The sequence below is a fragment of the Oncorhynchus clarkii genome, chromosome 17 (assembly GCF_045791955.1).
Source record: "Oncorhynchus clarkii lewisi isolate Uvic-CL-2024 chromosome 17, UVic_Ocla_1.0, whole genome shotgun sequence".
NCBI lineage: Eukaryota > Metazoa > Chordata > Actinopteri > Salmoniformes > Salmonidae > Oncorhynchus > Oncorhynchus clarkii.
In genome coordinates, this window is record NC_092163.1 from 51,274,359 (window position 1) to 51,418,537 (window position 144,179).

General features: G+C 43.0%; 1 protein-coding gene across 1 annotated transcript; it reads left to right on the forward strand.

The window, feature by feature from the left end:
* The first annotated feature begins 1,432 nt into the window (after window positions 1-1,432).
* Window positions 1,433-103,797, forward strand: LOC139369449 (collagen alpha-1(VII) chain-like). The gene is made up of 123 exons (XM_071108713.1): window positions 1,433-1,723; window positions 21,927-21,999; window positions 22,156-22,336; window positions 22,512-22,668; window positions 22,869-22,962; window positions 23,369-23,527; window positions 23,664-23,821; window positions 27,273-27,402; window positions 27,920-28,039; window positions 31,274-31,429; window positions 33,549-33,668; window positions 34,325-34,474; window positions 35,525-35,641; window positions 35,881-36,027; window positions 36,161-36,286; window positions 36,383-36,529; window positions 36,958-37,080; window positions 37,265-37,537; window positions 39,474-39,617; window positions 39,841-39,972; window positions 40,860-41,006; window positions 41,391-41,522; window positions 41,660-41,806; window positions 42,048-42,167; window positions 42,331-42,480; window positions 42,597-42,733; window positions 42,828-42,954; window positions 43,475-43,618; window positions 43,809-43,984; window positions 44,185-44,223; window positions 44,368-44,394; window positions 44,501-44,545; window positions 44,650-44,763; window positions 45,135-45,206; window positions 45,613-45,648; window positions 45,750-45,803; window positions 45,909-45,983; window positions 46,147-46,260; window positions 50,990-51,016; window positions 51,155-51,208; window positions 51,348-51,419; window positions 51,503-51,562; window positions 52,559-52,594; window positions 52,715-52,759; window positions 52,855-52,890; window positions 53,167-53,211; window positions 53,408-53,443; window positions 53,595-53,630; window positions 53,775-53,807; window positions 53,941-54,012; window positions 54,230-54,289; window positions 55,996-56,031; window positions 56,192-56,272; window positions 61,077-61,112; window positions 61,682-61,726; window positions 63,427-63,498; window positions 63,809-63,853; window positions 63,945-63,980; window positions 64,171-64,212; window positions 64,335-64,415; window positions 65,604-65,639; window positions 65,813-65,848; window positions 66,293-66,373; window positions 66,497-66,532; window positions 70,852-70,923; window positions 71,093-71,137; window positions 71,678-71,713; window positions 71,900-71,935; window positions 72,463-72,567; window positions 72,667-72,732; window positions 72,867-72,902; window positions 73,030-73,065; window positions 73,183-73,230; window positions 73,345-73,380; window positions 73,748-73,873; window positions 74,117-74,326; window positions 74,460-74,495; window positions 74,596-74,640; window positions 74,756-74,872; window positions 75,044-75,115; window positions 75,400-75,444; window positions 76,124-76,288; window positions 76,511-76,546; window positions 78,231-78,266; window positions 78,359-78,403; window positions 78,591-78,623; window positions 82,768-82,830; window positions 83,042-83,077; window positions 83,229-83,309; window positions 83,443-83,511; window positions 84,751-84,786; window positions 88,511-88,570; window positions 88,733-88,777; window positions 88,872-88,907; window positions 89,001-89,036; window positions 89,123-89,182; window positions 89,366-89,491; window positions 89,597-89,668; window positions 90,087-90,122; window positions 90,211-90,270; window positions 90,394-90,438; window positions 92,955-92,990; window positions 93,130-93,165; window positions 93,360-93,416; window positions 93,640-93,711; window positions 93,832-93,903; window positions 94,185-94,220; window positions 94,436-94,516; window positions 95,903-95,956; window positions 96,217-96,270; window positions 96,432-96,494; window positions 96,596-96,658; window positions 97,702-97,818; window positions 97,903-97,980; window positions 98,397-98,450; window positions 98,646-98,694; window positions 98,757-98,790; window positions 98,945-98,953; window positions 99,329-99,558; window positions 99,995-100,126; window positions 100,524-100,586; window positions 102,444-102,626; window positions 103,113-103,797. The coding sequence occupies exons 2-123, from the start codon at window positions 21,930-21,932 to the stop codon at window positions 103,139-103,141; spliced, it is 9,780 nt and encodes a 3,259-aa protein (XP_070964814.1). The 5' UTR covers window positions 1,433-1,723; window positions 21,927-21,929; the 3' UTR covers window positions 103,142-103,797.
* Window positions 103,798-144,179: the final 40,382 nt, after the last annotated feature.

Here is a 144,179-nt window from a genome sequence, read left to right on the forward strand (position 1 = left end):
ATAAACTGACTGACCTTCATGTCTTAAAGTAAGTCATTTCTTTTTGCTTATTTGAGCTGTTCTTGCCATAATATGGACTTGGTCTTTTACCAAATAGGGCAATTTTTAAAAATGTTTATTTAACCTTTATTTAACTATGCAAGTCAGTTAGGAACGGATTCTTATTTACAATGACGGCCCACCCCGGCCAAACCCTAACCCGGACGACGCTAGGCCAATTGTGCGCCACCCTATCTTCTGTATACCACCCCTACCTTGTCACAACACAACTAATTGGCTCAAGAATGAAAGAATTTCCACAAATTAACTTTTAACAAGGCACACCTGTTAATTGAAATGGATTCCAGGTGACTACCTCATGGAGCTGGTTGAGAGAATGCCAAGGGTTTGCAAAGCTGTCGTCAAGAAGAATCTCAAATATAAAATATATTTTGATTTGTTTAACATAGTTTTGATGTCTTCACTATTATTCTACAATATAGAAAATAGTAAAAATAAAGAAAAACCCTTGAATGAGTAGGTGTGTCCAAACTTTTGACTGGTACTGTATGTATACTGTAGCTAAGAAAGTAATACTAAATGTAGTAAGCTGTTAGCAGCAAATGTGCCTCACCCTAATAATTCTGTCTTTTTCCCCCTCTTAATTTCATCTACTGTTCTGACTTGGTGGTGTACATGTAGCCTATAACTTGTTTTAGATAAATATAATCATTGAATATTGTAAGCGCTTTCATTGTCTGCTTATATGGCCCCTTCATTTATCCGACGGTTCTGACTTGGTGTACAGGGAGAACACTGTAAGAATGGCCCATGTTCTGAATTCTGTCGCTGTACATTTCAAAAGTGCTGAAGAAATCTCAATTGTCCGTAGATTATTTTTTTAAAGGCAGTAAAGGAGGCTGAATTAACTGTTTTGCTGTCAGACAAGGCTCTGCTGATAGCCAGGTGTACAGTAGCAGTGGTAAAGTGTTGGGACTGCTGTTGGGACTCTGCTGTTGGGACAGTTTTATGTAGACCCTAACAGTTTGTGGGCACCGTTTGTTACCGTTACAGTGCAATTAATGTATTGTTTAGTGTTGTGCTGTGTAGTGGCTTTGCTGGCATTTTATGCCCCACTAAGATTTACATGCTAAAATCGCCTCTGGTTATTTCATAGTTTTGATGACTTCACTATTATTCTACAATGTAGAAAATAGTCAAAATAAAGAAAAACCCTTGAATGAGTAGGTGTGTCCAAACTTTTGACTGTTACTGTATCTCTTATTACAATGTAAAGGGTTTGGTATTGAGGCAAATATTTCATCAACGCACGAGGTCTTCGCGCCATTGGCTGCTGCTGATGAGGGCGGGTAGAGCGTGCGAACCCCAGCTCCGGACTGTGAGGGAGCGAGAAAAGTGAGACAAAAAAAGGAAAACGAGGGAATTGCTCAGGACTCTCAAGCATCCGAACAAATCTGTCCTCCCAGTACTGCAGTTTCTGCCCAGTTTGAGCCATCCAATCTGCCTGTGTTACAGCTAAACTAAACACGACACTGACTATCTTTTCGTGGGACCTGGCATGCGCCACGGGACGCTACGTAAACTTTGTGCAGCAGAGGAGGCTATCTGACAACGGACTGGAGTGACAGAGTGAATATACAGTTTGCCTATTAATTTACTAACTCGCAGTAGACGTGGAGGAAGAACGGGGAGACGGGTGGATTATTATGCAACAAGTGGAAAGGTGAGTGAGGACTTGGAAGGTTGCCAGGTGAGGTCGTTGAGGTCCGTTGTGAGCTCGGATGCTGCGGCTGAGAGGTTCGGGACATGCATTACGCACGGTTCTTACTCACTTAATAAAAGTGCTACCGTTTCTATGGTGCATGCTTATTTGGTTTACTCATGTCTGCTCTAGCCTGGTGGTGCTTAAACACAGAAATATATGCCTATGTCAATCAATCAACCACAAATCACCAGTCTCCCTGAGGCAAAAGCACTTGAACAAGACCAGACAACTGATTTGCTGTTTACTTGTCAAATGATTGAAATTGTACATTTTTTATTTCATATATATTTTTTAATTCAAATTTATTTGGATCCCATTAGCTTTTGCCGAGGCAGCAACTATTCTTCCTGGTGTGCAAAATGCTGGCTAATTGTTTTGAAATCAGGTTTTTGATACAGTCAGACTACACTGTCAAACCAAGTGTTGAGGATCTGAAAACATAACTAAAAACCTGTCTGTAACACTTTTTGAACGCATCAAGGCATTTAGAATGTAAATGAAAACACATAAGTGTTTAGATTGCGGTAACACTTTTAAACGCACTCATATATTTATTCAGCACAAGGTGGTTAGGTTAAACACTAAACACTGGGGGTGTTGTTTTGACACTGTAGGGTGTAAAGCCGTAAAGGCAAGTTTCTAATGATTAAATGCACTCTAAACGGGATGATGGGGAATGAAACACTGGTGTTTAAAATCTGAACAATTGGGAGATAAAGGTATTTTCCTGGTTGGAAACTGACTGGAAAAAGCTGACTGTCATGTTTAATCTTGCATTCTAAACAAATGTGTTTAAGATGAGAACACTTATTGGCAAATCTAAGTGCCTAAAGTTGAAGTTTTAAACACTGACGTTTAGGTTATAAACGTGTCACATGTTTCATGGTTTTACAGTGTAGGCTACTTCTATTGCTTCACAGTCTCAGACACACTCAAATTGTAGCCTTCGGGGTAAGCATATCTCATTACCTCAGCATCCAGCATCAGAATGCTGAAATCACCTGGTTCATTAGACTTTATAATCCGAAGAAGAAAAAAGCTGAGTTTGAAACACAGAGAGAGTAAGTGAATAGGTTTTATGCACCTGGCCTGAACTCTTAGAGAAGAACCTTCTAAAAGCAGGCATTGGGTCATAGGTCATTCCACAAAATTAGTCCCTTTGATATTTTCAATGTAGACTCAGCGAAATTATGTTGCCACGAGCAGCACTGTAGGTATTGAGATGAGCGAAATGCAAGACTTCGCTCTCACACACAGTATCTGCGTATGTGCACGGGTTCGCTTCACACTGTTACAGTGTGGTAGCCAGAGAACCAAAACAGTGGCGAAGTTGAGCCTTGCGCTTTAATGCTACTAGTTGTTGCGGAAATTGACCCACTATGCTGTATACTTTCTGCATCAACGTCATATCGCAGAGTCTACCTTTGAGTAGAAAATGTACACCAATATTGGATTTTAAAAGCCTGTTATATTAAATCAAATCAAATCAACGTTTATTTGTCACGTGTGCCGAATTCAACAGGTGTAGGTAGACCTTACAGTGAAATGCTTACTTACAGGCTCTAACCAATGGTGTGGAGAAAAAAAATGCAAATAGTCCGGGTAACCATTTGGTTACCTGTTCAGGAGTATTATGGTTTGGGAGTAAAAACTGTTGAGAAGCCTTTTTGTCCTAGACTTGGCACTCTGGTACCGCTTGCCATGCGGTAGTAGAGAGAACAGACTATGACTGGGGTGGCTGGAGTCTTTGACAATATTTAGGGCCTTCCTCTAACACCGGCTGGTGTAGAGGTCCTGGATGGCAGGCAGCTTTGCCCCAGTGATGTACTGGGCCGTATGCACTACCCTCTGAAGTGCCTTGCGGTCAGAGGCCGAGCAATTGCCGTACCAGGCAGTGATGCAACCGGTCAGGATGCTCTCGGTGTTGCAGCTATAGAACCTTTTGAGGATCTCAGGACCCATGCCAAATCTATTTAGTTTTCTGAGGGGGGATAAGCTTTGTCGTGCCCTCTTCACAACTGTCTTGGTGTGTTTGGACCAATCTAGTTTGTTGTTGATGTCTTGGTTACGTTGAGGGATAGGTTGTTATTCTGGCACCACCCGGTCAGGTCTCTGACCTCCTCCCTATAGGCTGTCTTGTCGTTGTCGGTGATCAGGCCTACCACTGTTGTGTCGTCAGCAAACTTAATGATAGTGTTGGAGTCGTGCATTGCCATGCAGTCGTGGGTGAACAGGGAGTAGATGAGGGGACTGAGCACACACCCCTGGGGAGTTCCAGTGTTGAGGATCAGCGTGGCAGATGTGTTGCTACCTACCCTCATCACCTGTTGGCGGCCTGTTAGGAAGTCCAGGATCCAGTTGCAGAGGGAGGTGTTTAGTCCCAGGATCCTTAGCTTGGTGATGAGCTTTGAGGGTACTATGGTGTAGAACGCTGAGCTGTAGTCAATGAACAGCATTCTCACATAGGTGTTCCTTTTGTATAGGTGGGAAAGGGCAGTGTGGAGTGCAATAGAGATTGCATCATCTGTGTATCTGTTTGGGCGGTATGCAAATTGGAGTGGGTCTAGGGTTTCTGGGATAATGGTGTTGATGTGAGCCATTACCAGCCTTTCAAAGCACTTCATGGCTACGGACGTCAGTGCTACGGGTCTGTAGTCATTTAGGCAGGTTACCTTTGTGTTCTTGGGCACAGGGACTATGGTGGTCTGCTTGAAGCATGTTGGTATTACAGACTCAATCAGGGACATGTTTGCCTGTTTGATGGTTCGTCGCAGGGCATAGCGGGATTTCTTGTAAGCTTCCGGGTTAGAGTCCCGCAACTTGAAAGCGGCTGCTCTACCCTTTAGCGGTATGGGGTATGTACGTACAGTCACTGTGGGGACGACGTCCTCAATGCACTTATTGATAAAGCCAGTGACTGAAGTGGTGTATTCCTCAATATCATCGTAAGAATCCCGGAACATGTTCCAGTCTGTGATAGCAAAGCAGTCCTGTAGTTTAGCATCTGCTTCATCTGACCATTTTTTTATAGACCGAGTCACTGATGCTTCCTGCTTTAGTTTTTGCTTGTAAGCAGGAATCAGGAGGATAGAGTTGTGGTCGGATTTACCAAATGGAGGGCGAGGGAGAGCTTTGTACGTGTCTCTGTGTGTGGAGTACAGGTCATCTAGATGTTTTTTCCCTCTGGTTGGTAGAACTGATTTAAGTTTCCCTGCATTAAAGTCTCCGGCCACTAGGAGCGCCGCCTCTGGGTGAATGGTTTCCTGTTTGCTTATTTCCTTATACAGCTGACTGAATGCAGTCTTAGTGCCAGCATCTGTCGTGGTGGTAAATTAACAGCCACGAAAAGTATAGCTGAGAACTCACTAGGCAAGTAGTGTGGCCTGCAGTTTATCGCAATATACTCTACTTCAGGCGAGCAAAATCTAGAGACTTCCTTAGATTTCGTGCACCAGCTGTTGTTTAAAAATATGCTCTATCCTGACGGTGCAGCGTGTATCCCGCTGTCACGTCCTGACCTTAGTTCCTTTTGTATGTCTCTATTTTTGTTACGGTGAGTGAATGAGGACCCAAAAGCGAACTAACTTAAACAGAGCTTCTTTAATAACCAAACATAGGTAGGCTCAGATAGACCGGCAGATTCCGACAGGACAGGACAAGGTTACAGCAAACATGACGATAGTCTGGCTCAGGCATGAAACACAACAAACAAGAATCCGACAAGAACAGGAACAGAAACAGAGAGAGATATAGGGACCTAATCAGAGGGAAAAAGGGAACAGGTGGGAAACGGGGTGAATGGGTAGTTAGAGGAGACAAGGAACAGCTGGGGGAAAGCGGGGGAGAAAAGGTAACCTAACAACGACCAGCAGAGGGAGACAGGGTGAAGGGAAAGGACAGAGACAAGACACAACATGACAGTACATGACAATTTTAGTTTGGTCAGAGCGTGAGTTGGGGTGAGCATTCTATGTTTTTGTTCTAGGTTTTGTATTTCTGGTTTTGGCCTGGTATGGTTCCCAATCAGAGGCAGCTGTCAATTGTTGTCTCTGGTTGAGAACCATACTTAGGTAGACTATTTTCCCACTATGAGGTGTGGGTAGTTATTTTCTGGTTAGTGTTTGTTGCACCTGTCAGAACTGTTCATTTATCGTTTTGTGGTTTTTGTTTGTGTATTCATTCTTGATTCAAAGTATTATGGATACGTACCACACTGCACTTTGGTCCTCCTTTCCTTCCACCAACGAAAATCGTTACACCACCACCAAAAAAGGACCAAGCAGCGTGGTAACCAGGAGCAGAGGGTTCTGGACTCCTGGACTTGGGAGGAGATACTGGAAGGCAAGGGACCCTGGGCACAGGCTGGGGAATATCGTCGCCCCAAAGGAAGATCTGGAGGCAGCGAGAGCTGAGCGGCGGCGATATGAGGTAAGGCAGCACAACAGGCACGAGAGGCAGCCCCCAATTTTTTTGGTGGGAGGGCACACGGGGAGATTGGCGGAGTCAGGCGATAGACCTGAGCCAACTCCCCGTGCTCACCGGAAGAAGCGCAGTACTGGTCAGGCACTGTGTTATGCGGTCAAGCGCACGGTGTCGCCAGTATGCGCTCATAGCCTGGTGCGCTATAGGCCAGCCCTCCGCAAGTGCCATGCGAGAGTGGGCATCCAGCCAGGATGTATTGTGCCGGCTCAGCGTGTTTGGTCTCCGGTACGCCGTTTCGGCCCAGGGTATCCTGCGCCGGCGTTGCGTGCTGTGTCTCCGGGGCGCTGGGAGGGTGCAGTTCGCCCTATGCCTGCGGGCATAGGGCGAATGTGGGCATTGAGCCCAAGGGAGAGGTGCGAGTGGTATGCACTAGATCTTCAGTGCTCACCCACAGCCCGGTTCAACCTGTGCCTGCACTCTGGAGGGTTCGGGCTAAAGTGGTCATCCAGCCTGGAGGAGTGGTGCCAAGGCTGCGCACCAGAGCTCCAGTGCTCCCCCACAGCCGGTCTATCCGGTGCCTCCTCCACTCAACAGACCTCCTGTAGGTCTCCCCAGCCTGGTGGGTCCTGTGGCAGCCCCACGCACCAGGCTGTCTCTCCGTCTCCTCCCTCCAGGTTCTCCCTCCTGTCCGGAGATGCCAGAGTCTCCCTCCTGTCCGGAGCTGCCAGAGCCGCCCTCCTGTCCGGAGCTGCCAGAGGCGCCCTCCTGTCCGGAGATGCCAGAGTCTCCCTCCTGTCCGGAGCTGCCAGAGCCGCCCTCCTGTCGGGAGCTGCCAGAACCGCCCGTCAGTCGGGAGCTGCCAGAGCCGCCCGTCAGTCGGGAGCTGCCAGAGCCGCCCGTCAGTCGGGAGCTGCCAGAGCCGCCCGTCAGTCAGGAGCTGCCAGAACCGCCCTTTACTCCGGAGCTGCCAGAGTCGCCCTTCACTCCGGAGCTGCCAGAATGGCAGCCCCTCAGTCCAGAGGCGCCCCTCAGTCCACAGGCGCCGCCCCTCAGTCCAGAGGCAGTCCGGGGCCCGCTGCAAGGGTCCCCAGTCCGAGGTCGGCGGCGAGGGTCGCCGCTCCAAAGGCGCCACTTAAGTGGGCCAAGACTATGGTGGAGTGGGGTCCACGTCCCACGCCAGAGCCGCCACCGTGGTCAGATGCCCACCCAGACCCTCCCCTATGGGTTTAGGTTTTGCGGCCGGAGTCCGCACCTTTGGGGGGGGGGGGGGGTACTGTCACGTCCTGACCTTAGTTCCTTTTGTATTTCTCTATTTTAGTTGGGGTGGGCATTCTATGTTTTTGTTTTAGGTTGTGTATTTCTGATTTTGGCCTGGTATGGTTCCCAATCAGAGGCAGCTAGCTGTCAATCGTTGTCTCTAATTGAGAACCATACTTAGGTTGCTTTTTTTCCCACTATGAGTTGTGGGTAGTTATTTTCTGGTTAGCGTTTGTTGCACCTGTCAGAACTGTTTGTTTATCGTTTTTGTTTGTGTATTCATTTTTGATTCAAAGTATTATGGATACGTACCACGCTGCACTTTGGTCCTCCTCTCCTTCCACTAACGGAAGTCGCTACACCCGCTAGCTGAATATCCATGTCGTCATTCAGCCACAATTCCGTGAAGCATAGTATATTACCGTTTTTGATGTCCCGTTGGTAGGATATTCGTGATCTTACCTCGTCTAGTTTATTGTCTAATGATTGCACGTTAGCGAGTAATATTGACGGTAACGGCAGCATTCCTAGTTGTCTTCTGCGGGTCCGGACGAGGCATCCGGCTCTTCGTCCTCTGCGTCGCTTCCTTTTGCGAATAATTGGGATGTCTGACCTGTTGGGTGTTTGGAGAATGTCGTGTAAGTCCTGCTTGCTGCTGTTGTTGTTGTTGTTGAAGAAATCTCAAATCAAATCAATCAAATCAAATCAAATCAAATGTTATTTGTCACATACACATGGTTAGCAGATGTTAATGCGAGTGTAGCGAAATGCTTGTGCTTCTAGTTCCGACAATGCAGTAATAACCAGCAAGTAATCTAGCTAACAATTCCAAAACTACTACCTTATAGACACAAGTGTAAGGGGATAAAGAATATGTACATAAAGATATATGAATGAGTGATGGTACAGAGCGGCATAGGCAAGATACAGTAGATGGTATTGAGTACAGTATATACATATGAGATGAGTATGTAAACAAAGTGGCATAGTTAAAGTGGCTAGTGATACATGTATTACATAAAGATGCAGTAGATGATATAGAGTACAGTATATACGTATACAAATGAGATGAATAATGTAGGGTATGTAAACATTATATTAGGTAGCATTGTTTAAAGTGGCTAGTGATGTATTTTACATCATTTCCCATCAATTCCCATTATTAAAGTGGCTGGAGTTGAGTCAGTGTGTTGGCAGCAGCCACTCAATGTTAGTGTGTAGGTGTGTAGGTGTGTGTAGGTGTAGGTGTCCGTCTAATCCGAGGTGAGTGATCACTGTCCTGATATCCAGAAGCTCTTTTCTTCCGTAAGATATGGTTGCAGAAACATTATGTACAAAATCATTTACAAATAAACGGCAGCCATCTCCTCCGGCGCCATTTTCAGTTGCCCTTTAATGTAGATCACATGGACAATTCAATTAATCTGTTTTTTATATGAATAAAGACATGCTAAAGGGCCGAAATTCAGAATTTCTGCCCCTCTGTGCACTCTCTGTGACTTCTCTGAAGATTTGAACCCACTTAACCCCAACATTTCTTCAAGTTTCATTGTAAAGCCCTAGGTATTTTGTTGCTTTGACGAAGTCATTTCGAAGTTATTTATTTAATGTGATTCAAACTGTCCCTCATTTTAGGGTCACCCCTTTTACTTGAACTGAACTATTGTTTTAATTTGGTGAAACTGTTCCTTTTTAAAAACATAACAAAACGAAGAAACATTGAATCTCTAATAGTCAAATCATCATAGTGTAAAAGCAGGTGAGCTGGTTCTACTCTTTTTGGCAATTTTCTGGTGTTTTTTGGTGGAAAACAAAATGGGTCGAGCATAACACGTCAACCCTGTTACCATGTATAGACAGGATAGAAATGTTTACTAAACTATTACATTTTTTGGGGGTGAAGTTTGCGTTCAATTGCCCATCCCTGTTGCATAAAACCAGCTTTGAATGTTAAAATTAAGTTAATTTCGTGGAACGACCCTCCTGTTAATTTAAAAGAACAGGATGTCTTTGATCAAGTATCAGCCTATGTTCTTTCTACATTTGTATCGTATTCTGTGGCATACAGTTACTGTAAATATAGAGTAGGTGCGGTGTTTGACTCAGGTGATGACATAAGCGTTGACTTTGTCTGTTTGGCGACATTAGATATTTCACACTTTGTGTAAAAGTCTTAAAAAGAAGATATTTCACACTCTGAAGAGCTGGGCCCCTTACGTGTCTACCCATGTTGGGAACTGGTGCCACTGGTGTTTATTTCAAGAGGTTTATTTCCAAAGGTCCATCAAAATGTTATTTTGAAATAAATTGTAGCCATTTGATATCAGGCTGGGGACAATGCAGCGGGCCCACTCCACCCTATTTAAGTAATAGTAGGGGAAACTACAGCCAAGCCTATATGCTGGCAGTTAGTTGTTCTCAGGTGGTCTCATTTTCCCCATGCTATTCTCTTTGATGTGCTGGAATGGAACAGTGCAGGAATCTTAGCTGTTGTAGCTTATACTCCAAACTATCTGCAATATCCATGTACTTACTGTATGTCGTGACTGAAATTGTTGTCAGGATTTTGCAGGAAGTTTGGAATATATCAGAAACAGCTAGGATTCCTACGCTGTTTCATTCCACCACATCAAAGAGACTAGCATGGGGGAAATGTGATGAGTCAGAAAGCACCAGTTAGTTACCACCACCACCCTGCCCCTGGCAGCGGTTTAAAAATGTCAGAGGAAGCCTCAGCATCAGCCACCACATCCCACCCCACACCTGCCTGCCCGGGTTGAGCCACACTGGCCCATCTGAGAACAACTCTGCCAACATCCTGTTGTTTCCCCTGCTATTATCTGTCACTGGCATGCTACCATGACAAATATGACGACCAGATCCCAATGAGACAACTTTAATTTGCTGTGCAAAGCCCCTCCTCTCCCTCTGTTTTTTCCCCTCATCTCTTTTTCTTTCTTTCTCACTCTCTTTCTCCCTGCTATGTTCTCTATTTTCCTCTGTCTGTCTGTCTGTCTGTCTGTCTGTCTGTCTGTCTGTCTGTCTGTCTGTTTGTCTGTCTGTCTGTGTCTGTCTGTCTGTCTCATTCCATCCCTTTCTGTGAGCTGTTATGAATTAAGTGGTCATCTGTATCAATGGTTTCAATCATGTGTTCCATTCCCTGGGAAACTTCTGTCTGTGGGTTTCTGGCTTTTGCTGGGGTTTTTTAACCTCCCAGTGCCACAGCGACTGAGACTGCATAGTCCCTCCTTCTCTGAATTGTCTTTATTTCCTCCTCACCTTCTCTCAATAATCACTTTCCTGTCTCTCCCTTCCTCTCAGACTTCACTTTCAAACCCCTCTATCCTTCTTTTTCATCCATTCATTCTGCTACTCCTCATCCATGGTTTGTTTGCTGCTCATGGCGTGCCACTTTCCTGGGCTGTGTTGTGTAGAGACCTGGACGGTTACCAAGTGTGTCATCTGTGGAAGGGAAGACTGCTGTTGGTTACTGTCTGTTTGCTGTGTTAGTCCATGTTGGTGTTGTCAGGGAGCTGATTCTCTATTGTCTTCAGAGAGTTTCAGAATAGAAATGAAGTAAAGCTGAGGTAGTGTAAGGTATTTATAAAGGTTGGGGAGGTCTAGACATACGGTAGTATAGAAATGATCTGACTCTTGTGTGGGTTTAGTGTTAGATAGCTGACTCTTAAGTGGTCATTAATGTCTCATGGAAAATGAACAGGACAAAGGCTATAATCTAGACAGGAAAGAGTCTCTTTGTATGTTTGCCTCGGCTTCTCTCTCCTTTCTCTGTGTCTATGTGGCGAAAGTGAGCCAGGTGAAGATGCACCAGAGGCAGGGAAACTTGCAGAGCTTAAAGAAACCTAAACATTTCTTACAGTGAAAATTCTTCATGTTTGGAGACAAGTTCATGAGGTCCCTGACATTTCATCTGCTACATCTTGTAATCCCCAGGGGCATGTTGGGAGCTTGTGCAAACAGGGTTATGGACTTCTCAAAGACAATTGATCAAAATGGAGTCTCTTTGTTTAGTTTGGCTGATAAGAGACCGTGGACATGACCGAGCTTGATGCTGTAGTGCGTTCCCTGATAGTCGGAACTAGGAAACTGATACATTTCCGACTTGGTAATTCGTTGAACGCGGCACGTGTTTAACTACAACCAGTTAGCAAGTCGGACATTTCAGAGTTCCGATATGCACTTTAATGGGGCATTACCATAGAGGTCACTGACTGGGTTGTCTGTCATTTTCTTGACTTCAGGCATGTACTGTAGGACTATACCGTAGAGTTCCTCTTTAACGTGACTCCCATTATAAAATCGGACAAATGCTGTGTTACCCAGTGTACAGTACACTGTACACGACATCTCACCGGTGAGTAAAATTGTGTGATAATTGACTACGACATTTCCCCCCCCTGTCCCCCTCCCCTCTGTCCCCCTCTGTCCCTGTGTTGATGTCACGCCAAGGGAACCTTGCTGTTACACAACAGTCCTCTCTGTCACTCCAGGCGAATGGCATCTCTCACCAACTGTAACACTGCCATTTCACAGCTGCTCTCTTGGGAGAAAGTACAGTGTGTGTTCACTGTCTCCTTACTTTCCTTCCATCTCTTCCTTTCTCCCTTAGCTACCTACTCTTTCCCTTTCTTGTTCATTTCTTTCTATCTCTCACTCAGACCCTCTCATTCTCTTTCCCCTGCCCCTCTCTCTCTCTCTCTCTCTCTCTCTCTCTCTCTCTCTCTCTCACACACACACACACACCCCGCCTCTCCATCAATGACTATGTAAGGAACACAGCTCAATCAGTCAGTGGTCAATTAGGTCACCCCAGGGCAGCAGTGTCATTGTTACCAAAGGGATGACCTTATGACCTCAGTGCTATGCTTCATACCCCAGGTGGGTTACAGTGGGTGTGGTCATACACAGGTGTGAAAGCTGCTCCCGGAATGTGCTAATGCTGCGTTCATAACCATGTGGGAAGGTGGTAATTACCAGTTGTGAAGTCATAAATACCAGTTGGATGCATTCACATGCTTTGAACTCATTTAGAAATGCAGGTTAGCTAATGGCCAACAATCTGCATCAAACATAAACTAAAAGTACAGCTATCATGCTTGTAAATAAATTATAGTTCTTAAAAAAACAAATGAATCGGCCTACAAGAACCCGTCGGATGTCGCATTGAGTTTTTGCTGGGGAAAAAGCCAAACGCAATGAAATTCCGTTTCTGTGGAATTTGCGATTTTGGTTGTTTTGGATACTTTAAATCCTTTACTTTATTGTAATATAACAATATTGTATGATTACTTAAGGAAAATGGTTAATTTCCACGTTTTTTTTACATTAGCTAGCATGCCCAATGTGAACACTCTATCTCAAACTTCCCAGAGTGTCACAGCTGACTTGGTCCATTCAAGATAGCCTAACATGCTACAGATGAATGGAATCAGCTGATTTAGACACAGAATAATTAGCTAGCTAGTTAGTAATGTAGTAGTATAAAGTTGTAATTTACAATCAATGTAATGTAGTTATCAATACAAGTGGGTCAGATTTTCATTTTGTCTACAAGTAGCCGTAAGCCAGAGCAAAAGCCAAATGTTCATTAAAGAGGTCCGTACTTTCTTCCGGTGTTGCTTGATCAGTGGGTAGGGCTATTAGCTGGCCAAAATGACATGAAAAGTGATCCAAATATATTAACAGTATTGCAGTATCCTAAAACTTGTTGTAATCTTGCTATCATTTTTCTGCCATTTTGAGTCGCATTCAATTTCTTGCTAGCCCTGGCCAATCACCTTTACTCCCCTCAAGATGTAAAAGCATTGGATAGGTGTAGATTAATTATCTACCAACACAGGTACAACAATCCACTGCTTTTAATATTTGAGGGGGTGTGAATGAGTGCCCAGGTAAGAAGGGGTGCAATTGGGATTGGGTTCCTGTCATCGTAGCACACGTACGCCATCTTCCCATTTTCTAGTTGTAATCAGCTGACAGCTGACTTTTCCCGAAAAATAGCGACATTGCTTGTTGTTTGATTTACATAGTTAGTTGTCATTACTTTGAGCAAAGCTGCCAGTATGCGCTGAATTACCGGTAATCAAGGATTATTTTACAATCGTCTGTCACCTCATCATGAGTGGAGAGATGAGAAAGCATCTTCAATGACGAGCAAGGTATGTTACGCTAGTTAATTAGCTAGCTAGTTAGTTACTGTAAGTACACAATGCATTACCTAGACTTTATAAACTATCAGGCATCTACTTTGTATTTGTTTAAGGTAAGCTACCTGCATCTACTTTGTATTTGTTTAAGGTAAGCTATGGCCAATGTTGTTGGAGTGAATACAACTGAAGACAGGTTTGAAGACATGCTGGTATAGCTAACATTAGCCTAAATGTTTTACTCACTATTTTCAGTGCCATGGTATTTTTCATCCCTATATCCCACACAACAAGTTAACTAGCTAACAAGTTCATATTAATTCATTGAAAGCGAGATACAGATTAGAGACACACAAAGGTTTGAACAGGAATAGAGCCACTTTGTTTTAAAACAGCTGTCTCCATGACAATTTACTTTATTGTGGACCCAAATAAATAAGACTGTTGAAGCACTGAAACATGTCCTCCCCCCCAGGGTAAGATGGTGAAGGGAAGGGGCCGGCTCATGGTTCTGGTGGCCAGAGCTGGATCTGAGGTGGCTGTCACCATTGAGCATTCAGCTAAGGTAAGAATTATGACCTGGTAGTTTTTGTCTGGATGTTTTAGAGATCTCTTTGTTTGTATGTTTGTCATAGAGAGTCAAATTCATTATTATCAATATGAATTAAATCCTTCTTTCACATTGCCATCCGGGCCTTCAACAAAACCAGGTATCAGTCAACACACAAAACTACTCAGTCACTTTATTGGCTTTTTCACACTATTACTATACTATTTTCCTTGCCTCTCCACAGTTATATTTATGTTTTGTGTGATTGTGAGTATTTGTATTGTTTTTACTTTTCCTAAATGACAAATGAATCTAATCTCTCAGCAGATGAGATTGTCTCCATGACCAGGAGAACCATGGGCAACTCGTTCCAGTACCCATTCCTGCAAGCTGAATTTAAATGATCATTATTTTTGCCATCTTTCATGCCTTCCAGTGTTGTATATAGCCAAATCAAACAGTTCTTTCTTTACTGTTTTTCTTTTTAAGAATTTGTTGTTGACTGTTCTTACATGTTCTGTTTGAGCTGCTTTTGAATGAAAAGTTGTATTAAAAACATTATTGGCATTGTTGAATTCGACTTTCGTAATAGCAAGCTAGGACTGATGGTTTGGTTAGCTAAACTACTGTAGCAAGTCTGTTTCAAGGCAACTACTAATTTGCTAGCTAATTTATTGGTGATTGTTGAATACAGTTCTACTGTCAAATAACCATTTCTAGTGGCAAATGTGTTCAATTATAGCCATGGTACAGCATAAAAGGGATAATCAACTCAGGGCTCTATGCATTCTCTGGAAAATAATGTAACTCCATTGAAGGTCAGTTCCACTCCACTAGGGCGTCTTGGAAACACCTTCCATGTCGTTCATTATTTTTCATAGAACTCATAGCCCCTTCATTGATTATCTCTTACGTATAATAATTTGATTATTTAATGCAAATAATACCAGCAGTTACTGTTTTAAAAATAAGTATAGTGACAATCTCTTTTGAAACAATCAAGCTGAGTGTTGGTGTTTTTCTCTCATTCGTCTCAATGGAATTAGAAATAAACTTAAAGGAATCTTTCATTGCCATTTTCTCAGTTTTAACATTTTGGCTGAAGTCAACTTTAAAAGCTCATAACTCGGGTTCTGATAAAGCTATCTCAGTGATTTAAAACAAATCTGGATTTGGGACAGTTGGTAGTTTTCAGAGATATAAAGAATTAAAAGTTTAGCGTTTTCCTAAGCCGCCACACATATGAATTGATAGCTTATTATAAATAATGTTTTGTTACATTTAACTGCAGAAAATGCTGTTATCGAGGTCATTTCTTTAGTAGGTGACGTCAGAGGTCAGTTGTGGGAGAAGTCGGAGTTCAGAGATGATTGATGATTTTTCCACTAGTAGTTACAAGTTGGAAGGGCGTTCAAGTGGATTTTTCCCAGTTGTATGTGGTAAATACCACCTTTCCACTTCATTGTGAACGTAGCATAAGTATGGACTCTTATGGGGGTGTCCTTGGATCACACCATGTGGTAATAAATGATGGTGTTAAAAAGCTTTTAATAGCTATGTTACATTGATGAATACCAGAAGGACAGGTGCTGTCTCAGAAGGTAAAAAAAATGTGAGCGAGAGAGTCAGAAAGGATGGAGAGCCAAAGGAAGAGAGAAGCTGGCATATACATTTTTATTATTATCTTTTTACTTGTTATATTGTATTTACTTTGCCACCATGGCCTTTTTTGCCTTTACCTCCCTTATCTCACCTCATTTTCTCACATTGTATATAGACTTATTTTTCTACTGTATTATTGACTGTGTGTTTGTTTTACTCCATGTGTACCTCTGTGTTGTTGTACCTGTCGAACTGCTTTGCTTTATCTTGGCCAGGTTGCAATTGTAAATGAGAACTTGTTCTCAACTTGCCTACCTGGTGAAATAAAGGTAAAATAAAACACTTTTAAAAAACTAAGAGGGGAGAGAGAAGACAAGAGAGACCACGTGAATGCACTTTGTAGGATGTTTACCATGCTACAACTGATCATATAGTTTTCAACTGGTGTTGTTTTTATATCGAACTGTCATCGACATATAGTGTTTCAGTTGTAAATTTAAGATCTTAAAAACATGTGGTCCGACTGTGTTCTCACAATCTGGTTTCCTTAACTCTACCTTCATGTATATATTACCTCAATTACCTTGACTAACCAACGGTGCTCCCTTCACATTGACTATGTACCGGTACCCCCTGTATATAGCCTCGCTATTTTTATTTTACTGTTGCTGTTTAATTTTTTAAAACTTTTTATTTTCTATTTTTACTTCACTTTTTTTCTTCTTAACTTCTTAAAGCATTGTTGGTTAATAAGGGCTTGTAAGTAAGCATTTCACTGTATTTGGCGCATGTGACAAATACAATTTGATTTGATTTAATTTGACCATAAAATAACTGTAACTTTATGGATTCCACATAAAATGTAAAAAATAACATGAAATGTAAGAGGGTGGATTTGGTTTCTGTTATTGCGCAATTGTGAGTAATTCCATTTTATAGGTGAGGAACCTATATAGAGGATCTCGATTTGTCTAGGGTTTTAGAGGGGAAAGGGACACTACATTTGGAATTAAATATGTATGTCGGTTGCTTACGAGAAAAGTTCAGGAAATGGCGATTATGTGGTTTTTCAATTATTCAAGGGAAACAAACATTTCAGACTCATGAGTTTCTGCCTTCAGACAATTATCTAAAAGGGTTGTTTTTTAATCTGCTCCCCTATCCTATGAAAAATAAATATATTATGGACTTTTTAACGAACTGTGCACTGACACGTAACAATAATAATAATAATAATTATATAATATGTGCCATTTAGCAGATGCTTTTATCCAAAGCGACTTAGTCACCTAAAGGATCTAAGATTGTGTATGTTTCTAAATTTATCCTGCTGTCGATTGTTGAGATACAAGAAGTTCAACACGAGTTCTGCATACCAGTACCAGGACAAACATTTACCCCATCACAAACAGAGTGAGCTTTGTGTTAGATACTCAAATCGCAACTCTAAATAAATTCGACCCTTGTTGAAGGCAGGTGTGCTTGTCTGTGTTTAGTGACTGATAGCATGAGTCGGACATTGACTCATTCATCCCAACCACAAGCCGCGGGCTGTATATGTGTGTGTGTACCCAATATGTATGTGTGCGTGCATGTGTGTATGTGTGTAGTGTATGTGCATGCGTGTGTGTGTGTCTTTATGGACATATTGTAGACTACACAAAGTAATGCAGTGTCAGCTTCTAAAGGTCTCCAGTCTAATGTAGTTGTTAGTGAGTCTTGCAGTTTATTTGCGTGTTAATTGGTGAGTCCCAACATGACCTCTTTCATGTGTGAGAACAGCTTGACATTGTCTGCTCTATGGGCTAGGGTTAGTTCATTAGTGTGACATGCTATGCTACTGTAAATGCTTACAGATGCTGGGATTTTGATTCACTTTACAGACCAATACATATACTCTGTTCTCTCTGCCTCTGTTACTCTGTCATACCTACATATAAACATAGAGTTGAAGTCGGAATTTTACGTACACCTTAGCCAAATACATTTAAACTCAGTTTTTCTAAAATCCTGACATTTAATCCTCGTAAAAATTCCCTGTCATAGGTCAGTTAGGATCACCACTTTATTTTAAGAATGTGAAATGTCAGAATAATAGTAGAGAGAATTATTTCTTTCAGCTTTTATTTCTTTCATCACATTCCCAGTGGGTTAGAAGTTTACATACACTTAATTCGTATTTGGTAGCATTGCCTTTAAATTGTTTAACTTGGGTCAAACACTTCGGTTAGCCTTCCACAAGCTTCCCACAATAAATTGGGTGAATTTTAGCCCATTCCTCCTGACAGAGCTGGTGTAACTGAGTCAGGTTTGTAGGCCTCCTTGCTCGCACACGCTTTTTCAATTCTGCCCACAGATTGTCTATAGGATTGAGGTCAGGGCTTTGTGATGGCCACTCCAAGACCTTGACTTTGTTGTCCTTAAGCCATTCTGCCACAGCTTTGGAAGTATGCTTGGGGTCATTGTCCATTTGGTAGACCCATTTGCGACCAAGCTTTAACTTCCTGACTGATGTCTTGAGATGTTGCTTCAATATATCCACATACTTTTCCTTTCTCATGATGATATGTATTTTGTGAAGTGCACCAGTTCCTCCAGCAGCAAAGCACCCCCACAACATGATGCTGCCACCCCTGTGCTTCACGGTTGGGATGGTGTTCTTCAGCTTGCAAGCCTCCCCCTTTTCCCTCCAAACATAACAATGGTCATTATGGCCACACATTTCTATTTTTGTTTCATCAGACCAGAGGACATTTCTCCAAAAAGTACGATCTTTGTCCCCATGTGCAGTTGCAAACCGTTGTCTGACTTTTTTATGGCGGTTTTGGAGCAGTGGCTTCTTCTTTGCTGAGCAGCCTTTTCGGGTTATGTCGATATAGGACGCGTTTTACTGTGGATACAGATACTTTTGTACCTGTTTCCTCCAGCATCTTCACAAGGTCCTTTGATGTTGTTCTGGAATTGATTTGCACTTTTCGCACCAAAGTACGTTCATCTCTAGAAGACAGAACGCTTCTCCTTCCTGAGCGGTATGATGACTGCGTGGTCCCATGGTGTTTATACTTGTGTACTATTGTTTGAACAGATTAATGTACCTTCAGGCATTTGGAAATTTCTCCCAAGGATGAACCAAACTTGTGGAGGTCTCCAATTTTTTTCCTGAGGTCTTGGCTGGTATCTTTTGATTTTCCCATGATGTCAAGCCTAGAGCCACTGAGTTTGAAGGTAGGCCTTGAAATACATCTACAGGTACACCTCCAATTGACTCAAATGATGCTTCTAAAGCCATGACATCATGTTCTGGAATTGTCCAAGCTGTTTAAAGGCACAGTCAACTTACTGTATGTAAACTTCTGACCCACTGGAATTGTGATACAGTGAATAATAAGTGAAATAATCTCTCTATAAACAATTGTAGGTAAATTACTTGTGTCATGCACAAAGTAGATGTCCTAACCGACTTGCCATAACTATTGTTTGTTAACAAGAAATGTGTGGAGTGGTTGAAAAACGAGTTTTAATGACTCCAACCTGTATGTAAACTACCGACTTCAACTGTATTTAATTCAAAGGTTTGGAATCTGTATAGCCTACAGTAGTTATGATTATGAAGGTCTACGTTTGTTATGGTATCAGAACAGAACATGGCTTTTTCCCTCTCTTAACCCATGGCAGGTTTGAAGTGGTCCCTGTTGGTAAGACTTGTACCAAAGTAGCGTCTGGTTGTTATCTGTAGTCGCTCTTCTGTTGAAGGATTGCGAAGTGAGAGGTTTCACTCTCGCCAAAATCTGCACTGCAAATTGGCCAGTATTACCTAGTGTTGAGTTTTCAGTGTAACATTTCTAGTGTAGATTCAGGTGTTAAATTAACTATGTAAGTGTTAAATTAACATTTGTTGGTGTAAAATAACCCCAGTGTTGGTGTTAATTACCAGTGTTAAACCAAAACCACGCCCATCATTGTCATATTTCCTAGCCTAATCTATTGATTTTTAGAATTAATCTCATGCTATTCAAATATTAATAACATACATCTTTCTAAACTAATCCAATCTGTTACTTGGACTTTTTCACCTGTTACTGAAATGGTTGTTCCAGTTTAGGTCGTTACATTTTGTAGTTGTCCCAGTCTGGCAGTCATTCTGAATGCAGTTTGTGGGTTATATAAAAAATAAAAAAACATGTTGGATATCCTCACTCTGGCTTGATTCTAGTGATGTTACATTTGATACCGGAGCTCCGAGGCATGTCTCGAAATCGCTAAGCAATTACCTTCGAAGCAGTGCGCCGATGTGTGTATCACTTTATCAGAAGTAATGACTTCTGAAGCTTAGTTTGGTCACATGCTTTTTCAAACCGTGTGTTGGAAAATGCGAGATCCCAATGATTTTGCCGTGGTTCCGGTGCTTTCTTTCGATTCCAAGCCGCTTCAAACACCGACCCCTACTGGACACTGTACTTACAAATCTAGTTAGGATTTTGTACAAACTGTTTCACCTGACCGGTAGTTTAGCAGAGTAGGGAACTATAGAATATTCAGGGACGTGAGGGTGAATCCCATTAAAAATACACACTATTTAGATTTTTTTAAATGTGAAACCACACTTTCTGCACTGTTGTTCAAATAATTAGTTTTATTTAGTATAGTATAAGCTTCTGTCTTAATAAGCATCCTAAATAATGCCATAGATTCTGTTCTTTGAAAAATATTAGACTAGAAGGTGAAAAAGGGATGCATGATGTAAGATGCGAACCTGATATTCCAACTGATTCTAGGCTACTTCAGATAATGGCTTACCGCTGCTCCATGGAGTTTTAATCAACAAATAAAAAGCTCCCGTCTGGTTTTCACACGCTGCTATTTATTGACCAGCAGATGTCACTATGGTAGATCTCTGGGGATGGTCATGGTTAATCGAAAATCCGGATTTCCGAACAGACGTTAGTGTTTAAACACTTACGAGAGTAGGCTATCCATTTGTGGATATATTTTTTAAGGCACATTTTTAATAACGAAAAAGCTTTGTTTAAATGAAATTGTCCATGTTATATTGTTACACAGAACGATATACCATGACATTTTAAATGCTTAATTGAATAAAACAGCAAACTTTAGAATGTAGTGTTTATACGGCACATTAAGCTACCCTGCTTCAGATGTCACGTGTCTTTGACCGTCCATTGTGCACTGTAAGTGTAACCTACAGTTCTGAGGTTGTTGATAACTGATTGTTTTAATGTTGAAGCTCATTTTCTATCATGGGTTATGGGATGGGTTTTACATGAAAAGGCATTTTACTATCATAGAGCATTTAGCCCTCCGGGCAGACCTAACAGCGGTATGCTATTTTCACCTCTTCAAATATGAATTAACCTATAGGCGCACACCAACAGAGGGTCCAGAAGACCTGACACAGATCAATGCTAAACACTCAACAGAATTAGTTCTATGATGGTGAATATCAGACTCTTTCACTGTTGATGTTAGCCTAAGCTCCTGTTAGCCAAATACTACTGGAATAGCACCCTGTTGTGGCATTTTGCATTATTCTGATTGGGCAATAGAGTAGAGAATTGTAGTTATTTATTTTTAGACTAATCATTATATTATTTGAATAGTGAAATAATTTCAAATGCCCACCCCTACTTCTGTTGTGCATCACCTTGCCTGTTTTTGAACAGCCATGTCGCGGAAAGAAACAGACCCTATTGCCAGATCCTAAACCATTGATCACTAGCAAATCGTCTGAGGCCTGTGCTTAATAGCTTGGTTAAAAAAAAAAAAAAAATCATTTTCCTCCTGACTAAGGCCTCAGACTAAGGCCAGGAGTTTTTTGTTGTTGTGATATTGGTGTTCAATGTGAGTAGTCTTTCTTCACTGAGAGTGTTAGTTAGTTAGCTCCATTGACCTGTGATATGGTGAGGTCCTTGTAGGGAAGTGAGGGGGATGCAAGACAGGCTGTAGAGTGATGTGTCCCTCAACTCTGTGACCCTCAGAGAGGCCTCACTGACTTATTGAGGATACACTGTGGGACAGCTGTGAGGCAGACCACACTCAGGCTGTGTTTATGTGTATATTTTACAACTCAGTGTAGATGTGTGTCTACAGTGTAGATGTGCATGTGAATGTGTATTTTGTAACGGTTGTGTGCGCCTATGTGCAGGTTATGAAGATGTGGTGCTGGGTTTTCCCCCTGGCGTTCCTGCTGTCCTCAGTGCACCAGGCTGAAGCCCAAGGTAAATTGACCCCTCTGCCTACAGTAAAACAGCTATCTATTCTGTCATACTATACCTCTGCACTAATTCTCTCTACTTGCATCATCATACTAGCCTACTCTAGCCCACGACTCCCAGAGCTAAGATACAGAGACTCACTAATGCACCTCTCCTCAGGCAGGTGTAATAATGTTGGACCAGCAGACATAGTGTTCCTGATAGATGGCTCGTCCAGTATCGGCAGGGCCAACTTCCTTCAGGTCAAGGGCTTCATGGCCGGTATCGTCAAACCCTTCACCAGCTCCGTGGGCCAATCAGGGATCCGCTTCGGCGCTGTGCAGTACAGCGACACCTCAAGGTCAGACACTGAGAGTTTTGTCTGTTATGTTTGTTTCTAGTGACAATATCTATCTATAACACTTGACTCTCCATTCTTGTCTCTTCCTCTCTTTCTTTCTTACTGCCATAATAATAGTGTATGGTTTTTCCCAGGTAATTAAGTTGTTTATTGTTGTGTGTTTTGTCCCGTTCAGAGTGGAGTTCACCTTCACCACATACCTGAATGGCACAGAGCTGGTCAGCGCTGTGGAGAACCTCAACTATAAGGGAGGCAACACTCGCACCGGTGCTGGCCTCAAATTTGTCGCTGACAACTTCTTCAACCCCACTTCCATCCGGAACGTCTCAAAGGTTTGAGGGGGGATAGAGTGGGCTGAAAGACTGACTATAGTTTATCCTGTGACAGACCATGACATATCTCTCTCTCTCTCTCTCTCTCTCTCTCTCTCTCTCTCTCTCTCTCTCTCTCTCTCTCTCTCTCTCTCTCTCTCTCTCTCTCTCTCTCTCTCTCTCTCTCTCTCTCTCTCTCTCTCTCTCTCATATATATGCAGGTCTGTATACTGATCACAGATGGGAAGTCTCAAGACAGTGTAAGCGACCCAGCTCAGAAGCTACGGAGTCTGGGAGTGGAGATGTTTGCAGTGGGTAGGTTTGGGAAGACATTCAAATCAAAGTTTATTTGTCACATGCACAGGATACAGCAGGTGTAAACAGTACAGTGAAATGCTTACTAGCAAGCGCTCCTCAACAGTCTAGTAGAAATATCAATATGAAAATATCAAAGTCAGATGACAAAATCGAAATATTAACAAGAAATATAGAAAAGCACTAGAAGTAGGCAAATAGAAGGTCTGTGCAGGTATATAGCTAGGTTTAACTGTTCCGCAGTCTTATGGCCTGGAGGTAGAACCTGTTGGTCCAAGACCTGATGTTCCGACATCGTCTGCCAAATGCCAAATTGACTCATTAAACCCGACCACAAGCCTCAGGCTGTATATCTTGATAGTTTGGGTGTGTACAGTATTTAACTGGTTGTTTTTGTCTCTGTCAGGTATAAAGAGTGCAGACCAGACTGAGTTGGCTCTGATAGCCACTCCTCCTCAGAGAGACTACACATTCTTTGTGGGGGACTTTAAGTTGCTTAACACACTGCTCTCCCTGGTGGGCCCGCGTGTTTGTTCCAGCTCTGGTGGAGTGTACGCTAGCGATGGTAAACACACACACACAGCTCAGTACAATACATTACAGTCTATTACACTATAAACATCCCCTCTCTATATTTATCTCCCTTTCATTGTCTTACCTCTCCTCCACTCTACCTCTCTCTTTCTCTCTTTTTTTTGCAGATGCCTTCTCCGGTCCCTCTAACCTCCAGTTCTCAAGCCAGACCTCTGATTCGCTCAGGTTCCGGTGGACTCCCGCAGGGGGGCCTGTGACTGGCTATGTGGTGCAGTACACGCCCCTCTCTGGCCTTGGCCAGCCAATCACAGCGGAGCTGCGTCAGGTGGGCATTGCTGGTTGGGTGGTGGGGGGTGTGGTGTTCATTCCTGACTCAGGGGATGGGCAGCAGCTCATACTGTAGATGTGACCCAGATTCTAATGGCTCATTGCAGTTCTGGGAGTGGGTGCAGCCAGGGAGCCTGATTACATGGCAGACAGACAGAGAGAGAGGTATTGGGTTGAGTAGGAACATGTTTCAATGGGTGGATCTGGAGTTTAATTGAATTTCTGTGTCTGTGCAGATTAAACATTGGCAGGAAAAGAGTGAAATTCCACCTCTGTGACTGGGTGTGTGTTTTGGCAATCATGACTAGGGTTGCAAAGCTACTGGTAATTTACCAAAGTTACCAGAATCCTCTGTAATTCTGGTAATTAACAGGTCATCTCTGGTAATGTTGGTCATTTATACAATAATGACCTTTTTTTTTATTCATATATAGCATTAATTTGTTATACTGTATCTGTTTCCATATGGTTCATGAGTTTCTAGAGGATAGACCATATGGTCTATGAGTTTCTAGAGGATAGACCTTGTGGTTCATGAGTTTCTAGTGGATAGACCATATGGTCCATGAGTTTCTAGTGGATAGACCATATGGTTCATGAGTTTCTAGTGGATAGACCATATGGTTCATGAGTTTCTAGTGGATAGACCATATGGTTCATGAGTTTCTAGAGGATAGACCATATGGTTCATGAGTTTCTAGTGGATAGACCTTGTGGTTCATGAGTTTCTAGTGGATAGACCATATGGTCAATGAGTTTCTAGTGGATAGACCATATGGTCAATGAGTTTCTAGAGGATAGACCATATGGTTCATGAGTTTCTAGTGGATAGACCTTGTGGTTCATGAGTTTCTAGTGGATAGACCATATGGTCAATGAGTTTCTAGTGGATAGACCATATGGTCAATGAGTTTCTAGAGGATAGACCATATGGTCAATGAGTTTCTAGAGGATAGACCATATGGTTCATGAGTTTCTAGTGGATAGACCATATGGTTCATGAGTCTCTAGTGGATAGACCATATGGTTCATGAGTTTCTAGTGGATAGACCATATGGTCAATTCGTTTCTAGAGGATAGACCATATGGTTCATGAGTTTCTAGTGGATAGACCATATGGTTCATTAGTTTCTAGTGGATAGACCATATGGTTCATGAGTTTCTAGTGGATAGACCATATGGTTCATGAGTTTCTAGTGGATAGACCATATGGTTCATGAGTTTCTAGTGGATAGACCATATGGTTCATGAGTTTCTAGTGGATAGACCATATGGTTCATGAGTTTCTAGTGGATAGACCATATGGTTCATGAGTTTCTAGTGGATAGACCATATGGTTCATGAGTTTCTAGTGGATAGACCATATGGTCAATGAGTTTCTAGAGGATAGACCATATGGTTCATGAGTTTCTAGTGGATAGACCATATGGTTCATGAGTTTCTAGTGGATAGACCATATGGTTCATGAGTTTCTAGTGGATAGACCATATGGTTCATGAGTTTCTAATGGATAGACCATATGGTTCATGAGTTTCTAGTGGATAGACCATATGGTTCATGAGTTTCTAGTGGATAGAACATATGGTTCATGAGTTTCTAGTGGATAGACCATATGGTTCATGAGTTTCTAGTGGATAGACTATATGGTTCATGAGTTTCTAGTGGATAGACCATATGGTTCATGAGTTTCTAGTGGATAGACCATATGGTTCATGAGTTTCTAGTGGATAGACCATATGGTTCATGAGTTTCTAGTGGATAGTCCATATGGTTCATGAGTTTCTAGTGGATAGACCATATGGTTCATGAGTTTCTAGAGGATAGACCATATGGTTCATGAGTTTCTAGTGGATAGACCATATGGTTCATGAGTTTCTAGAGGATAGACCATATGGTTCATGAGTTTCTAGTGGATAGACCATATGGTTCATGAGTTTCTAGAGGATAGACCATATGGTTCATGAGTTTCTAGTGGATAGACCATATGGTTCATGAGTTTCTAGAGGATAGACCATATGGTTCATGAGTTTCTAGTGGATGGACCATATGGTTCATGAGTTTCTAGTGGATAGACCATATGGTTCATGAGTTTCTAGAGGATAGACCATATGGTTCATGAGTTTCTAGAGGATAGACCATATGGTTCATGAGTTTCTAGAGGATAGACCATATGATTCATGAGTTTCTAGTGGATAGACCATATGGTCAATGAGTTTCTAGTGGATAGACCATATGGTTCATGAGTTTCTAGAGGATAGACCATATGGTTCATGAGTTTCTAGAGGATAGACCATATGGTTCATGAGTTTCTAGAGGATAGACCATATGGTTCATGAGTTTCTAGTGGATAGACCTTGTGGTTCATGAGTTTCTAGAGGATAGACCATATGGTTCATGAGTTTCTAGTGGATAGACCATATGGTTCATGAGTTTCTAGTGGATAGACCATATGGTTCATGAGTTTCTAGTGGATAGACCATATGGTCAATGAGTTTCTAGTGGATAGACCATATGGTTCATGAGTTTCTAGTGGATAGACCATATGGTTCATGAGTTTCTAGTGGATAGACCATTTTTTATTTTTTATTTATTTCACCTTTATTTATGGTTCAAGAGAAAATTGCCTAATTAATTAAAAAAAGCATCTAATCAACAATTGCATTATTTGTAATTAACTCTGCAACTCTTCCAACTTTGACTTTTTTCACAACTGCCACCAGTTTGGTGCCAAAACATTTACAACAACAAAGAGATATTGACATACAGTAGTATAATAAATAAATAGATTTCATACTGAATCCCTCAGATTGAACACCAATGGTATTCACTAAGTTGAAGGTTTATATTTAGTATAATGTTTTACAGCTTTGTCATTCTTTTCTTTTTTAAATCATCTTATTTTAATATTTGATATATTTGATGTGATGAGGCCACACAGAGAGCCAGAGGTAATTACACTTTTGATAATCTGAAGAACCCAAAAGGGCCACTAGATGTCTTGTGATAAATACATCAAATCCTTTAAAGTTACCAAAATTCTGGTAGTTTACTGGTAAACTTAGAATGTTTCCAGTAGTATACCCTCCCTTTGAAACCCTACTCATGACCATAATGAGGAATGACATAGATTAAAGGAAACATTTACCCCAGTCAAAGGCTTTGACAAAACCTGTTGCTATGTTATTACATTGAAGACCCATTTACAGCAGTAGCTTTGTATGTCAGCTTACATATACATATATGTCAGGGGTGCACAAGTGCAATCCTCAAGTTCTGCAATCCTGCTGCTTTTCTTTTCTTTGTGATCCTGTTTGGCTAGAAAGTGCACACACGCCTAGTTTTTCAGGTAGAAACCAGTCTCTTCAATTCAGATGACGCTGCAGCCCCTCAGGGGAGCAGAACAGAGCACCTCTGTCTCAGGTTCTAAGCCCTCCTTCTCCCCCCTGCAGGAGACGGTGTCTGCAAGTCAGAGGAGCTTCGTGGCTAGAGAGCTGAAGTCAGGGACAGACTACCTGGTGACGGTCATCGCCCAGTATCCCAACAGTGTGGGAGAGCCTGTGTCCGCCAAGGCAAGAACCAGTGAGTTCACAGAGAGGGTGGGACAGAGGCAGCAGAGGGAGGGAGGGAGGGAGGGAGGGAGGGGAGAAGCTGAGATAATTAGAAACCAATGCATGAATCAGTGAGTACACATGGAAAGATGCAGAGGGGAAGAGGGGGGGTGGAAGCCTGGAGGAGAGAAGGAGAGAGTAAAATGTCAATGCATTTCAATTCCATTTGACAGACGGGTGTGGAAGGGGAGGATATGGGGATGACAGGAAGAAGCAAGACCACTTTATGAATGGAGCTTTATCTTTACTTTCAACCTATGTATATTTTAGATGAGTTCTGGATACCATACCAACACAGTCTTTCTTACCTCTCAATGACATGTCATATCATCTCCTCTCTCCACATCTGTCTTTCTTTAGGCACTAACAAGTTCTCTCCCGTTTCTCCTCAATGTGTCACTCTCCAATGTGAAGCCAGACCATCCTCGTAGAACACAAGTATGTCTCATCTGCCTCTCATCCCTCCCTCTCCACCCCTTGTTTCTCAGACTCGCTACCGGGGGTGTCCGGTCTTCGTCTGGTCCAGGCTGGTTTCTTCTCTCTCTCTCTGACCTGGGACGCTCCCACCTCACAGTTCCAGGGCTACCGACTCACCTATGGTCCCCGAGGTGAGACACGTGCACGCATGTACAAACACACACACTCATGCTCACACTCACACAGACACACCTATACTCCGACTACTGCTCAGTCAAGCATACTCTCATTCTTTGTGACAACTGCTGATGTAAACATGGCTTTATAACATACATTTGATTGATTGTTCACAGATGAAGGAGAAATACATTCTTTCATGTTACAAAACACTAAACTCCTTACATCTTTTCTTTGCAGGTGAGAGTGTAACAGAAAGGGGGGAGAGAGGGAGGGATGGGGATAAAATCCTACATGTGGCAAGTTGAGAAATGTAAATATGTGTGTAGTTTTAAGGAGAGCAGGGTCGTATGCAGTACTATGGTGGAGATACGACGTCTCACCTTATACCGCCCTCCGTCGCTCCCTGCCTGGCAACGAAGAGTTGTATTACCCAATCATTACCACAAATATCACATACACTTTTACAGAGACGTTAAAAACTATGCAGGAGAGACATAGGGAAACTTCAGGTGTGTAGTAGGGATTGAATGTGGCTGCAATTCTATACAGGGAAAGGGTGTGTTATGTCAGATAGATCTATTTATGGGGTGTGTTGAGGTGCGTGGTGTGACGTGCCCCAGAGGAACTACCACCATACGCCACAACATAACTCAGCGTGGCAGCTCCATCCCTGAGTCAGGGTGTGGCAGGAGTACCAGTCTCACATGGAGAACGTTTAGGAGGACAGAGTGGCACTCTTGTGTGTTTGTTTTAAATTAGGTCAGTGTGTATTCTTTAAGGGTGCTACACACAATTTCCATAATATATCTGCAGTAATAGTGGAATGATAGTGTTTCATAATATTTCCCCCCCCCAAAAAATATTTGGACACATGCAAAATCGCATTCTAAAATGCAGAATTTCTATTTTACAACAAAGGGCTTCTGTTGTCAAAAAGGGAAATCTGTTTCGAATTTGTGACTGGCCGTTTCCACTAAATTACACAGTGTAAACATCGCTCTGTCATTTCCTGGTTGCTAAAATTCTACACTGTTCGCTCAATTTCAGAAAACAATCACTGAATAGTGTAGGAAATCATTCCTTTGTTCCATGTAAATCGCTGTGAAATATATTTTCAATATAAAAAACATGTTTTTACAGTTTTTATAGCCGTTTGAAGCCGGTGTGCTAAACGGCTCAAGCGCGAGTCTCCACCATGTTACGTAGGGTATTTACCAACAAGGAATTCAGCAGGAGAATTTCTGCCCTCATTCATTTTCAACAAGGGCATGCAGAGAAATGTTTGGGGGATTGTGAGTGGCGAGAACCATGCTGGCGCCAGAAAAAGTTGAGCTCTTCACTAGTTTATGAACATTTCAAGCAAAGCGTTGTGAAGAGGAGGCACCGATTCTGGTTTTACGAGTTAAAGGAGCAGACATTGAAATGGGTTTAGAATATTTATGGAAAAATTTGAATGGATGCAAGAAGGAGGGGATGAGAATGGACTGGATGAAGCCTAAGGCAGGTAGACATCATCCCGCCATGGTAGTTAGGCTGTTGTGGTGATGGCAACCCCCCCCAGGAAGAACCTAAGAGACACTTGATAAGTCTAGTACCACACTGACGTAGAAAGCGACATGCACTGCACAACACAAAGGAGGAATCTTAGTTTGGTGAGGTTTAAGTAGGGTGGCAGTGGTGATTACGGAGAGTGAGGACAGGTGTGGAGGCTGATTAGCAATGAGTTGCAGCTGATGATGTTGAGGAGCTGCAGTCACGTCAACTAGTTAAAACGTTGCAACAGGCGTGGAAGCTGATTGGCAGTTAGTAGCAGTTGGTGTTTGTTGAGTTAGTAAGTAGCTGCGTTGAGGGCAACTAGTCAAATTGTTGCATTCAAGTCTGGTCCTTTCTCCTGATTTTATGTTAATTCTTAACCCCATCAAAACTCACCGTTACGGGGAAATGGGATGCGATAAGGCGGGAGATTTGTTTTGAATGCAGCCTAGTACTGTTGTAATTCACCTAGTTTTCACATGGGGGAGCCATTCTTTGAGTAGGAGCAAGCAACTGCAGGCCCTAATTCATGCACCCAGTACACCCACACCCACAGAGATGGGCAAAAGATACATTTTGATGTGTCTTGTTACAAATACAAGATACTCTAAAGACCAATGTATCAAACTAAAATACAGGTATTTTCTATTTTCTAAATACAAAATAAATTTGCAAGGACTACAACAACATTCTCAGTAATGGTAACAAAAAACATTCCACTTGCTATGACTGTGATATGTGGTTGTTTATCTACTTTAGTTGAATGCAGTATGCACTGACTGTAAGTCGCTCTGGATGAGAGTGTCTGCTAAATGACCAAGCATGCTTTGCAAGTGTTCATATTTACATTTTGTCACACCATAGTGTCATCAGACTTCTGATACTAATGCAGGGTGAAAGGGGGTCACTGTTATAAAAAAGGATATAGAATAAGTATTTTGTATTTCAAAAATATAAATGATAGGTCTTGAAAGTATCTTGTTACAAAATATATGGATTGTAGTTTAGGCCAATGACATACATATGACAAAATACTCAAAAGTAATCGAAATACGTATTTTCCTCTCACTAACAGAAATACTGCCAATCTCTGCACGACACGCACGCACGCACGCACGCACGCACGCACGCACGCACACACACACACACACACACACACACACACACACACACACACACACACACACACACACACACCCCGTGTATGCCTTGTCTGTGGTAGGATGAAGATCTGTGCCCATTTCGCCAGGCTACACATTCCTCTCAGGCTGGCGCATTGCCTTGGCAACAGCCTGAAAGTGCATGTGGAGCTGGGTGGGGCTGGGGTTGCCTCAGACTGCAGGTCAGACAGACAGACATACAGAGAGGCAGGCAGGCAGGCACACACACACACACACACACACACACACACACACACACACACACACACACACACACACACACACACACACACACACACACACACACACACACACACACACACACACACACACACACACACACACACACACACACACACACACACACACACACACACACACACACACACACACACACACAGTTCTCCAGACTGCTCTTGATCTTCCTCATATTATACACATACATTACAAGTACAAGCATGTGCATTTAAAGATGTGTATAGTCAGCTGTGTATGTACTTGCCTGTTGCCTGCTCTAACCCTTGTGAATGGCTGGCTGTGATTAATTGACAGGTCAGCCCAAGGCCCAGCTATTGGAGCAGTCTCTGGCTGCAGACTCTACTTCTGTCACCCTGGAGAGGCTACTGCCTGACACAGAATACGTCCTCACCCTCTACCCGCTGTTCCCCCGAAACTCTGCCTCCCCCGCCACCCTCACCTCACGGACATGTAAGTACACCACACCCTCTTTCCCATTACCCTCAGTCAGTACTGCATGATGCATCATATCATCTTCTGTTTAACATGAACTTCACATTATTGGTGTATTTGTATTTGTTATGGATCCCCATTGTTATGGATCCCCATTGTTATGGATCCCCATTGTTATGGATCCCCATTGTTATGGATCCCTACTCTTTCTGGGGTCCAGCAAAAGTAAGGCAGTTTATACCATTTTTAAAACATTACAATACATTCACAGATTCACAGATTTCACAACACACTGTGTGCCCTCAGGCCCCTATTCCACCACTACCACATATCTACAGTACTAAATCCATGTGTATGTATAGTGCGTATGTTATCATGTGTGTGTGTGTGTGTCTGTGCCAATGTTTGTGTTGCTTCACAGTCCCCGCTGTTCCATAAGGTGTTTTTTTTTATCTTATTTTGTAAATATAATTTTACGGCTCGCATCAGTTACTTGATGTGGAATAACGTTCCATGTAGTCATGGCTCTATGTAGTACTGTGCACCTCCCATAGTCTGTTCTGGACTTGGGGACTGTGAAGAGACCTCTTGTGGCATGTCTTGTGGGGTATGCATGGGTGTCCGAGCCGTGTGCCAGTAGTTTAGACAGACATCTCGGTGCATTCAACATGTCAATACCTCTCATAAATAAAAGTAGTGATGAAGTCAGTCTCTCCTCCACTTTCAGCCAGGAGAGATTGACATGCATATTATTAATATTAGCTCTCTGTGTACATCCAAGGGCCAGCCATGCTGCCCTGTTCTGAGCCAATTGCAATTTTCCTAAGTCCTTTTTGTGGCACCTGACCACATGACTGAACAGTAGTCAAGGTGCGACAAAGCAAGGGCCTGTAGGACCTGCCTTGTTGATAGTGTTGTTAAGAAGGCAGAGCATCGCTTTATTATAGACAAACTTCTCCCCATCTTAGCTACTGTTGTATCAATATGTTTTGACCATGACAGTTTACAATCTATGGTTACTCCAAGCAGTTTAGTCATCTCAACTTTCTCAGTTTCCACATTATAGATTTAGTTGAGGTTTAGGGTTTAGTGAGTGTTTTGTTCCAAATACAATGCTTTTAGTTTTAGAAATATATAGGGCTGACTTATTCCTTGCCACCCACTCTGAAACTAACAGCAGCTCTTTGTTGAGTGTTGCAGTCATTTCAGTCGCTGTGGTAGCTGACGTGTATAGTGTTGAGTCGTCCGCATACTTAGACACACTAGCTTTATTTAAAGTCAGTGACATGTCATTAGTAAACATTGAAAACAACAAGTGGCCTAAACAGCTACCCTGGGGAATTCCTGGTTCTAACTGGATTATATTTGAGAGGTTTCCATTAAAGAACACCCTCTGTGTTCTGTTAGACAGGTAACTCTTTATCCACATAATAGCAGGGGGTGTAAAGCCATAACACATATGTTTTTCCAGCAGCAGACTATGATCGATAATGTCAAAAGCTGCACTGTCTAACAAGACAGTCCCCACAATCATTTTATGATCAATTTCTCTCAGCCAATCATCAGTCATTTGTGTGTGCTGTGTGCTGTGCTTGTTGAGTGTCCTTCCCTATAAGCATGCTGAAATTCTGTTGTCAATTTGTTTCCTGTGAAATAGCATTGTATCTGGTCAAACACAGTGTGAGCCATTGTTTGTGAATGGAAGAGGAGAACAGAAGTTGCATGCTCCTGAGCCTGACCTCACAGCAAGCACAGTGCCTTGTGGCAGTCATGTGAAGGCTACATTAAGAGGAAATCATTTGGAACTGTTTTTGGATGGATGGATTTCATGCCATGTAAACCATACCGATTGGCCTCATGGTCTCATGACTTTATTTGAACCATAGGTGGAAAGGTAACAGTGATCAGAAAGGTTGTCATCGCCAGATAGGGAGCTTTGCACGTCTTTCTCTGACACTATTCTTTCAAATTGTTAGAAAGTCATACTTCCATCTGGTGGTGACTATTTGCGCTGCAGGAAACATAAAAAGTCTGAAGCTCTCATATATTGTTCTTCTGTGCCCTATTTCAGTATGTGCACTGTGTTTACAACTATTTTTGTGTGTGTTTGCGTGTGCGTGTTATGTCTGTCTTGCAGTGCGTCTAGAAGCGGCCCAGCAGCTGTCAGTGGATACTGTGTCAGAGCGTAGTGTCCGGGTGTTGTGGAGAGGAGTGGGTGGAGCCAGGGCCTACAGACTGGTCTGGGGACCATTCACCGGTAAGGAGAGAGACAGTGACATTTGACAGCAGATTATGTGCCAGTATACCCATGCACCAATCAATATAGACTTACCTTATTAACATCTATATTTACACAGAGAGGTTGTTCTTCAGAAATGTATAGTGACACAGAATGGAATTTATGAGAGAATCAGCAAGGCTGCTAATACTTTGAATAGTGAGCAGTCAGTAACACAATTTATATGTGCACAACAACTGTCCTTTTCTTTCACCCCTCCATACCTTCCTCTATCTTCTCTCTTCTGCTCTCCTCTCCCCCACCCATCTCTCCTCTCTCCCCATCTCTCCTCTCTCCCCATCTCTCCTCTCCGCCCTCTCTCCTCTCCCCACACCCCTCTCTCCTCTCCCCCGTCTCTCCCCCTCCCCCCACGCCCTCTCCTCTCCCCTCTCTCCTTCTCCCCACCCCTCTCTCCTCTCTCCCCCCTCTCTCCTCTCCCCCCCCACCCACCCACCCACCCATCTCTCCTCTCACCCCACCCCCTCTCCTCTCCCCACTCCCCCTCTCTCTCTCCTTCCCCCCACCCCTCTCTCCTCTCCTTTCCCCCACCCTCCTCTCCTCTCCCGCCACCCATCTCTCCTGTCTCCTCTCCCCCATCCCTCTCTCCTCTCCCCCTGCCTCTGTGTCTCTCCCAGGTCGTGACGTGGAATCTGTGGAGGTGGCTGGTGACAGTGAGACTCACACCCTGTTGAACCTGCAGCCAGACACTGAGTACATTGTCACTGTCATCGCTCTCTACGAAGGCAACACAGAGGGTCCTGGTGCTACCACCAGGTTCAAGATAGGTATAGAGCTACACACACACCCATGTATGCATGGCAGACACGCATACACACACACACAACACGCATACACAACACACACACACACAATTCAGTAACTTCCTAAGCACTAAGCAAATTTGGAGAGATCACTGAAACACAAACAGATTTCCCTCTCCTCCTCTCTCGCTCTCGTTCTATTTTCCTCTCGTTCTATTTTCCTCTCGTTCTATTTTCCTCTCGTTCTATTTTCCTCTGTCTTTGTCCCAGTAACTTCCACTTGTGGTTCATTTTAGCCAATGAAAGAATGCCTTTATGAAAGACTATTTCTGCTGCGTCCAACAGACCATAGTGTAAAGGAGGATAATAGAGGCAGTAGAAAATAGAGGAAATAAATAAATAAACATCACACATACAACTGATGTCTCTCCTGAGTTCTGCCCCATAGGAAAAGTCCCAAGTTATTTTATTAAGCCCGAAGTCCAGCCCTAGTGATGTTACTGCATACGTCATTACCTGCTACTCATCCGACCAAGCCCATGCATACACAGCTATACAAACTTACAAGAGAGAAACAATAGTTCCAGTGTTTTCTAAAGCCTCAGCAGTAAATGTCCACTCCCCCAAGTTGATTTATAGAAGTATGTCTGACTAGCCTCTTATCTATTTTACTCCCCTGCAGGGCTCTATGTTTATCTTTGAAGTGCTTTCTCACAGACCCCATGCAATAATTAACACATTTCTCAGACCATTTCTTTATAATATGCAGAGACTTAGTAAAGACTGTGGAACAATTATTTAAAAAAAAAATTAATATATACTGTATAATATTAATCAGTAGTCTAGGACCCTAGAAATGTGGAGGAGGAGGGGTCCCATAGCCCCCCCCCCCTTCTATTAATACAACATAAGCATAGTCAATTATTATATTACATCAAACATTTGGTGCAGCCCCTATCATGACCCCAATTTGACCCCATCACCCTGAATGGGTTTTTAAGAGGTTCTGGCATACCATGATATATCAGTTGATAAGACCCATGGTTGGGTTGTGTCTCTGTTCCCCCCATGCAGAGCGTCTGGAGCAGCAGGTGCTGAGGGCAGCCACCACCGGGCCCTCCTCCATCCGCCTCACCTGGAACCTAATCCAGTCTGCCAGGGGATACCGCCTGGAGTGGAGGCAGGGGGAAGGTCAGACATACACACACACACACACACTCACACTCACACTCACACTCACACACTCACTCATGCTTGCATACACACGTAAGGACACACACACGCATACACTCACACATACAAGCGAAAGTTTCATGTACTTTCGAACCCCTCAACATTGAGTACACCGATCCATGCACACAAACATAGATGTACCCTCGTTGACTGACTGTCAACGTCAAACTACCTTACTGTAGTCTCTCTCTCCTCAGGTGGCAGAATGCAGAGTCAGTCATTCTCCAGGAACACCACTATTTATGATCTGTCAGGGCTGCAGCCCAGCACTGAGTATGTCATCACCTTGTTCACCCTGTATGAGGGACGAGAAGAGGCCACCCCCGTCTCCACCTCTCCCACAGGTCAGAGATAGGGGCAGGCGCGACCCGCTTTGTTTTAGCCCCTTTGTATTTTATATTTACTTCTATATTTCACTTATTATTTGTATCTTATTTGTTTCACCATTTTACTGACTTCCCCCCCTCATGTGTACAGTGGAACAGCCGGTGGGGAGGGTGTCCAACCTGCGAGTGGTAGAGTACCTGGGCAGCACTGTGCGACTGGGATGGACAGGGGTAGCCGGGGCAACACAGTACCGTATCCTCATGGTCAACACTGAAGGTAAGAACACATCTCAAATGACGCTCTATTCTCTCCCTATATAGTGCACTACTTTAGACCGGATCTCACATATGTTTTAACACTCTGTACTTACAGCGCAAACAGAGGAAACCCGCAGTATCCCTGGAAGCCAGACGACCCTTGACCTTAGGGGTCTGACAGAGGGCGTGTCTTATGGGGTCAGCGTGACAGCTGTGGTGGGAGACAGCGAGGGGGACCCAGTCACTGTCTACATCAAATCAGGTGAGACACACACACACACACACACACACACACACACACACACACACACACACACACACACACACACACACACTGATTGTATGCTAGTGCATGCTCCAGCCTGTGAGAGAGAGGATGTGGATGGATTGAATGCGTGCAGATCTTGGCTCAGGGCTGCAGGGTGTTTGCCAGTTTGGTAAACAGTGCTTTGCTGTGGCTGTGTGATGAATGGCTGCCAGCTGATTGTCAATGTGAATAGGTGGTGAATAGTGATACTGAGGGGAGGTGAGCTGAGGCAAGCACAGACAGAGATAAAAGAAGAGGGCTGTGTTTAGTAGGCACAAAATGGCAAAATGTTTTGAAATGGGAAATGTAAGTTTGATATTGAGCATGGGAAATAGTTTGGTGGTGCACTGAACCACAATGTTCTTATTGATGTGTGATTTCAGAACAAGCATTGGAGAGAGTGACAAACCTGCGTGTGACAAACACCAATGGTCGGCGACTCCGAATCGCCTGGACAGGGGTTTCCGGGGCGACAGGGTACAGGGTCACTTGGAGACAAGGCAACAGTAAGTGTCACCTGAATTATGCTTGGAATGATTTTGTGATAAACTAGTCCTCAGAAATACAATGTTGTGATAACATAATTATAGCAGCAGTCCCTATTTTATATGTATGTGTTACTTTCTCTCACCTTCTTTTATATAGAGCAGTGTCCCAGTGTGTGTCTTTAACATTGTGTATCTCTCCTAGATGCGGAGCAGTCCCGTGTTCTGGGGCCAGAGGCCTCGTCCTACACGGTGGAGGGGCTGCAGCCAGACACAGCTGTGGTCCTGGGCGTGGCGGCTGTGATTGGTCAACGTATCGGGGAGGTGGTCACCCTCTCGGCCAGGACCAATGGCAACAACGGCTCAAGCACGGTTAGCGGCCTGCGTATCATTGATGTCACCTCTCAGAGGATACGCATCACATGGTCACCAGTCTCCAGGGCAACTGGCTACAAGATTACCTGGCGCAGTGGAAATGGTAGGCGTGGTTAGGATAAGTGAGATGGGTGTTATCTGACGTATAAATTACATTCCTAAGGATCCTTACCTTAGGTCTCAAAGCGCATTAAGACTCAAAGAACACATTGTATTGGGATTGTCTAGTAGTTGATCTAGTCTAGTAATACAGTAATAGCAATCCCCAGTAACGTTCACCTCGTTGCCTGACCCATAGAGAATGATAGAGGCCTCTAGTGGCCACAAGGCTGTTTTAGCATGGCCAGAGCCATTGAGGGCTTACACCATTTTAATGTAGTCAACTGTGTGTGGCTTACAACTTTATTGGCTGATATCCCTGTTGGAGTCATGTTCAAGCAGGTCATCAGGAGGGATCAGCCAATTGTAAAAAAAAACATTTACTACTTCAAAATGGAGATTGCCTCAATGGCGCTACCTGTGCGCTCCCAGACCGCATAATTGGAACTAAACTCAGCAAAAAAAGAAAAGTCCCCTTTTCAGGACCCTGTATTTTAATGATAATTCATAAAAATCCAAATCTTCATTGTAAAGGATTTAAATACTGTTTCCCATGCTTGTTCAATGAACCATAAACAATTAATGAACATGCACCTGTGGAACGGTCGTTAAGACACTAACAGATTACAGACAGTAGGCAATTAAGGTCACAGTTATGAAAACTTAGGACACTAAAGAGGCCTTTCTACTGACTCATCTGCGTGAATGTGCCTTAGGCATGCTGCAAGGAGACATGAGGACTGCAGATGTGGCCAGAGCAATAAATTGCAATGTCCGTACTGTGAGATGCCTAAGACAGCGCTACAGGGAGACAGGATGGACAGCTGATCGTCCTCGCAGTGGCAGACCACGTGTAACAACACCTGCACAGGATCGGTACATCCGAACATCACACCTCCGGGACAGGTACAGGATGGCAACAACAACTGCCCGAGTTACACCAGGAACGCACAATCCCTACATCAGTGCTCAAACTGTCCGCAATAGGCTGAGAGGGGCTGGACTGAGGGCTTGTAGGCCTGTTGTAAGGCAGGTCCTCACCAGACATCACCAGCAACAACGTCGCCTATGGGCACAAACCCACCGTCGCTGGACCAGACAGGACTGGCAAAAAGTGCTCTTCACTGACGAGTCACGGTTTTGTCTCACCAGGTTTGATGGTCGGATTGGCGTTTATCGTTGAAGGAATAAGCGTTACACTGAGGCCTATACTCTGGAGCGAGATCGATTTGGAGGTAGAGGGTCCGTCATGGTCTGGGGCGGTGTGTCACAGTATCATCGGACCGAGCTTGTTGTCATTGCAGGCAATCTCAACGCTGTGCGTTACAGGGAAGACATCCTCCTCCCTCATGTGGTACCCTTCATGCAGGCTCATCCTAACATAACCCTCCAGCATGACAATGCCACCAGCCATACTGCTTGTTCTGTGCGTGATTTCCTGGAAGACAGGAATGTCAGTGTTCTGCCATGGCCAGCAAAGATCCCGGATCTCAATCCCATTGAGCACGTCTGGGACCTGTTGGATTGGAGGGTGAGGGCTAGGGCCATTCTCCTCAGAAATGTCTTGGAACTTGCAGGTGCCTTGGTAGAAGAATGGGGTAACATCTCACAGGAAGAACTGGCAAATCTGGTGCAGTCCATGAGGAGGAGATGCACTGCAGTACTTAATTTAGCTAGTGGCCACACCAGATACTGACTGTTACTTTTGACCCTCCCCACCCCCCTTTTTTCAGGGACACATTATTCCATTTCTGTTAGTCACATGTCTGTGGAACTTGTTCAGTTTGTCTCAGTTATTGAATCTTGTTATGTTCATACAAATATTTACACATGTCAAGTTTGCTGACAATAAACACAGTTGACAGTGAGAGGACATTTCTTTTTTTGCTGAGGGATGCTTTCTCTATCATTCTTTATGGCCTGACCCCATCTGTCTACAGGAGTGGAGTCCTCCCGCACGGTGGCCGCTGATGTCACTTCCTTCACCATCGACAGCCTTCAGGAAGACTCCTCCTACCGAGTCTCAGTCTCCTCACTGATTGGGTCTCGGGAAGGATACCCCACCTCCCTGAACACCAGAACAGGTACTCTATCACTCCATTACCAAATTGACCCCTAACCCCTTCTCTTCTTGATAACCCATAGTATATTTGAATGAGTTGGTTAACTGTCAACAATATGGTAACAGCTTCACTTAGCCCTCACTTAGTAAATTTAAAAATTTATTGAATTAATTAAATGAGTGCTATCCTATAGAACAGTGCTTGTAAATTGGTGACTGATCTCTTCCACTTCTCTGTCCTCAAGAGTCAGACCAGTTGGTGGTGGGAACAGTGACTTCACTCAAAGCCCAAGAGTCCCGCGGTGAGGTCGTCAGAGTAACATGGGTGGGCGTGCAGGGAGCGACAGCCTATCGTGTGGCTTGGAAGCGAATTGACGGTGAGAGATTTGATTAGCTTTACTCTTTTGAAATGTGAATGATATTCCCATGATGTTTCATTATTAAATAGTGTACTATCCATAGCTCATTATAATGTAGGAATTACCTCTATTCACACCAGCCACACTTAACATAAATATATATATATATATATATATACTCACACACAGAAAATTGGCCAGTGTTACCTCGTGTTGAGTTTTCTGTGTAACATTTCTAGTGTTGATTCAGATGTTAAATTAACACTCATTGTTGTAAAATAACCCCACTGTTGGTGTTAATAACCAGTGTTAAACCAAAACCACACCCTTTCATTATCATATTTACCAGCATCCTCTAATGCAGGTGAATTTTTAGAATTGCTGTTTTCAATTTCTATGTTTTTGTATGTGCATTGATTGACTTATTCACCTTGTGTTACTCAAATATAAATAGTATACATTTTTCTGTTACTTAGACGTTGCATCCGTTACTGAAAGGTTGTTCTAGTTAACCCATAAGAGTCTAAGGCTTTATGACATATGCTTTGTATTGTGTTAAATAATTACATTTTAATGATAACATATTCACTTAGGATCTCACTAGGATTGCCTGAAAATGGATGGATATATGAAAATGGATGGATATATGTCTTTGTCACTAACAAATACAGTCGTAGGTGGTAATTTTACACTTCACTCGAAAGGCAAGGCACTCTGGGAAATATGTAAATAAGGCTTGAACCTAAGCAGTTTGTTAATTTAACACTCCGTATAGACACTGGACCAGTGTTAAATGTCACACTGTCACTGTTGATTTAACAGTGGAGAATTTGCTGTGTATTAATAAAACATGGCAGCCATTTTGTGCCAGACCACTCACCACCACCCCTTCTGTCTTGGTATAGGTGGGGAGGAGAGGAGCCAGCTGGTAGGTGGTGACCGCACAGCGGTGGACCTGGAGCAGCTGGACCCAGGGGCTCAGTATGAGGTGCAGGTCATGGCCCTGGTTCAGAACAGAGAGGGATCCCCAGTCTCTGTCAGAGTCACAACACGTGAGTTACACTACAGTCTTAAAGAAAAGAGACTGTGCAGTTACATTGTACCTCTGTTTGATTAGAATGGATATGAAAACATTGGAAGGTACAACTTTACAGAATTACTATGTAGCAAGGTTGGGGTAAATTACAGTCAAATCAGAAAGTAAACTAAATTCCTATTCCAAATGGTCCTCATTGAAAAGCACTGAAGATAATTGGAATGTCAGTGTACTTCCTGAATTCGCTGGAAAGCGTACTGCTCTGTACTGTATTCTCTGTGTGTGTGTGTGTGTGTGTGTGTGTGTGTGTGTGTGTGTGTGTGTGTGTGTGTGTGTGTGTGTGTGTGTGTGTGTGTGTGTGTGTGTGTGTGTGTGTGTGTGTGTGTGTGTGTGTGTGTAGCTGGGGAACCTGTTGCTGTGGACCGTGTGGAGGGGGTCAGGGTGCTGGAGGCTACCCCAAGGGTGCTGCGTCTGGTCTGGAGAGGAATGGCTGGGGTCACAGGGTACCGCATCTACTGGAGATCAGCCCTGGGTAAACACAAACACACACACACACACACACACACACACACACACACACAGATACGTACATAAAATGCTCATCCAAACAAATGTTTGCAATTTAATATCTATTTACGTTTTCTAATATTCTCTACTGGTTCCATGCAGGTGAGGCTGAATCGAGCCGTCTGATAGGTCGAGATGCGACCTCGTTTGACCTGGATGGTCTGCGGCCTGGGGTGAGCTACACAATGAGGCTGGCTGCCATCTTCAGGGACAGAGAGAGTCAAGCTGTCACTATCACAGCCTCCACAGGTACACTTCTCTGCCCACACCATCTCCTCTCCTTTCATTCACTATAGTTATTGACTGGAATTTTCCTGGCCATGTGACCAGACTAAGATCAAACCTTATAAAAGCCCAAGGTTTTTGTGGTTATGGCTATAGGTTCTAACTGTTGTATAGTCACAACCTCTTAATGTTCTCTATCACACGATTACTGAAGTCACTGAAGTCTCTCTTAACTGATCACTCACTCCTCCTCTCCTCCCTTTAGCTCCCCTACAGCCTGTAACAGGTCTGCGTGTGGCAGAGGTTACCCAGAATTCTGTGTTGTTAGGCTGGGTTCCACTGACTGGTGCCACAGGATATATCCTGCGCTGGAAAGAGGAGAGAGGTGAGACAAAAACACTGCATAATGGGGTCACATTTGGTAGTTTATTGACTATGTTCCACAATGAAAGGTTGATCGCTAATCGTTGTTTGTGTGTGATTGTGTGTGTATGTACTTGTACGTACTTGTCTGTGTGGGTGCCTGTGTGTGTTTGGTCTCTAACCAGATACTGGTCCGGGTCAATCCACCACGCTGCCTGGGTCATCCAGCTCCTACAGGGTGACAGGGCTACGTCTGGGTCTGAGATACCGCTTCACCCTGCAGCCCAACTTCCAGAGGGAGGTGGGCCCTGAGACCTCAGTGGACGAACGCACTGGTAAGACTGATATCACTCCTTTTTAACCAGTCACTCCATTCCATCCCTTCTCCTTAGTCCTCATACTGGCCCATTATGTTCCAACCCCTCCTCTCTCACTGTGTCTCTGTCCTCAGTGTGTGTGGGTGGTCGTCTCGACGTGGTATTCCTGGTTCCAGCTTCCAGGGACCGGGCCAGCCTGGCTGATTCTCTGCTCTCCCTCCTGACCAGCGCTGCTGGCTCCCTCACCACCATTGGAGAACGGGACTCACAGGTACTGTACACCTACAGACGTCTGTGATATGTGTGTGTTGCCTGCTAGTTTTCTTCTGTGTGATTCTGTGGCATGTTCTTTCTGTATCCTCTAGCTGGGGATTGTAGTGTACAGCGCCCGACCAAAGGTCTGGTTCCTGCTAAATCGCCATAGCAACAGTGAGACGCTGCTTCAGGAGATCCTGTCTACGCCTTTTGAGGATGGCCCAGGGAATGCTATAGGTGTGTGTGTTTTGTACGTACTTGTGTGAGTTTGTGTGTGAGTGTGGATGCCTGTGCATGTGTATATGTAACATTGAGAGGTATAGAGATCCTTACTTCAAATAACCCATTTTTGCATGGACATTGCCATTGAGGGCTTCTGCCATTTTAGTGTTAACTTGGTGGGGATTTCTGTAGGTTGGGAGCGATCAGCCAATGCTCAGAGCATTGCCTTCTTCAAATTGGTTTGCCTAGTTTGTAAATGGTTTTAAGCTATATCACCGCCATCTAGTGGCCACAATAAATGAATGACACATAACATTTGGTTCAAGACTCCAGCACTGCAGGTGGCAGTAAATCACCAATATTAGCTATACACTTTTTTCAAACATCAAAAGAAGAAGAAAACGTACTACTTTAAAATAGAGATAAGCTCAGTGGTGATTCCAATGCTGTCACAGATACCATAATGGCACAGATACAAAGTTGAGATCTCTATACATCTCTATGGTGATATTTAAATGTATATCTCCCCCTGCAGGCCAGGCAATGACGTTCACCAGACAGTTCCTTCTCAGCCCCACAGCTGGTCGTAGACCCAGAGTCCCTGGTGCGGTGGTGATCATTGCAGATGAAAAATCCTCCGACAACATCACTGTCCCAGCCAGTGTTGTCAAAGCCTCAGGTAGCCTCACACAGACTGTGTTGAGAGCGTTAAACACACAAGCACATATACAGCAACTGCACATCTCTACTAATGGAATTTTCTACAGTAAATTTTAACCTACAGTCCCTTGTCACACACTGTTTTAAAACTAACATTTTGAACAATAAATAGAAACATGTCCAATATTTTGTGTGTGTGTGTGTATCAGGAGTGACGGTGCTGGCGGTGGGTATAGGTAGGGCGGACTCTGAGGAGCTGCGCCAGGCAGTGACAGATGGCAGCACCCAGAACCTTCTATATGCCCGTGATGCCACCCAGCTGGGCACCCTGCACGCCGACCTGGCTGACCTGCTGTGTGGCGTCGCCAGGATACCAGAGGGAGTGGTGAGATAAGAGGGGAAAAGTTGGTGGGGAGGGGAGGTGAGAGAGAGAGATTAGAAATCAGACCATGCTGTAGATCCCATGATTTTGCTGTCAATGTAACCTCTCCCGGTCAGTCAGTGAATCATTTCCAGGGACTCAGTGACAACAATATGGTGGAGTGCTCTGTGTCTCAGTGTGCATGTTACTGTTTTCTATATCAGGGGCCAGTGACAGAGCAGTGTACCGTACAGTGTCCTCGGGTGAGTTACTGTACTTTACCTCATCCATCCACACACACACATAGCCATCATTACACTCTCACCACACCTTTCAACTTCTGTGTGCTCTCTTTTTCATCCCTCTTTGCCCTGCTATCTCTCATATCTGTCCATTTTACTCTCTAGGGTGACCGGGGGGAGCGAGGAGGAAAGGTAACAATTGAATTGTTTTAATACCATTTTCTGTTACTGTATGTTGTCTTGGAAGCTCTATGGTCAGTAGTTGTGTCAGATGTCCTGATCAGTTACTCTGTTACAGGGAGAGAGTGGAAGAGACGGTGCTGACGGACGCAAAGGAGAGCCTGTGAGTCTTTCACCACTGATTACTGATCTAATACTGATAGCTCAAACATTAGCATCCACGTATCATCCACTGAGATTGTGTGTGTATGTGTGTGTGATTTCCAGGGTCGTGATGGTTTGCCTGGCAGGGAGGGCCCCAGAGGGCCTGAGGGGCGACAGGGTCAGCCTGGCCGAAGTGAGGACCCCACAGTGGGGGTCAGAGGGGAGAAGGGGGAGAGGGTGAGTACACATTAACACTTATACTCAACACTTGTACTGTTGTAGTGTACTGCTGTAGTGATGTAGTGAACAGATGTAGGATCTTAATTTGATCACTCTTATTGCTAAGAAGGTTGCTGAGGATACGCAAACTTGTAGTGTATCTGAGGTTTAAAAAGGCTTCTAAAGTTTGTAATTTCCACTTTAAAATGTCAGATTTGATTTACCCCAACTAAAAATGTATCAACCTCTTTAAACATGTATGTTCATTATAATCCACATTTCCTGTAGGATTATTTTCCTGCTGTAGGATTATTTTCCTGCTGTAGCAAACTGGCTCAAATTAAGATCCTACATCTGTACTGCTGTATTTACTGTTGTTTATTCTCCAGGGTTTTCCTGGTCTGGATGGGAATCCAGGGTTGCCAGGGCGACCAGGGACCCCAGGCCCTGGAGGTGTGCCGGTGAGTAGTCAGGGGCCACAGTTACTGCCAGGGGCAATCACAATGTGTAAATCAACTTGCCAATAACAAATGTTTTTTATCCTGATGTTCTTATACTGTAAGTAGTTGATGGTCAACCTGTTGTAAGTATGTAAGCCTTTTCTGAGTGGCCCATAGGGGTAGGCAGCTTGATGTACAGGTATATCCCCTGGAGAGGACACTAGGCTGCAGGGCCTTAGCCCCAATCCATCTCCTTAATGCTGAGTGCCAAGCAGAGAGGCATCTGGTCCCATTTTTGAACCTTTCAATCTCAGGGTGGCACTCTAACCACATTGCCACTGAATTGGTCCAACCTGCTGTAGATGTGGTTTAACAAAATATTGTTTTATGTTTTGCTATTTATGTTTTGCTCTTTTGTCTTTTTCAGGGTACACAGGGGCTACCGGGTGTCAGAGGAGATCCTGTGAGTATTCCTCAGCAACGCCAATGGGATCTGTTTATACTGTATCTTGTCTTTATGTGTGTGTTGTTGTATTATGAAGTTTGATGTTTTCTCTGTGGCAGGGTGATCCTGGGGTTACAGGAACACCAGGGACAAAGGGTGACAGGGGCGACAGGGTGAGTACAGCACATCTCTTTATCCTCTGTGAACTATTGTAGGTAATCCCATCTGCTGTGTGTGTGTTGGATGTTCACAAAGCTGTTTCTCTGGTGTTGTTCCAGGGTGAGCCAGGGTCAGCTGTTTCAGGAGGAGGTCTGCCCGGGAGGAAAGGGGAACCAGGGATCCCAGGAATACCAGTGAGAGACACACACACACACACACACACACACACACACACACACACACACACACACACACACACACACACACACACAGTCAGACACGTGTGATGGTAAGTCATATTCTCTTCAGTTTAATTAATTCTGAATGACGATGAATGACGTTCTCTCTGTTACCTAGGGTACCCTAGGGCGTCCAGGGAATGACGGGGCCAAGGGCTTTGTGGGACCTGCAGGGACCCCTGGACAGGATGGTCGCCCAGGGATACCAGGCACCCCCGGCCTCTCCATTAAGGTCAGTTACCCTGGTCAGGTCTGGCCCTTGACACAGTAACAAGTAACAGAACACATGGGGGGGAGAAAGAGATGAGTACCAGCAGAGGGGTACCAGCAGCCTGTAACCTGTATAACCTGTAAGGGCCTTTCGTGGACTACAGGAAATGGAGGAGCGAGCACGCCCCCATCCACATCAATGGGGCTGCTGTAGTGGAGCGGGTCGAGAGCTTCAGGTTCCTCAGTATTCACATCACTAAGGAATTAACATGGTCCACACACACCCACACAATTGTGAAGAGGGCACGACAGCACCTCTTCCCCTTCAGGAGGCTGAAAAGATTTGGCATGGGCTGTCAGATCCTCAAAAAGTTATACAGCTGCACCATTGAGAGCATCTTGACTGGCTGCATCACTGCTTAGTAAGTCATCTGCAAGGCACCCAACCGCAAGGCGCTACAGAGGGTGGTGAGTACGGCTCAGTACATCACTGGGTCCGAGCTCCCTGCCATCCAGGACGTCTATACCAGGTGGTGGAAGGCCCAAAAACATTTCTTTACCCACCCAACATTTCTCTCTGCTACCGCACGGCAAGTGGTACCAGTGCACCAAGTCTGGAATCAACAGGACCCTGAACAGTGGTTACCCCCAAGCCATATTAAGGCTGCTGAACAAGACCGCTAAATACCCAGACTACCTGTATGGACCCTTTTTTGCTCTCTTGCACTGACACTGACACACACTGGACTCTACCCACACACTCACACATGTTTACACTGACAGCCCAACACACACACACTACATACGCTCACACACGCATAACATGTGCACACATGCATACTGATACCAAACACTCATACACACACACACACACACACACTTTCACACTCACCACATACGCTGCTGCTACTCTTTATTATCTATCCTCTTGCCTAGTCACTTTAACCCTACCTACAGTGCCTTGCGAAAGTATTCGCCCCCCTTGAACTTTACGACCTTTTGCCACATTTCAGGCTTCAAACATAAAGATATAAAACTGTATTTTTTTGTGAAGAATCAACAACAAGTGGGACACAATCATGAAGTGGAACGACATTTATTGGATATTTCAAACTTTTTTAACAAATCAAAAACTGAAAAATTGGGCGTGCAAAATTATTCAGCCCCTTTACTTTCAGTGCAGCAAACTCTCTCCAGAAGTTCAGTGAGGATCTCTGAATGATCCAATGTTGACCTAAATGACTAATGATGATAAATACAATCCACCTGTGTGTAATCAAGTCTCCGTATAAATGCACCTGCACTGTGATAGTCTCAGAGGTCCGTTAAAAGCGCAGAGAGCATCATGAAGAACAAGGAACACACCAGGCAGGTCCAAGATACTGTTGTGAAGAAGTTTAAAGCCGGATTTGGATACAAAAAGATTTCCCAAGCTTTAAACATCCCAAGGAGCACTGTGCAAGCGATAATATTGAAATGGAAGGAGTATCAGACCACTGCAAATCTACCAAGACCTGGCCGTCCCTCTAAACTTTCAGCTCATACAAGGAGAAGACTGATCAGAGATGCAGCCAAGAGGCCCATGATCACTCTGGATGAACTGCAGAGATCTACAGCTGAGGTGGGAGACTCTGTCCATAGGACAACAATCAGTCGTATATTGCACAAATCTGGCCTTTTATGGAAGAGTGGCAAGAAGAAAGCCATTTCTTAAAGATATCCATAAAAAGTGTTGGTTATAGTTTGCCACAAGCCACCTGGGAGACACACCAAACATGTGGAAGAAGGTTCTCTGGTCAGATGAAACCAAAATTGAACTTTTTGGCAACAATGCAAAACGTTATGTTTGGCGTAAAAGCAACACAGCTCATCACCCTGAACACACCATCCCCACTGTCAAACATGGTGGTGGCAGCATCATGGTTTGGGCCTGCTTTTCTTCAGCAGGGACAGGGAAGATGGTTAAAATTGATGGGAAGATGGATGGAGCCAAATACAGGACCATTCTGGAAGAAAACCTGATGGAGTCTGCAAAAGACCTGAGACTGGGACGGAGATTTGTCTTCCAACAAGACAATGATCCAAAACATAAAGCAAAATCTACAATGGAATGGTTAAAAAAAAAACATATCCAGGTGTTAGAATGGCCAAGTCAAAGTCCAGACCTCAATCCAATCGAGAATCTGTGGAAAGAACTGAAAACTGCTGTTCACAAATGCTCTCCATCCAACCTCACTGAGCTCGAGCTGTTTTGCAAGGAGGAATGGGAAAAAATGTCAGTCTCTCGATGTGCAAAACTGATAGAGACATACCCCAAGCGACTTAATGCTGTAATCGTAGCAAAAGGTGGCGCTACAAAGTATTAACTTAAGGGGGCTGAATAATTTTGCACGCCCAATTTTTCAGTTTTTGATTTGTTAAAAAAGTTTGAAATATCCAATAAATGTCGTTCCACTTCATGACTGTGTCCCACTTGTTGTTGATTCTTCACAAAAAAATACAGTTTTATATCTTTATGTTTGAAGCCTGAAATGTGGCAAAAGGTCGCAAAGTTCAAGGGGGCCGAATACTTTCGCAAGGCACTGTATATGTGGGGTGGCAGGTAGCCAAGTGGTTAGCGCGTTGGACTAGTAACTGGAAGGTTGCTAGATCGAATCACTGAGCTGACAAGGTAAAAATCTGTTGTTCTTCCACTGAACAAGGCAGTCAACCCACTGTTTGACTGTTGTAAATAAGAATTTGTTCTTAACTGACTTGCCTAGTTAAATACTAAAAATATGTATGTAGTTACCACGCACCATGCACATTGACAGGTACTCCCTGTATATAGGCATATTATTGTGTATAGATGGGTTGGTTGTTCAGCAACAAAACTGACGTTTGTACAACTATGGGGCAAAACAAACTGGGTCAAGGGGTAGGCAACCCTGTTTCTGGAGTGCCTCTGGTACTGTAGGATGTTGTTCCAACTATGCACCACACATGAACAACTGAGCTAATTTATCAGTCCAGTGATTGCCTAAATTCAACACACCTGGTCTTCTAGGTCAGTTAAATCAAAAACATGAAGTACTGCAGCACTCCAGGACCAGGGTTGCCTACCCCTGGCTTAGATGGTTGACAACATGTAAACTATATTTTGTCTACAATGTTTTTTGAAAACATAAATACATTTGCACAATAAGCACTTGTTGTCTCTCAAATACATCACTACAGTTGTTGGTTAGCTCGCTCGTGAATTTTTGACATTATAACATTGACATGAAATCAGTCAAAACACCTCAAAACAAGACTTGGTATCAAGATCAAAATGAAACTAGATGGAACGAGTCACTTACGATTCCCCACATGGCAGTTTCTTGTCATTGTCGGTTGCTAGCTGGCCATCCAGAAACACAACACGTACAGACTTCTGCCCCATTAAAGCGCTTGCATTGGTTCCCTGATGTTGTCAGCTAATCCATCTATTTATTCCTTATGTCACATTTTTATTTTATTCTTTATCTTTAACTCTGCATTGTTGGATAATTATTAGGCATAATTAGGCATAATTAAGCATTGCACTGTTAGTGTACACATGTTGTTTACAAAGCATGTGACAAATAACATTTGATTTGATTTGACATGGCCACATTGAGGTGAAAGAGTTGTTACTCGTTTCACAGGCACTAGTGATGCGGGGGTTGACTCATAACCCGCAGTGCCCGCAGTTATATCTGCAGGGCGGATGGGTTTAGGGTCATTAAATATTGTGTTTTGTACTTGGGAACAGGAGAGGATAAATATATATATTTTTTCTTCTGCATCTTGAGAACATGCAATGCTCAGTTAGATAGCATCTGTAGAGGTGCTGTCTTTATCATAAAAGCTGATAGTATTTCAACCACATAAAGTATGCCAAACTGAAATCTTATCAGAAACATGTTGGGTCGTTTTCACAGCTTTCTTTTCCCTTACAACTGGTCAAACTGATGTAATTGGACATTTTGTGTCTTCTAGGGCAACGTAATGACAGAAGAGAAGCTACATGTATCTAATTATAGGGCCTCAGATTTCACTTGATCACATATAGTCGGGCGGTTGCTGATATGGTATTAGCAATTGCGGGCGGGTGGGCAGTGAACAAACAGCTGACCTGCGCACTACTAACAGGCACCTTATCAGTTCAAGTTCAATTCAAGTTTCTCCCAAAAACATGCCCCCATTTCAAAAGTTCTCAGATGGTTCTAACTTGGAATGGTTGAAGTGCTGGGAGGGATGTTCATATATCTTTTACTTCCTCATGTAAAATATATCTTCACCCTAAGAGTAACCCCCCAACAGTATGGTTGTGATATGATAATGTGGGATTACATTTTAGATTTCTAGGTTCTTTTCATTCTCTGCCTTTGGGTATATCTGTCACCATCCTCTTTATGTTTTCATCTTCCACCTGATCATGCCCTTCCATCAGTTTCCTTGACAACCAGCATCTTTAGACTTAGAGAGGCCTTGATGTTTTGTCATAGTGCAGTAGACTGGCATTGTGTGCGTGTTTCTGTGGGTGTATGTTGGCGCACGTGTGCGTGTCTAGAATTCAAATGTATTCCTATACTGGGATGTAGTCTGCGAAACTACAATGCTCAATCACTAATCATTTCTATCTCTCTCTCTCTCTCTCTCTCTCTCTCTCTATCCCCCTCTCTCTCTATCTCTCTCTCTCTATCCCTCTCTCTCTCTCTCACTCTCTTCCTCTCCCTCTCTCCTTTCAGGGAGACAAGGGCAGCACCGGAGAGAGGGTGAGTCGTACAGGGCCATCCCTAGCTTGTCTTGTAGATTCATTGCATACATCTCTGGAGGAATGATGGGGCATACTGATTGTGACCTCTCTGTTATCTGTCTCTCTCTGTCTGTGTGTCTGTTTGTCCTGCTGACAGGGACCTCCAGGAGTGGGCAGTGGCTTGGCTGTGAAGGGGGAGAAGGGATCACCGGTAAGCTCGACGTGTGTCTTTTTGTATATGTGCCTACATTTGTATCCTGCAGATCTCTGGGGTGATAATTATACTGTACACATCTATGGTTTGATGTGTTACCATAACTGACTTATTTACCATATCTTGTTGTGTTCAGGGGTCTAATGGAAACCCAGGAGCTCAGGGTCTCAGAGGATTTACAGGACAACAAGGAGCCAAAGGAGACAAGGTTGGTACTGTGTGTGTGCCTGTGTGTGTGCGCCTGTGTATGTACAGTATATGCGTGTGTACTGAGTGTTTTGTATGTTTCAGGGGGAGAGTGCAGAGGGGTTGCCAGGACTGGCTGGGAAGGCAGGAGAGCCTGGTGACCGGGTAGGATACACATTTACATACAGTGCATTCGGGAAGTATTCAGACCCCTTGACTTTTTCCACATTTTGTTACCGGAAAGGTCCTTTCCCAAACTGTTGCCACAATGTTGGAAGCACAGACTCAACTAGAATGTCACTGTATGCTGTAGCGTTAAGATTTCCCTTCACTGGAGCTAAGGGGCCTTGCCCAAACCCTGAAAAACAGCGCCAGACCATTATTCCGACTCCACCAAACTGTACAGTTGGCACTATGCAGGTAGCGTTCTCCTGGCATCCGCCAAAACCCAAACGGACTGCCAGATGGTGAAGTGTGATTCATCACTCCAGAGAACGCTTTTTAAGTGCTCCAGAGTCCAATGGCAGTGAGCCACTCCAGCCGACCCTTTGCATTTCACATGGTGATCTTAGGCTTGTGTGCAGCTGCTCGGCCATGGGAACACATTTCATGAAGCTCCCAACGAACATTTATTGTGCTGATGTTGCTTCCAGAGGCAGTTTGGAACTCGGTAGTGAGTGTTGCAACCAAGGACAGACGATTTTTACGCTCTACGTGCTTCAGCACTCGCCGGTCCCGTTCTGTGAGCTTGTGTGTCCTACCACTTCGCGGCTGAGACGTTGTTGCTTCTAGACGTTTCCACTTCACAATAACAGCACTTACAGTTGACTGGGGCAGCTCTAGCAGGGCAGACATTTGACTAACTGACTTGTTGGAAAGGTGACATGCTATGATGGTGCCACGTTGAGAGTCACTGAGCTCTTTCTTCAGTAAGGCCATTCTACTGCCACTGCTTGTCTATGGAGATCATATGGCTGTGTGCTCAATTTTATACACCTTTCAGCAACGGGTGTGACTGAAATAGCCAAATCCACTAATTTGAAAGGGTGTCCACATACTTTTGTACAGTACATACATGCGTACATAGATATATTTTTACTGTAAAATGAAGGACATACTCAAGTCATGTACAACATATTCCAACACGTTTGTGTGTTTTAGGGTCCCCGTGGGCCTGCTGGGAGCATTGGACTCAAGGTTAGACAATGCAAAACATTGAATCAAATCTCCATGTTTGGGAATGTATGATAGAATGTATATTTGGGTGGTTGGGTGGGTTTGGGTGGATGGATGACCCTGTTCTCTCTATCTTCTCAGGGGGACCGGGGCCAGCCAGGTGAGCCTGGATCACAAGGTGACAGGGTGAGTATGGATACAGCCCCTCTAACCCAGTTAGACTGCTGCTGTTAAACTGGTTTGTCTGCTCTGGGTTGTAACTGACTGTGTTGCCTTTCCAGGGGGAGAGAGGACTTGCTGGCTTGGCAGCGGAGAGGGTGAGTACCATGCATTTGGTTATGCCTCTTTTCACTGTGACCTTGTTCATGACCATGACGCTAGATATTGTACAGCTACAGTATAGGAGTTTCACATTTGTTTTCCGTTTTCATGTGTTCACTAGTATTTATCCTTATCCTTGCTTGCTCACTTTTACTCCTACACTGAACCGAATCCATTTGTATTAGCATGAAGGTCACAGGTGTCGGTAATGCCTGCTGAGGGTTGTCATGCAGTGTGTTGTTCTGACCACAGTGTGGCGCTGTGTGTTTCAGGGGGAGAGTGGACAGCCAGGCTCTACAGGGGCTCCAGGCCTGAGGGTGAGTAACCATGTCTTACTGTACCTCTACATGATTTGAGTCATCTTCACATCGTGACCCACCACTATTGATTGATGTTGTTCAGTTATAGGATTTGATGATGCATGCAGAGTCTTTAGATATTTGTGATATTTTATTACAATGCGTGAGTCAGGTGTGTGTGTATGTGAGTAAGTGTGTGTTGACTTTCTCACAGGGTTTGCCTGGCACCAGTGGATTACCAGGAGAGAAGGTGAGGCTAATACAGTCTGACTGACTCTGATCATTTAAATGGAATCTCCACAAAATAAACATGAGTGAACTATGTAATGTAATCAGAACAATGACATCAACTAAACATAGATGAACATCAGATAAAAACACCCTAACCTGTCTGTCTCCAGGGCAGTGAGGGCGCTAAAGGAGAACCTGGCCGGAGTGTGAGTCACCTCATACATGGTTTATTTTGATGCCTCATAATTAGATGGACCGATATGTTTGATTTTTATGGATTTTTATGGAAGTACTTCTCTACAGTAATATACAGTGATATTTCCTCCTTTTGTACATTTCTACACATCCAGGGGCCAGGATTAGGTGGGAAGAAAGGTGAACAGGCAAGTTTCTCACTTTTACTTCCTCATACTTCCCATCTCCATATTAATGGTTGATATGTTGATGTACTGGACACAGTTACAACACTTTCTCCATAGACTCATTCTCTCTTCCCCTTCTCCTCTCTTTCCTCAGGGTGAGCCGGGTCTGCCAGGTCCAGAGGGGCCCAGGGGCCAGAAGGGCGATCCAGCCCAGAAAGGTGAAAAAGTGAGTTGGTACCCACAGGTTACATGATGGTGCGCTGCATGAAACAGGCACTCCATGCCCTTCGGTGGTGTGTGTTTGTGCTCGGCATGTGTGTGTGTACAGGGGATTTAATGATGTTCGCTATGCAAGCAGGTATCAGTGTTTTATGCTGTTCATCTGTCTTTCTGTTACTCACTGTCTCTCATTCTCTAATTTCTCTCCTCTTTCATTCTTCCAGGGTTCCCCAGGTACTGGCTCTCCTGGCCAGGCTGGATCTAAAGGAGAGCAGGGGGATCGGGTGAGTTCAGAGGAAGCTGTGATCATTTATCAGTCTTTATCTAAGCTACAAATCTCCTTGATATACATTTTTTTCTTTATTGTTTTCTATATTGTAGAATAATAGTGAAGACATCAAACTATGAAATAATATATGGAATCATGTAGTAACCAAAAAAGTGTTAAACAAATCAAATATATTTTATATTTGAGATTCTTCAAAGTAGCCACTTGATGAAAGCTTTGCACACTCTTGGCATTCTCAACCAGCTTCACCTGGAATGCGTTTCCAACATTCTTGAAGGAGTTCCCACATATGCTGAACACTTGTTGGCTGCTTTTCTGTCACTCTGTGGTCCAGCTCAACCCAAACTATCTCAATTGGGTTGAGGTCAGATGATTGTGGATGCCAGGTCATCTGATGCAGCACTTCATCACTGTCCTTGGTCAAATAGTCCTTACACAGCCTGGAGGTGTATTGCGTCATTGTCCTGTTAAAAAACAAATGATAGTCCCACTAAGCGCAACCAGATGGGATGGTGCATCGCTGCAGAATGTTGTGGTAGCCATGCTGGTTAAGTGTGCCTTGAATTCTAAATAAATCACAGACAGTGTCACCAGCAAAGCACCCGCACACCATCACACCTCCTCCTCCATGCTTCACGGTGGGAACCACACATGCGAAGATCATCCGTTCACCTACTCTGTCTCACAAAGACATGGCGGTTGTAACCAAAAATCTCAGATTTGGACTCAGACCAAAGGACAGATTTCCACCAGTCTAATGTCCATTGCTCGTGTTTCTTGGCCCAAGCAAGTCTTGTATTCTTATTGGTGTCCTTTAGTAGTGGTTTCTTTTCAGCAATTTGACCATGAAGGCCTGATTCACCCAGTCTCCTCTGAACAGTTGATGTTGAGATGTGTCTGTTACTTGAACTCTGTGAAGCATTTTTTTGGGCTGCAATTTCTGAGGCTGGTAACTCTAATGAACATATCCTTTGCAGCAGAGGTAACTCTGGGTCTTCCTTTCCTGTGGCATTCCTCCTGAATGCCAGTTTCATCACAGCGCTTGATGGTTTTTACTGCACTTGTAGAAACTTTCAAAGTTCTTTACATTTTCTGGATTGACTGACCTTCATGTCTTGAAGTAATAATGGACTGTCATTTCTCTTTGCTTATTTGAGCTGTTCTTGTCATAATATGGACTTGGTCTTTTCCCAAATAGGGCTATCTTCTGTATACCACCCCTACCTTGTCACAACACAACTGATTGGCTTAAAATCATTAAGAAAGAAAGAAATTCCACAAATACATTTTTAACAAGGCACACCTGTTAATTTAAATGCATTCCCGGTGACTACCTTATGAAGGGGTGGTAGGTAGCCTAGTGGTTAGAGTGTTGGGCCATTAACCGAAAGTTTGCTAGATCGAATCCCTGAGGTAAAAATCTGTCGTTCTGATTTGTTTAACATAGTTTTGATGTCTTCACTGTTATTCTACAATATAGAAAATAGTCAAAATAAAGAAAAACCCTTGAATGAGTAGGTGTGTCCCAACTTTTGACTGGTATTGTCTCTGCAGAAAGCCCCCAAAGGTATATTGTAAAACATATGTATCATTCATTGAGCTTCCCTGTGTAGCTGCTGAAAGATGCTCAGCATGTAGGTCATGTCCTACATACTCAGACTGACAGTCTGTAAACACCTAAACATGTTCTTTCCCCTTTAGGGACTCTCTGGCTTAGCTGGAAGACTGGGGATCAAGGTGAGACACTTTTTTTATTTGAACTTCTATTTAGTATTTCTGTTGCATCAGTGTTGCTTTCTCATAAAGTAACTTGTACATTCTTGTAAGTAATTCTTAGCTTTCTCATAGTAAAACTACTGTGTCGTGTCCAGCTGATGTGTTCTTATTGGTTTTGTAGGGGGATTCAGGTGAACCAGGAGAGAGAGGGGAGACAGGACGAGCCGGACCCGCAGGAAAGAATGGCATCCCTGGGAAAGAGGTCTGAGACACTACCCATTCCACCCTGGAGCTTTTCACCTCTGCCAAACCCCTGCATGTTATACTATCACGCACCCAATGCAAACCATCCCTGTTTCAATAGTAGTCACTTACTGCGCTTAACGACCTGTTATCACTCTAATACTACTACTCTGTTATAACTATACTACTATTATGTTATACCTATTGTATTTTCTCAAACTCTGCTTCTTCACTACTGGGCCCATTACCTTTTTACATCTACACTTTTATTTCTCCAGTTCAATCAACCTAGAGCAGTAGTCACCCACCTTTTCTGAGCCAGAATCACTTTCTGAGCCGAAATGCAACCCGAGATCTACCGCTCAGATTTCTTTAAAAACATGACTTCAAAAATGTAAGCCTATGCAACATTAACCAATTAAAAACAGTTATGCAGTGATGAGGTTCGTGCAGTAGGCTACAGGACCAATACAGTCGTGGCCAAAAGTTTTGAGATTGACACAAATATAAATTTTCACAAAGTCTGCTGCCTCAGTTTGTATGGTGGCAATTTGCATATACTCCAGAATGTTATGAAGAGTGATCAGATGAATTGCAATTAATTGCAAAGTCCCTCGTTGCCATGCAAATGAACTGAATTGCAAAAAAACATTTGCACTGCATTTCAGTCCTGCCACAAAAGGACCAGCTGACTTCTCCCAACCATCCAGGAACAGTTTGGTGACGAACAATGCCTTTTCCAGCATGATGGAGCACCTTGCCATAAGGCAAAAGTGATAACTAAGTGGCTCGGGGAACAAAACATTGATATTTTGGGTCCATGGCCAGGAAACTCCCAAGAACCTTAATCCCATTGAGAACTTTTGGTCAATCCTCAAGAGGCGGGTGGACAAACAAAAATCCACAAATTCTGACAAACTCCAAGCATTGATTATGCAAGAATGGGCTGCCATCAGTCAGTATGTGGCCCAGAAGTTAATTGACAGCATGCCAGGGCAGATTGCAGAGGTCTTGAAAAAGAAGGGTCAACACTGCAAATATTGACTCTTTGCATCAAATTCATGTAATTGTCAATAAAAGCCCTTGACACTTATGAAATGCTTGTAATTATACTTCAGTATTCCATAGTAACATCTGACAAAAATATCTAAAGACACTGAAGCAGAAAACTTTGTGAAAATTAATATTTGTGCCATTCTCAAAACTTTTGGCCACGACTGTATATTATCACTGCATTTTGGCTACACTTGAATTGCACTGCCAATGTTGTTCTTCTCAGACCATTTTGACATTATATTTCAAAATTGTAGGTATATGATCACACTGGTAATAGATCGTTTGTTGTATTACTTGTGAGGCACAGCTGAGTGAGCATAATAAATTGCTTTTTTGCTGGACTGATGCCCTGCATCTGATGGTCAGTCTGAGGGGAGGGAGGGAACAGCGGTGAGGCTGCCTCTCACCCGACTCACCGTCCCGGCTCTCTCCCTTCCTCCATGAGAAAAGGGCCAGACTTTTAGCTGATGGCAAAACTTAAGTCACACTGCATTATTTCTGCTTCATGCACCAATTAATGTTGTTACTTCTATGGCCAGAGAAAGTGAAATATTCCTTGATATAAAAAAAGACACAAGCTGCCAATAATAACAATTTAAACATAGCCACAGGAAGTAGGGATGCTGAGGTTGCTGCAGCAGGCCCTGAAAAGTAAGAATGTACATTTTTGTATATATATATATATTTATTTTTATTTTTATTTTTTATTCTTACAAAAGTAGTGCACTGGGCCTTTACTAGTCCTGTATTAACGGACCGATATAGCCAACTGTAATGCAGGCAAAAAAAAATTTGCGTCGAACAAAGTATTGGCAGTGCTGAATAACAAATGAAACATGAACTTACTCATAAACTCAGCAGCTCTTTGCTGTATTCATTGAGTCTCTCTCTAGTCATGGTTTTAAAAGTTTTCAAATCTGTTCGAGGGTCCTTTTTACAGTCTATAGTGCAAGGAAACTGTGCAGACACGGTGATCTATCTGATTGGCCAGTGGTAGGCCTATAAGTGCACTTGATTTTCCCTCTGGGCCTGACAAGGGTAGGCGAAGTTCTACATGAAATGGTTCAAAATGGGAACATTTGCCTTCCTGATGCTAGGGCTGCGGAATCAAGTGCATCTACCACCAACAGCGTGAAACAAATAAAAAAAATAGGAACGCAAGGCTTTATCGTTGGGTTTTTCACAGAAATGTTTGGTGATTGACTAGGAATGGGTTGGTGACAATGAAACTATTAGTATGTTATTCAAGACTACCACAAAGGGAATGAATGTCATACTGCCATTCCAGTGCAACTAATAACTGTACTAATACAGTGTGTCTAATTCTGACCTCTTTGTTGTGTAAGTGTTGTTATGATATAACGATAACCTAACCAGTCATATAAGGCTTTCTTTCTATCTCTCTCCCCCTCATACCCTGATGACACTAGAGGTACATCACCACTAATGACTGTTACTACAACTACTCTTTGGAATAATACCTAAACAATACTACTACTACTACTAAGTCTATTTCATGTCTACCGCAATCTCTTTTCTGTATACAGTGCATTCAGGAATTATTCAAACCCACTTGACTTTTTTCCCACATTTTGTTACGTTACAACCTTATTCTAAAGTATTGTATTAAATCGTTTTTTCCCCTCATCAATCTACACACAATACCCCATAATGTCAAAGCAAAAACTGTTTTTTAGAAATTTGACAAATAAAAAACGGAAATATCACATTTACCTAAGTATTCAGACCCTTAACTCAGTAATTTGTTGAAGCACCTTTGGCAGCGATTACAGCCTCTAATCTTCTTGGGTATGACACTACAAGCTTGGCACACCTGAAATTGGGGAGTTTCTCCCATTCTTCTCTGCAGATCCTCTCAAGCTCTGTCAGGTTGGATGGGGAGCGTCGCTGGACAGCTATTTTCAGGTCTCTCCAGAGATGTTCAATCGGCTTCAAGTCTGGGCTCTGGCTGGGCCACTCAAGGACATTCCAATAGTTGTCCCAAAGCCACTCCTGCGTTGTCTTGTCTTGGCTGTGTGTTTAGGGTCGTTGTCCTGTTGGTAGGTGAACCTTTTTTTCTTAGTCTGAGGTCCTGAGCGCTCTTCATCAAGGATTTGCTAAGTTCATCTTTCCCTCAATCCAGACTAGTCTCCCAGTCCCTACCGCTGAAAAACATCCCCACAGCATGATGCTGCCACCACCATTCTTCACCTTAGAGATGGTGCCAGGTTTCATCCAGATGTGACGCTTGGCATTCAGGCCGATTAGTTCAATCTTGGTTTCATCAGACCAGAGAATCTTGTTTCTCATGGTCTAAGAGTCCTTCAGGTCCCTTTTGGAAAACTCCAAGCTGTCATGTGCCTTTTACTGAGGGGTGGCTTCTGTCTGGCCACTTTACCATAAAGATAAAAGAGAGCCGCACACTCTTGGAGCTCAGATGCAATAATTTAATTACCAACGTTTCGACAGCCAAGCTGTCTTCATCAGGGTATAATCACAAACACTGCGGGATGACTTGTTTATGTAGTGGCAAAAGACACAGGGGTCTGTAATCATGGCCAAGAGAGTCTTTCTAGAGAGTTTTTCTTAGCCACCGTGCTTCTACACCTGCATTGCTTGCTGTTTGGGGTTTTAGGCTGGGTTTCTGTACAGCACTTTGAGATATCAGCTGATGTACGAAGGGCTATATAAATAAATTTGATTTTATTTTGATTTTATTTGGCCTAATATCATTGGTTAATTATCAAATATTAAAATGGCATACAAAGAACAGCATACAAACAACAAATGGATAGCATACAATCATAGATTCATTTTAGACTACACAAGCTTACAAACAATTACAATGGCAAAGTCACAATAATCACAAGAATGGCTTCAGATCAAAGTCTACGTTGAGACCGAAGGGAGCTCTTCTAGATCACTCTACCATAAAGGCCTGATTGGTGGAGTGCTGCAGAGATATTTGTCCTTCTGGGAGGTTCTCCCGTCTCCACAAAGGAACTCAGGAGCTCTGTCAGAGTGACCATCAGGTTCTTGATCACCTCCCTGACCAAGGCCCTGCTCTCCCAATTGCTCAGTTTAGCTGGGTGGCCAGCTCTAGGAAGAGTCTTGGTGGTTCAAAACTTCTTCCGTTTAAGATTGACTGTGTTCTTGGGGACCTTCAAGGTTGCAGACATTTTTTGGCACCCTTCGCCAGATCTGTGTCTCGTCACAATCCTGTCTTGGAGCTCTACGGACAATTCCTTCAACCTCATGACTTGGTTTTTGCTCTGACATGCATTGTCAACTGTAGGACCTTATATAGACAGGTATGTGCCTTTCCAAATCATGTCCAATCAATTGAATTTACCACAGCTGGACTCAAATCAAGTTGGAGAAACATCTCAAGGATGATCAATTGAAAACAGGATGCGCCTGAGCTCAATTTCGAGTGTCATATCAAAGGGTCTGAATACTTATGTAAATAAAGTATTTCAGTTTTTTATTTTTTAAGTAATGTGCTAAGGAGTGTTCTAAACTTGTTTTCACGTTGTCATTATGGGGTATTTTGTGTGTAGATTGATGAGGAAAAATTATATTTAATCAATTTTATAATACGGCTGTAACGCAACAAAATGTGGAAAAGGGGAAGGGGTCTGAATTCTTACCATTGCCCTATGTGATGTTGTGGGGTTCAGTTTTAAAAGTTTGATGTATTTTGACTGTGTCAGTGTGGTGTTCTCCCCCTATGATGGGACTAAAATATGGATCACTGTGTTTTGCAGGGAGCCAAAGGAGACAAGGGTGACGAAGGCACTCCCGTAAGAAACAATCTCTCCTTCTCTATATATAATTTGTCCTGTGACAAACCATGATATCTCTTTTTCTCTCTCTCTCTCTCTTTCAATTCAATTCACTTTAAGGTATTTATTGGCATTGGAAACATATTTTGTTAAGTGAAATAGGTAATAAACAAATGTGAAATAAACAATTAATACATTTACTGTAAACATTTTACTCATAAAAGTTCCAAAGTTCTCGCGATCTGTTTCTGTCTCCATCTCTCTGTCTCTCTCTGTCACTCCCTTATTGCCTTATCTGGTTCTATCAGTTCCATTCAAAGTGTTCCATGTTTGAATGCAACTTCTCTCTCTCTGGCACCCATTCTCTTTATTAATATTGGTGAGTGAGAGATGTGTATTATTGTCACATGATTCAGTCACGCCTCAGACCCTCTGCTCATCTGACAGGGGATTGGTGGAGACTAGAGACAATAGTAGACAATAGCATAGCATGTATCTGTTTCTATGTCTCCTCACTTCCTACTTCCCATCTTCCTCTCCTCCATCGGTCTCTCTAATTTTCCATCTGTTCTCGCTCCTTCCACCAGGGGGAGTCTGGACTCCCAGGGAAGGCAGGGGAGAGAGGACTAAGGGTGAGTAGTCACATGTCTGTGTCACATACATGGTGTAAATGAATGGACAAAGCCATTGATCACATGACACCATTCATTCTAATAGCATATTGAAGCCAAATGAAGTCGGTTAAGATGGTGTCTCAAGGAGACATAACATGCACCGTTTGAGCTACTCCTGGAATGGACATTGCAGGCTAGCTCAGTGCTGCCGCCTCTCACTGTTGAAGGCCGACCTGTGTACTGCAGGCTGCCATTGGCAACTAAATTATCCTTATATCTTTTTCTGTGTGTGATTTTAAAAGATTTGGTTCAAGGACATATCATTTTTTGTACCATGCATAATTTTCAAAAAATATATAAATGCAACAATTTCAAAGATTTTACTGAGTTACAGTTCATATAAGGAAATCAGTCAATTGAAATAAATTAATTTGGCCCTAATCTATGGATTTCACATGACTGGGAATACAGATATGATTTTTTGGTCATAGATACCATTAAAAGGATCTCGTCATGGTATCTCTATGCATTCAAATTGCCATTGATAAAATGCAATTGTGTTCATTGTCCGTGGTTTATGCCTGCCCATACCATAACCTCGCCACCACCATGGGGCACTCTGTTCACAATGTCGACATCAGCAAACCGCTCGCCCACACAATGCCATACACGTGGTCTCCGGTTGAGGCCATTTGGACATACTGCCAAATTCTCTAAAATGACGTTGGAGTTGGCTTATGGTAGAGAAATTAACATTCAATTCTCTGGCAACAGCTCTGGTGGACATTCCTGCAGTCAGCATGCCAATTGAACGCTCTCTTAAAACCTGAGACATCTGTGGCATTGTGTTGTGTGACTAAACTGCACTTTTAAGAGTGGCCTTTTATTGTCCCCAGCACAAGGTGAACCTGTGTAATGATCATGCTGTTTAATCAGCTTCTTGACATGCCAGGTGGATGGGTTATCTTGGCAAAGAAGAAATTAGCTTTTTGTGCGTATGAAAAATGTCTGGGATCTTTTATTTCAGCTCATGAAACATGGGACCAACACTTTACATGTTGGTTTATATTTTTGTTCAGTGTAGATTTACACAAAGATTGACCATGAAGATTGCCATTTTTCCATTCACTATAATGGGGGATCCTGTTTTCTGCTTACAATGCCTGCATTACCGCAGTCGGCCTTGAATTTCCATGGCTTCAATGAGAGGGGACACTATAAAACATTTTTAAAAACTCTCTTTATGCCCTATTTTCAGAATCGTCTTGCAGTACTGTATATGGTGATTGATCATGACCTACATTAGTGATCAATCAGTGAAATTGCTTATCCATATATTTATAAATTCTTATTCCATTCCTTTACTTAGATTTGTGTGTATTAGGTATTTGTTGTGAAATTGTTAGATATTACTTGTTAGATATTGCTGCACTGTCGGAACAAGAAGCACAAGCATTTCGCCACACTTGCAATAACATCTGCTAAACATGTGTATGTGACCAATAAAATTTGATTTGATGAACCATGACCAACATGATATGAAGTGGATGTTGTCAGGACAGATTAAATCCTGATGAAGACCGCTTAGCTGTTGTTGATTAAATGCAGTTTTGCATCTGAGCCATCAGTGTGCAGCTTTTCCTTTCTTTTCTAAGATGTTTTTAGGACTACCATGGTAACTAAGCATAATCTGTGTGGGTTTTATCCCCCGTCCTCAGGGCCTTGCGGGTCAGCCTGGACGAGCAGGAGAGAAGGGAGACCTGGGAGACCCTGGAGAGCATGGACGTAATGTGAGACACATGTTTATGTGACAATGTGACACTCCTCTGACAGATTGAGCTGATATACTGTCTGTGTCTTCTGTGTAAAAATTATTGAGAGCATGGAAGACATGTGAGACACATGTTTGTGACGTGACACTTCTGTACACCCATGAATCAGTCAATAATTAATGTGACACTCTTCTGCCAGATTCATCTGATACTCTATATGTGTCAGTATTTGTGTTGGTTACTGTGAGTAATACAGTAGCAGTTGGTGTCTGTCTTTAGTGACAGTTTGTGTGTGTGTGGTGTGATGTGTATGGTGTGTCATCCACAGGGCAGCCCAGGACCTATTGGACCAAGAGGAGAGAAAGGAGTTGAGGTCAGAGGTTATGCTGTTTGTTATCTAATCTGATAGAATAGTTCCAATCTGCTCAATGTAACAAAACTGTATGTTGTTTATGACACAATAGGGAGCTCAAGGCCGCCCAGGACCTCCAGGGAAGGTGGTGAGTCCTGATAAGATTATAACTCTTTAACAATATGTTCATTTAGCAGAGGCTAAATGTGACTTTCAGTCAACAAATATGGCCCTTGTGAGAATCATACCAAATAAATAGTATTACAAGCACCGTACTAACTGAATGAGCAATCAGAACCACATAGCTACCTACATCTCTCTGTCTCTAACTTCTACAGGGCGATACAGAGCAAAAGCTTAAAGGAGAAAGAGGAGAAAAGGTATGTAGATGTCCTTTACTTACTTATAACATTGTACGAACACATCTTTGTATGTATACAGCACAGCTCTCTCTCTCAGTACACCTAACCTCCCAGTGTCTGACGTCACTTCCTGTGTCTAGGGAGATGCTGGTGACCCGGGAGAGCATGGGGGCAAAGGTCAGAAGGGCGAGGCAGGGTCCTCAGGGGCTGCGGGGCTCCGGGTGAGTAAGACTGCTGTCTCTGTCTCTTATCTAACCTTTATTTAACCAGGAAAAGCCCATTGAGACCCAGAGTCTCTTTTTCAAGGGAGACCTGGCCAAGAAGGCAGCAACAATCAATACATTACAGAATTAAAACATACAACAACATGATCCAGCCTAAAAAAAACTCCTCTGTAACAGTCTCTCATCAACATTTTAAATGAATTCAGTGGCGCTAACGTATCTAGATGAAGCATAGATTGTAGACTATTCCATGCACAAGACGAGAAGGCAGTCTTGCCTAATACTGTAAATGTCCTGAGGACTTTAAGTAGCAACCACCTAGCAGACCGGGTATGGTGACCAGACTACAGAGGTGAAGAGGAAGTTTACTCAAAAGGGCTTTGTAGATGAACACATTCTGTAGATTAACACATACACATTTAGGTTAGTGCCATATAAAGTGAGGTCCAACTCACCATTTGGTAAAAGGTGCAATGGTGGGTGAGTGACTTGGCATTTGTAATAAAGCGCAAGGATGCATGATAAACAGAGTCCCGTCTCTGTAAGACTGTTGAGGCTGCATGCATATACAACAAGTCACCATAATCAATTACAGAGAGAAAAGTGGCCTGAACAAGCTTTTTTATTTATTTTGACCTTTTATTTAACTAGGTAAGTCAGGTAAGATAAATTATTATTTACAATGACGGCCTACCCCGGCCAAACCCAGGCGACACTGGGACAATTTTACGCCGCCCTATGGGACTCCCAACCACGGTCGGTTGTGGTACAGCCTGGAATCAAACCAGGGTCTGTAGCGCTGAGATACAGTGCCTTAGACCGCTGCGCCACTCGGCTCCTTTCTAGCTATAAGGGGGAAGCAAGCCTTATTACGAAAATAAAAACACAATTTCTAATTGGGTTTAAAGAAACCTTGTCATCCAACCATATACCTAGGTATTTGTAGGATGTCACGTTTTCAATGGATAAGTACCCTTGATCGGTCACTGCCTCTAAACTACCTCTAAACTTTAAGCAGAGTCTTACGGGGCTATCCTTCCAAATCTAGTTTCTTGAGAAACCTAAGCTTCGGCAGTTACTGAGTATACTGACCTGTGATGGCTGTCTGTCTGTGTGCTGTAGTGTGTGTAATTCTTACCCTGTGTCTTCTCTCTGTCTCACCTGCTCTGTTGTTTGTCTGTGTAGGGTCTCGAGGGACAGCGTGGACCTCCAGGGTCGAGAGTAAGTCACTGTCTGCCTGTCATGTGTGTCTGTCTGTTTTTCTGTCAAGTGTGTCTGTCTTTCTGTCTGCCTGTATGTCTATCTCTTATGTTTGTCTGTCTGTCTAATCACTCTATGCTTCTCTCCTCCCCTCTCTCTATTTCACTCATGGCTCTTTTTTTATTTTTCTCCAGGGTGACACAGGAGAGAGAGGAGGCCCAGGAGAGAAGGTCTGAACAACACATGCTACAGTGACTTCTCACATTCTCACACAGGCAGATTTTCTAATTGACAAATCCTGATAGGATATGGTTCTCCAAACTGGCTGGTGATTGGCAGGTTGCGCTGTCCTTCATTCCACCGGATCCTGTTTACCAGTCTGCAGATTCCCAGTGGGATGAAGCTCAGTGGGGCCTGCTCACAACATCACCATAGCCTGAGACATGCAACTTACTACTGTATACACACATGCTCTGCATCCTAAGAAATACCTCACTGTAGTAATTTTCAAACATTGAACTAACTCTGAGTAATGACGCTGGAGCACTGAATTGCCTTTCCACAGTAGTAGTAGAGTTTTATCCTCTTGTGCAAAATGTTCCAGGTCCAATACAACCACTGTGCAGCCCTTAATCTGATCATACTCTATGCATCATGTGTGCTCCTCTCTGTAGGGAGAGAGAGGTGCGTCTGGGCTGGATGGACGCAACGGTCTGGATGGCAAACCAGGGGCACCAGGAACGGCCGGCCTGAGGGTCAGTACCTCTGTCTCTGTCATACAGACATTACAACAGCTGTAGATTCTCAGGGTACAGTGAACATGACATAAACATTACTGTCTTTAGTTGTCTCTCAATTATTTTCCCTTGGTGTTACAGGGAGACCCAGGGAAACTAGGGGATCCAGGAAGAGATGTGAGTACCACTGTTCTCCAGGCCAGAATCAACCCCTAGACTCGGGGTGCACAACCCCAGTCCCAGAGGGCTGCGCTTCTGCTGGCTTGTGTGGCTCTCTGGTACATTCATTAGTCTGTTAAAGTCAGTGAGTGGAGCTGTTACCATTTGTCTTATCTGAACCTTGGAGAGGTCCCATTAAGAAATGAGAACGGACTTCATGCAAAGATGATCTATTATATTGATAGTCCACTGGCCGCTTTAACAATGGAAATACATGTCTGCAAAGGTGAAAGGCAGGAGGAGGCGAGATCAGGTGGGAACATTCTGATGATCTTTTGTAGAAAACTTATCAATACACTCGTAACAACCAAAGCATTATGAAATCAAATAAGCCTCAGCTATCAAAATAGCAATTCACTTTCATCTTAAAACAAATTTGTCACTTTCACATTGCCCTCCAGACAAAAACACCTCACTTGCTGCGTAATCTGCGCGGACAGATTTTGGGCGACCCTCTTACTTTGCCTCTTGCTTTCAGCTTCAGGATAGTATCGCATCTGCCAAATTACTAAAATGTCATTGTACGTGGAACAAAAAAATAAACGCAACATGTAAAGTGTTGGTCCCGTGTTTCATGAGCTGAAATAAAAGAACCCAGAAATGTTCCATATGCACAAAAAGCGTATTTCTCTTAAATGTTGTGCACAAATTTGTTTACATCCCTGTTAGTGAGTATTTCTCCATTGCCAAAGTAATCCATCTACCTGACTGGTGTGGCATATCAAGAAGCTGATTAAACAGCATGATCATTGCACAGGTGCACCTTGTGCTGGGGACAATAAAAGGCCACCCTAAAATGTGCAGTTTTGTCACAGCAGATGAAACTGTGAGTTTGCACGAACAAATAATTTCTGCACAAACTGTCAGAAACCATTTCAGGGAAACTCATCTGCGTGCCCGTCGTCCTCACCAGGGTCTTGACCTGACTGCAGTTCGGCGTCGTAACCCGACTTCAGTGGGCCAATGCTCACCTTCGATGGCCACTGGCACCCTGTAGGAATGGATGAATCCCGCTTTCAACTGTACGAGCAGATAGCAGACAGCGTGTATGGCTTTGTGTGGGTGAGCTGTTTGCTGATGTCAGTGTTGTGAACAGAGTGCCCCGTGGTGGTGAGGTTATGGTATGGGCAGGCATAAACTACAGACAACGAACACAATTGCATTTTATCGATGGCAATTTCAATGCACAGAGATACCATGACGAGATCCATTGTCGGGCCATTCATCCGCCGCCATCACCTCATGTTTCAGCATGATAATGCACACCCCCATGGCGCAAGGATCTGTACACAATTCCTGGAAACTGAAAATATCCCAGTTCTTCCATGGCTGCACATGTTTGGGAAGCTCTGGATCGACGTGTACGACAGCATGTTCCAGTTCCCGCCAATAACCAGCAACTTCGAACAGCCATTGAAAAGGAGTGAGACAACATTCTATAGGCTACAATCAACAGGGCTTTATTGACTATGAACTTGCTTATTTATCCAATGGTGTGACAGACTATGTTTGTTCCCAAGCTCTGGACTCTGACTCTATTGGTTACACAGACTCTTGGCCTCCCATCGTATTCTAACTACCTCTCGCCGGCTTTGTATTCATGTTATCTGATGAAATTGCTGTACAATATTATCTTGTTGCCATCTGATGCACATCCAAATGTCATAAACAATCAACACTGCAGAGTTCTCCCAGTCCTCTGCCATGCCCTGATTGTATTACTGCTGATGATATCTGGAAATGTGCATATACACCCTAGCCCATCTACTGTTGCTAGCCCCAATTCAGACTTGTTCTCTGATATCTGTTTCACTGATTTCTGCTCTCGTAAAAGTCTGGGTTTTCTGCAAATTGACACTTCAAGCTTATTACCTAAAATGGATACATTTAAAGTGTGGGTTCACAGCTCCAATCCAGATGTGTTGGTCATTACTGAAACGTGGTTAAGAAAGAGTGTTTTCAACACTGATGTGAACTTTTCTGGTTATAACCTTTTTTGACAAGACAGATCTTCAAAGGAGGTGGAGTGGCAATCTTTACCAAGGATCACCTTCAGTGCTCGGTTGTCTCCACCAAGTCTGTCTACAATCAATTTGATTTGCTGTTTTTAAGCATTAACCATCAGCACCGGCCTGTACCCTACCTGCCCTAAGATCTCTCCTGGCCCCTTACACTAAGTCTGAATGTGTCCTGCTAGGTGACCTAAACTGGGATATGCTTAAAGCACCTGACCAAGTCCTAAAGCAATGGGACTCCCTAAATCTTTCTCGGATTATTACCAATCCCACAAGGTATGACTCCAAACACCTAGAAACAGCTACTCTCCTTGGTGTTAACCTCACAAATAATCCTGATAGGTATCAGTCTGCTGTTTTCTGTATTGACCTTAGTGATCACTGTTTTACAGCCTGTGTTCGTAATGGCTGCCCAATGAAACAACCTGTCCTGACTTGTCATTGACGCTTGCTAAAAAAAACTTTAAAGAGCAAGCCTTCATGACCTCTGTAAATTGGTATAGAATCCCCTCTGTCGAAGAGGCTTGGTCTTTCTTTTTTGGTATTTTCAGTGGTATTGTTAACAAACATGCCCCATAAAGAAAATTATAATTAAAAACAGGTTCAGGCTCAGGTTCGACCGTGATCTGGCAGAGTAACTCCACCTCAAGAATTTCATTTGGCAGACTGGCTCTTGTTCAGGCAAATGATAAATAAATGCACTCAGGCTATCCAGAAGGCCAAAGTTAGTTACTTTAAGGAGCAGTTCTCTCTCTGTGGGCCTCACCCCAAGACGTTCTGGAAAACAGTTAAAGACCTGGAGAATGAACCCTCCTCCTCACATCTGCCCATGTCCCTTAATGTTGATGATGTGGTTGTTACTGACAAGGAGCACATGGCTGAGCTCTTTAATCGCCACTTTATTTTGTCTGGATTCCTATTTGACTCAGCCATTCCTCCTTGCCCGTCTAACATTTCCTCATCTCCCACCCCTTCTAATACGGAACTATCCCTAATGCTCCTCACTCTTTTTCCCCTGTCCCACTACAAAGTTTCTCCCTGCAGGCAGTCACTGAGTCTGAGGTGTTAAATAACCCCTAAAAACACCTGGTTCACTGCAACCTTAAAGGTCCTAAATGATGTCACCATTGTCCTTGATTCTAATTCATGTTTTTATTGACTTGGCCAAAGCCTTTGATACGGTAGACCATTCCATTCTTGTGGGCCGGCTAAGGAGTGTCACCAAGGGAGTACCCCAAGACTCGATCCTAGGCTATACGCTCTATACGCTCTTCTCAATTTACATCAACAACATAGCTCAGGCAGTAGGAAGCTCTCTCATCCATTTATATGCATTCTTATACTCAACTGGCCCCTTCACAGATTTTGTTCTTAAATGCTCTACAACAAAGCTTTGTTAGTGCCCAACAAGCTTTCTCTGCCCTTAACCTTTTTCTGAACACCTCCAAAACAAAGGTCATGTGGTTTGGTAAGAAGAATGCCCCTCCCCACCAGTGTGATTACTACCTCTGAGGGTTTAGAGCTTGAGGTAGTCACTTCATACAAGTACTTGGGAGTATGGCTAGACGGTACACTCTTTGTCTCAGCACATATCAAAGCTGCAGGCTAACGTTAAATCTAGACTTGGTTTCCTCTATCACAATTGCTCGTCTTTCACCCCAGCTGCCAAACTAACCCTGATTCAGATGACCATCCTACCCATGCTAGATTACGGAGACATAATTTATAGATCAGCAGGTAAGGGTGCTCTTGAGCGGCTAGATGTTCTTTACCATTTGGCCATCAGATTTGCCACCAATGCTCCATATAGATCACATCATTGCACTCTATACTCCTCTGTTGACTGGTCATCTCTGTATACCCGTCGCAAGATTCACTGGTTGATGCTTATTTATCTCCATCTCTTCATTCAAAGACTCAATCATGGACACTTACTGACAGTTGTGGCTGCTTCACGTGTTGTATTGTTGTCTCAGACTTCTTTCCCTTTGTGCTATTGTCTGTGCCCAATAATGTTTGTACCATGTTTTGTGCTGCTAACATTTTCTGCTGCTATGTTGTGTTGCTACTGTGTTTTTGTCATGTGTTGTTGTCTTAGGTCTCTCTTTATGTTGTGTTGTCTCTCTTGTCGTGATGTGGGTTTGTCCAAAATATATATTTTTTATTCTAGCCGTCACTTACTGTGTTTGAACACTAGAGGGCACTGTGTTGCTGTGTGGTTTCAGCCCTCACCCCTCCACTCTTGTCTGTCTGCCTCACCAGGGGCTGCCAGGACTAAGAGGTGTACAGGGCCTCCCAGGCCCTATTGGGCCCGCTGGAAATCCAGGCACACCTGTGAGTTTGCCAACAGTGTCAACCACACAAACAAAAACACATACATGCACGATGCACACACACACACACACACACACACACACACACACACACACACACACACACAAAGCTCCACTTTCCAAAGCGCGTGTCTCATTGATGTCTCATAAGCCTAATTGTTGTGTTTCAGGGCAAAGCAGGAGAAGATGGAAAACCAGGGGCTGCTGGGAAAATGGTGAGGGATCAGTCAGACCTGACATCCTGCAGGGCATTACCACACTACATCAAACCTCTGATTAATAACAAACTGAATGAAAACAATTGCATGCGATTCAGTGCTATTCATTATGAGTTTTATAGACACCAGTTAGTCCTATGTGTCTCTGTCTGTGTAATTACCATTAAACATGTTTGTCACATCCTCAGGTTAAAGTGCACTGATCAAATGTGACTCTGATGCTTTTATTCTACCTGAGTGGCTGTGCTGACTGTGGGTTCATTCCAAATGGCACCCTATTCCCTATATAGTGCACTACTTTTAACCATGCCTATAGGGCTCTGGTCAAAATGAATGCATTATGTAGGGTTAGGGAGCCATTTGGAGAGCTACCCATCTGTTGTAATGTTAAGTGAGGAGGAAATAGGATGATCAACCAAAGCCTCTGCAATACATTATCTATCTAACTGAGAGGCTTTGCTTGATACAACAGCACAGTGAGCTTTTATAAATGTGCATTTCAGTGTTGTAAATTTGTTATTGTGTTGTTTTTCGCAGGGTGAGGATGGAGTACCAGGGGAAGATGGCAGAAAGGTCCGTGTTGGTTACGGCAACATTCACATAACTTTATTCATGGTCTATGGTCCACTGACCTGTAAACATCACGGTTTCCTCCCATTGCTGTGCTGTTTATGATAATTTGGAGTTAATGTGAGTGTCTTTGCAGTGTCACTGTTGTCTTTAGTTGTGTAATGAAAATTATGTTTCTCTACCTCACAGGGTGACAAAGGAGAGGCTGGGGTTTCTGGAAGAGACGTTAGTAACTTGTTACCCTGTATCTTTATCTCTCCCCTCTCGCTCTCTTTCTATGTTTGTACAATGTCCTTTCTTTCCTCCCCTGCTGTCTCTCTCTTCCTCTCGCTCCCTCTTTGCCTCCGTCTTTATCGATCCTGCTCTCCTCGGGCTCCTGAGCATCTCTCGATTATCCCTGTTCCGTTTCTTTCTCGCCATCAATCCTCCTCCTAGTGTGTGTTTATTAAGCGTACTCTCCTGTGACATTGATATTTCTATCACACCCTACCTTCACGGTGGAATCAATAGCGCTCTAAGCAGCAGCTGTATAAATGCAACGGTGGGTAATGATCAAGCTCTGCCTTTGAGGGCCAGCCGCTTCTGAGAGGGGATCCGCACGGGCATAGAATGTCAAGGCTTTGGTTTCATGTCCAAATTCATAGAAATTATCTAGGACATCTGCCTCCTTTCTAGTTCAGGCCAGACCCCTTAGGAATAGAATAGAGTGTCCGTGCTGGTCTGAAGTTGTCAAGTGTGTGTGTGTGTTTCAGGGCCGTGATGGGCTGAAGGGGGACCGGGGCCTTGGCGGGCCTGCAGGGCCAACTGGTCTATCTGGGCCCCAAGGGGTCCCTGGCACCATCGGACCTCCAGGACAGGTACAGAACAGTCATATGACTCTGCTTCCTAGAATGTGTGTGTGTGTCACTTGGTGCTCTGATTATACAGTTATCTCTCTCCCCTCTCTTCTCTCTCAGGTGGTCTATGCGAAGGGAGCTCCAACACCATCTATCCCTGGCCCTCAGGGGCCTCCAGGAAGCCCAGTAAGTTACTATGTTGGATATGAGCTGTGCAGTATAGCAGTATAGCATAGCCTGATGTAGCAGTACTGTGTGCTTGTCTTAAGTACATTTCTAATGCACTCTGTTTCTGATGCCCATCTCTCTCTGTCTCTCAGGGTGTGCCTGGAATCCCAGGAACCGCAGGAGCTAGAGTAAGGCATTTCCATAGAGATCATTTACTATTATTTACTTCTATGGTCAGTCAGTCTGCTCTAGCTCTGTCCATCCATCCATCTGTCCTTCAGTCTGATCTCTGATCCATTCACTCTTGTATTTCAGGGGGAGAGAGGAGCAGTGGGCAGTAAAGGTGAAAGGGTAAGTGTGTGTGTGTGTCTGACATATGAATGTGCACACATGCTGTTTCCTGAGTGTGTGTATGGGTGTATGTGTTAGTGCATCTTTAGTATTACTTATGTGAGATGTTATTGACAGGGTGACCCAGGAGAGGACGGGCAACCGGGCAGGCCTGGAACAGCAGTGGTAAGAAAATACGCATTCAAGAAAGGAGAATAGCCCCAGCATGTGACTGATAAAGGCATGACCATGTACTGTATTCACTCCTCCTTGATACTGTTTGTGCCTCTCTCCCATCAGGATGTGCAGAAGGCCCTCTCTAACCTTGGCATTGAGGTAAGTGGATATTAAATGTTTGCAATGATGTGACATTCAAATTTTATTTGTCACATACACATGGTTAGCAGATGTTAACACAAGCATTTCGCTACACTCGCATTAACATCTGCTAACCATGTGTATGTGACAAATAAAATTTGATTTGATTTGATTTGACATTAAGGCATAGCTGTGCTGTATATGAGTCTCCTTCCCTTTTACCAAGCCTGGGTTCTATTCATTCGGACACACTGTATCAAAGTGTTGAAACCTTTACTTCAACTTGAAACGAAGTCCAAGTAGGCCCCTCCTGTTTCAGTTTGCTTCCTTTAGTTTGGTGCCTGATGAATACGACCTTTCTGTCCCTGTACTGTCCTGTCTGTAGATGCAGGACCTGAAGGTGCTTGTGGATAACAGGAATGTGCCAGGCAAGAGTGTGCTGGAGAAGGCTGAGAAGGGCCAGAGAGGAGACAAGGGAGAGGCCGGGCAGAGAGGACCAGCAGGGATAGATGTGAGTGAGCGGTCTCCAATTTGGGGGCAGTGTGGGGAACAAAGAGACTATATCAAGACCCCACGCAAATGTTGTATTAGAGTGAACTAAAACATGGTGTTAGTGTGTTTATTTGACCCATTATGTAATGCATAACTCTCTGCTTACTCTAAAAGTGATTCTCTGTATGACTGCATGGATTTTGAAAACAATGATTTCTAGGACAGTATGTGTAAGTAATGTCTTTACTAATTTCCATGTCAGGGTGCCCGCGGGCTGTCTGGGGAGAGGGGTGTGAAGGGAGAGCAGGGGGAACGGGGGCCTGTAGGGGCCACAGGACCCACAGGGAGGGCCATTGGAGAGAAGGGCCCAGTAGGACCCACGGGACAGGCTGGAGAGCCAGGAAAACCTGGAATACCTGGAGTACCAGGGAGAGCCGGAGAACTGGGAGAGGCTGGACGACCTGGAGATAAGGTGAGGAGGAGGAAGGAGTGTTTTAAGGAGAGAGAGAGGGAGAGGAATATGAAAGGAGGAAATAAAAAAATAAAAAAGATAGGAAGATCATGTGGATTAGAGATGTGTCATGTGATACCACGTTGACTTCCAGGGGGAGAGAGGAGAGAAGGGTGACAAAGGAGAGGCTGTGAGTATATTCATCACCACAATAATCATCATTTAATGTACTGTATGGAGGATGTATACTGTATGGATGTTGACCAGAACATGACTGTTCTCATCTCCAGGGGAAAAACGGGCTAGGTGGCTCAGTGGGCCCTCCTGGACCAAAGGTGACCCGTACAGACTACTTTTCTAATAAGTCGTCATTACAGTAAACATATTATAGTTCACCCAGAGGTTACTGGGTGCAGTGTGTTTATTGGGGTGTGTGTGTGTGTGTTTAAGGGTGCTGCTGCAGTAGCGGGTGAAGCTGGACTCCCCGGAGCAAGGGGCCTCCCTGGGGTCACAGGGCCGAAGGGAGAGCCTGGCGCCTCAGGGCCACAGGGATCCAAAGGCGACAGGGTCAGAACACCTCACTCTTAATATTGCAGTTCTTCATCATGCAGCCTGATGTGAGTCCCTGTGTTTAATAAGCTGTGTGTGTGTGTGTGTGTGTGTGTGTGTGTGTGTGTGTGTGTGTGTGTGTGTGTGTGTGTGTGTGTGTGTGTGTGTGTGTGTGTGTGTGTGTTACAGGGTATTGCAGGGCTCCGTGGAGATAAAGGTGATCGGGGTCCATCTGGAGAACAGGGACGCGATGGTTTTCAGGTGACTGTGTGCTTTACAATAAGTGGCTATCCCTCCTCTCATCTACAACTGAGGTGTCAAACATGCATTCATTGTGCACCCCTTGGTGAAAAGGACTTTGACACCTCCATGCTACGCTGTGAGATGAGATGTGACTGGCTCTAACCATATGGGTTAACAGTTGGCACTAACTGATACCAGGTTGTATTAGCCTCATCATTGTGTGATTATGGTGCGGAGGAGGTTGTGAAGACAGTGTTGTAGTGGTAGCTAGTAGTAACCAGGTTGTGTTTTGATCATTTCAGGGGACAGCAGGAGAACCTGGCAAACCGGGACAGGATGGGAAGCCGGTGAGAGGAGGAGGGGTGGGGTTGAAGGAAAGATTAAAATGATGATAATATTGTAATCATATGATAAGGTTACTGTAGCTAGGCTTGAAAATAAAAGAGCCGCACACGCTACTACTGTAGCTAGGCTACCTAATACATTTTCAGATAAAGTCGGTCTGTCAGGCTTTTATTTTGATTGATATCAATAACCATACAATTATACAGTGATATACTGTGGTGCTTCTTTGTTGATATATTATGCCATTTAGATGTGACTGCATGGATGCATTATGCATACTGTGCACTCATCTGTTTTCAAAGAGACAGCTTCCAGGAGACAGATCCCAGACATCAAAGGACAAACTGGAGTTACACAGTTTTCAGGTCTTCAGTAGAATGGCTGCACTACAGTATATAGTTAAGCAGATAATGTTGTGTTTGAGTTCCAGTGATCATAACATGTCCAACCATACAGTAGGTGAGTAACTGAAGCATTGATGCTGATGTTGTGTAATCAACCATGACTAACTAGGGCCCAGAGTTTCTCCTGGTCTGTAAGAACTCAGAGCCCTAGTAGTCATAACATGAGGAGGATAGAGATGGGTAGAAGGAGAAAGAGAAATAGATTTGAAGGTGTGGAGGTGGAGAGATGATAAGATAACTCACGCTTCTTGTTTCATCCCACAATGTTTCGAAGCAGGGTCCACAAGGGCCAGCTGGTCCTCAAGGCCGCTCAGTGAGTAACAGTAACCCAGCCATGCAGCCTCCTTTAGGGCTGGCCCTGCGTAGGAAAGCCTATGGATTGGCTGCCAGTGCTAGGCCGCGGATGGAGCTGATGTATCTGTTTTCCTTTGGGCTGAGGCTACGTAGAACCTTTAGACTGTAACCTTTTGCAACTCTGCTTCTAACAACTCCTCCCTCTTTCTTCTTACCTCCCCCCATCAATCTGTCTAATTTTGATCTATTTTACACCCTTTCTGTCCCTCCCTCTCTTTTCAACACTTCCAATTACCCTTGTGTCCTACTATCCTACTCTTTCCCTTCTTCTTCTCCCCCTCTCCTTCCTCTCCTCCCTCTCTGACTCTAGGGCCTGCCTGGGTTCCCTGGAGTGCTGGGCAGACCGGTAGGTTCTGTGCTGCTGGCTGGCATGCTTGTGACCAGGGAAATGGGGGCTGGGGGGGTACATGAGTCAGGTGGAGGGGTACAAGCACGACCCAAGGATGCTGTGACGTTACCAGTTTCCACTGCACTGCAGCAGAGGGGTTTGGAGAGAGGGGAATATTGTCAGGGGACGCTAGTATCATCAGTATCAACATGCACACACAGTCACAGAGTCCTCCACCGCGCCATCCTCTGCATTCATGTCTCCACTTTAATTTTCTTTCATTTGAATTAGGGCCCATCTCCCAGGGGTCTGAGACTAGAGTTTGGCTTTGATAGGAAACTCATGAAATATTAATCTGGACCACCTGTTCCCAGAGTACCACTGATGGCTGGAATGTTTTATGTATTAAACACCACACATTTGTAACACATATGCCACATACACTAACCAAGATCAATTGGATACAATAGGGTTGTGAATACTGAGATGGATTACCTGCCCTGTCAGAATTGTAACAGATGCATTTTGCTTAGTGTCATAGCTCTCTGCATTGTGTGCTAGCTTTCTGTGCTTGTGGCTTCACCTGCTCTGTTGTCTGCTTCTCAGTCCTCCCAAAGCACTGTTTGTACATTGTATACCATGTGTGTGTCTTCGTGTATTGTGTGTGTATGCAGTTGTGTGTGTATGCAGTTGTGTATTTGTTTGTGTGTGAACACTTTTTCTTTGATGTTCACGTATGAAATGTATGTCTTTTCTTATTTATTTTTTATTTTTAACCTTTATTTTTTTCTAGGCAAGTATGTCTGTACAAAGCCTACATGTATGTACAGTATGCTGTGTGTATGCACAGCAAATTGGCCAGTGTTACCTAGTGTTGATTTTTCAGTGTAACATTTCTAGTGTTGACTCAATTGTTAAATTAACACTCATTGGTGTAAAATAAACCACACCCATCATTATCATATTTCCTAGCATGCTCTATTGCAGTTGCTTTTTAGAATGGTTTGTTTCAATATCTATGTTTTTGCATCGATGAATTAATCTTATGCTACTGAAATATAAACAAATCTAAAGTAATCCAATCTGTTACTTGGACTTATTGCACCCGTTACTGAAATGGTTGTTCCAGTTTAGATGGTTTAGGTAGTCCAATATGTTAGACTTCCCGACAGGCATTCTTTCTGAATGCAGGTTAGGACGGGGTGAATAAAAATTCAAATTGTTGGATATCCCCACTCTGGCTGGATTCCAATAGGAATTACACTTCACTTTGCAAGCCAGCATAATGTGACTTGCATGCCTGAAAACCATGGGTTTTAGGCCACTATATTAGGGTAAACAAAGCCCTCAAAATAAGGCCTTATTGAGCACTTGTATTCTGTTGAGTAATTTAATTTTAATGATGACATATTTGCTTAGGATCTCACTTGGTGAAGGCAACAGGACAAAATAATAATTCTGCAACAACCATGTCTCTGTCACTAACAAATGCAGTCATGAGTGATAACTCTACAATTCACCAGAAAGGCAAGGCACTTTAAGGCTTTACACTAAGCAGTGTGTTAATTTAACACTTTCAGTGTTGATTTATCACTGGAGAATTTGCTGTGTATGTGTTTGTGTGTTGTATCATGCATGTGTTCTCTGTGTGTGTTATGTCTTGGGCATGTTAATCCAGCATGCTCTTATCTCTTGTTTGCAGGGAAACTCTGGAGAACCTGGAATTAGAGGGCCAACTGTAAGTATGATATTTTAATATCCAACATGCGCGTGTGCACACACACACACAGAGCTGCACTTATACTGATGATATCTCTTTTGTAATTGTAGGGTCCGATCGGTACCAATGGACCTCCAGGTCCGTCAGGGGTAAAGGTGAGAACTTCTTCCGCCATAGACCTACAGTATCATTCATTCTTAGGTCTAGCTCTGTGGGGGTATTGCTGATGCATTTAGTAGTGTTGATATTTTTTGGCCTACAGTAGCTTAGTATTACAGCACTGGAATGATCCATTTAAGTGTTGTATTTGTTGTTCTGAGAATGTGTTTGGATCTCTGACAGGGTAATCAAGGAGTGCCTGGGGTTGGCGTTCAGGTGAGAACTTTATATGATACATATTGTGTTGTATATTATGGGCCAGTTTCCCAGGCTGTCATGATGGCATAAATGGTCGGGAGACAGGCGCAGGAATGTCTAATAGGGGTTTTTATTTACCCAAATCACAGCGTGCTGTGTAAAGGCAAGGGGACGAAGACCAAACAAACACTATACAAAACACAAGGTTGAAACCCAAACAAAAGAGTGAGGAGTACCTTGAATAAATAACACAAGCACACAATGATTATCACACGGGATGAGACCCGTAATCATCTGCACAATACACGTGGTACGAAAGCCAAAACAACATAGCACAGGTACTCACACGACCAAAGGACATCGGAACAATAATCAAATCAATCAATCAATCAAATTTATTTTATATAGCCCTTCGTACATCAGCTGATATCTCAAAGTGCTGTACAGAAACCCAGCCTAAAACCCCAAACAGCAAGCAATGCAGGTGAAGAAGCACGGTGGCTAGGAAAAACTCCCTAGAAAGGCCAAAACCTAGGAAGAAACCTAGAGAGGAACCAGGCTATGTGGGGTGGCCAGTCCTCTTCTGGCTGTGCCAGGTGGAGATTATAACAAAACATGGTCAAGATGTTCAAATGTTCATAAATGACCAGCATGGTCGAATAATAATAAGGCAGAATAGTTGAAACTGGAGCAGCAGCACAGTCAGGTGGACTGGGGACAGCAAGGAGTCATCATGTCAGGTATTCCTGGGGCATGGTCCTAGGGCTCAGGTCCTCCGAGAGAGAGAAAGAAAGAGAGAATTAGAGAGAGCATATGTGGGATGGCCAGTCCTCTTCTGGCTGTGCCGGGTGGAGATTATAACAGAACATGGCCAAGATGTTCAAATGTTCATAAATGATCAGCATGGTCGAATAATAATAAGGCAGAACAGTTGAAACTGGAGCAGCAGCACAGCCAGGTGGACTGGGGACAGCAAGGAGTCATCATGTCAGGTAGTCCTGGGGCATGGTCCTAGGGCTCAGGTCCTCCGAGAGAGAGAAAGAGAGAAGGAGAGAATTAGAGAACGCACACTTAGATTCACACAGGACACCGAATAGGACAGGAGAAGTACTCCAGATATAACAAACTGACCCTAGCCCCCCGACACATAAACTACTGCAGCATAAATACTGGAGGCTGAGACAGGAGGGGTCAGGAGACACTGTGGCCCACTCCGAGGACACCCCCGGACAGGGCCAAACAGGAAGGATATAACCCCACCCACTTTGCCAAAGCACAGCCCCCACACCACTAGAGGGATATCTTCAACCACCAACTTACCATCCTGAGACAAGGCTGAGTATAGCCCACAAAGACCTCCGCCACGGCACAACTTAAGGGGGGGGGGGGGGGGGGGGGCGCCAACCCAGACAGGATGACCACATCAGTGACTCAACCCACTCAGGTGACGCACCTCCTCCAGGGACGGCATGAGAGAGCCCCAGTAAAGCCAGTGACTCAGCCCCTGTAATAGGGTTAGAGGCAGAGAATCCCAGTGGAAAGAGGGGAACCGGCCAGGCAGAGACAGCAAGGGTGGTTCGTTGCTCCAGAGCCTTTCCGTTCACCCTCCCACTCCTGGGCCAGACTACACTCAATCATATGACCCACTGAAGAGATGAGTCTTCAGTAGAGACTTAAAGGTTGAGACCGAGTTTGCGTCTCTGACATGGGTAGGCAGACCGTTCCATAAAAATGGAGCTCTATAGGAGAAAGCCCTGCCTCCAGCTGTTTGCTTAAAAATTCTAGGGACAATTAGGAGGCCTGCGTCTTGTGACCGTAGCGTACGTGTAGGTATGTACGGCAGGACCAAATCAGAGAGATAGATAGGAGCAAGCCCATGTAATGCTTTGTAGGTTAGCAGTAAAACCTTGAAATCAGCCCTTGCTTTGACAGGAAGCCAGTGTAGAGAGGCTAGCACTGGAGTAATATGATCAAATTTTTTGGTTCTAGTCAGGATTCTAGCAGCCGTATTTAGCACTAACTGAAGTTTATTTAGTGCTTTATCCGGGTAGCCGGAAAGTAGAGCATTGCAGTAGTCTAACCTGGAAGTGACAAAAGCATGGATTAATTTTTCTGCATCATTTTTGGACAGAAAGTTCCTGATTTTTGCAATGTTACGTAGATGGAAAAAAGCTGTCCTTTAAATGGTCTTGATATGTTCTTCAAAAGAGAGATCAGGGTCCAGAGTAACGCCGAGGTCCTTCACAGTTTTATTTGAGACGACTGTACAACCATTAAGATTAATTGTCAGATTCAACAGAAGATCTCTTTGTTTCTTGGGACCTAGAACAAGCATCTCTGTTTTGTCCGAGTTTAAAAGTAGAAAGTTTGCAGCCATCCACTTCCTTATGTCTGAAACACATTCTTCTAGCAAGGGCAATTTTGGGGCTTCACCATGTTTAATTGAAATGTACAGCTGTGTGTCATCTGCATAGCAGTGAAAGTTAACATTATGTTTTCGAATAACATCCCCAAGAGGTAAAATATATAGTGAAAACAATAGTGGTCCTAAAACGGAACCTTGAGGAACACCGAAATTTACAGTTGATTTGTCAGAGGACAGACCATTCACAGAGACAAACTGATATCTTTCCGACAGATAAGATCTAAACCAGGCCAGAACTTGTCCGTGTAGACCAATTTGGGTTTCCAATCTCTCCAAAAGAATGTGGTGATCGATGGTATCAAAAGCAGCACTAAGGTCTAGGAGCACGAGGACAGATGCAGAGCCTCGGTCCGATGCCATTAAAATGTCATTTACCACCTTCACAAGTGCCGTCTCAGTGCTATGATGGGGTCTAAAACCAGACTGAAGCATTTCGTATACATTGTTTGTCTTCAGGAAGGCAGTGAGTTGTTGCGCAACAGCCTTTTCTAAAATTTTTGAGAGGAATGGAAGATTCGATATAGGCCGATAGTTTTTTATATTTTCTGGGTCAAGGTTTGGCTTTTTCAAGAGAGGCTTTATTACTGCCACTTTTAGTGAGTTTGGTACACATCCGGTGGATAGAGAGCCGTTTATTATGTTCAACATAGTAGGGCCAAGCACAGGAAGCAGCTCTTTCAGTAGTTTAGTTGGAATAGGGTCCAGTATGCAGCTTGAAGGTTTAGAGGCCATGATTATTTTCATCGTTGTGTCAAGAGATATAGTACTAAAACACTTGAGTGTCTCTCTTGATCCTAGGTCCTGGCAGAGTTGTGCAGACTCAGGACAACTGAGCTTTGAAGGAATACGCAGATTTAAGGAAGAGTCCGTAATTTGCTTTCTAATAATCATAATCTTTTCCTCAAAGAAGTTCATGAATTTATCACTGCTAAAGTGAAAGTCATCCTCTCTTGGGGAATGCTGCTTTTTAGTTAGCTTTGCGACAGTATCAAAAAGGAATTTCGGATTGTTCTTATTTTCCTCAATTAAGTTAGAAAAATAGGATGATCGAGCAGCAGTAAGGGCTCTTCGGTACTGCACAGTACTGTCTTTCCAAGCTAGTCGGAAGACTTCCAGTTTGGTGTGGCGCCATTTCCGTTCCAATTTTCTGGAAGCTTGCTTCAGAGCTCGGGTATTTTCTGTGTACCAGGGAGCTAGTTTCTTATGAGAAATGTTTTTAGTTTTTAGGGGTGCAACTGCATCTAGGGTATTGCGCAAGGTTAAGTTGAGTTCCTCAGTTAGGTGGTTAACTGATTTTTGTCCTCTGGCGTCCTTGGGTAGGCAGAAGGAGTCTGGAAGGACATCAAGGAATCTTTGTGTTGTCTGTGAATTTATAGCACGACTTTTGATGATCCTTGGTTGGGGTCGACAAGACAATGGGGAACCAAGGGCACACTTATACAATTACTCATCAGGGAATAGGGACCAGGTGTGCATAATGACAGTTCCGAGGGATCCGTGGCACAGGCAGAGATTTAGGCTAGTCCAAGTCTAGAAAGTGTTATCAATATAGATTGTCCATTGAGAGAGCTTTTTAGTCCAGGACTAGGCTTAATCTGTGTCTGAGAAACTGGCCTTAAATGTTTTCCTATTAGATGTTTATTGCCTCCGTGTTTTTAGAACTACTCACCCACTTTTCACAGTGAAAGTCACAGAGCTTCATAATAATCTATTTGAATTGACCCTCCTGTTCCACAGGGACTTCCTGGTCCCGAAGGCAACATGGGAGTGCGTGGACCTGCAGGGCCTCCTGGAGCTGTGGTAGGGCACAGCATCAATCATCTATAAACCAACTCTCATACTGTATAGTTTTACTGGCTAAACTGGTGTTGTAGTACATTCCCATTGGACTGGGGATTCCTCGTATGCTCACACATTTACCTTTAAGCTTACTGTCATTAAAAAGGCCATTGACACAATAATGTGTGTTTAATGTTGTTTAATGTATTGTAATGATACCGTCTCTTCCCAGGGTCCATCTGGGCCTCCAGGTCTACCAGGGCAGACAGTGAGTACAGCAGCTCCGTGGGACTCACAGTTCACATACTGTACTGTAGAGCCAACAAACACACACCTCTATCATCGCCATGGTTAACACACAGCAAGCCATTCACACAAACATCAGTTCTGGTGGTGACATTAAGTGTGTCTCTCCACAGGGGGAGGGGGGCAAGCCAGGGGTCCCAGGAAGAGATGGGATACCTGGAAAAGAGGGAACACCAGGGTTGCCAGGGAAACAGGTGTGTACTGTGTATGGTATCTGTCTCGCTACATCCTACTGTGTGTCTAGGATGTGTTAGGATGGCATCAGGTTTAGTGTGGATTTTTCTTTGAAAAGGTTTTTTAGAGTGCTGTGTTGGATCTTTATTACAGGGTATCGCTGGACCAATGGGGTCCGCGGGGTTGAAGGGGGAGCAGGGGGACAGTGGCCCCCCAGGAAAGGTGAGTCAGCGGGGTGAGAGGGGATCAGGGAAGTGACGTGAGGTTGAATTGAGCTGTACCAAAAGATGCACAATGCAGAAATTGCTCCGCCACTTCCTGGTTGCTAAAATTCACGTAATGTCAGTTTATGTGGCCAAACATACAAGTATAGTGTAGAGAGTCATTGTACCATCTAAACGGCTGTGAAATATATTTTCCATAACCCAAAATATAATATTTTCAGTTGTTTGAAGCTGAAAGTAAAAGGCGCAGAAACTAAACTGAAGAACGGGAAGAATAGACATAGAGCACATGGAACAGATCTACCGCTTCTTAGACTTGCTTTCAATGAGAGTGACAAATCTATAACACATATTTCTATGTGAATTTGGTCTGATTGCCCAAAAAGTTACATATTGCAGCTTTCGGACTTTCGGAGTCCACAGCCGCAGAGCCTAGATAGTCCGGCGGCCCATTGTGAGACTGCCGTCCGCGGGGGACGCACAGCCTGACCTAGCACCTCCCCTAAATTCCCAACCAACGCGGCTCCAGGTACTCAGCGCCTATTCATTTGATTGTGGTGACAGTTGGAGAAATAGCTTGAGCTGCTCTGCGATATCGAAAACTATGAAAGCCAACAGTCCAATATTCTAGAACATGTTTTGGACTCTTGAGTGCTTTAATCAAAAGCTCTATCTGCACATGATTCCCTCTTGTATTTACTGTAAATGGCCATGACTCACATCCTCTTTATCCAACGTCTCTCCATTTCAAAGACGAGGAAATCATTGGCATGAATAGAAGGGCAGAGGCACATGTACAAATACACAAACAAGGACACGCCAATGCTCAAGCATATGAGCACGGATGCACTCATATAGACACACACACACATATATACACACACACATACATTCACATCATTCCCCCGGAAGCTTTAGCAGGATGTACTACGGTTCTTGAGAAATAAGAGCTTTTGAAGGGACGAGATGTACTGTACTTATAGACAGCACATCTGTTAAACTCTTCCTCTAGTTTGTGTGAAAACCAAATTAAAACTCCCATTCATGGTCTGATGCTCTAATGAGGGTCAAAAGGCCAAAGCAGTAGCAAAATAAAAAAGTGATACTTTGCATAACATAGTGGGTAGGAGTTTCCTCAATCGTTTACTATTGCTGTCCATCTTCAGTACATTTGCAAACAACCTAATCCAGATATGTGAGTTTCACGTCATGTTCTCCCTACATATCCCCATCACAGGCTGTAGCAGGACCCCCTGGTTTGAAAGGAGCACAGGTGAGTGATTGTCATGTTTACTCTTCTAGTCGTGGTAACATCCAGTCATCGTGACTAACCTGACCATGTCTAACTGGTGTATGGAGACACAATAGATACAACTCGGAATCAGTGAATCACAATACTGAATTAAACTGCATCATAGGCCAACAAACAGATGTATTGTAAACATTTCTGAGAAAATGGCGCTGGAAGAAATGGCAGCAGTTTTACGGGCGCCCAACCAATTCTGCTATTGTGTGGGGTTTTTCCGCAATATTTGTAACTTATTTTGTACATAATGTTTCTGAAACCGTATCTTACGGCAAAAAAGAGCTTCTGGATATCAGGACAGCAATCACTCACCTCGGATTAGACAAAGATTTTTTCTTCAACAAGCAGGACGCACAGGACATTCTCCGAACCCCCGACAAGGCCAACATCCCAGTTATTTGCAAGAGGAAGAGATGCAGGTACAGAGGACACAGAATGCCTCGTGAGGATCTGCAGATGGAGAGTGGGAAAGCTGCCGTTACCGTCAATATTACTCACCAACCTGCAATCATTGGACAATAAATTAGACGAGGTACGATCACAAATATCCTACCAACGGGACATCAAAAACAGTCAAATCTTATGTTTCACGGAATCGTGGCTGAAGGATGACATGGATATTCAGCTAGCGGGATATACGCTGCACCGGCAAGATAGAACAGCACACTCAGTAAGACGAGGGGGAGTGGTCTGTGCACATTTGTAAACAACAGTTGGGTGCACGAAATCTAAGGAAGTCTCTAGATTTTGCTCGTCTGAAGTAGAGTATCTTGTGATAAAATGCAGACCACACTATTTGTCTTCAGCTATACTTTTCGTGGCAGCTTATTTACCACCACAGACGAATGCTGGCACTAAGACCGCACTCAGTCAGCTGTAAAAGGAAATAAGCAAACAGGAAACCGCTCACCCAGAGGCGGTGCTCCTAGTGCCCGGAGACTTTAATGCAGGGAAACTTAAATTAGTTCTACCTAATTTCAATCAACATGTTACATGTGCAACCAGAGGGAAAACAATTCTAGATCACCTGTACTCCATACACAGAGATGCGTACAAAGCTCTCCCTCACCCTCCATTTGGTAAATCTAGCCACAATTCTATCCGCCTGATTCCTGCTTACAAGCAAAAATTAAAGCAGGAAGCACCAGTGACTCAGTCTATAAAAAAGTGGTCAGGTGAAGCAGATGCTGAAGCACAGGACTGTTTTGCTATCACAGACTGGAACATGTTCCGGGATTCTTCCGATGGCGTTCAGGAGTACACCACATCAGTCACTGGCTTTATCAGTAAGTGCATCAAGGACGTCGTCCCCACAGTGACTGTACGTACATACCCCAACCAGAAGCCATGGATTACAGGCAACATTCGCACTGAGCTAAAGGGTAGAGCTAAAGGGTAGAGCTGCTGCTTTCAAGGTGCGGGACTCTAACGGAACTCTATGTGGCAGGGCTTGCAAACTATTACAGACTACAAAGGGAGGCACAGCCGCAAGCTGCCCAGTGACACGAGCATACCAGACGAGCTAAATCACTTCTATGCTCACTTCGAGGCAAGCAACACTGAGGCATGCATGAGAGCATCAGCTGTGTGATCACGCTCTCCATAGCCGACGTGAATAAGGTCTTTAAACAGGTCAACATTCACAAGGCTGTGGAGCCAGACGGATTACCAGGACGTGGGCTCCAGGCATGTGCTGACCAACTTGCAGGTGTCTTCACTGACATTTTCAACATGTCCCTGATTGAGTCTGTAATGCCAACATGTTTCAAGCAGACCACCATGGTCCCTGTGCCCAAGAACACGAAGGCAACTTGCCTAAATGACTACAGATATGTCCGTAGCCATGAAGTGCTTTGAAAGGCTGGTAATGGCTCACATCAACACCATTATCCCAGAAACCCAAGACCCACTCCAATTTGCATACCGCCCAAACAGATCCACAGATGATGCAATCTCTATTGCGCTCCACACTGCCCTTTCCCACCTAGACAAAAGGAACACCTACGTGAGAATGCTATTCATTGACTACAGCTCAGCATTCAACACCATAGTACCATCAAAGCTCGTCACTAAGCTAAGGATCCTGGGACTAAACACCCCCCTCTGCAACTGGATCTTGGACTTCCTGATGGGCTGCCCCCAGGTGGTGAGGGTAGGTAGCAACACATCTGCCATGCTGATCCTCAATACAGGAGCCCCTCAGGGGTGCATGCTCAGTCCCCTCCTGTACTCCCTGTTCACCCATGACGGCATGGCCAAGCACGACTCCAACACCAGCATTAGGTTTGTTGACGACACAACAGTGGTAGGCCTGATCACAGACAACGACGAGACAGCCTATAGGGAGAAGGTCAGACCTGGCCGGGTGGTTCCAGAATAACAACCTATCCCTCAACGTAACCAAGAGTAAGGAGATGATTGTGGACTACAGGAAAAGGAGGACCGAGCACGCCCTCATTCTCATCAACGGGGCTGTAGTGAAGCAGGTTGAGAGCTTCAAGTTCCTTGGTGTCCACATCAACAACAAACTAGAATGGTCCTAACACACCAAGACAGTCGTGAAGAGGGCACGACAAAGCCTATTCCCCCTCAGGAAACTAAAAAGATTTGCCATGGGTCCTCAGATCCTCAAAAGGTTCTACAGCTGCAACATCGAGAACATGGTTGCATCACTGGTACGGAAATTGCTCGCCCTCCGACCGCAAGGCACTACAGAGGGTAGTGCGTACAGCCCAGTACCTCACTGAGGCTAAGCTGCCTGCCATACAGGACCTCTACACCAGGCGGTGTCAGAGGAAGGCCCTATAAATTGTTAAAGACCCCAGCCACTCCAGTCATAGACTGTTCTCTCTACTACTGCATGGCAAGCGGTACCAGAGTGCCAAGTCTAGGACAAAAAGGCTTCTCAACAGTTTTTACCCCCAAGCCATAAGACTCCTGAATAGGTAACCAAATGGCTACCCAGACTATTTGCATTGACCACCCCATTTTTAAGCTGCTGCTACTCTCTGTTTATTATCTGTGCATAGTCACTTTACCCCTACTTGTACATATTACCTCGACTAACCTATGTCTCTGCATATTGACTCTGTACCGGTACATCCTGTATATATATATATCCTCGTTACTGTTATTTTATTGCTGCTCTTTTAATTATTTATTTATTTTATTTATTGTTTACTTCAGTTTATTTAGTAAATACATTCTTAACACTTATTTATTTCTTAAAACTGCATTGTTGGTTAAGGGCTTGTAAGCATTTCACTGTAAGGTCTACACCTATTGTATTCGGCGCATGTGACAAATAGAATTTGATTTGAAATCTGTGTGGCCCTGCTTTGAATTACGAAATCCCGGTGTGGCACTCAAACCAAAAAGTGTGCCCACTCCTGCTTTAAAGGAATAGTGCCATAATGCCAGAGTCAGATGAACTCATGGATACTATTTTTATGTCCCTGCATGCAATTTGAAGGAAGTTGAAGGTAGTTTCGCAAGCCATTGCTAACTAATGTTAGCGCAATGATGTGAAGTCTACTGGAACATGGGGCTTAATTGCCAAAATCTTGCGTTATCCCTTTAATAATAAGAGAATAAAGCAGAATGGCAATACTAAGGTGAGGAACTAGGTGCAATAGAATAGGATGGAACAGAGTTTAATGTATTTGAAGTGTATTGGTTGAAATTGGTTCAGGGATCTCCTGGTGTGACCTTACCTGGGACAGTGGGAGAGAGCGGGCTGCCAGGGCTACGGGTGAGTCTCATTGGTTGAACCAATTATCAACATATTTCAGCTATTATTCAGGCATTTACTACACACATTATACTATACAGATTATTATAACAAGAACATGTTTAGTGATGGCTTAATTATACATTTTTAAAATGCAATTTGTCTAAAATGGTTGTCCTTTAGGGTGAGAGGGGAGACAAGGGTCCTGCAGGCATCAAAGGGGACCGGGTGAGTAAAGTCACTTAACACACAATGTTACTCAACATTCACAGACACAGTGATCAGGGAAGTTATTGTGTGTGTGTCTGTCTCGTTGAAATAGGGAGCTGCTGGTGAAAATGGGGAGCCTGGAGAAGATGTGAGTCACCTTTTGACATTTTGTAACATAAAATATTTCACATATCTAACAGATGTCCCTCTTAATAACTTCTCCATCCACTTTCTCTCTCAGGGGGGCAGAGGACCAGCAGGGCCTAAAGGAGACAGGGTAATACACATCACCAGATGATTCCCTGTGTCTGTGTTTCCCTGGCTGCTAACCATGTGACAGTACTGACCGGAAATGTGTTGCAGGGAGAGAGAGGCATCGGACTGGCAGGGCCTCCTGGTCAGCTGGGACCTCAAGGGTTAAATGTTAGTATCATGAACTTGACAATACATCTAAATGTTCTCATAAATATGTAAATCACATAAATGATGTAGCTATGTTCATATTAACATATGCAGACTTCTCAATCTCATCTTCCCTGAGCTAAACATCTCCATAACTACACCATTGCCACAGTGAATGTGAACCCCTGTATGTTTGTGTTTTAGGGGGACACAGGTCTCCCGGGCCCAGCAGGCCCTCCAGGAGCCCAGGGCGTAGCAGGGACCCCTGGTCTGGCCGGCCTGAGAGGAGAGAACGGAACTCCAGGACCCCCAGGACCTCTAGGACCCAGGGTGAGAGGGCCTATATCGCCACTATACTATAGTTATTACATGGGTGACTGGTGTGGTCTTTTTAGCCCTGCCCTGTGTGGAATGTTTATGATGTCTCATCTCCAGGGTATCCAAGGCTTTACTGGTCAGACAGGGACTCCTGGAGCTCCTGGGCCACCCGGACCCCCTGGCTTAGCTGTGAGTGGACTTTGGATTGCATCATGATGACTTAATTGAGTGTGTGTGGGAGAGAGAGAGAGCGAGAGAGAGGGAGAGAGAGAACCCACTAGGCAGAAACTGGTTAAATCTTCATTGTTTCCACGTCATTTCCACCAAAGAAATCAATGCGTTGACTTTGAAACAATGTGGGAATTGGATTTGCAAAAAGTCATTAATTAATGTAACAGCATTTCATATTTTTTTCACCCAGCTTTTAAACTAAATCCAATGACATAGTGAAATGTTTTGTTGAATTCACGTTAGTTGACAACTCAACCAAATGTAAATCAAAGCTAGACATTGAACTGACGTCTTTGCCCAGTGGGAAAGACTATGTGTGTTTGTGTTTTTGTGATGTTAGTGTTCATGATCAGTATATCGTTTTTTTCCTTACCAGGGTTCACCAGGCACTGCTGGAGGCAAAGGGGATAAGGTGAGTTAACAACGAGATAAACATGTCTTCTATACTGTATAATATATTATCAAATATGATGTTGATGCTCATAAATCCCCCTCTTTAGGGAGCGATTGGAGCGGGAGTACCTGGATTGAGAGGCGAGAGAGGAGACCCAGGACCCAGGGTAAAATCACATCACCATTTGAGTTTTAATTTCAATTGTATCTAATTTTGACAGTTACATGTTGTATTGAAGATTTGTGTGTGTGTTGGGGGATTTACAGATCTATATGTCTTATGTTTGCAGGGGGAGGAGGGTCGAGGTGGTCAGAACGGGGAGAGAGGACTAGTGGTAAATCTCTTACCTACTGTTAACATCACTGTCTTTTTACTGGGAAAGTAATTCTGCTATGAAAGTTGATCAGCTTGTAAACTCACTTTTGAGAAATTGGCCTTTGAATGTGTTGGTATCTAGTGAAGAGCTATTCTTTGTCTACACACATTCAGCATCTTAAGCTTTAGCCCCACCCATCTTGTTTCGCCCTCAGAGCGATCAGAGCACTTGGTGCTCTAGCCGATGATTTGTTTACCTATGGATAACATGAAAACAGCCTAACCAGATCTGCTGGCAACAATTTCATTACGCTTCTTTGCAGACGTTTACTGACACCGGCCATATTCAATGTGTGATGTACACTTTAGCTTAAGACATGTAGCTAGCTAGGTAAACAATGAACCTAGCTAGGGAAACAATGTGTAAATGAATACAATGAATATCCTGAGAGCTAACCAACCAGGTTCAATGTCACTAGCTAACATTAGGCTTTAACTAGCAAAGCAAACAGCTCTGGGATATGAATAATAACGTCAGCTAGGGAGCCAACCAGCTAATGTTAGCTAGCTAACAGTACACTTTAGCTTGAAATTAAACCACTTTCTGTCAAAATTTGAAATGTGTAATATATGAAAATGTAGCTAGCTAACTCTAGATTATTTTACCTGTATACATAATGATGCATGATGGATGCGTCTCCCTGTCATGGATGCCATGCCACATTTGCTCTTAGTTTGAATATGTTTTCTCCATCTCTTTAGCTATCATACTCTAATTCCACTTATTTCAAAACCTGATCCTCCAGAGAGTGGAAAGCAACACTTAGCTATGCAGCTCCACTACACGATACATTTTTTTTTTAAAAGCTGTGTTTGACAGGATCACCAACACAGACTGGCCGGCTCAAATAGACAGAAGCCTTGTATATGGCAGACCAATCCGAACTCCCCTCTCGGTATGTCCAGCCCGCTCATTTTCTCAGCCAATTATGGCTAGTGGGAAGGTTTGCTCACTTTTTCTGTGGCTTAACCAACAAGGCTCGTAATTGAACCATTTTATTCATATTTACAGATGGTATACAAGTTTGTTATTAAGGCACAGGAGCGTTCACATGTTCGAGAAGGCATTTCTGGCAAAAAACGCAATATTTTTACTTTCAAACGGCTCTCCTGTGAAGTCGTGACTTACGACATACGCCTAGTCTCCTGAATCGGGTCACAAATGGCAATTAATCCTGACCAATTTTGATTCTACCGCCTACATGGTGTTTATTTGTTTGTGTTTGTTTATTATTAGAGGTCATTGGCCCATTCCTCGATATTGATCCGACTTAATAGAGAGAGTGAAAATGAGAGAAAGGATGTGCGAAGGCTGAAGTGGACGTAGATAGAGCTCAAAATAACTGTAAAAACGATGTGGCTTAAGCAGTGCACAAATAACTCAAACGAAAGGAAAACTAATGAAAGCAAAAGACGTCAACATCATCGTCAGCATCATGCGTATACAGTTCAATCGTTTCACTCTCCATCCCTTGTATATCTTGATTGTAGGAATCAATGCAATCCATTATTGTCATGCCCATTACCGCTCCAAACATAGAACATAGGTATATCCTGTTTTTCTGAACATATCACTAGTAATGCAGTTCATCTGTCCTTACGATATGTTTTATCCTCCACTTTCATTTAATGATATTGACCTTGTACTACATAGCTCTTTTAAAAGCTGCCAGCCAGGCTCTGACCCTCTTCACTTCCGGTACATTAGTCCTACTGAGAGTAAGGCTTTTGTTCTAGGCTGAGACAACTAAACCTGGTCCTTTGTAGATCAGTTGGTAGAGCATGGTGCTAACGCCAGCGTAGAGGGTTCGATTCCCGGGACCACCCATACAACATTTTTTATACATTTATGATTGTAAGTCACTTTGTATAAAAGCATCTGCTAAAAGGCAGATGCTGAGTATGTTCTAGCTCTCATCTAGAACATACTCAGCCTCTCTCACATTAGTTGCCTGGTAACCTCTAGAAAGGGGTACAGTCCTTCCTCATACAGGAGAGTGCTAGTCAGTGTGGATATAGAGAGCTGTTTATTGCAGTTCTGGATGATTAAAACCATAATGGTAATGATTGCTGGTGAGGATGTGCATGTTGGAGTACAAATGTTGGGATTTCTGTGTGTGTTCTGTACTTTATAAATGTATTCCTCTGTGTGTGTGTGGTGTGTGTGTTCTGTACTTGATAAAGTTATTCCTCTGTGTGTGTGTGGTGTGTGTGTTCTGTACTTGATAAATGTATTCTTCTGTGTGTGTGGTGTGTGTGTTCTGTACTTGATAAATGTATTCCTCTGTGTGTATGTGGTGTGTGTGTTCTGTACTTGATAAAGTTATTCCTCTGTGTGTGTGTGGTGTGTGTGTTCTGTACTTGATAAATGTATTCCTCTGTGTGTGTGGTGTGTGTGTTCTGTACTTGATAAATGTATTCCTCTGTGTGTGTGTGTGTGTGTTGCGCTCGCGTGTGTCTGTGTGTGTTCACCAGGGCTCTCCAGGTGGCAAAGGAGGCAGGGGAGATAAGGTGAATATTATTATTAGATTATTGTATTTTGCATCATGCTCTCTCTCTATCTCTCTGTCCACTGAGCATTCTGCTCATGTAAAATAGTGAATCAAATTGACATGCCTGACTAGTGAGTCCTACTCTCAATATATTTCAGGGTGAATTGGGGCTGCAAGGTGGCAAAGGAGAAAAGGTATGAATTTTAATGTGTGATGAGTAATATTGTTTGTGTGCGCGTGCGTGGTAGAATAATGTGGAGAAGCGCAGAAAAAGAGCTAAGGAGAGACAATGAGAAAAAAAACATTAAATTAAATCAAAAAGCTGTGAAAATAATTACAAAAAACGACATATACTGCTCTGCCTAACAGTGATGTTGTCCCCTTTCAGGGTGATACACTCCTGGTGGGAGGACCTCCAGGAGAGAAAGGAAATAAAGGAGAGACGGTGAATGACCCTCGATATACCCCACAACACTTATTATTGACTAATCTAATAAACAATTGATCACAAAAATACCGCAGATCACCAAGTATTGACTATGACACTACTAATCTCTCTGTGCGTCTGTGTGTGTGTCTGCGTCTGTGTATGTGTGTGTGTGTCTGTGCGTCTGTGTGTGTGCGTGTGCAGAATGGTCATTTACAACTGTTGTTCTCTTCTTTATCAGGGTGACCGAGGGCCCAAAGGGGTGCAGGGGGAGAAAGGCTTGAAAGGCAATGACGGCCCAGCTGGGGAGCAGGTGAGGTTGGCCTTGACAATGACACCATTGGAGTTTTCAAGAGCATAAACAGATCTGGGAGCAGGCTATTAATAACAGGTGTATAACTGTGTGTGTGCGTGCATATGTGTGTCTCCACAGGGTCTGAGGGGTGAGCCAGGAGACAGGGGCTCTACAGGGTTCCAGGGAGCCAGAGGTCCAGGAGGACAGAAGGTGACTTCATGACCTGATCTGTGTCAATGCTTTCATCAAAACTGCTGTGTCATCTATGTCAGAACCAATAGCATCAATAGTCAATCAATATTCATCAATGTCATAAAGTCCTCTGTGTATTATGGATTACTTTGCACACAGTTTTCCCACCCATCGTATGGGAATATATCATCACACAACAGTGTACCCTGTGAAAATGAGCAGTGTATTTCTCAGACTGGATACTGTAGGTGACCCATTAAAAATGCAGTGCTTTAATGGGTTTGTCTTTGTGTCTGAAGGGAGAGGCGGGACAGCCTGGTGTACCTGGAGAATCAGTGAGTCTCCCATTTCACCTTCAGTTATGAAAATAATGTGTATTTTTTCCTGACCACATGAACTGAAAAACTCTATTATAGCCTATAACTAGGATCCAAAGTTCTTCCTGGTCTGGTCACATGGTCAGGAAAAACTCCTGGCCCAATGACTAACTCCCCATTTACTCTCCTGTTGGTGGATTAAAGCCTCTGGTTGATTGTGTGTGTTCTTCCAGGGTACACCAGGAAAGGATGGAATGCCAGGCTTTAGAGGGGATAAGGGAGACGTGGGAATAACTGGAATGCGTGGAATTAAGGTTTGTACGCACGTGTGTTTGTGTGTGTGTGTGCAGCACAATGTATCTGTGTGTGTCTGTGTCTTGGTGCTTGTGTTGGTGCGTGTGTGCATGCGTGTGTTTGTGTGTGTGTACAGCCTGTCATCATATTTCAACTGTCTTTGAGTGCATCCCCACTTGAAGAAGTTTAGTACCAACCTTGAGATGTCCTCTAAGCGACTGCCAGCCTCACAGATGATGCCACCGGGCCATAACGCTTCAATGGTTCCAAATTGACGTCACGTTGTAGAGGATTAGTTGAAATTCAGCTGTAAATTGATTTTCATCCTCATATATTCTATAAATACCTTAAATGACTGTTGGAAATATAATTTGTGTGTTTCTGTGGCATTCTGACAGACTTATTGCAGAACCCTCTAACCTTCCTACTGTGTGAATCACTGTCCTAAAGGCAAAGTGTGTCTGAGGAAAACTTTGAGATGTGTTCTGTGTTTTCTTCACATGACCTTGCCACACTAACGGCAATATAATCACAGCATGATAATCTAGGTTTAGAAATGACTAATCCAGACAGCCAGCCAGCCCACTCAGTCTCACCATGCTATCAAACCCCCTCAATTTCCTCTCTTCTGTCACTTGCTATTATTCTCCACAAATCACCCAGTTACTCATCCTTTAATCCATCCTGGATTCAGCGATCACAATTTTTTTTGCAAAATCAACAATATCCTGCATATTATGCGAAGGCTTGCGAATTTGACCAGACATTGCACTATTTGTGCATAAAGGAGTCAAATCATTGCAATATTTTAGCAAAAAAATGACCCATCACCACAGTGCAAAAACAGGGCTTGTGTTTTCAACCAATCACACACATTTACTGCATGATATGGCTCAATCAAGCCACACTTCAACAAACTATTTCCCTCGTCAGCTCATTTTTGCAATACATTTGTGAAAATCATAACATTGTTATATTTTTTTCCTGCAAACATTGTCAAGTATTTTTTCCTGCAAATATCACAAAAAAATTCTGTGAAATCCTGGATGGACTGCTTTAAGTCTTTTAAGACTGAAACAGTGGTCTGTTCATGATCAAACATGGTCCAACTCAGTTCTGCTGGTCACTGTGACAAGCCCATGTTGACCCCCACCCAACACAGACCGGTTCTGACCAGCTGGTTGTTATTGGCAACCATCTGATTGAAAGTTGTTATTGATGAGTCACTTGGTGAATGAGGGGTTGTGTGCATTAGGCTGGGTTTTCTTGGCAGCTGAAAAGATTGTAAAATCTATCTATAAGTTTTCTTTCATTCTGAATTGGCAGTTTGGAGCAGTTTGTGCCACTTTGACTGACAGGGTCCCTCATCTTGCTCTCTGACTAACTAACTAACTGATTGTTTCCAGGGCGACCGAGGATCAAAGGGGGCTTGTGGATCAGACGGACCGAAAGGAGAAAAGGTACAGTGGGAGAGAAAGAGGAGGGATGAGGAGGTTAGAGGGGAAGAAATGTGTGACAGGACGTTAAATTGAATCAACTTTATTTATCCAGAGGAGCCATTATTGTAGTTGCATAGTACATTTTATAATGAAAGTCTTTCATAACCACTGTAACTATGACCTCTCTCACTTTAGTTGTTAATGAGGACATTTTATAAGATTAACAGTAGGGGATGCACCATGCTGTGTCTTTCTAATGACCTGGCTCTGTGTGTGTTCAGGGAGATTCGGGGATCCATGGGAGGTCAGGGTTGCCTGGAAGGAAAGGTGAACAGGTAAGAATTATCCCATGAAGTACACTATAACATAATGTTTAAAGATGCTCTGAACAGTACACCATTGAGTCTGATATATGGAATTTGGTATTACAACTGTATTTTCAGCCTTATCATCAAAGGATAGACATGTTACCAGGTGTTGTACCTGTGTGTTTCAGGGAGACTTGGGGCCTCCAGGGGCCATTGGAACTCCTGGCAAGGAGGGACTGATCGGCCCCAAGGTATTTGTCTTTGTATGGTGTCTGTGTGTGCGTGTGTACTTAATTGTGTGTATCAAGAGAACTGTGTGTTGATGTGTTACTTAATCTCTGTGTGTTTGTAGGGTGACCGAGGCATTGATGGAGTACTAGGACCCAAAGGAACGCAGGGAGAGAAGGGCGAAAGGGTGAGTCTTTAACCACAATTGAATCCACTCATGAAGTGCAGATCGGCACAAATACTCTGAATGTGACCACAGCCAAACCGCAAGCTGACCACTGACTGTAGATGTAGGGGAGAGTTGGGTAAGTTGAGCCAATGGGGTAAGTTGAGCCACCCTTGTTTCTAGGAAACCATACACAAAATGATTCATTTGACCAAATATTTAGGAAGAGGTCATAATTTCATGGGGTCTGTGAAGGAATAAACCACATGGAAAAAGTGGTAAACAGATTTGACCAAGTCAAATTAATGAATGGTGCTTGCATCTAAACCAAAGTAAATATTTTAAGATTGTTCAATACATCAGTTAGGGTCTCTATAAGCTTCTATATGAGGTTCTAAACCTAGCATGAAAGTGTATATTTGTGGCTGTGTGGGCGAATATCGTAAAAATGTTTGCCTTGGGGTAAGTTGAGTCAATGGCAAGTTATGCAAATTGAAGCATTTTCTTCATAGGTGTAATGCAAGGCATTATCACTGGGATATGAGGTAACAACAGGGCCTGGCCTATGTTAAAAAAAAATGTTAAAGTACAAAGTGTTTCTTAGGTGTTAATTAAGCCTGTATTAAAAGATGCTTAAAATGATTAAATGACAAAAAAGTGATTGTGATTGTTTTCAATTGTGTTTGGGAAATAAAGACAGACATGGTTTTAAAAAGGTAGTGGTCATATTTAATTTAGTACAGAAATTTGTGGGCTGCTTAACTGTTCCGCGGATCAACTAAAACCTTACTCGAGATAAGTTGTGCCAAGTGCTAGCAATGTTTTCAAAACTGTAATGTTTACATTAATTCTGATTATTTCCAGGGATACACAACATCTTGAAATATATGTGGATATCTTTGTTAGAAAGAATACTATATTATCCTTGACGGAGTGATGCTGAATATAAAAACTAGTCTCAACTTACCCCACTCTCCCCTGCTGTATATAAAGTCTGATGAAAACAACTGGTTGTAAATGGTATCTGACTGTGGCTCCCTTCCTCTCCCTCTTCCTCTCTACAGGGCCCCTCGGGTATCCCTGGCCCTCCAGGCCCCACAGGAGTGGACGGGGCCTCTGGACTGACAGGGCCTCAGGGGCCCGCTGGAGCTAAGGGCCCAGAAGGGCTCCAAGGACAGAAGGTACTCACTTGCTTTGTTTGTTGATGCCACCTAGTTATGATGTTGTAAATTTAACATGGTCAATGTGATTGTTGTTGTTTTCAGGGGGAGAGGGGGCCTATTGGTCCTGCCAAGATTGGTCCACGTGGTATCCCAGGTATACCAGGAGAAAGAGGCGGGCAGGTGAGTGTCACCACTTTACTGTGTGGTATTTCTGCTCATAGAGTATCAGACTGCAACTGTCCCCCAATAACTCCCTCAAACTGGCCACAGTACAGACACAGCTCTGACACTGGGGGCCTATCACTAAACATTATGCACTATATGGAACATTTGGGGACTTCAACATAAAATGTAGAAAAGGGTCAAATACAAGTTTTTGTGAAAAGGTTTTGTAAAGAAATTATAAATTTAACCCCTGAAGAAAACAGCTGTTGTTCCTTTCCAGTGCTTATTTCTGGTCGTTTGAGCCAGATAGGTACCCAGTGTGTAGTACATCTGACCTTGGGGTTGTATAGCTATTAGTTTGCCCAACTGCTCTGAGAACAGTGTCTTTATGTCAGTTGTGTGCTGTGTTCTAATACATGTCTCTGCTGCAGGGGGAGTTGGGTCTAGATGGAGCCAAGGGAGACAGAGGAGAGCCAGGCTTGACGGTCAGTGCTTCACCTTGGCCTCAGGGCGCAAATCTGCAGGTTCTACCACCAACCTGCCCACACACACATGCACACGCACACACAACCACACACACACATGCACAACACACACACACACACACACATTATAATGTAGTCATGTCTCTCTGCCTGTCCTTTACTCTCCTCCTCTTCCCCTCTGGCTCTCTGTGGCAGGAGGATGAGATTCGTGCATACGTCCGCACAGAGATGAGCCAACACTGTGGTAAGTCTTAAAGTCACCTGCCAAAAACACAATGTCCCAATCTAACATGCTGGTGTTCTCAGTTGAACTTCAGTTCATCATCATCATCATCATCAAGTGAAACAAGTAATGGTGCTAACACACATCTATTGAACGTAATGCGCCACAGAGTGTTATGCAGATCCTCTGTCCATCTAGAACCTCTCAGTGCTGTTGACTGAAAGAGAGAGTAACATTCTATTTTCTCTTCCCTTCTCTCTTTGTCTTTCAGCTTGTGGAGGTGAGTGGGCTCAGTCTGACACGTGGACTAGGTGGTTTAAGTGCAGTAGCAGTAGTTCGCTTTGACATGAACTATTCAATTAGATTAGCTTTATTATTAGTTGTATGTACTCAGTGTGTTTTTGGTTCTGACGTGTTCGTACTATATGTAGTCTTGGTTCTGTTGTCATGTGGTGTGGTCCATGTAGGTGTTCTACTCAGTGCTTGAAGTGGGCCAGTACAGAACTGACCTGTACAGAATATTGGCTCTAAAATATGATGAGTATCGGCAACTAAATATAAATAGTACCGGCACCCAAAATGAGTACCGGTACCTACTTCAGCCCACTTCAAGCACTGGCTGTAGTGTATGTTCTCATGTGTGTGTATATGTTAGTGTGTGGCTGCCTGTGGGTTTCGGTGGTGTCTGGTTGTTATGTTTGTGTTTTACTGACCAACCTGGATGTCCTGTTGTTTTTATGTTCCTGGACCCTCTTCCTCCCCCCCCCCTGTCCCCTGTTCCGGCCCGGCTCTCAGGTATTGTTGTGACAGAAACCCTGCCCAGCTCCAGGGTACGTCCTGCTCCAGAGCAACAGCTGGCCCGGAAGGGCAAGCAGGGCAAGGACGGTGAGTGTGTCCATCCATCCGTCCAACTGTCCTTCTATCACTCCTCTTGTCTGTCTGCCTGTTTGTTTGTATGTCTGTCTGTGTCTGTTGGTCTGTCCGTCTGTCTCTGTCTGTATCTGTTGGTCTGTCTTAACAAACAGCCCAGGGGGATGCTGTGAACACTGTTTTCTCATCAATAGTCTCTGAACATTAGGAATAATATGTCTGTCTATGACAGTTTTGCACACTTTTTAACTCTGTGTTTTGTCTGATTTTTAAAGTTAGGGGGTTTGTAAGTGAGGGTATTCCAGCTGAATAAAGGCCATCGCCGTTCCTTGGTGGACTGAGCCCTTGGTGAAAGTCCAGCGTTGTGCTGTAGGAGTTGCGGTGGTCAATGAGGGGTCGGGGGTTAGGTTTGTGACCGTTGTGGCGGCCCCTGCCCTGTGATATGTTGTAGGGCGTGAGCTGCGTGTAGTGGTGAACACCAACGACCCCGACTACGAACACTTCTACTCTATAGAGAGTTACGACGAACCCATGGCCATGGAGCAGAGCATCCACCTGACTCCCACTGCCAATCAGAGCCATGGTACGTCACACACGCACACCCTTAACCTTGGATCCAACCTCACACACTGAGGTCAGTCTAACACACAAACTCAACCTTGTATCCATCTCACATACCCAGCCCAACCCTCCACTTAACTAACCTTCAAGTACTAAACCCAGTCCCACACTAAGACCAACCCTGTTTCCCCTTCACACTCTTGCCGTCAACATGCAGGTTCCTGGGTGTCTGCAAATCTCTAATTCCAACAATGGGGGATTTACATGAATTGTTCAATTATGTGCATGTTTCTCAAGTTAGGATTGTATTTGTTTGTGTTAATGTGTCTGAAGTGTTTCTGTTTTGTGTTGTTAGGGTGCTTATTACAGTATGTCTGTTGATAAATGTTGATGTTGGTTGTATGATTACGTGTCGGCAGGTGAGAGAGTCACTGTTGACCCTCTGAAAACAAAGAGGCCCAGGAGAGAGGTCAAAGGGGAAGGTAAACCCGCCCACTTCCTCCTCTCCACTACTGGGGTGTTTCAAGGGCTTACTCCACCAGCCATCTTTGTATGTTATGGGCCTCTCCAGCATGATGGTTATTGATGTTCTGAAGAACACGCAAACACACACATACACACTCGCAGAAAAAATATCCCAAATAACCAATTGAGATTTCTTTTTTTTCTTTGATTGCTGTCGATAACAAATCAAAACACCAAAGAGAGAGCAGTTTATTTTGTGTGGGCTGCGTCTCAATCCACTGCATCCACCAATGTCGGCCTTCTGCGTCTGCGGTAGAAGGTGACCGAGCTACAGCGATGTTTGTCAGACCAGGAGGCATCCAGCAAATCTTCTCAGAAAAACGACTGAAGTGTCTGAGTGGTTTGGCATCAAAACTAATGTGAACACTCTCATGAACATGTACATTGTTTTGCGCTATAACACCCATAAGACTTGTGTGACGGTAGCCCGGTACAAGTTCAAATATTTTATGGAAGTACAGTATATATGGAAGTACAGTATATATGGAAGTAGTTTAGTGCCAAAAAAAGGTGTTAAATATGGGTAAAAATATATATATTAGTCTTTCTTATAGCTCTCAGATATAGGACAGACACACAAACTTAATATTTTTACTATCTGTTTACCCTATTCATCTATTCATCTATGGCAAAGATACTTATATGTTTCCCTTTTCATCTGTGTTTGGTGTTAGCTTGTTACTGGCTAGCTAGGTCTCCAGCCACCATGGAACAAAAGGGGGGAGGGTCATTCAAAACTCTGACGCAGTTGTCATGTCAACACATCCGTCAGTTCCGCTGTGAACTGCATCACAAGAGACATGCCAAGCGGAAAATGTATAAAAAGAAATTACATCATTGATGCAATTTGAATGTTGTTTGAGTTGCTTTGTGTGTCACCAAATTTGCTTGAGATGATTTGACATCCAATTTGCGTGACATAAGCGTTTCAAAGAACTGTCAGTCAAGATGAGCTCATGAATCTAAGCACACCGCCCACTGAGCCTGTCTTTTCAAACTTCCAGGTAGTTAGCCATGAGCGAAAAAGTACTTATCAGAATGACTGTTCAGGACTTCTAAACCTATGACCTGACCCCCCCCCCCCTAGCCTCCTACTCATGCTTTTAGTCACTAAAACTGAAACTAAATAATATAAAAATTGAATACTATACAATCAACTATACAATCAAAACTAGCATATCAGGTCTGAAAACTAACTGAACCTAAACTAAATTTGAAATAAAAATATACAAATTAATATAAATAAAACCAAATATAAAAACGCAAAAATATAATAACCTTGTTATGTGGGAAACAAGCATTCCATTCAAGCTAAACATTGGATATATAGTGTTCTGCAACTAAATCTATTGCAATACACATTCAAAAAAAATGAATTCAAAATCTAAGGACAGAAGTATTTTACGAACACATAAAGGTACCCATAAGCATTCATTTCTGATGAAAAAACATACATGTGAAACATTTGTGGACATAGCATTTTGGAAAAAACTCTTAAATTGTATGATCACTTATTTCATGATAATGATGGAATGTTAAGCAACTGTACAGTAACATTAATACTAATATCACATTCATCTAACATTCACCTATAGCTTTCTATAGCTTTTGAAGCTTGATTTCTCTCTCGCTTGTCTCTCTCTCTCTCTCTCCCTCTTTCTCTCTCTCTCTCTCTCTTCCTCTCTCTGCCCCTCTCTCTGCTCTCTCTCTCTCTCTCTGCCTCTCTCTCTCTCTCTCTCTCTCCCTGCCTCTCTCTCTCTCTCTCTCCCTCTCTCTCTCTCCATCTGCCTCATTGTGTGTGTGATGTATTCCAGCTCCAGTGGATCCTTGTGTGTTGCCCCTAGAGGAGGGCAACTGTGGGAGATTTACTCTGCGCTGGTACTTTAACAGCCAGGTCCAGGCCTGCCGACCCTTCATCTATAGCGGCTGTGAGGGCAATGCCAACCGGTTCCTCCAGCAGGAGACCTGTGAGGAGCGCTGCCTCGGGGAGGACACAGGTACACACACACACAAGCAAGCATACATAGTAACCTACTGTGCACACACACACACGTGCATACAATTAACTGGCAAAATAAAGGAAACACCAACGCAGTGTCTTAATAGGTTGTTGGGCCACCACGAATCTCTACAGAATCTCCCATAAGTGTTCAATTGGGTTGAGAGCTGGCGACACCCAGACACACACACACACACACACGCGCGTGCACACCCACAGATACACTCCCCTATGCTTAAACTGGCCATTTTTATACATGACCCTAAGCATGATGGGATGTTGATTGCTTAATTAACTCAAGGACCACACCTGTGTGGAAGTGCCTGCTTTCCATATACTTTGTATTCCTCATTTACTCAAGTGTTTCCTATATTTAGGCAGTTACCTGTACATTATGCTGAATACAGATACATTCATGCTGCACATACACACGTACACACAAGCAAATATATGTTAAAAAACGGCACATTTTCTTTTGTTGCAGGTGCTATTCCTTTGAAGAAGGGGCGATGATGAACGGCATGTCATGACCACCTCTCCACCCTAAAGAATGTCAACAAATGGTTGTTTCATATTTAAAACTATAAACATTGGCAAGGTTTTAAATATATATATATAAAGCTTTGATGGATCTTGTCTCATTGCCACAGGTCACATTGTTGATTTGCTTATTTATTTCAAGTACATTTATATTACATTAACTGCAGCCAAACGTTTTAATCCCTCTCAGAATTATATCTAGCGATTACAGCAGTACTGTATTACTGGAAGACAATGTTGTCCAAACATTGACGCAACCTTACCACAGAAATGCAGAATGCAGGATCTGCCTTTGGTGGATGTACAGCTCATGAGTTCCAAATCTGTCCACTAAAGAACAGAGCTGTTCTGTATGTATGAAGAGGCACGCACAATACGTTATACAGTATGTTATAATATTTTGCCAATGTGATGTACATATAAATGTATATTTGTATTACCTGGGAAAAAGTGTTTTGTGTGTCCTAATGATTCATGTTAAACTCTGCATGTTTTTACCTGACAGAGGTAAGGTGCTATTTTAAAATGTATATTTGTATTGCACTTTTCATTTGTTGTTTTCAAAGAAAAACTAAAGTTCGTCTTTTTTCATCAAGTTTAATGTTCAAATTGCAAAGGAACACACTCATGTTGGCTTGACTACATTAATCATTGTTTTATTAAATATATAAATTAACCAGAGAATTTGAAGAAGAGTATTTGTACAATGTTTTTTAATGAAAGAGACTTTTTGAAGTGGTAGTTTGTTTGGGCCCTGGGTCAGCACACTGGAAAATATGATAATGTACTGAGAAGACAAAATAGTTTTTCCTGGTCAGGTCACATGGTCAGGAAAGATTCCTGGCCTTAGTTTTAGCTATGTCATGTGCAGTTCCTGTACCTGAGTAAGGATGCATTATTGATGGCACCACCTTGAGCATAGAGAAGATGAGGATATTGATGATGACCATGTTGAGGCTGATGCTACGATCTGTTCACACTTCCCTCCTTCACACATATTTTCTGCGTGTTGTGCGTTGAATGTTCTAAGGATGTTCTGACAGTTGGGTGTGACTCATCCTCCCCTGTTTTTTTCTCTCTCTCTCTCTCTCCTCTGATTTCCCCAGGGGAGACACTTCAGCACAAGCCCTACACACACAGAGTTGGTCACAGATTTGCATAGTTTTTAAATAGATTTTATTACATGGTATTACAGGTTTAATCATGTCTATTACAGTTGTGTGTGGGGGGGGCTTAAGATCTGGATGTGTTTTAGCATTCATCACACTTCTCTGCACCCAGCCTGGCCCTCAATCTGCTCAGTTCCTCTGTCTATTACTGTTACTCAGGGTGGGTGTGTGTGTGTGCATTGTCTATGGTACACAGCAAATTCTCCAGTGTTGAATCAACACTAAGAGTGTTAAGTTTAACACTATTCCAGTGTCTATATGGGTTCACAAATGTCAGTGTACAATTATCGCTTTGCTTAGTGCTGATACTGTTCATCTTTCTCTAAGAAAGTAACACCTATAGTGTTACAGTAACTCATTTTTTGATGTTTTAACACTGTCTGGTGTAAAGCCTAATTTGCATATTTCCCAGGGTGCCTTGCCTTTTCAAGTGAATTGTAGCGTTACCACCCATTACTTTATTTGTTAGTGACAGCGACATGGTTGTTAAATTTGTTCCTTTTAAAGTCCTGTGGCCGTCAAAAAGTGAGTTCCTTAGTTGACAATACATTACATACTGTATATCAAGGCCTTACTTTGATGGACAAGTTTTACCCTAAACTCCTGGTTTACAGGTCACTCACATCAGGCACTGCAAGTACATCAGGCCGGCTCTGCAAATAACATTATGCTGGCTTGCAAAGTGATATGTCATTTTTATTTGAATCCAGCCAGAGTTAGGACTGATTGGATTAGTTTGGGAAAATCTATGTTCCCAAATCTATGTTCTAGCATAAGATTAATTAATCAATGTACATGCAAAAACATAGATATTTAAAACATTGCCCCCAAAAAATGCAGTAGGGCACGCTGGGAATTCTGATAATGATGTGTGTGGTTTTGATGGAAATGTTTTACTCTCATACTCAACACTGGTAATTAACACCAACACTGGGGTTCTTTTACTAGAAATGTTTCACTGAAAAATGAACACTAGGTAACACTTGCCAATTTGCTGTGTAGAGTAAATATTTTCCTCTCCTTATATCTGATCAACAGCATCTGTCATTGAATGATACAGATTTTAGCAGCCGGTGGTGCATACAGTTACATCTTCTCACCCTGCCTGATCAAGGGAGGAGAGGGGGTTACCCTTCCCATGAGCATCTGCCTAGGGGGCTTCTTTCCTGCTTTCCTCTGTGGTACCAACTTAGAGAGGAGAGGGGGGCTGTGGTACCTCTGAGAAATGAGAGGGTGGCTGTGGTATCTCTGATAGAGGAGAGGGTGGCTGGGGGCTGTGGTACCTTTGATGCGAGGGGGGCTGGTAGGCTGTGTTACCTCTGAGGAGAGGGGGGATGTGGTACTTCTGATGATAGAGGGGCTGGGGGGATGGGGTACCTGTGAGGAGAGGGGTGCTGGGAGGTTGTGGTACCTCTGAGGAGAGGGGAGATGTGGTACTTCTGATGAGAGAGGGGCTGGGGGATTGTGGTACCTCTGAGGAGAGGGGGGCTGTGGTACCTCTAAGGACGGGGCTGGGAGGATGTTGTACTTCTGAGGAGAGGGGGGCTTGGGGGCTGTGGTACCTCTGAGGAGAGGGGGGCTTGGGGGCTGTGGTTCCTCTGAGGAGAGGGGGGCTTGGGGGCTGTGGTACCTCTGAGGACAGAGGGCTGTCCTCAGAGGTACCAAATATAGGTGTGCCACGCTTGTAGCATCATACCCAAGAAAACTCGAGGCTGTAATCATTGCCAAAGGTGCTTCAACAAAGTACTGAGTAAAGAAAGGGTCTGAATACTTACAGTTGAAGGTGGAAGTTTACATACACCTTAGCCAAATATATTTAAACTCAGTTTTTCGCATTTCCTGACATTTAATCCTCTTAAAAATTCCCTGTCTTAGGTCAGTTAGGATCACCACTTATTTTAAGAATGTGATATGTCAGAATAATAGTAGAGATAATTATTTTTTTCCAGCTTTCATTTCTTTCATCACATTGAAAGTTGGTTAGAATTTTTCATTCACTCAATTAGTATTTGGTAGCATTGCCTTTAAATTGTTTAACTTGGGTCAAATGTTTCGGGTAGCTTTCCACAAGCTTCCCACAATACGTTAGGTGAATTTTGGCCCATTCTTCCTGACAGAGCTGGTGTAACTGAGTCAGGTTTTCTAGGCCTCCTTGCTCGCACGTGCTTTTTCAGTTCTGCCCACAAATGTTCTATAGGATTTAGGTCAGGGCTTTGTGATGGCGACTCCAATACCTTGACTTTGTTGTCCTTAAGCCATTTTGCCACAACTTTGGAAGTATGCTTGGGGTCATTGTCCATTTGGAAGACCCATTTGCGATCAAGCTTTAACTTCCTGACTGATGTCTTGAGATGTTGCTTTAATATAGCTACATCACTTTCCTACCTCATGATGCCATCTATTTTGTGGAGTGCACCAATGCCTCCTGCAGCAAAGCACCCCCACAACATGATGCTGCCACCCACGTGCTTCACGGTTGGGATGGTGTTCTTCAGCTAGCAAGCCTCCCCCTTTTTCCTCCAAACATAACTATGGCCAAAGAGTTCTTTTTTTGTTTCATCAGACCAGAGGACATTTCTCCAAAAAGTATGATCTTTGTCCCCATGTGCAGTTGCAAACCATATTCTGGCTTTTTTATGGCGGTTTTGGTGCAGTGGCTTCATCCTTGCTGAGCGGCCTTTCAGGTAATGTCAATATAGGACTCGTTTTACTGTGGATATAGATACTTTTGTACCTGTTTCCTCCAGCATCTTCACAAGGTCCTTTGCTGTTGTTCTGGGAATGATTTGCACTTTTCGCACCAAAGTACGTTCATCTCTAGGAGACTGAGCACATCTCCTTCCTGAGCGGTATGATGGCTGTGTGGTCCCATGGTGTTTATACTTGTGTACTATTGTTTGTTCAGATGAACGTGGTACCTTCAGGCATTTGTAAATTGCTCCCAAGGATGAACCAGACTTGGCTGATTTCTTTTGATTTTCCCATGATGTCAAGCAAAGAGGCACTGAGTTTGAAGGTAGGCCTTGAAATACATCCACAGGTACACCACCAATTGACTCAAATCATGTCAATTAGCCTATCAGAAGCTTCTAAAGCCATAACTTAATTTTCTGGAATTTTCCAAGCTGTTTAAAGGCACAGTCAACGTACTGTATGTAAACCTGTGACCCACTGGAATTGTGATTCAGGGAATTATAAGTGAAAAAAACTATTGTTGGAAAAATGACTTGTGTCATGCACAAAGTAGATGTCCTAACCGACTTGCCAAAACTATAGTTTGTTAAGAAGAAATTTGTGGAGTGGTTAAAAAACGAGTTTTAATGACTCCAACCTAAGTGTATGTTAACTTCCGACTTCAACTGTATATAAATGTGATATTTCCAGGGGGGAATTTCTCATAAATTACCAACTATTTCTAAAAACCTGCCTTTGCTTTGTCATTATGGGGTATTGCGTGTACAGTAGATTGATTAGGGGGAAAACAATTGAATCAATTTTAGAATAAGGCTGTAATGTGAACATTTTTGGGAAAAAGTCAAGGGGTCTGAATACTTTCCCAACGCACTGTATGTACTAAGACATATAGCCATTTCAGTGCAAAAGGAAATCCACTAGAAACATTATGATCCTGGTGGTGCAGCAGACTAAATAACCTACAAGGCTCGACGATGGCAAATCACAGGTTCAAATTATGTACTTCATTGTCATTCTTTTAAAAAACTATATGTTTGGACAATAATCTAAGAAAATATGTTGTAAGAAAATGTAAATGCCATTTGAAGTTTGTCAACTTGATATATTAATGTTACATTTCACATCAATATTAGCAGAACATTGCAGCAATGTTTTCATCACTACTTCCATTATAGCCATAAAATAACGCAATATATGTCTCAACAGGTCTAAATGTGTCATGACAGTGCTATGACCATATTATAACAGGTTATGACAAGTTATGTGAGATGTTATGACATGGTTATGACCGTGTCTTAATGTGTTATGGCGCTGAGTGTCAAGTAAAGTGTTACCAAAAGAGAGCTCGCTCACGAGTGCACAAATATAATATGGCTCTGATTTATCAATGAAACATGCCAATACTGTATGCTGTGTGTGTGCACGCAAATCCTAGAATCTCCATGTACGCCAGAATTTAGTAAGAAATGTATGTACAGTTGATAAATGAGGCCCCTGGATCATCAACTCCTTACCTTATAGAATAACTTTATAAAGGTCTAGCACAAATGTTTGTTGTTATAGGTGTTAGTGGTAATATCTCCATCAAGATTAACTGAATGTTCCAGGAATCTCAAACATTTTATTGCTGAAGTATTGATTGTTCCGTGAACTTTATTATAGCCATCATGTCATAATGTCACAGTATAATTGGATGAGATTATTGTAGGAATATCCCCTGCTTGTTGTTATGGATAACACATCCAGAACGCTCCTGTAATGTTTCCTCAGAACCACTTTTATTGCTCCCACATTTTGTTGCCAGTATGTTCTATGTACATTATCAGAACACTGTTATTACATTCCCTGGCAACATAATGATAACCTTAATGGAATGTTCTGTAGTAGTTTTTACTGATGTTGTGAACATTTTAGTGAATGTTAAAAGAATGTTCCAATTATATTTAATTTCTAACATTTTCTTTAAAATAATATTTGGTGATCAAAAACAATATTTGAAAGTTTGTGGGATGTTTTCCTCCTTATGTTAGCTCAAACCCTAACTAGAACTTAATGGGAACGTTAGCTAATGTTCTGGGAATGTTCCCAGTTTGCTGGGCTGTTTGTTGTTGTCAATACATATAATTGGTTGTTAGACCTACAGTATACAGGATATTAATTTACCACACCTTTGCAAGAGAAATGTTCCTTCGCCGCAGGAAATTAAAGCTTGCATTGTATTTGAGGTTTAAAAATGCTTCTAAAGTTTGTCATTTCCACTTTAAAATGTCAGACTTGATTTGAAAAATGTATCAACCCATACAAAAATAATTTTTGTTCTGGGTGTTTTTGGTTAAAATCTACCATAATAGCAATGTGCCAGCTACAGGTAACTGCCAAAATAAAGGAAACATCAACATAAAGTGTCTTAATAGGGCGTTGGGCTAACACGAGCCACCAGAACAGTTTCAATGCGCCTTGGCATAGATTCTAAAAGTGTCTGGAACTTTATTGGAGGGATGCGACATCAACCTTCCATGAGAAATTCCATCATTTGGTGTTTTGTGATGGTGGTGGAAAACTCTGTCTTCGGCACCCCTCCAGAATCTCCCATAGGTGTTCATTTGGGATGAGATCTAATAACAGACAGACAGACAGACAGACAGACAGACTGACTGACTGACTGACTGACTGACTTACTTACTTACTTTAAACCCCCTATGCTCCTATGTGACCCCTCTTTTTCAAGTCACTGAGATCTCTTCTTTATACCTTCAGGTAACAAGACAGGACACGTTCATGGATATGTCTGCTGTCAGTCCAAATGCGTAACCAGGATATGATCTCTTCTTCTAGCCATGGTAGACAAAATAATATGAAACTGGGCATTTGTATACATGACCATAAGCATGATGGGATTTTAATTGCTTAATTAACTCAGGAACCATACCTGTGTGGAAGCACCTACTTTCAATATACTTTATATCTGTCATTTACACAAGTGTTTCCTTTACTTTGTTAGTTACCTGTATATGAGGGGATAGTGGGCCTAATTGGACATGGCTATATTAATGTGCACATGATCGAAGTTAAAGGTACATTTTAATGATTTAATGGAAAACAATGCACTGACTACATGTGACTAAACAACTGTGACTAAAACTAGACTAAAATTGTGCAAAGTTTTAGTCTACTAATAGCAACTAAAACTAAGAAGGATGAAATTACTAAAATGAGGCTAAGACTAAAAAGTATTTTAATCATAAAGAATACATCTAAAATAGCTGCCAAAATTAGCACTGTATTAGACAGAGGTGGCTCCCCCTGTCTCCATGTGCCAGTACTGCACCCTAACACCTATCAGCATGAAGCAGAGGCACATTCTGAAGCTGTTCATTTTTCCTCTTGAGTGACCTTGTCTGCTTAAAGCCGCAGGGTCTGTGGTTGGCAGAGCGCTAGAGTGGTAGGAACAAGCCAACAGGAGGACAGCGCATGCCAAGAAGTCACTCTTTCTCCCTCCCTCCTTCTCTCCTCCGCTCACTCCTTCTCCTGCCAACTTCCCTATCCAAGTACCCCAAGGGCTATTGCCATGGCAATGAACATTTACTGGCATGTATTTTTTGCTTCCATTGCTTTTTACCCTCCTCTGTCATGTGATATATGTAACTATGATACTTTTGTTTAATCCTCAGATAACCGTGTGTGTGTGTACGTTTGGTGTGAATGTGTGAGAGCACATGTCATGTGTCCTATTTTACCCGTCAGCTCCTTTCAGGCTTCGAACTCATGTCTTATCTGATTCAGAGGGGTTGGGTTAAATACGGAAGACACATTTCAGTTGAATGCATTCAGTTGTACAACTGACTAGGTATCCCCCTTTCCCTTTATCTATCGTGTGTGTGTGTGTGTGTGTGTGTGTGTGTGTGTGTGTGTGTGTGTGTGTGTGCGTGTGCATGTGCGTGCGCGTGCCTGTGAGTGTCTGCAGGAGTGTGTGAGTGCTGGCATTCAAAGTTCCCTCTGTCCTCTAAGAATTTAACTCAGAGTAGTGCCACTGTAAGCATTTATTTGGCCTATTGATCCGAACCTTAGTTGCGCCCTGCTGTGCTTTTGGCTGTCTCTCCCCTGCCAGTAAGCAGTTTCACTACAAACTAATTCGAATTAGAAATGGATATTACACACCTTACTCTCTGCCTCTTTATACATACCCTATCTGCCTTTCTCAATTACCATTAGTAGCAATGTGGGTGCCCCACCTACCTGAGGATCTGTCTTTTTCAGCCATCTATATTTCCTGTGTATAAGGGGTGCAAAATCCACTTGTCACTTAAATATCGCTGAATTGATTGCTTTCATTTCACTCATACAACTTTTTCATACTCTTGCTTGTGCCTGTTGTTTTTTCCCATTGACGTTATGACCATGGAAATATTTGTAATGAACTATCAAACGCTCTAAAATGAGTAGTTTTGTCACACAATACCACAGATGCCTCAAGTTTTGAGGAAGCGTGCGGTTGGCATGCTGACTGCAGAAATGTCCACCAGAGGTGTTTCCAGAGAATTTTATGTTAATTTCTTTACCATAAGCCGCCTTCAATGTCATTTGGGGGCGGCAGCGTAGCCTAGTGATTAGAGCTTTGGACCAGTAACTGAAAGGTTGCAAGATCAAATCCCCGAGCTGACAAGGTACAAATCTGTCATTCTGCCCCTGAACAAGGCAGTTAACCCACTGTTCCTAGGCCGTCATTGAAAATAAGAATTTGTTCTTAACTGACTTGCCTAGTTAAATAAATAAAAGATTAAAAAAAAAATAAATTGAGAATATGGCAGTACGTCCAACCGGCCTCCCAACCGCAGACCACATGTAACAATGCCAGACCATTCACCTGCGGCTTCTTCACCTGCGGAATCATCTGAAACCAGCCACCCGGACAGCTGATGAAACTATGGGTTTGTACAACCGAAGAATTTCTGCGCAAACTGTCAGAAACCGTCTCAGGGAAGCTCATCTGCATGCTCGTTGTCCTCACCAGGGTCTTGACCTGACTGCAGTTCGGGGTTGTAACCGACTTGAGTGGGCAAATGCTCACCTTCGATGGCCACTGGCAGGCTGTGGAAGTGTGCTCTTCACATATGAATCCTGGTTTCAACTCTACTGGGCATGCATGGCGTGTAACCACTGATGTCAACGTTGTGAACAAAGTGCCCAATGGTGGCGGTGGGGTTATAGTTTAAGGTGTGGGCAGGCATTTTTTTTCCACCTTTATTTAACCAGGTAGGCCAGTTGAGAACAAGTTCTCATTTACAACTGCGGCCAAGATAAAGCAAAGCAGTGCGACACAAACAACAACACAGAGTTACACATGGAATAAACAAACGTACAGTCAAAAACACAATAGAAAAGTATATATAAAGTGTGTGCAAATGAGGTAAGATTAGGGAGGTAAGGCAATAAATAGGCCATAGTGGCAAAATAACTACAATTTAGCTATCAAAACACTGGAGTGATAGATGTGCAGGAGATGAATGTGCAAGTAGAGATACTTGGGTGCAAAGGAGCAAGAACAAAAAAATAACAATATGGGGATGAGGTAGTTGGGTGGGAAATTGACATTAATGATCTGTAAGCTGCTCTGACAGCTAATGCTTAAAGTTAGTGAGGGAGATGTGAGTTTCCATCTTCAGTGATTTTTGCAATTTGTTCCAGTCATTGGCAGCAAAGAACTGGAAGGAAAGGCAGCCAAAGAATAATTGGCTTTGTGGGTGACCAGTGAAATATACCTGCTGGAGCGCGTGTTATGGGTGGGTGCTGCTACCGTGACCAGTGAGCTGAGATAAGGCGGGGCTTTACCTAACAAAGACTTATAGATGACTTTGAGCCAGTGGGTTTGGCTATGAATATGTAGTGAGGGGCAGCCAATGAGAGCATACAGGTCGCAGTAGTGGGTAGTATATGAGGCTTTGATGACAAAACAGATGGCACTGTGATAGACTGCATCCAATTTGCTGAGTAGAGTGTTGTAGGCTATTTTGTAAATGACACCGCCGAAGTCAAGGATAGGTAGGATAGTCAGTTTTACGAGGGTATGTTTGGCAGCATGAGTGAAGGAGGCTTTGTTGCGAAATAGGAAGCCGATTCTAGATTTAATTTTGGATTGGAGATGCTTAAATGTGAGTCTGGAAGGAGAGTTTACAGTCTAACCAGACACCTAGGTATTTGTAGTTGTCCACATATTCTAAATCAGAACCATCCAGAGTAGTGATGCTGGACGGGCGGGTATGTGCGAGCAGCGATCGGTTGAAGAGCATGCATTTAGTTTTACTTGCATTTAAGAGCAGTTGGAAGCCATTGAAGCTCGTCTGGAGGTTAGTTAACAACATTTTTGAGAATATGAGAATATTCATGTCCAAAGAAGGGCCAGAAGTATACAGAATGGTGTCGTCTGCGTAGAGGTGGATCAGAGAATCACCAGCAGCAAGAGCGACATCATTGATGTATACAGAGAAAAGAGTCGGCTGAGAATTGATCCCTGTTGCACCCCCATAGAGACTACCAGAGGTCCGGACAACAGTCCCTCCGATTTGACACACTGAACTCTATCTGAGAGGTAGTTGGTGAACCAGGCTAAGCTACGGACAACAAACACAATTGCATTTTATCGATGGCAATTTCAATGCACAGAGATACCATGGCGAGATCCATTGTCGAGTCATTCATCCGCCGCCATCACCTCATGTTTCAGCATGATAATGCACAGCCCCATATTGCAAGGATCTGTACACAATTCCTGGAAGTTGAAAATGTCCCAGTTCTTCCATGGCCTGCCTACTCACCAGACATGTCACCCATTGAGCATGTTTGGAATGGTCTGGATCGACGTGTACAACAGGGTGTTCCAGTTCCAGCCAATATCTAGCCACTACTCACAGCCATTGAAGAGGAGTAGTACAACATTCTACAGGCAACAATCAACAGCCTCATCAAGTCTATGCGAAGGAGATGTGTCGCGCTGCATGAGGCAAATGGTGGTCACACCAGATACTGACTGGTTTTCTGATCCACGCCAGTACCTTTTTTAGTAAGGTACTGTATCTGTGACCAACGTGAGGGCCTAATTAATTTATTTCAATTGACTGATTTTCTTAAATGAACTGTAACTCAGTAAAAATCTTTGAAATTGTTACATGTTGCGTTTATATTTTTGTTCGGTGAACATGGAAGTGTTACACTTGAAAGTTATCAAAACACTTTGATAAGAATATGTACATAAGTTCAGTAATTGCTCTCTTCTGATATTACTCTGTAGGCTACTGACCGATTCAAAGCTTCCTCTTGGTCAGTAGCTACAGAGTGGTGTGAGAAGAGTGCCATCTTCCTGCATCTCACAACTGCCTGTATTTATTGATCTCTGCCTGCTGGACCCATGGGTTGAGGTAAACTCTGTCATATCCAGGATGGAGTACCATGCACTTCACCCCGCCCCCCCCTGTCGCCTGAATGCACCTGTCCATAACCTGTCATATATGACATAGATGGAAGGGACTTATCCACCCACTGGAGACTTGAAGACAGAGAGCTGTACATGTCAGTGTGGTTAGACAGACAAATCCTTAGAATAGACCATAGAAATAGAACAGAATGACGTGTTAGTTCTGGGACAGCTGAAGTTGTACCAAATATCTTTATGCTCCTTGTTCTATCTGTGGTTGTACTCTACACACAACTTATTTTAATTTGCTAGTTCAAGTTTAGGCTTCTGTCTTCATAAGCTAATCAATATGAGAGCCTACTTACAGCAGAAAATGTTTTGCCTTCGAAACACAAACACTCCCATCAATGTTTTTGTTGATAAACTTATCTACATTCAAGCTGGCCATGTTTGTGCAATGTCCACATGTAGCCTACACCTGTAGGGATACTAGTTCTGGGATTTGAGATCTAAAGCTCGAACAGCAGACAGAAGGGGAGACGAGACAAAACTTGCCAGTTGTAGAATATTGTGTTGACAGCTGAGCTGACTGAAGACTGGGCATTAGAGCGTTGGGCCAATAACCGAAAGGTTGCTGGATGGAATCCCTGAGCTGACAAGGTAAAAATCTGTTGTTCTGCCCCTGAGCAAAGGCAGTTCACACACTGTTCCCCGGGCGCCGAAGACGTGGATGTCAATTTTGGCAGCCCCCCGCACCCCTCTGATTCATGCGGAATCAGTGAGTGCAGTTCACCTTTAATGAGGCAGTCTAGACAGAGCAGGTGAGTGCAGGTAGGCCTAGACAGTGCCACTTTTTGGTGGTTCCAGCCCCGGCCCACTATTTATGTTAATGTGTTTGTATATGCAAATTATCCCAGTGTATTTATGCAAATACGGCACATTATTATTCATTTTACACAACATCTAAAAAAATACCCGATACCGTTAGAAAATGTATATATGATTGCATTCTATGAATTCCCACCAAAATCCTTGAACTGAATTCATTATTTGTCCCTGCCAGTAAAATGTTAATACAGTCAATATCTGCCTACTTCGGCCTTTCTCAATAGCAAGGCTATGTTCACTGAGTCGGTACAAAGCTTTCCTTAATGTTGGGTCAGTCACATTGGTCAGTTTTTCTGCCACTGTGTACTCTCTGTTTAGAACCAAACAGCATTCTAGTTTGCTCAGTTTTTTTGTTCATTCTTTCCACTGTGTCATATTATCTTTTTGTTTTCTCATGATTTGGTTGGGTCAAATTGTGTTGCTTGTCCTGGGGCTCTGTGGAGTCTGTTTCTGTTCGTGAACTCTCTCTTTTTCTCTCTCACACACGAACATGCACAAAAAGTTGTTTTATTTTATCAGCATATTCTCTTAATTAAGACGGCCCCCAGATTATGGGCCACCTGAATGCCTGTGCCAGAATGGCTGAGCGTTATTCAAAGTCTCTCTGGGGGCCGTCTCCAGCTCATAAGCCTACATTAACATGTTCAATTCCTCATCCCCGACAGCTGTCATTCACTGTTTTATTCTCTATTCCAATTGATGCTAAAACTATTAACAGCCCCAGTTTTATTAGGTTGTTTTTGTTGCACTGCTCTCCCCTTACATGAAGTGTGCATGTAACACAAAAGGCACATACAAAGTGCACTTACACAGTGCACTTACACACACACACACACACACACACACACACACACACACACACACACACACACACACACACACACACACACACACACAGACTCTCTGGACAGACAACTGCCATTGACTTTGGGAGGTGGCTCATCTTACCTTTCTCCCCAGGCTGGTGCTTTGCTGGACTGCTCTCAACTGTTCTTTGGCTTTACCAACACAAGAGGAAAGAGCATCTCTCCCTCTTTGTCTCTCTCCATCCTCTCTCCTATATTCTATCCTCTCTCTCTCCTATCTTTTACCCTCTCTCTCCTATATTCTACCCTCTCTCTCTTATCTTCTAACACCCTCTCTCTCCTATCTTCTACCCTCTCTCTCTCTCTCTCTCTCTCCTATCTTCTACCCTCTCTAGGCTAACAGAAGGATCGTTTTGCTGCTGAACAGGAAGTGGAGAGTGGTGGAAAGAGCCGTCATTTAGAGAGAGGGTGGGAAAGAGAGAGAGAGGAATGAGGGTACTATTTTGGACACAAGGTAAATTGGACACGCATTCGGTCTTTATATTACTGTAGCATAGGCTGTGCTGCAGCAAATGTAGGCCTACAAGAAAAACTTTTACCATAATGAGATGATGGGTCTACATGCATTGTGAACTGCTCTCCATACCGAGATGTGCTGTCTGTCCTCACCCTGAGCGTTGATTCATCATGCAGAGGCCCTAGAGAAGCCAGATTTAGACACTGCATATAATTTAACAGTTCCATTTCACGCCATGCTGTTCCTATAAATAATTTATCATTTTTTTGCAGCTATTTATCCCGGGAAAGGGGAGCATTTTTGGGCGGTAAATGCCGGTAAACCTCGGTAACCGGGTTTGCTCTAATTCTGACTAAAAGACAGGTTGATACTGATGTCTGAACCGGGAGAGACCTTGCACGCAGCATTAAAACCATGCAAGACACATCTATTACTTTTCATCATCTTTTGTTGTTATTGAATTGAATGGTAAGGGGAGATCCTGTATATTCTTCAAAGATGTCAAGGAATTGTCTTATATGGGACACCACACAAAGGGATGATGACTAACATGTACCACAAGACAAAATGACAATATGAGAGGATAGAGCATCTCTCCCTCTGTCTCTCTCCATCCTCCCTCTCTCCTCTCTCCTCCTATCTTCTTCCCTCTCTCAGCTAAAAGGGGGATAATTTTGCAGCTGAGCAGGAAGTGGAGCTGTCATTTAGGGAGAGAAAGAAGGGGGGGAGAAAAAGAGACTCCCATATCTAATGGGTGAAATACCACAGTGTGCCGTCACAGCAGCAAGATTTGTGTCCTGTTGCCACAAAAAAAGGGCAACCAGTGAAGAACAAACACCATTGTAAATACAACCCATAACAACCCATTTTTATTGTCCCTTTTGTACTTTAACTATTTGCACATCATTACAACACTGTCTATAGACATAATATGACATTTGAAATGTCTTTGAAATTCTGTGAGTGTAATGTTTACTGTTCATTTTCATTGTTTATTTCAATGTTAACATATTTTTCCCATGCCAATATAGCCCTTAAATTGAATTGAATTGAGAGGACTGAGGGGCAATGTTAACATATGTTTCCCATGCTAATAAAGCCCTTAAATTGAATTGAATTTAATTGAGAGGACTGCAGGGCTATTTGGACGCTTGAGGTAAGTTGAGTCCCTCAACCCTACCCTGCTATTACCTCCGCCCCAACCCTGGGACAATGTCACACTGCCTTCTCTATCAAGTCAATTGACCATCTTGAGCTCTATAGGATTTAATCCAGGTGGTTCTATTCCAGTCCTCGGTTCCCCTCAGATGAAACATTGCTTTTCGTCCAAGTCAACATTAACACACCTGATTCAACAAATCATCAAGCACTTGAGTAGTTGAATCAGGTGATGCTCCTTTTAACCACCTGAACATGATGAGATTATTATGGATAAGGGCAAGAATCTTTTTGTTGTTGTCATACGTCAGTCAAGCATCGATCATCATGTCACCAGAATAAGACCCTCGACATTTATTGGAAAGGAGCGTCAAGATTATACTGTGCACTTCCACCCCCCTGTGAAGTTCATCATAACCTATTTCATCTGTTCCCTAATAAACTGCATGGTTTTCCAAGTTGTAGTGGGAGGAGCACACACCATATCATTGCGTGACTCCAAGTTCACTTCGATTTGATGGTTATAATATCAACATTTGCGCATAAAGGCATTTCCACCTCCATTTGTTGCATTATACATTTTACCGACACAGAATGATCCCACCCTGTCGAACATTTTACCGACACAGAATGATCCCACCATGTCGAACATTTTACCGACACAGAATGATCCCACCATGTCGAACATTTTACCGACACAGAATGATCCCACCATGTCGAACATTTTACCGACACAGAATGATCCCACCCTGTCGAACATTTTACCGACACAGAATGATCCCACCATGTCGAACATTTTACCGACACAGAATGATCCCACCATGTCGAACATTTTACAGACACAGAATGATCCCACCATGTCGAACATTTTACCGACACAGAATGACCCCACCCTGTCGAACATTTTACCGACACAGAATGATCCCACCATGTCGAACATTTTACCGACACAGAATGATCCCACCATGTCGAACATTTTACAGACACAGAATGATCCCACCATGTCGAACATTTTACCGACACAGAATGATCCCACCATGTCGAACATTTTACCGACACAGAATGATCCCACCATGTCGAACATTTTACCGACACAGAATGATCCCACCATGTCGAACATTTTACCGACACAGAATGATCCCACCATGTTGAACAAACAAATCATCTGTCTGCATTTATGAAATTGTACCGAAACTTCATTGTGATTTTTAAAATATACGGTATGATTTTACTCGCATAAACTTTACTCACCTCGACCCTCCCTCCCAAAATAAAATAAAACTATGATAATAATAGAATAACACTTAACCAGCACTTCCCCTTTTATCTGTGTCTGGTGTTATCTAGGTCTTCAGCCAGCATGGAAGAAAGGGGGGTCATACAAAGCTCTGCTGTGCCAGATTTCTGCCTGCTTGATATGCATGAAAACATGAAATGACCCTGGGAATCGATAGAATATCACTCAGAGATGAACAAAAACAATATAACATTCAAAATGGGTGAAACTTTCCTTTAGGTTCTGTCTTGACTTTGGAAAGAGTAATAGCTACCTGGTCTGAAAATAGGGTTTGTTGAGAAGGCAGTTAACATTTCCAATTCTTACATCTTCTTTAATTGTGATTTATTCAACCCAGATGCAAATGAAGTTGCATAATTTTTTATAAAACCTTTGGTGGCATCCCACATCTCCTCGACTGAATGTTTATTGGCAAGCTCTGCCTTTGCTGGGGGGTCCAGAGAAAATGCGCTACGCCATTCGGAGCCAGTCGGAGCCAGTCACCATTGGTCATATCTCTAGAGTGGAGGTTTATACCATCGTGAACCGTTGTGACGCCATCAGCCATTCAGGTCGAATATGGTGGAGATTTATAAAAAATGGGATGCGGCGGTGAGAGAGAACAGAGGGCAGGGGATGAGGGAGGGGAGGAAAAGGTGGGAGGGGTTGACAGGAAGGGGATGAGGCGGTGAGAGAGAACAGAGGGCAGGGGATGAGGGAGGGGAGGAAAAGGTGGGAGGGGTTGACAGGAAGGGGATGAGGCGGTGAGAGAGAAAATAGGGCAGGGGATGAGGGAGGGGTTGACAGGAAGGGGATGAGGCGGTGAGAGAGAACAGAGGGCAGGGGATGAGAGAGGGGAGGAAAAGGTGGGAGGGGTTGACAGGAAGGGGATGAGGCGGTGAGAGAGAACAGAGGGCAGGGGATGAGGGAGGGGAGGAAAAGGTGGGAGGGGTTGACAGGAAGGGGATGAGGCGGTGAGAGAGAACAGAGGGCAGGGGATGAGGGAGGGGAGGAAAAGGTGGGAGGGGTTGAAAGGAAGGGGATGAGGCGGTGAGAGAGAACAGAGGGCAGGGGATGAGGGAGGGGAGGAAAAGGTGGGGGGGTTGACAGGAAGGGGATGAGGGGTGAGCTGACAGATATAGGTACATGGGACACTGGCATCCTGGGAGAACATACTAGGGGTTGACAGGAAGGGGATGGAGGGTGACAGGAAGGGGGAGGGACAGGAAAGGTGGGAGGGGTTGACAGGAAGGGGTTGCAGGGGTGACAGTCAATGAGAGAGAACAGAGGGCAGGGCATGAGGGAGGGAGGGGTTGACAGGAAGGGGATGAGGCGGTGAGAGAGAACAGAGGGCAGGGATGAGAGAGGGGAGGAAAAGGTGGGAGGGGTTGACAGGAAGGGGATGAGGGGGTGAGCTGACAGATATAGGTACATGGGACACTGGCATCCTGGGAGAACATACTAGGGAGGGTGGAGGAGGGAAAGTAGGGGTTGCAGTGACAGTCAATGCGCTTCTCATCCTCTATCTGTCACTGGATGCCCTCTATGGTGCTGTGGAATGAAAGCTGTCTAGACTGCACAGATAGCCTGCCTCACACAGGCATGTACACACACAGCCACATGTACACAAGTACTCAAGGACTACAGTTGGGGAACACTGGTATAGATCATGCACACACACGCTTACATACACTGACACACACATTTGAACTGATTATGTATTTAGGCCAACGTAACAGGATGGACTATCGGCCCTCTGTGAAATGGCTTGGCCAGTGGTTATATCTTTCAGTTGATGCTTCCATCATTTGACATGATGCCCCTCCTAAATGTTATATTGAGAGCTGCCTTAGGGCCAGAGTTGGTCTCTAAGCTTCATTGTGTTCACAGAAGAAACTCATTTCACAGCCCATTAGACATGTGAAAACCACAATGGCAAGTAAACAAACAGAGAGAATAGCTGCCTGGTGCATGATAACCAACAAAACAGTGATTTATAAACCCGTATGCTCAAACTTTGTGAGATGGACCTTGTTTCCTCAAGTGTATAGGTTGAGATCTCAATTTGGGCAGTATTTCCTACACAGTATCTCTTTTTCTTATGGTTAAATACAATTATAGAATGCTTTTTAGGTCTACTAAACACCTACTATTGCCAGACAGACTGCCCTACTGCCAGACAGACTCCCCTACTGCCAGACAGACTCCCCTCACAGAGGGGCATCACTGCCTTGTATGGCAACTGCTCATCCTCCGACCGCAAGGCACGACAGAGGGTAGTGCGTACGGCCCAGTACATCACTGGGGCCAAGCTTCCTGCCATCCAGGACCTCTATACCAGGCGGTGTCAGAGGAAGGCCCTAAAAATTGTCAAAGACTCCAGTCATAGACTGTTCTCTGTGCTACCACACGGCAAGTGGTACCGGAGCGCCAAGTCTAGGTCCAAGAGGCTTCTAAACAGATACCCCCAAGCCATATGACTCCTGAACATCTAATCAAATGGCTACCCCCCCCCCCCCCCCCCCCTTACACCGCTGCTACTCTCTGTTATTTTCATCTATGCATAGTCTCTTTAATAATTCTACCTACATGTACATATTACCTCAGCAAACGGAAGCCCCCGCACATTGACTCTTTACTGGTACCCCCCATGTATATAGTCTTGCTATTGTTATTTTACGGCTGCTCTTTAATTACTTGTTACTTTTATTTTTTATTCATATGTATTTTAAATGCATTGTTGGTTAGGGGCTTGTAAGTAAGCATTTGACTGTAAGGTCTACACCTGTTGTACTCGGCGCATGTGACTAGTAACATTTGATTTGATACCTGTAGATGCTTCCAGTTTTCAGAATAAGAACTCTGTGTGCATTGCCAATAGTAAGTTCTCAGACAAAGCCACTATGTAAATATGCTATGGCATGTTTGATTAAATTCCAGCCCAAATCTTCATGTATTACTGGTGTACAGTGGGGTAATGAGATAATATGAAGCAGGCTGTCACTATCCCCCTCTGTGCCAGAGGCCCCATTAGCTTCTACAAACACACTTCAGGGGTGGCATTTAAAGAGCTTCCTCTCTTCCTCTCTGTCCCTAATTTTCTCTCCTTTAAATGTGCGGAAGGTCAATTTAGATCTTCTCATCAATGATTCTATGTCCTAATTGGCTCTAGCACTCTAGCTCAAACAGCATCTTGTCTTGTCTTCTCTTACCTTCCATCACTCGCATCACAAATGTTTCTCTCTCTTTTTCTCTCTCTTTCTCCCTCTCTTTTATTGTCCGTCTTATCCACTCCACTAATCTACTTGTCCTATAATCCTCTCTGTCTGTCGTGTCTCTCTCTTGACTAGCCCAGACTGTAACTCAAGATACACAATGGGTCAAAGGGCTCATTGACATGCGTTTCATTCTCCACATCTGTACTCTTTTCCCCTTTTACACAAATGTCTGTCTTTTCTCTTACTTTCTCTCTATCGCTCTTCAGGGTCACAAAGTTTGATAGGGCGATTCATATGCTTTTTCACTCAACCCACTGTTGAATAAAAGGACAGTTTGAGGTCAGTGTCTATCTCTGATGCCATGGAGCACTACGATCTCTGACATAGAATCATTAATGAGGAGATCTAAATGGACCTTTTGCACATTTGAAGGAGAGAAAATTAGGGACAGGGAGGAAGAGAGGAAGCTCTTTAAATGCCACCCCTGAAGTGTGTTTGTTGAAGCTAATGGGGCCTACCCATGGAAATATATCCCTCGCTCCTTCTCTGTTTCTTCTTACTCTCCGTACCATCTCCCTCTCTGTCATCTTTTCAATTTTGTCCCCACTCCTTCCGTGTTAGTGCATTTTATTTAGGGAGTATGTACAGTACCAGTCAAACACTTGGACACACCAACTCATTCAAGGGTTTTTCTGTATTCTTGACTATTTTCTACATTGTAGAATAATAGTGAAGACATCAAAAGTATGAAGTAACACATGTCATGTAGTGACTGAAGAAAGTGTTAAAAAAAATCGAAATATATTTTTGATTTTAGATTCTTCAAAGTAGCCACCCTTCACCTTGATGACAGCTTTGCACACTCTTGGCATTCTCTCAACCAGCTTCATGAGGTAGTCACCTTTCAATTGACAGGTGTGCCTTGTTAAAAGTTCATTTGTGGACGTTCATTCCTTATTAATGCATTTGAGTTATTATTATTAATGCAGTTCTGTTGTGACACGGTAGGGGTGGTATACAGAAGATATCCATGTTTGATAAAATACCAAGTCCATATTATGGCAAGAACAGCTCAAATAAGCAAAGAGAAATGACAGTCCATTAAGACATGAAGGTCAGTCAATCCGGAAAGTTACTTCAAGTGAAGTCGCAAAAAGCATCAAGCGCTATGATGAAACTGGCTCTCATGAGGACCGCCACAGGAAAGGCCCAGAGTTAACTTTGCTGCAGAGGATATGTTCATTAGAGTTACCAGCCTCAGAAATTGCATCCCAAATAAATGCTTCACAGAGTTCAAGTAACAGACACATCTCAACATCAACTGTTCAGAGGAGACTGCATGAATCAGGCCTTCGTGGTTGAATTACTGCAAAGAAACCATTACAAAGGACACCAATAAGAAGAGACTTGCTTGGGCCAAGAAACGAGCAATGGACATTAGACTGGTGGAAATCTGTCCTTTTGGTCTGATGAGTCCAAATTTGATATTTTTAGTTCCAACCGCCGTGTCTTTGTGAGACACAGAGTAGGTGAACGGATGATCTCTGCATGTGTTTTTCCCACTGTGAAACATGGAGGAGGTGTGATGATGTGGGGGTGCTTTGCTGGTGACACTATCGGGATTTATTTAGAATTCAAGGCACACTTAACCAGCATGGCTACCACAGCATTCTGCAGCGATGCACCATCCCATCTGGTTTGCGCTTAGTAGGACTATCATTTGTTTTTTAACAGGACAATGACCCAACACACCTCCAGGCTGTGTAAGGGCTATTTGATCAAGAAGGTGCGTGATAGAGTGTTGCATCAGATGACCTGGCCTCCACAATGACCCGACCTCAACTCAATTGAGATGGTTTGGGATGAGTTGGACCGCAGAGTGAAGGAAAAGCAGCCAACAAGTGCGCAGCATATGTGGAAACTCCTTCAAGACTGTTGGAAAAGCATTCCAGGTGAAGCCAGTTAAGAGTGTGCAAAGCTGTTATCAAGGCAAAGGGTGGCTACTTTGAATAATCTAAAATACATAATATGTTTTGATTTGTTTAACACTGTTTTGGTTACTACATGATTCCATATGTGTTATTTCATGGTTTTGATGTCTTCACTATTATTCTACATTGTAGAAAATAGTAGAAAATAATGAAAAACCATTGAATGAGTTGGTGTGTCCAAACGTTTGACTGGTACTGTGTGTCTGAGTCGCTGGGTGACATGTAGCAGTGTTGTTGCATTTTAAATGGCAGAGTCTCAGTTTTGACTGGTACTGTGTGTCTGAGTCGCTGGGTGACATGTAGCAGTGTTGTTGCATTTTAAATGGCAGAGTCTCAGTTTTGACTGGTACTGTGTGTCTGAGTCGCTGGGTGACATGTAGCAGTGTTGTTGCATTTTAAATGGCAGAATCTCAGTTTTGATATCCACTCCAGCTGATCTTTCTGCTGCACTAATAAGGTCAGACTCACGCTGCATTTCAGCCTTCAAGGGAGATGCAAGCTGGGGCTGAATGTACGGTAAATCAGAGCTTAAGCACATCCTAATTTAATTCTCAATGGCTTTATTGACTAGGTGCCTGGGATTAATATTTGTTTGTGAAAAAGTAAATTAAACCTCGGGGGAAAAAGATCAGTCATCTTCAGAAAAACTCATCCACTCCACCTGAATGTAATTTCTTTGAGTAGACTGTTTTATTAGTATCAATTCAATAATAATTTTCTATTGTCTTTGTGGGATAATCCATCTAGCTCATTTTATTTATCATTTTTTATTGAATTTGAAAACATACAATCTACCTGCAGTGAAGCCGCTCAACATTTACATTACATTCAGTCATCTAGCAGAAACTCCTATACAGAGCGCCCAACAGGATTGTCGTGACGTTGTATTGGTTAATATGACGACTGTTGCTCATCGAATGATTAAACGTTTCTAATTGCGTGATTAACTGAATCAAGCAATTATTAACTCATTAACCTGGGGCACCATGGGAAAATACGTTTTTATTGAGTTTCTATTTCCCAAATTAACTCAAAGAATATCAGAATAACGATTTTACAACAGCCGCTGATTAATCAGTTACCTCTACAATCTCGTTCTGAACGTCGTATAGTCTGTGAATCTGCACGGACCCGAGTCTCACCAATGAGTTCGTACCACACCAATCTTAGTTGAATATTTGGGAAATAGAAACTCAATAAAAACGTATTTTCCCATGGTGCCCCAGGTTAATGAGTTAATAATTGCTTGATTCAGTTAATCACGCAATTAGAAACGTTTAATCATTCTATGAGCAACAGTCGTCATATTAACTAATACAACGTCATGACAGGATCAACCAGGGTCAAGCGTCCTGCCAAAGGACACAAGGACAGATTCCCCATCCAGTCGAATCTGGGATGCACAACAGCAAGCTCTAGGCCACCGGCCCAAGCTCCCAACCGCCAGGCCACTAACCATCCAAGATCTCCCCCACAGTTCCCCTCGAAAGCTGCCCCACAACCATCCAAGACCCCACACAAGTCCCCGCCCCCCAGAAATGTTATTTCTAGGGTCAATTTTAGATTAATGTTATGCTTTTGGGGGAGACCAGAATCAGGCTACCTGAGGGCAATACCAGAACAAATGGTCTATTGATTCTGTACCTTCACACCAAACTCTGCAGAGTTGCGATGGTTGTGTGCCCCAAATATTCAAAATGTTGTTGGTGGCAAGAATTCTCTACAATCATTTTAGCTGAAAAGCATGAAATTATGAATTGTGCGTAATTTTTTTTACTGTATCTCATACAACCTGTGCCATGGAATAGGAACATCAAAAATCTGTATGGCACAATCTGTATGGCACAGCTGTCAACATTCTGGTCCTCAAATGTAACTGGTATATTTTTCTGTTCATGCTATTATTGTTCCTCCGACAGTTTTGATCCTTTATATTGGGCAGACAGACCATGTTCCCTTCTTCCCCCCTCTCCATTTTTGATGTAGTGCTGTAATCTATTGGTTGTAATCTTGGATTGAGCAGACCTTCCCATACTAGCTCCATTAAAGACAGAATTCTACCATTCCAATATAATTTAAAAACAGAATACCCTTCTCAAACATCTTTTCCATAAATACAGGTATTTTATTAAGCAGCACATTTGAGTTCAACCATAATATTTGTTCTTTTTTCAGGGGGTGAAATTGAAATTGTAAACAGCTACACATTGCTTGTTTGAAAACGATGAGTACTTTTTCAATTAATCGAAAATGAGAAAGGGTTGCAAAATGGGCATTTTTAAACAAAGGATGAGCTTTTCTTAGTAATCTACAGTTGAAGTCGGAAGATTACATACTTAGCCAAATATATTTAAACTCAGTATTTCACAATTCCTGACATTTAATCCTGGTAACAATTCCCTGTTTTAGGTCAGTTAGGATCACCACTTATTTTAAGAATGTGAAATTTCAGAATAATAGTAGAGAGAATGATTTATTTCAGCATTTATTTCATTCATCACATTCCCAGGGGGTCAGAATTTTACATACACTCAATTAGTATTTGGTAGCATTGCCTTTAAATTGTTTAACTTGGGTCAAACATTTCAGGTAGCCTTCCACAAGTTTCCAACAAAAAGTTGGGTGAATTTTGACCCATTCCTCCTGACAGAGCTGGTGTAACTGAAGCAGGTTTGTAGGCCTCCTTGCTCGCACACACTTTTCAGTTCTACCAACACATTTTCTATAGGATTGAGGTCAGGGCTTTGTGATGGCCACTCCAGAACCTTGACATTCTTGTCCTTAAGCCATTTTGCCACAACTTTGGAAGTATACTTGGGGTCATTGTCCATTTAGAAGACCCATTTGTGACCAAGCTTTAACTTGGTCTTGAGATGTTGCTTCAATATATCCACATAATTTTCCTACCTCATGATGCCATCTATTTTGTGACGTGCACCAGTCCCTCCTGCGGCAAAGCACCCCCACAACATGATGCTGCCACCCCCGTGCTTCAAGGTTGGGATGGTTTTCTTCAGCTAGCAAGCCTCACCCTTTATCCTCCAAACATAACGATGCTCATTATGGCCAAACATTTCTATTTTTGTTTCATTGTTTCAGACCAGAGGACATTTCTCCAAAAAGTACGATCTTTGTCCCCATGTGCAGATGCAAACTGTAGTCTGGCGGTTTTATGGCGGTTTTGGAGCAGTGGCTTCTTCCTTGCTGAGTGGCCTTTCAGGTTATGTCAATATAGGACTCATTTTACTGTGGATATAGATACTTTTGTACCTGTTTCTTCCACCATTTTCACAAGGTCCTTTGCTGTTGTTCTGGGATTGATGTGCACTTTTCGCACCAAAGTGCGTTAATCTTTAGGAGACGGAACACGTCTCCTTCCTGAGCGGTATGACGGCTGCGTGGTCCCATGGTGTTTATACTTGCGTACTATTGTTTATACAGATGAACATGGTACCTTCAGGCATTTGGAAATTGCTCCCAAGGATGAACCAGACTTGTGGAGGTCTCCAATTTTTTTTTCTGAGGTATTGGCTGATTTCTTTTGATTTTCCCATGATGTCAAGCAAAGAGGCACCGAGTTTGAAGGTAGGCCTTGAAATACATCCACAGGTACACCGCCAATTGACTCAAATTATGTCAATTAGCCTATCAGAAGCTTCTAAAGCCATGACATCATTTTCTGGAATTTTCCAAGCTGTTTAAAGGCACAGTCAACTTAGTGTATGTAAACTTCTGACCCACTGGAATTATGATACAGTGAATAATAAGTGAAATAATCTGTCTGCAAACAATTGTTGAAAAAATTACTTGTATCATGCACAAAGTAGATGTCCTAACCGACTAGCCAAAACTATAGTTTGTTAACAAGAAATTTGTGGAGTGGTTGAAACAAGTTTTAATGACTCCAACCTAAGTGTATGTAAACTTCCCACTTCAACTGTACTTGAGAACCATTTTGTGTTCAAGTAAGTGAAGCTTTTAGAAATAAGTTTGTTGCTTTCATATTCTTATTCCTTATATAGACAGTCCCGCTTTATCTTGTCTGGTTTAGCATCCCAGATAAAGCGAGAAGAAAATCCAAGGGTGTGCAAAGCTGTCATCAAGGCAAAGGGTGGCTACTTTGAAGAATCTGAAATATATAATATATTTTGATTTGTTCAACACTTTTTTGGTTACTGCATGTTTCCATATGTGTTATTTCATAGTTTTGATTTCTTCAATATTATTCTACAATGTAGAAAATAATAAAAATACAGAAAATCCCTTGAATGAATAGGTGTGTCCAAACTTTCACTGGTACTGTATATATAAAGTCCGCTGTGAATACCAGGCCTGGCTTCTTAGATGTTTCATGCTGTTCTATTATTTCTAGTGGTTGTCGTATATCTTCTCTAATGTATCATCCATGTATCTGATCAGGATGAACTATTCCTGGTAAAAACCTTTTTCATTCTGAGTGCTATGCATTTCGCTAGTATTTTTACATCACAACATTGAAGTGGAAGAGGCATACTGGATCTTTATATTTGCCATTTGAGCTTGTTTTAATAGTAGTGAAATCAGACCTTCCTGCTGAGTACCTGACAGACTACGGTTTTAGGAGTCGTTAAAACAATGGAGCTTTGAGTATGTAAAAAAGGCTTGATATACTGTCCCTCTACTGGTATGCAATCAAGCCCTGGGGTTTTTCCCGTCTGAAAGGATTTAATAACCTCAAAGAGTGCTTCCTATGTCATTCGGCCTTCGCACTGATCTTTTTGTGCATTTGTAAATGTTTCATATTTTGTATAATTTGGAAAGAATTCCTTACAGTAATCGACGTCATTCAAAGGGTGAAGAGGAGACAGAAAAGAAAACATCTGGAGCCAACTGGTAAAAACAGAGGGTCTTTTACTTAGTTATAAGGAATTATTATCACTTTACAAGGTACCTGTAACACCTAAAGATTTTGCAATGGTTTTAGATGCCATTCCCTCGGGTGTTGCTTTATTATTTAGGAACGTGTCAAGACCTGACCCTCAGAGCCTACCTTCTGTTGACCCTGTTGACTCATCAGTAGAAAAGATTTGTTTCTCTTTTGGTTCATTCAACAACAGAGAGATACGAACCTTGTTTCAGCAGGATGTTGTATCTATCTATACCTTATGTCATGCCTTATTGGATCACATACATACCTACTTGTTAACAAAATTAAGGAAGTTTCCTTTAAAATGATTCATAAATATTATCCTGCCAACCACTATATAAAGAAGTTTAAGGAAAACATCAACTCAAATTGCTCCTTTTGTAATGACCACCCAGAAACAGTGTTGCATCTTTTTTGGCATTGTAGTCATGTAAGAAAACTGTGGTAAGTAGATGTATAATTGAACAGATTTATGAAGATCTTACACTACTTTGGAGCAATGTACTGCTTTGATTATTTACCTATGATAGAAATAAGCTGAAACATTCATTTCATTATTCTTTTGGCCAAATGTCATATTCACAAATGTAAATTTACAGACTAAACACCACATTTTCTTACCTTACAAAAAGGAATTGAACTGTATTTTAAGACAATTAAATACTCTACTAACTAAAAGAAATGCTGTTTAGAATAATAAGTGTATGTATGTCCCTTATGTATGTCCCTTATGTATGGTCCTTGTGTAATGTGATATTGTACCCCCTAGCCCAATTGTCCCTTGTATATTATTTATATATACCTGTGTTCCCACATGTACTTCCAGTATTGATTTGTTGTTAATAAAAAAAGAAAAAAAAATAAAAAAAGAAAAGAAAACATCTGCTTAAAATATTTAGCTTCCTTCTTTTAAAATATAATTTGAGAATCATGGATGACACCGTCTTTAGTAAGGAGTTTCTGCAAATTATTTTTGGTAGCGTTCCTGTGTGGAAGATTCAGAAAGAATTTGGTGAATTTTTCTCCATATTCCATCCAGTTTGCTTTATTTTGGTAATATATCACATTAGTATGGGGTCAATTTCACGCCATATTGAATTCAAAATAAAATAAATCGTCAACATGAAAAATAACGTTGAGAAAGTAAACATGATATTTTTGAGGACAGGTGAAATAATGAATGTTGAAATCAAAACCCAAACAATTGAAAGCAAAATGCATAGAATTGTAAACAAAAATAAGACATCAAAAGCAAAACCCCAAAACGTATAAGCAAATAATTTTAAAGCGAGAGCAAAGCTCTATGACAAATTATTAAAAATAATATTTGAAAAGGAATGCAAAAATCCTTTTTTGGTAAACTTTCCCAGCAACCAATCCTATTGAATAGATTTTGCCTACGCTCTTGCCTGCATGTACAACCTTTTGGTTACGCTACTCGTATCTTTGCTTTCGATGTCTGTTTCTTTGCTTTCACTGCCATTCTTTTCCATTGTGAGTTTAGGCATTATTTTTCCGTGAAGGGTGGGGTTTAGAGGGAAGCATAGACATTGAGTCTCCATTGGTCCGCTAGTTTTGGAGTGAAAGTTCGGCTTAACCCAATCAATGATTTGATGTGTCACTGCCTCTAACCCTTCTAACTACCTAGGTAAACATATGAATTACCTGTTGCACAACATTCAATGCAGGTGTTAACTGATTCTCCATGTTCAGAACATGCGGGCACAGGGGGAAGATTTGATGCGTAGTGGTATGTCAGACCGTCTCCTTAAGTAGGCAATAGAAAAAAAAGGCTGTCTATCATGTTCATTGATTGGGTTAAGACGAACCGTTACTCCAAAACTAGGAGACCAATGGAGACTCTAAGTCTACGCCTCCCTCTAAACCCCGCCCTTCATGGAAAGATAATGCCAAAAATCGCAAAGAAACAGACATCGAGCGCAAAGATACGAGTAGCATAACCAAACGGTAGTACATGCAGGCAAGAGCGTTGTCACGCCCTGGCCATAGAGAGGCTTTTATTCTCTATTTTGGTTAGGCCAGGGTGTGACTAGGGTGGGCATTCTAGTTTCTGTATTTCTATGTTTTCTATTTCTTTGTGTTTGGCAGGGTGTGGTTCTCAATCAGAGGCAGCTGTCTATCGTTGGCTCTGATTGGGAATCATATTTAGGCAGCCTTTTCCCACCTGTGTTTGTGGGTAGTTGTTTTCTGTATAGTTTTAGTTACCTTACAGAACTGTTCGGTTTTCTCTTTGTCATTTTCTGTTCTAGTGTTCTGCTTTAAAAAAAATATATCATTAACACGTACCACGCTGCATCTTGGTCCTCTTCTTCAGACGAGCGTTACAGAACTACCCACCACAAACATACCAAGCATCGTGGCCGGGAGGAGCAGCACTATCTGGAGGAATGGACATGGGAGGAGATATTGGGAGGCAAGGGACCCTGGGCACAGGCTGGTGAATATCGCCGTCCTAAGGAGGAACTGGAGGCAGCTAAAGCAGAGTGGCGATGCTACGAGGAGTTGGCACAGCGGAGTAAGCATGAGAGGCAGCCCCCCCAAATGGAAAGAGTGGCTGAATCAGGGTATAGACCTGATCCAACTCCCCATGCTTACCGTAAGGAGTGTGGTACTGGTGGGGCACCATGTTATGGCATGGTGTCTCCAGTTCGCTCTCATAGCCCGGTGCGCTATATGCCAGCTCTCCGCAAGTGCCACGCTAGAGTGGGCATCCAGCCAGGGCAGATTGTGGCAGCTCAGCGTGCTTGGTGCACCGTTTCGGCCCAGGTTATCCTGCGCCGGCTCTGCACATTGTGTCTCCAGTGCGCTGTGACAGCCCGGTTCGTCCTATGCCTGCGCTCCGCCCGTGCCAGGCTGAAGTGGGCATTCAGCCGGGAAGAGTGGTGCCAGCGCCAGATCTCCAGTGCTCCCCCACAGTGGTCCATCCAGTGCCTCCTCCAAGGACCAGGCCTCCAGTAGGTCTCCCCAGCCTGGTTCATCCTGTGCCTCCTCTACATTCTCAACTTTATTTTTCATGTTTACGATTTATTTTATTTTGATTCAATACATTAGGCGTGAAATTGTCCAAATACGTTAGATTGTTCTTGAATAAATTCCTCCAGTTCTTTTTGTTTTTCCTCTAACTTGTTTTGTACCTCTGTTCTACTGTTTTATTGCCATCTACCTGTACTGTTAGTTCCTGTATTTCTCTTGTTAGTCTTGTCTCTTTAGACAGAAACAGTTTTTTCTTTACTGATGAATATTTAATTGAATGACCTCTGAAGGTACATTTAAAAGTATCTCAAACAATAAAGGGATTGGTGGAACCTACTGTATATTGTACTGGAACATTCCGTTATAAATGATTTTATCTTATTTAAGAACAAATTGTCCCCCATTAGACTTTGATAAAATGTCCAATTATCCATTTATTTTTCAAGCTCCTTTTATTTGTCAAGTCACGTGTGTGTGTGTGTGTGTGTGGCACACCGGGAAATGGCCTTGTAAAACCTTCCGTAGCGACAAAGATCTAGGCATGTACAGGGCGAGAGAGAGAGCGAGAGAGCTGCAGAGAGATGTCAGTCAAACCACTGTGTTCTAATCTAAAATCCAATTAAATGACTCAGAGTCTCCGACCTCACTATAATTTCCCCCAGCAGCACCCTCCGGCTTCTGCAGATTTGCATTCTCTCTCTGTTTCTCTCCCCTCATTTTCCCTTAGTATGTACTTCTCGCTTTTTTCTGAATACACTACTGTGTTTTCCCATCATTCCTTGCTTTGTGAAGTTTAGTGCACGTATGGCGAGGGTTTGATAGTCAGACAGGTAGACGCTAGAGAACGTCTGATTACTCGTGTATTTGAGTACTATGTGTGTGTGTGTGACAAAGAGAGAGAGCACAATACACTCTTAGAATAAGTAGTGGCTAGTGCAGAAACCCTGGAGAGCCTTAAGGAAACCCTGGAGTTCGTCAAGGAACCATTGCTAGTCAATGGTTTGAATTTGCACCTTCGATTGGATGATGGGTTCTTGGAGACACCTTTAATGGTTCAATGTAGCCAGAGGAAGAAGCGAAGCAAGAGGTTTTACACAACCCAAAATCTGTACACAAAAAGAAAGGCCACGAAGTTAGGAAGTTTTGTATGGAACTCAATGAGAAAATGTCTAATTTAGTCAACAAAAAATGTAATTGCTCAGTTGCTACGTGTGGCTTATTTGATCAAATTAGAAGTTTTGTAATGGTTAGGTTGTTACGAATGCACTGATAGAGGTGGACGCACATGGAATTTCTGCAACTTTGAAAAAACAACTTTATATCGGAGTTGTGGCTGTTGTCATAGGATTTGGCCGGTGTAGGCCGTCATTGTAAATAAGAATTTGTTCTTAACTGACTTGCCTAGTTAAATAAAGGTTAAATAAAAAATGTAAAAAATAAAATAGAGATAGAGGACTCATCTTGGATATAACCAGTTTTAGCATGGGCATTGCCATTGAAGGCTTCCACCAGTTTAAAGTAGTCAACTGGGTGGATATTCCTAATAGTTGGGAGCAATCAGTGGGGAAGAATAAGAAAATTGACTACTTTAAAATGGAGATAGACTCAATGGCACTGCCCATGCTGTCACAGGCGCGATAATGGCACAGATACAAAGACAAGTAAACTCTATGGCCTGTTGTTCACATGCATATCTGCCCTCGCATTGGCTAGAATGGTCCCACCTGATCTATTCTCCTCCCGCCTGCCTTCATCTTTGTATTTCAAGTGAGTGGATTTGATTAATCTGGCCCAGGTGCCAGGGTAGGTGTGTTTTGCACAGGGTGAAAGTTCATTGCATTCCTTTTGGAACTGGGCTGCTTCCCGGGTGTGAGCCAGGTGCCCCGTTCAAAGCCCATAGAGAACTTGGCTCAAAACAAATGTGACGTAATTAAGCACAAGGAGTAATGAGTAGGATTCTTTACACATGGGTTCCTCAAATAGCCTTTTCAGAAGCATAGGTGCAAGAAGTAGGGGTGCTGCACCCCCTGAAAAATCTAAATATTAATAAATAAATAAAATCACAAAGGTAGTGCACTGGGCTTTTACTTGTATTAGTGAACCAATGTAAATCAAATCAAATAAAATGTATTTATATAGGCCTTCTTACATCAGCTGATATACCAAAGTTTTGTACAGAAACCCAGCCTAAAACCCCAAACAGCAAGCAATGCAGGTGTAGAAGCACGGTGGCTAGGAAAAACTCCCTACAAAGTCCAAAACTTAGGAAGAAACCTAGAGAGGAACCAGGCTATGAGGTGTGGCAAGTCCTCTTCTGGCTGTACCGGGTGCAGATTATAACAGAACATGGCCAAGATGTTCAAATGTTCATAAATGACCAGCATGGTCAAATAATAGTAATCACAGTGAACAGGTCAGGGTTCCATTGCCGCAGGCAGAACAACTGAAACTGGAGCAGCAGCACGACCAGGTGGACTGGGGACAGCAAGGAGTCATCATGCCAGGTAGTCCTGAGGCATGGTCCTAGGTCCTCCGAGAGAGAGAAAGAAAGAAAGAGAGAAAGAGAGCATTAGAGAGAGCATACTTAAATTCACACAGGACACCGGATAAGACAGGAGAAATACTCCAGATATAACAGACTGACCCTAGCCCCCCGACACATAAACTACTGCAGCATAAATACTGGAGGCTGAGAAAGGAGGGGTCAGGAGACACTGTGGCCCCATCCAATGATACAGGCGGACAGGGCCAAACAGGCAGGATATAACCTCACCCACTTTGCCAAAGCACAGCCCCTACACCACTGGAGGGATATCTTCAACCATCAACTTACCATCCTGAGACAAGGCCGAGTATAGCCCACAAAGATCTCTGCCACGGCACGACCCAAGGGGTAGACTTCAGTAGCATGCACACATTTTTTTTGTGGCATCTCAGCTTTGGCAAAAAGGTAGTTGTATTATTAACAGCAGTATCTTGCAAGATTCAATAGTTGGAATTGTAAGAGTTGTTGCCCTCTCCCTTTCTCCGTGATTGTCATTCTCATGTACAGTATTCAGAAAGAACAAAACCCTGTCCTCAAACATTTACATCAAAAGGTGCAGAGTTATGGGTAAAGACACAAAACATCCACATCAAATTACATATTTTCCTTGATCAAATAACATGGAAAACAATCACTTTTTGTGCAGTATTAATTTTCTCTGCTTCATCCTTACAAACCACTTAATGTAAATGTACATTACTGTATTGTACATAGGCTGGTCATCTAGGTTTATACCTGTAGACTTTCCACCACCATGAAGAAAAACAACACACAATACAGTAATTGGTAGATTGAGACATCAAGTGGTTTATGATGTTGTGGCTCAGTTGCTAGAGCATGGTGTTTGCAATGCTAGGGTTGTAGGTTCGATGCCCACGGAGGACCAATATGAAAATGTATGCACTCACTATTGTCCGTTTCACTGAATAAGAGCTACTATAGAAAATGAATTAAAAGATCATTTCAGTTTTCACACTTAAATAAGTTGCATTTGCAAAGTATTTCAAGAAACTGGAAAACATATATCAAGCAAGTATTTTATATTCCACAGATATTATCAGATTAACTTTTTTGTACAGATAATTATCAGACTCAAGTTACAAATGCTAATAAACCCTCAAATACATTTAGTTTTTTTTTAAATCACAAAAGTAGTGCACTGGGCCTTTACTAGTCCTGTTTTAGTGGTCTGATATAGATATCTTCAGTGCAGGCAACAACAAAAAACTTCTGCATCCACCTCCCCCCTCTGCAAAAAAAAGTCGCACCAACACCCAACTACTTCCCGCAGCTGTGTTCAGAGGGGTTCAAGGAACTTTTTGAACTGGAAAAGGTTCCCTATGTATGGCCATTTTTAGAACCCCGAAAGGTTCTTCCAGACTCCTTTACTTATAAGAGTGCAGGATACAGACTAGAGAAGGGGTTCTCAAAGTGGGGTCAGCCGCATCGATGGGAAGTACTTCTGCTACATGTATTTGAAATATGTATTTCAATTACTTCTGAGTATTTTGTCATTTGTATTACACTGCGTTGAACTATACTCCAATGTATTTTGTAACAAGATACTTTTGAGAGCTGTAGATTTGTATTTTCAAAATGCAAAATACTTTTCTATATTTTCTTTTTTATTGCGGTTCACAATTTTGTGGGCCCCTTTCATCCTGCATTGGTGTAAGTCTGATGACAACTATTCCTCTCTGCAGAGCCTCACAAGCGCACTCAGGTTGGATGGGGAATGTTGCTGCACAGCTATTTTCAGGTCTCTCCAGAGATGTTTGATCTGGTTGGGCCACTCAAGACATTCAGAGACTTGTCCCGAAGCCACTCCTGCATTGTCTTTGCTGTGTGCTTAAGGTCATTGCCCTGTTGGAAGGTGAACCTTCACCCAATCTGAGGTCCTGAGCACTCTGGAGCAGCTTTTCATCAAGGATTTCGCTGTACTGCTCCGTTCATCTTTGCCTGAATCCTGTCTAGTCTCCCAGTCTCTGCCGCTGAAAAACATCCCCACAGCATGATGCTGCCACCACCATGCTTCACCTTAGGGATGGTGCCAGGTTTCCTCCAGACGCGATGCTTGGCATTCAGGCCAAAGAGTTCAATCTTGGTTTCATCAGACAAGAGAATCTTGTTTCTCATGGTGAGAGTCTTTAGGTGCCTTTTGGCAAACTCCAAGTGAGCTGTCATGTGCCTTTTACGGAGGGGTGGCTTCCGTCTGGCCACTGAGTGCTGCAGAGATGGTTGTCCTTCTGGAAGCTTCTCTCATCTCCACAGAGGAACTCTACAGCTCTGTCATTCACCATCAGGTTCTTGGTCACCTCCCTGCCAAGTCCAAGCCATTTCTCCCCCGATGGCTCAATTTGGCTGGGCAGCCAGCTCTAGGAAGAGTCTTGGTGGTTTCAAACTTCTTCCATTTAAGAATGATGGAGGCTACTGTGCTCTTGGGGAACTTCAATGCTGCATAAATTTTTTCATACCCTTCCCCTGATCTGTGCCCCGACACAATCCTGTCTCGGAGCTCTATGGACAATTCCTTCAACCTCATGGCTTGGTTTTTGCTCTGACATGAACTGTCAACTGTGGGGCCTTATATAGACAGGTGTGTGCCTTTCCAAATCATGTCCAATCAATTGACAGAGCTCCAGAGTTCCTTTGTGGAGATGGGAGAACCTACCAGAAGGAAAACCATCTCTGCAGTATTCCACCAATCAGGCCTTTATGACATAGAGGCCAGACAGAAGCCACTCCTCAGTAAAAGGAACATGATAGCCCGCTTGGAGTTTGTCAAAAGTCACCTAAAGGACTCTCAGACCATAAGAAACAAGATTCACTGGTCTAATGAAACCAAGATTGAACTCTTTGGCTTTAATGCCAAGTGGCATGTCTGGAGGAAACCTGGCACCATCCCTATGATGAAGCATGGTGGGGCAGTATCATACTGTGGGGATGTTTTTCAGCAGCAGACACTGGGAAACTAGTCAGGATCGAGGGAAAGATGAACAGAGCAAAGTACAGATTGATCCTTGATGAAAAGCTGCTCCAGAGCACTCAGGACCTCAGACTGGGGCGAAGGTTCACCTTCCAACAGGACACCGACCCTAAGCACACAGTCAAGACAACGCAGGAGTGGCATCAGGACAAGTCTCTGAATGTCCTTGAGTGGCCCAGCCAGAGCTCGGACTTGAACCTGACCGAACATCTCTGGAGAAACCTGAAAATAGCTGTGCAGCGACACTCCCAATCCAACCTGACAGAGCTTGAGAGGATCTGCAGAGAAGAATGGGAGAAACTCCCCAAACAGATGTGCCAAGCTTGTAGTGTCTTACCCAAGAGGACTCAATGCTATAGTTTCTGCCTAAGTTACTTCAACAAAGTACTGAGTAAATGGTCTGAATACTTTTGTAGATGTGATATTTCAGTTATTGTTTTTTTATTTTTATAAATGTTTAAAAATGTCTACAAACTGTTTTTGCTTTGTCATTCTGGGGTATTGTGTGTAGATTGATGAGGAGAAAAAACAATTTAATCAATTTTAGAATAAGGCTGTAATTTAACAAAATGTGGAAAATTCAAGGGGTCTGAATACTTTCAAATGCACTATAAATGCATATGTTCGCTCAACGTCTTCTTGACATATTCCCATACCAACCTAATCCCCATGCATCCTCCCCTTTATACAGTATGTCACCTATTTTACCCTTCACTTTATTCATCCCTCAAACACGTTGACACATCTCATAATTTATGTAGGTTAACGTTTCACCCTCTCACATGTAGAGATTCAAATGGTCGAATATGGACTGACAGTAGCTTTTCCATCCAATTGGCGACAGATTTGAATATGAATATTGTGTATTCCGCATAAAGAAAATATATGCATATTCCCACCAGTGGTAGGCCTATGTTTCCACCAAATAGATTTGATAAAAAATCAGTGTGTGACGAGGTAGTGCACACACAATGTATTTGTTGGCTTAAGTGTTGTATTAAATTTTCATGTGCCGAATAAAAATCTAAAATTGAATGTTTCCATCGCATTCTTAACTACCGATAGTTTTGTAACAACAACGGTTGAGTCAAATAGCAAATGTGCCAACTCAAATCTTGGCACCTGCGCTCTAGCCAACAGTTTGCAGATATAGTGCGGGTAGGCTGTGCGGATTGTCTAGTCTAGGCTATATAATGAGATTATTATGGATAATAATAATAAAAATTACTTATGGGAGAAATGGCGGTGGAATCGACATTATGCTAAATTATTGATATAATAACCATCATATCAAAGTTATTATTATGATACAGATTAAATACCTGATGATGAACTTCACAGGGTGGTGAAAATGCTAATTTCCGATAAATATTGAGGGTCTTACTCTGGTGACATGAACTATACTTGACTCCCATTTGACAAATAAAAAATATTCCGGCTCTTATCCAGAATAATCTCATCATGTAGATTTGCCTATCCGCCTAGGCTATCTGCGAGTTGTTGGTTTATAGAGCACGTGCCAAGACCAGAGTAACACATTTGGTGTTTTTGTGGCAAAACTAACGGTAGAGTTGAAAATGCGATGGAAACATATAGAACTTTCGATTTTCATTCTGTACGTGAAAATGTAAGCGAAAAGGTGTGAACTACTTCATCACGCACTGATGTTTATCCACAAAAAGTCAATTTGGTGAAAACACACCACTTGTGGGAAAATACGCATATTTTCTTTTTGCGGATTCTATAGTATTTGCATGACCACCTGTCGCCAATTGGATGGAAACCTAGCTACTGACTGCCATTTTTTTGTGCAAGTGTCTGACAAATTCAGACAATGTACTGTATAAAGTAATTTAGTTTTTCACTAGCCTACTGATTGATACCTGTTCATATTCAAGTTAGTGTGATTGATTGAGTGGGCCCCTTCCCTCTAGCAAATACAGGGGAAAATATAGGAAAATAACCAAATGAAATGGAAAAATGTCTGAATACAATGTGTTTAATAGAGTATGAAAAGGTCGACGGTTTAATGCTCGAGCGCACCTGTTTTTCTTGCATCATCTCCTCATAATAATTCCCCGCTCTGAGAGAGAGGGTGGGGTGGAGGGGGTGTAGTAGAGTGTTGTAATATACACGAGAGGGAGCAGAAGATATTTCAGGATTTGGGGAATCACACGGAATTACTACAAGGGAGCGTTCGCCCTTCATGAATCCCTCCCTCGCTTCTATTCCATTCCCTCTTCAACTAAAGCATTCGATTTCCCTCCTGCCTGCAGATCGTGACCGTATTGGATGAAGGATGCGCCGCTGTGCTCCAAGAGCGACTACCCGCTGCAGTGCATGTGTTAACGTTTGACTGATCTGTCTATGTATGGGATTTTTCACTCTCTGTGGAGAGACAAGGAGCTGATAGCGTCCTGAGAGGGAAAACGTTAAAAATTTGAGGAATTAACTGATTTATGGACAGAAAAAAGGTCACTAGTAACTACTCTTTCTTGTCCCGTGGATGATTTTTTTTCCCCAATCCGGCGCTAAAGGCGCGAAATGATTCCTGTCACGTAGCGCAACAACCAGCTGTCCTGGAGCCCGCTGGAGTGAATAGGTGCTCCGTGCACGTGAGAGATAGCGCAGCGCGCGGACACCTGCAGTAAATGTAGCGGGAATTCCCCTCGTAAACCGTCCGGAGAAGGTAAGTTAAAAACCTCTCGGAAGATATCTATCCATTTACATTATGTTTATGATTCTATATAGGTTATAGCCTACCATTAGCCCACCACCATTTCATCCACTATATATTTTTTAAATCTTTATTGTTAATTTATCTCTTGAATGATTATTTGTTTGTTTTATACATTGATATATATTAAAGAAGGTTGAAGAAATTGTTGAATTAACATTTTGAATTATGCAACATTAACATACATTTTGCAGTAGAAGCCATAGGCATATGCCAACCATTGCCACAGGAAGTAGGGGTGCTGAGGGTGCTGCAGCACCCCCTGAAAAATCAGAATACATTTAAAAAAATAAAATATCTATATATTTTTTAAGAAAATAATTTTTCACAAAAGTAGTGCAATGGGCCTTTAATAGTACTGTATTAGCCATCCTACATAGCGTCTGTGGCTCGGGCAAAAATATTTTTTCAGCACACCCCCTTTAAATTAAATAAAACATTTAAAAACGCAGCATTTACCACCCCCCCAAACTACTTCCTGCGGCTATCATACCACGGACCCAGCACGTAATCTGAGTCTGTAGAAGTGTGCACTTGGTTTAGTGGGTCGGGAGGAGACATCCATAGAGCGCCATTACCAGCTCAGTGTATGGGATGCTTGCCGAAAGACTGTCCTGCTGAGAAGTCTGTCTATCGAATGGTTGTTTTTCAGGATGCTTTGCAATGACAACTAAACCGATGTATATTTAAAGTGGGCCAAGTGCATTGTTGTTACTGTATACTGTATTAGTAGGCTACATGATCTAGATGTTTATTGTATGCTACATTGTGGCAGGTAAATGTTATAGAGACCAACTGTCATTGCAAACCCCACTGACTGTCATATAGCATGGCTACCTTTTGTTGATTTCAATTCATTCAATGAATGCATTTTGTTTATTTGAGTTTTTCCCATGGAGGCCAAATGAAGGCGAATGAGAGAAGAGCCCTGGCCTGCTACAGCATAATAGACTGGATGGACTAGTAGCACTCAGTCCTAAGAGCAGTCCTTTAGGTGGTCAGGGGCGTCACTGTAGTAAAACAGCTTTGTTTTCATGCAGCCATTTATCACCTAAATGTATAGAGTACTGTCAGACAATCACTCTTCCATATTTTAGCCTTGCCCTATTGACTACTGTGTATTTGTTTACTATATGAACGTGAGCTTATACTGTAAATCTTAAGGCATTTTTAACTCAAATACTACTAGTATGTTGAACTAAAAGTCAATGAAAAGTAATTATTGCTTAAAATATTTATATGGTACTGACTCAAAACTAAATAAGTCACATCAATTCTACATTGTTAACCATTTTTGTAATTTTATCAGTAACTTACTTTATTCAGTGGCGGATTTAGGTATGGGGACATGGGCAGCCACCCAGTGTGGCATCTTGCCGGTGGCGGCACGGGGCGCCCGCACAAAATAATTTGGAATGGTGACTTTTGATCGGTTTTCTATCGCTCATTTGCACATCACGTCAATGATATCATGTGTGGGAATGGGGGTAAATTAACCTTGTCGGAGTGGGCGCCCATATCTAGTTTGTGAGCTAGGCAGGCCACTGCCTGGAAAGGTCTCCCACTCAGAAGTAGAAGATGGGGAGGGGGGCAGGGGTAGGTTGACCTCATGTCTCCCCACTGGAAGCACGAGGTAGTGGGAGCGGGGGAATCTATCAAATAGTGCCCTTCTAACTTTGTACAGTACTAATGCATTAGTAAAATTAGTCACACTACGAAATGCTACCAAATAAACCACAATTCATTCATAATACTGTGAATATATAGATTCACAGACATATTGTTGCATTTTTTTCTGGTCTGTGCAAAATCGTGAAGAATTATATAAAACCATTCTGCACACCACCAAGGTGAATTGGTTTAGTCTTGGCTCTTGGTTGACAGTGTTGGGGATGGGTAATGCATTGATGCTCGAGTACCAAATCAACACAAATGGATAAGAAAAGGTCTAAGCCATCAGTGCCCAGTTTAGGAAAAAGAGGAAAGAAGAAGAGGAGAAACGCGCAAAAGATAAAGGTATTGCAGCTATGTCATCTCTTTATGAGTATAATATTATGCATGTAATGAAAGAGGCTAGTATAAAACTTATGTTTGTCAGCCTATGTTGCTTGCTATGCAATTACACATAGGGCGACAAATTTCAGTCCAACAGGGTTACATAACATTGGATATCATTTCACACAGTTTCATCATGATAATGTGTGTAGCCTGCAGCAAAACGATTACAACCTAACTAGCACATTATTGATTTGGTTAACTTTCATTGAGGTGACATCATAAAGGTTTTCTGTGTTTGTATTGACTTGGTCCTGAACTCAGTAAGGGGAATTTCCAATGCTTTAGGCAAACTTATAAGACGTCTATTATGCTGAGATTTTGTATCTTTTGTGATACATTGAGTCTTTTGGGATGTCTTGTGCCTAGAATTAGCCAAGGATGTTGTAGGGTTCATTTGGTTCCTATTCTGAAAGTTTGATAAATTGTGCATAATGACATGAATATATAATTGTGCAACAAATGTATTTAGGTTGTCAGACTCATACTGTATTTCAATGCAAATTCAAGTGCACTTCTGAAATATTTTGGAGCACACTCTGGCACTGGCCAGGATGTGGAGCCACATACCTTTCTCAGCCACACAGGTGTCTTCACAAATGTTGCCTGAGCCTGAGGATGAGGATGAAGACCCAGTTGCTTCCAATTCTCTCCAGCAGGATTCTTCAGGTGTGTTTGTACGCATGCACACCTGTGTTTATTTGTGCATCCCTGCATAACATTAACAAAATAAATAATTTCCCGTTCGCAAAGTTTTAAGTTTCCATATTGTAGGTAACAGTGATGATTGTATTATTACTGGGTATGTATGGGACGGCAGGTAGCCTAGTGGTTATAGAGTGTTGGGCCAGTAACCAAAAGGTTGCTAGAATGAATCCCCGAGCTGACGAGGTACAAATCTGTCGTTCTGCCCCTGAACAAGGCAATTAACCCACTGTTCCTGGGCCGTCATTGACAATAAGAATATATTCTTAACTGACTTGCCTAGTTAAATAAAGGTAAAAATGTTAAAAAAAATCTATGTGGTATGTCCCACCACTATAAATGTGGTGAATAATGTGTGTTAACTAATGCCCATGTGCTCTCCATTAGAAATGCCTGTAGCAGCATCCCCACCAAGTCCTGCTGCTGAGGATGAACCACTTTCTACAGACCCTGTCTACAGACCCTTCTGACTGGCCTTCAGTTCTGACTGACAGAATTCGGACACAACTAGTTTGCAGAGGATCAAGTGAGGTACCACCAAACTTTGTTTTCCCAAGGAATGAGAGTGATGGAAGAAGTTGCCACCACCAGTATTTCAGGAAGACCCTGGTGAGTGGTAAAAACATCCCTAGAAGTTGGTTGGTGTATTCTGAAAGAAACAACAGCCTTTTCTGCTTCTGCTGCAAACTCTTTTCTAAGAAGAAAATTAATTTAGCAAACTCAGGACTGACAGACTGGAAACATGCACGTTCTTTGCTGACTTCACACGACAGCAGTCCAGAACACCAAATTTTCTCAAAGAGGTTGAACTGATGGCAAAATTGGATCCAGTCATGAAAGAGCACCATAACCGTGTCCAAAAAGGGACCTCGAGTCACACCACCAGCTACCTTGGCCACCAAATGCAGAATGAACTCATTGATTTGTTGAGCAGCAAGGTCATTTCAATAACAGTGAG

Bases quoted from the DNA above. Each gene is read 5' to 3' on its own strand.
- LOC139369449 (XM_071108713.1), top strand. From the start codon at position 21,930: ATGAAGATGTGGTGCTGGGTTTTCCCCCTGGCGTTCCTGCTGTCCTCA. The intron at 64,416-65,603 runs GTGAGTAAGACT...TTGTCTGTGTAG, and splicing joins CAGGGGCTGCGGGGCTCCGG to GGTCTCGAGGGACAGCGTGG. The intron at 84,787-88,510 runs GTGAGTGATTGT...AAATTGGTTCAG, and splicing joins CTGGTTTGAAAGGAGCACAG to GGATCTCCTGGTGTGACCTT.